This window comes from Triticum urartu, chromosome 6A (assembly GCF_056163025.1).
Source record: "Triticum urartu cultivar PI428250 chromosome 6A, HENAU_Tu73, whole genome shotgun sequence".
NCBI lineage: Eukaryota > Viridiplantae > Streptophyta > Magnoliopsida > Poales > Poaceae > Triticum > Triticum urartu.
In genome coordinates this window covers 587846340-587990518 of record NC_141878.1, presented here as the reverse complement: position 1 = coordinate 587990518, position 144179 = coordinate 587846340, and the positions used below count along the sequence as shown (strand labels likewise).

General features: G+C 45.9%; 4 protein-coding genes and 1 long non-coding RNA gene across 13 annotated transcripts; 4 read left to right on the top strand and 1 right to left on the bottom strand.

Annotated features, from left to right (window-relative positions):
• Window positions 1-16438: 16438 nt before the first annotated feature.
• LOC147966725 (uncharacterized) lies at window positions 16439-19507 on the bottom strand. Of its 9 annotated transcripts, none has more exons than XR_015609056.1 (6): window positions 18901-19497; window positions 18340-18574; window positions 17614-17680; window positions 17146-17434; window positions 16752-17046; window positions 16439-16657 (listed from the first exon to the last, which is right to left on the bottom strand). XR_015609056.1 is itself a non-coding variant. In XM_087529049.1 (6 exons), exons 2-5 carry the CDS (start codon window positions 18458-18460, stop codon window positions 16891-16893), a joined length of 507 nt encoding a protein of 168 aa, XP_087385175.1. In that variant the 5' UTR covers window positions 18461-18574; window positions 18901-19497; the 3' UTR covers window positions 16439-16657; window positions 16752-16890. The 9 variants fall into 9 exon arrangements, 4 of the variants coding, with proteins under 4 accessions (XP_087385175.1, XP_087385178.1, XP_087385177.1 ...); XR_015609055.1 differs by having other exon boundaries at window positions 18336-18574; window positions 18901-19496; XR_015609058.1 differs by having other exon boundaries at window positions 17146-17304; window positions 18901-19496.
• A 37870-nt stretch (window positions 19508-57377) lies between these two features.
• LOC125513047 (uncharacterized) lies at window positions 57378-73258 on the top strand. The gene is made up of 4 exons (XM_087530934.1): window positions 57378-57435; window positions 58359-58498; window positions 59039-59569; window positions 73130-73258. Exons 1-4 carry the CDS (start codon window positions 57378-57380, stop codon window positions 73256-73258), a joined length of 858 nt encoding a protein of 285 aa, XP_087387060.1.
• Window positions 73259-79197: 5939 nt separating this feature from the next.
• On the top strand, window positions 79198-80682 carry LOC147966724 (uncharacterized). Its single transcript, XR_015609053.1, has 2 exons — window positions 79198-79335; window positions 79599-80682. It is a non-coding gene; the product is annotated as an uncharacterized LOC147966724 (long non-coding RNA).
• Window positions 80683-82040: 1358 nt separating this feature from the next.
• Window positions 82041-83580, top strand: LOC147966723 (uncharacterized). The gene has a single exon (XM_087529048.1). The coding sequence runs from the start codon at window positions 82509-82511 to the stop codon at window positions 83208-83210; it is 702 nt and encodes a 233-aa protein (XP_087385174.1). The 5' UTR covers window positions 82041-82508; the 3' UTR covers window positions 83211-83580.
• Window positions 83581-104423: 20843 nt separating this feature from the next.
• On the top strand, window positions 104424-108256 carry LOC147966722 (protein FAR1-RELATED SEQUENCE 5-like). The gene is made up of 4 exons (XM_087530933.1): window positions 104424-104451; window positions 105169-106562; window positions 106656-106879; window positions 107527-108256. The coding sequence occupies exons 1-4, from the start codon at window positions 104424-104426 to the stop codon at window positions 108254-108256; spliced, it is 2376 nt and encodes a 791-aa protein (XP_087387059.1).
• The last annotated feature ends 35923 nt before the right edge of the window (window positions 108257-144179 follow it).

Below are 144179 nucleotides of genomic sequence, written 5' to 3'. Positions count from 1 at the left end.
AAAGTTAGAGGAAATAGATGTCAGGTTCCCGCACAATTTCTTGGTGAGTTGGAAGCAACTCATGGTGAAGGTTGGGGTAGACTGGAGCCCCGATTTTACCAGCACCTCACGAGCCTTCTTGGATAATCCTTGCCCTTTCCACCCCGTGACCTTACCCTTAGCACTCTCCCGAACATATTTGAAAGTACCATCTTTGGACTTGCCCACCGCAGTAGGTAGACCCAAATATTTCTCACTCAATGCTTCTGAATTGATTCCGATGACCGCCTTAAGCTGCCCTTTGCTCTCCTCCGAACTCCCCTTCCCGAAAAATATGGCCGACTTTTGCATGTTTACTTTCTGCCCCGACGCCATCTCATAATCCCCCAAGATCGACTTGAGAGTGAGGAGATTACTCTCAGATCCTTCTAGAAAGACAATGCTGTCATCCGCAAAGAGGAGATGGGTAACCATGGGGCCAATGCTCCCAAATGAAACCCCTCGCAGATCACCCGCAGCTTGAGCATTTTTGAGCAACGCTGAGAATCCTTCTACACAAAACAAGAAAAGGTAGGGTGACAATGGATCACCTTGGCGGAGGCCCCTCGAAGGAAGGAAGGAATCCGAGAACCCCCCATTAAACTTCACCCTGAAACGTGCCGAAGTCACACATCTCATTATCATCTGAATCCAAGCTGCATTAAAGCCAAATCTCTCCATCAACCTTTCCAGGAAATTCCACTCCACTCAATCGTAAGCCTTCATCATATCCAACTTGACCGCACATAGAGGTTTCCTCCTCTTCCTCTTCCTTATTGCATGGATGCACTCATATGCAACCAAAACATTATCCGTGATGAGCCTTCCCGGTACAAAAGCACTTTGCTCCTCCGAGACTAACAATGGGACGATTCCCTTCAGTCTATTAGCAAGTACCTTTGTAGCGATTTTGTAGAGGACATTACATAGGCTTATCGGTCTGAATTGGGACAACAACTCCGGTGAGTTGACTTTAGGAATCATCATGATAATTGTATCATTAAAATCGGCATGTGTATCAACTCCATATAAGAAATCCTTTACCGCCTTGCACACATCCTCTTTCACCACCGACCAGTGTTGTTGGTAGAACAAGGCCGGGAACCCATCCGGTCCCGGGGCCTTAGTCGGACCCATCTGGAAAAGAGCTGTCTCTATCTCCATGTCCGAGATCATGGCCGTGAGTTTTTCATTCATCTCCTCTGAGACTAGCATATCAATGTGTTGCAAAACTGTTTCAGCCCCATTCGAGTCGTCGGATTGGAACAGAGAAGCATAAAAGCCCGCTGCCAGCGCACGCATCTCATCATCAGAAGTACACCGCGTACCGTCCTCTCTGTAAAGGGCCTTCACCGTATTTTTCCTCTTCCTATGAGAAGCTCGGTTTTGAAAGTACTTGGTATTTTGGTCACCCCATTGCAGCCAGTCTAAACGTGATCGCTGTTTGTAATAAATTTCCTCCTTCTCATAGAGATCATGGAGCTGACTTTCAATGTCCTTTACCTCTTGAAAAAGTCCGGTCACAAGCGGTCTTTCCTTAGCGTCCTTGAGCTGCACCTTGAGCTTGGAAATCTGCCGGCGCAGGGAGCCAAAAACCTCTCGAATCCACGTTGCATGGCCTTGGAAATTGCGTGCAACTTGGTTCCCATGCTGGCCGACGCCCCCCGCCGTTGATTGGTTTGCTCCCACACCCGAACAAACATCTGTTCATAGTCATCATGCCTTGTCCAAGCCTCCTCGTATCTAAATCCCCCTGCCTTCTTCTTTCTGCCCGCATCCAGTGATGCCGCCGCTCTAATGATCAATGCCTCATGGTCTGATTCTTGTGTGAGGATATGCTCCACTGCCGTCTCGGGGAAAAGGTTCAAAAACTCATCATTGCATGTAGCTCTGTCAAGGCGAACCTGTATGTTATCCCCTTGATCTTGTTTGTTGTCCCACGTAAATGGGTATCCCGTGAAACCCAAGTCCGCAAGGCCACAATCACCCTTTTTTTTTCCTGTCAACTCTCAACCTGATTGAGTGTGCGCGTGCTATGTGCAACTAACACTACGCCGATGGACGTGGGCCGGCGGCGGATGCAGACATGGACGCAGATCCTCGTCACATGGTCCAGTAATTTTTAATTCAGGAAGGTAACCACATGGTGTTGCATGCGGTTTGTAAATCATCCGACGTAAAACATGCACACGCCATGCCCCATGTTGCACCAACCAGCTACTTGTTTGTGATTTTGTATATTCTTTCACCAGCAGTGACATATCCAGGCCAAGTCGTCAGAGGATAGCAACACCGTCGACACGCATGGCTTCCGCCGCTAGAATAGAAAAAAGAAGTTTTCTAAGAAGGAATAGTGAAATTTCCGCAAAACAAGTAATTTTCTAAGGAATGAATAAATAGTATTTGTATTAACCGTAAAAATAAAATAATGTAAAAACTAAAAGAAAATCAAAATTGTGAAGTTTTCTAAGAAATGATGTCTTAGTGGCATTGTTATTACCCTTAAAATATGAAAGAAAAATGAAAATAAAATAATGACACACAATTTACATATAAATTATGTTTTATATAATATGTAAGAATAAACATATAATAATAGAATTTTCGTATAAATAGAATGAATGAGTGACATTGGTATAACTCTTAAAAGAAGAAAGTAAATTTAGCAAAAAAAAGCAAAACAAAATAAAAGCAATGAAGTTTTCTAAAAAAATGAATTAACGACATTGCTATTGCACTTTAAGGAAAAAAAGAAAAAGACCAGTAACGAACAAAATTGCACACAATTTAAACAGAAATTACATTTTTTTTATAATATGCAATAATAAGCATATAGTAGTGAAATGTTTGCAAATAAGGAAGTTTCCTAAGAAAGAATGAATTCATGGCAGCAAAATTGCCATTAAATGAGAAATAAAATAAAATAAAAAATGAAGTAATGAAGTTTTTCTAAGAAAGAATGAATTAGTGGTTTTGGTATTGCCCTTTAAGAACAAATAAAATGAAATAGAAACAAGAACATAATCAAAATAATGAAGTTTTCTAAGAAAGAATGAATAATGACATTGGTATTACCCTTTAAGAAGATAGTTAATAAAAATAAATAGAACAAATAGTGAGAAAATTTGCACACAATTTACGCAGAAACTGTACTTTTTTATAATACGCAAGAAAAAACATTTAATAGTAGAATTCTCAGAAATAAAGAAAGTTTCCTAAGAAGGAGCTGATTACTGAAATTGGTTTTACCATTAAAGAAGAAATAAAATGAAATAAAAACTAAATCAAAAACAAAATAATGAAATTTTGTAATAAAGAATGAATTAGTGGTTTTGGTATCACCCTTTCAAAATAAAGAAGAAATAAAAACTAAAAAACTAAAAATAGTGAAGTTTTGTAAGTAAGAATGAATTAGTGGCATTTGGATTACCCTTTCAGAAGAAATAAATTATAAAAAAAAGAAAATAACAAAATTTGCACACAATATAGACAACAAATTGCGCTTTTGAATAATATGCAAGAATAAGCACATGGTAGTGGAATCTGCGCAAAAAAGAATAGTCTAAGAGGCAATGAATTACTCCCTCCTTCCATCTATATAGGACCTAATGCGTTTTTCGAGGCTAACTTTGACCAAATGTTAGAGCAATAATATATGACATGCAACTTACACAAAGCACACCATCAAATTAGTATGTGAAAGGAGCTCTCAATGATATAATTTTCACATTATGCATGTCATGTAGTATTAATTTTATCAATAGTTAAAGGCGGTCTTGAAAAACGCATTAGGCCTTATATAGATGGAAGGAGGGAGTAGTGGCTTTGGTATTACCCTTAAAAAAGAAACAAAATAAAATACTAATAAATAAAAATATTGAAGTTTATAAGGAAAAATGACTTAGTGGCATTAGTGTTGCCCTTTAAGCGGAACGGAAATGAAATAAAAAATAAAACACAATCAAAATAATGAGATTTTCTAAGAAAGAATGAATTTTTATGCATTGGTATTACCCTTTAAGACTAAATAAAGAAAGAATCTAAAATAATGAAAACATGTGCACACAGTATACACAAAAATTGTGCTTTTTAGACAAATGCAAGAATAAACATATAATGATGCAATTTTTGCAAAAAAACAATTTAAGAAAGAATGAAGTAGTGGCATTGGTATTACCTTTTAAAAAGAAAGAAAATGAAATAATATAAAAAACAAACTAATAATAAAGTTTACAAGGAACAATGTATTGGCGTCATTCGTAAATCTAAATCAAAATAGTAATAAAGTTTATAATGAACAATGAATTGGCGTCATTCGTATTACTCTTGAAGAAGGAAGATAATGAAAAAGTTAAACAAACTTGCACACAACTTTTCAGTGTAATTGCACTTCAGGTAGTATACAAAAAAAAACAATCATACAATAGTGTAGTTTTCAGACAAATTGTTTTGTATTCGTGTATATACATTTACACTCACACAACATCCTAAAAATACCAATGACAAAAAAATTAATAAAGAAAAAAAAAGCAAAAGAAGAAATGCATCAAAATTGAAAAACATAAAAAGAAACAAAGGAAGAGAGGGAGGGCTCGACAGTATAGTAAATGGGCTTTAGCCCAGTAATAAATTGACTGACCCAAATATGCGGTCAGTAAAAAAAGTGGCCCAGACAAAAATTGCAGAGCACAAATCTCAAAGCATAAACCAATGCTCCAAAAATCGACTGACCCAAAATTAATTTTCAAGGGACTTATATATAGCTAAAGTGAACAACTTAGTATCACATTTGTGCCAAAACACAAAAAACCACCAACTCCGTGCCTAACCTATAACGCCGAGCACTGATCGTTGAATTTACTCACGAAAACAGCGAAACAGATAGTTAGGGCCCACATGTCGGGACAACATGGCACGCCTATCTGGAAAATTCACTGGGGTGGATGTAGGTCCCATCTGTCATCTGCATGACCCCCTTCTTGCTCATCTTTGTCTTTCTTCCTCCCTCGAACAAGCCACACAAAGGACGCCACGTCGCCACCATTCTCATGGCTAGAGACCATCCCAAGCCCCACCACCTTGTCTGGGAGCTCTAGAATGCCTCCCTGAGCAACCCTGCCGGAGTACTTGGACCCGGACGTCCATAATAGGCCACGCTGCAGTCGTCTTTTGCACCTCCAACAACACACCACCGCCCTCAATATCCCGCTCTGGCGAATCTTTGTGCCTCACATCTAGCCCTGGGCTTCGCGCCCTCCTAATGCCTCTGCCGCCAACGCCGAAAAGCCGCGGGTCCCCAAGCCGTCTTCCCCACCTCACCATGCTCCGTCCACCACTGACGCTGATGAGGACGTCGCTCCACTGCTACCTCGTTGCTTCCGAGCACGCATTCGTGCTCAAGGTGCGACCATCGCCCCTTCCCCTCGCCATGTCGTGCTATGTCTTCTTAAGTTACCAGAGGATGAACACAGAGAAGGTGCTTCATGCAATGTCCCACAGATAGAATGTTCTTTAGAAGATGACCCTCTAGTCATTGATAGGTGGGACCCACGTCTCATTTTCCACATTACTCAGTCAAAGTTTTTGGTCTTCACCACGTCAGCCTAACAAGTGGGACCAACTTGTCAATTTTATTATTTTTGTTAAGTTATCAGAAAATCAGTGCTCAGCTTTATAGGTTAGGCGCAAAGTTGGTGGTTTATGTGCCCTGACACAAATATCGTACCAAGTTCTTACCATAGCCCCAACTGTGATGGTTTTGGGTAAATAACTCTTGTTACGTCTATGCATCTACATGGATAACTTGAATGGAGCTACTGAAGGAAATATGCCCTAGAGGCAATAATAAAGTTATTATTGATTTCCTTATAATCATGATAAATGTTTATTATTCATGCTAGAATTGTATTAACTGGAAACATAATACATGTGTGAATACATAGACAAACAAAGTGTCACTAGTATGCCTCTACTTGACTAGCTCGTTAATCAAAGATGGTTATGTTTCCTAACCATGAACAATGAGTTGTTATTTGATTAACGAGGTCACATCATTAGTTGAATGATCTGATTGACATGACCCATTCCATTAGCTTAGCACCCGATCGTTTAGTATGTTGCTATTGCTTTCTTCATGACTTATACATGTTCCTATAACTATGAGATTATGCAACTCCCGTTTGCCGGAGGAGCACTTTGGGTGGTACCAAATGTCACAACGTAACTGGGTGATTATAAAGGAGCATTACAGGTGTCTCCAAAGGTAGATGTTGGGTTGGCGTATTTCGAGATTAGGATTTGTCACTCCGATTGTCGGAGAGGTATCTCTAGGCCCTCTCGGTAATGCACATCACATAAGCCTTGCAAGCATTGCAACTAATGAGTTAGTTGCGAGATGATGTATTACAGAACGAGTAAAGAGACTTGCCGGTAACGAGATTGAACTAGGTATTGGATACCGACGATCGAATCTCGGGCAAGTAACATACCGATGACAAAGGGAACAACGTATGTTGTTATGCGGTCTGACCGATAAAGATCTTCGTAGAATATGTAGGAGCCAATATGGGCATCCAGGTCCCGCTATTGGTTATTGACCGAAGACGTGTCTCGGTCATGTCTACATTGTTCTCGAACCCGTAGGGTCCGCACGCTTAAGGTTACGATGACAGTTATATTATGAGTTTATGCATTTTGATGTACCGAAGGTTGTTCGGAGTCCCGGATGTGATCACAGACATGACGAGGAGTCTCGAAATGGTCGAGACATAAAGATTGATATATTGGAAGCCTATGTTTGGATATCGGAAGTGTTTCGGGTGAAATCGGGATTTTACCGAAGTACCGGGAGGTTACCGGAACCCCCCGGGAACCATATGGGCCTAGATGGGCTTTAGTGGAAAGGAGAAAGGGGCAGCCCAAGGTGGCCGCGCGCCTCCCCTCCCCCTAGTCCTATTAGGACTAGGAGAGGTGGCCGGCCCCCCTTCTCTCTCTTTCCCCCTCGGGGAATCCTAGTCCAACTAGGATTGGGGGGGGGGAGTCCTACTCCCGGAAGGAGAAGGACTCCTCCTGCGCCCTCCTCCTGGCCGGCGCCCCCTCCCCCTTGGCTCCTTTATATACTGAGGTAGAGGCACCCCAGAAACACACAAGTTGATCCATGTGATCTATTCCTTAGCCGTGTGCGGTGCCCCCAGCCACCATATTCCTCGATAATACTGTAGCGGAGTTTAGGCGAAGCCCTGCTGCTGTAGTGCATCAAGATCGTCACCACGCCGTCGTGCTGACAGAATTCCTCCCCGACACTTTGCTGGATCGGAGTCCGGGGATCGTCATCGAGCTGAACGTGTGCTCGAACTCGGAGGTGCCGTAGTTTCGGTGCTTGATCGGTTGGATCGCGAAGACGTACGACTACTTCCTCTACGTTGTGTCAACGCTTCCGCAGTCGGTCTGCGTGGGTACGTAGACAGCACTCTCTCCTCTCGTTGCTATGCATCACATGATCTTGCGTGTGCGTAGGAATTTTTTTGAAATTACTACGAATCCCAACAGTGGTATCCGAGCCTAGGTTATTTATGTTGATGTTATATGCACGAGTAGAACAGAAGTGAGTTGTGGGCGATATAAGTCATACTGCCTACCAGCATGTCATACTTTGGTTCGGCGGCATTGTTGGACGAGACGACCCGGACCAACCTTACGCGTACGCTTACGCGAGACCGGTTCCCCCGACGTGCTTTGCACACAGGTGGCTTGCGGGCGACTGTCTCTCCAACTTTAGTTGAACCAAGTATGGCTACGCCCGGTCCTTGCGAAGGTTAAAACGGAGTCTATTTGACAAACTATCGTTGTGGTTTTGATGCGTAGGTGAGATTGGTTCTTGCTTAAACCCGTAGCAGCCACGTAAAACTTGCAACAACAAAGTAGAGGACGTCTAACTTGTTTTTGCAGGGCATGTTGTGATGTGATATGGTCAAGACACGATGCTGAATTTTATTGTATGAGATGATCATGTTTTGTAACCGAGTTATCGGCAACTGGCAGGAGCCTTATGGTTGTCATTTTATTGTATGCAATGAAATCGCGATGTAATGCTTTACTTTATTACTAAGCGGTAGTGATAGTCGTGGAAGCATAAACTTGGCGAGACGACAACGATGCTACGATGGAGATCAAGGTGTCACGCCGGTGACGATGGTGATCACGACGGTGCTTCGGAGATGGAGATCACAAGCACAAGATGATGATGGCCATATCATATCACTTGTATTGATTGCATGTGATGTTTATCCTTTTATGCATCTTATCTTGCTTTGATTGACGGTAGCATTATAAGATGATCTCTCACTAAATTATCAAGAAGTGTTCTCCCTGAGTATGCACCGTTGCGAAAGTTCTTCGTGCTGAGACACCACATGATGATCGGGTGTGATAGGTTCTACGTTCAAATACAACGGGTGCAAAACAGTTGCACACGCGAAATACTCAGGTTATACTTGACGAGCCAAGCATATACAGATATGGCCTCGGAACACGGAGACCGAAAAGTCGAGCGTGAATCATATAGTAGATATGATCAACATAACGATGTTCACCATTGAAAACTACTCCATCTCACGTGATGATCGGTTATGGTTTAGTTGATTTGGATCACGTAATCACTTAGAGGATTAGAGGGATGTCTATCTAAGTGGGAGTTCTTTAATTAATTTGATTAACTGAACTTAAATTTATCATGAAACTTGGTACCTGATTAGTATCTTGCTTGTTTATGTTTGATTGTAGATAGATGGCTCGTGCTGTTGTTCCGTTGAATTTTAATGCGTTCCTTGAGAAAACAAAGTTGAAAGATGATGGTAGCAATTACACGGACTGGGTCCGTAACTTGAGGATTATCCTCATTGCTGCACAGAAGAATTACGTCCTGGAAACGCCGCTGGGTGCCAGGCCTGCTGCAGGAGCAACGCCGGATGTTATGAACGTCTGGCAGAGCAAAGCTGATGACTACTCGATAGTTCAGTGTGCCATGCTTTACGGCTTAGAATCGGGACTTCAACGACGTTTTGAACGTCATGGAGCATATGAGATGTTCCAAGAGTTGAAGTTAATATTTCAAGCAAATGCCCGGATTGAGAGATATGAAGTCTCCAATAAGTTCTATAGCTGCAAGATGGAGGAGAACAGTTCTGTCAGTGAGCATATACTCAAAATGTCTGGGTATAATAATCACTTGATTCAATTGGGAGTTAATCTTCCAGATGATTGCGTCATTGACAGAATTCTTCAATCACTGCCACCAAGCTACAAGAGCTTCGTGATGAACTATAATATGAAAGGGATGAACAAGACTATTCCCGAGCTCTTCACAATGCTGAAAGCTGCGGAGGTAGAAATCAAGAAGGAGCATCAAGTGTTGATGGTCAACAAGACCACTAGAAAAAGGGCAAAGGGAAGAAGAAGGGGAACTTCAAAAAGAACGGCAAGCAAGTTGCTACTCAAGAGAAGAAACCCAAACCTGGACCTAAGCCTGAAACTGAGTGCTTCTATTGCAAGCAGACTGGTCACTAGAAGCGGAACTGCCCCAAGTATTTGGCGGATAAGAAGGATGGCAAGGTGAACAAAGGTATATGTGATATACATGTTATTGATGTGTACCTTACTAATGCTCGCAGTAGCACCTGGATATTTGATACTGGTTCTGTTGCTAATATTTGCAACTCGAAACAGGGACTACGGATCAAGCGAAGATTGGTTAAGGACGAGGTGACGATGCGCGTGGGAAACGGTTCCAAAGTCGATGTGATCGCAGTCGGCACACTACCTCTACATCTACCTTCGGGATTAGTATTAGACCTAAATAATTGTTATTTGGTGTCAGCGTTAAGCATGAACATTATATCTGGATCTTGTTTGATGCGAGACGGTTATTCATTTAAATCAGAGAATAATGGTTGTTCTATTTATATGAGTAATATCTTTTATGGTCATGCACCCTTGAAGAGTGGTCTATTCTTGTTGAATCTCGATAGTAGTAACACACATATTCATAATGTTGAAACCAAAAGATGCAGAGTTGATAATGAGAGTGCAACTTATTTATGGCACTGCCATTTAGGTCATATCGGTGTAAAGCGCATGAAGAAACTCCATTCTGATGGACTTTTGGAACCACTTGATTATGAATCACTTGGTACTTGCGAACCGTGCCTTATGGGCAAGATGACCAAAACACCGTTCTCCGGTACTATGGAGAGAGCAACAGATTTGTTGGAAATCATACATACAGATGTATGTGGTCCGATGAATATTGAGGCTCGTGGCGGATATCGTTATTTTCTCACCTTCACAGATGATTTAAGCAGATATGGATATATCTACTTAATGAAACATAAGTCTGAAACATTTGAAAGGTTCAAGGAATTTCAGAGTGAAGTTGAAAATCATCATAACAAGAAAATAAAGTTTCTATGATCTGATCGTGGAGGAGAATATTTGAGTTACGCGTTTGGTGTACATTTGAAAAATTGTGGAATAGTTTCGCAACTCACGCCACCCGGAACACCACAGCGTAATGGTGTGTCTGAACGCCGTAATCGTGCTTTACTAGATATGGTGCGATCTATGATGTCTCTTACTGATTTACCGCTATCGTTTTGTGGATACGCTCTAGAGACGGCCGCTTTCACGTTAAATAGGGCACCATCAAAATCCGTTGAGACGACGCCTTATGAACTGTGGTTTGGCAAGAAACCAAAGTTGTCGTTTCTGAAAGTTTGGGGCTGCGATGCTTATGTGAAAAAGCTTCAACCTGATAAGCTCGAACCCAAATCGGAGAAATGTGTCTTCATAGGATATCCAAAGGAAACTATTGGATACACCTTCTATCACAGATCCGAAGGCAAGACTTTTGTTGCTAAATTCGGAAAATTTCTAGAGGAGTTTCTCTCGAAAGAAGTGAGTGGGAGGAAAGTAGAACTTGACGAGGTAACTGTACCTGCTCCCTTATTGGAAAGTAGTACATCACAGAAAACTATTTCAGTGACACCTACACCAGTTAGTGAGGAAGCTAATGATAATGATCATGAAACTTCAGATCAAGATACTACTGAACCTCGTAGATCAACCAGAGTGAGATCCGCACCAGTGTGGTACGGTAATCCTGTTCTGGAAGTCATGCTACTAGATCATGATGAACCTACGAACTATGAAGAAGCGATGGTGAGCCCAGATTCCGCAAAATGGCTTGAAGCCATGAAATCTGAGATGGGATCCATGTATGAGAACAAAGTATGGACTTTGGTTGACTTGCCCGATGATCGGCAAGCAATTGAGAATAAATGGATCTTCAAGAAGAAGACTGACGCTGATGGTAATGTTACTATCTACAAAGCTCGACTTGTCGCGAAAGGTTTTCGGCAAGTTCAAGGGATTGACTACGATGAGACCTTCTCACCCGTAGCGATGCTTAAGTCCGTCCGAATCATGTTAGCAATTGCCGCATTTTATGATTATGAAATCTGGCAAATGGATGTCAAAACTGCATTCCTGAATGGATTTCTGGAAGAAGAATTGTATATGATACAACCAGAAGGTTTTGTCGATCCAAAAGGAGCTAACAAAGTGTGCAAGCTCCAACGATCCATTTATGGACTGGTGCAAGCCTCTCGGAGTTGGAATAAACGCTTTGATAGTGTGATCAAAGCATTTGGTTTTATACAGACTTTCGGAGAAGCCTGTATTTACAAGAAAGTGAGTGGGAGCTCTGTAGCATTTCTGATATTATATATGGATGACATATTACTGATTGGAAATGATATAGAATTTCTGGATAGCATAAAGGGATACTTGAATAAGAGTTTTTCAATGAAAGACCTCGGTGAAGTTGCTTACATATTAGGCATAAAGATCTATAGAGATAGATCAAAACGCTTAATTGGACTTTCACAAACAACATACCTTGACAAAATTTTGAAGAAGTTCAAAATGGATCAAGCAAAGAAAGGATTCTTGCCTGTGTTACAAGGTGTGAAATTGAGTAAGACTCAATGCCCGACCACTGCAGAAGATAGAGAGAATATGAAAGATGTTCCCTATGCATCAGCGATAGGATCTATCATGTATGCAATGCTGTGTACCAGACCTGATGTGTGCCTTGCTATAAGTCTAGCAGGGAGGTACCAAAGTAATCCAGGAGTGGATCACTGGACAGCGGTCAAGAACATCCTGAAATACCTGAAAAGGGCTAAGGATATGTTTCTCGTATATGGAGGTGACAAAGAGCTCGTCGTAAATGGTTACGTTGATGCAAGCTTTGACACTGATCCGGACGATTCTAAATCGCAAACCGGATACGTGTTTACATTAAACGGTGGAGCTGTCAGTTGGTGCAGTTCTAAACAAAGCGTCGTAGCAGGATCTACATGTGAAGCGGAGTACATAGCTGCTTCGGAAGCAGCGAACGAAGGAGTCTGGATGAAGGAGTTCATATCCGATCTAGGTGTCATACCTAGTGCATCGGGTCCAATGAAAATCTTTTGTGACAATACTGGTGCAATTGCCTTGGCAAAGGAATCCAGATTTCACAAGAGAACCAAGCACATCAAGAGACGCTTCAATTCCATCCGGGATCTAGTCTAGGTGGGAGACATAGAGATTTGCAAGATACATACGGATCTGAATGTTGCAGACCCGTTGACTAAGCCTCTTCCACGAGCAAAACATGATCAGCACCAAGGCTCCATGGGTGTTAAAATCATTACAGTGTAATCTAGATTATTGACTCTAGTGCAAGTGGGAGACTGAAGGAAATATGCCCTAGAGGCAATAATAAAGTTATTATTGATTTCCTTATAATCATGATAAATGTTTATTATTCATGCTAGAATTGTATTAACCGGAAACATAATACATGTGTGAATACATAGACAAACAAAGTGTCACTAGTATGCCTCTACTTGACTAGCTCGTTAATCAAAGATGGTTATGTTTCCTAACCATGAACAATGAGTTGTTATTTGATTAACGAGGTCACATCATTAGTTGAATGATCTGATTGACATGACCCATTCCATTAGCTTAGCACCCGATCGTTTAGTATGTTGCTATTGCTTTCTTCATGACTTATACATGTTCCTATAACTATGAGATTATGCAACTCCCGTTTGCCGGAGGAGCACTTTGGGTGGTACCAAACGTCACAACGTAACTGGGTGATTATAAAGGAGCATTACAGGTGTCTCCAAAGGTAGATGTTGGGTTGGCGTATTTCGAGATTAGGATTTGTCACTCCGATTGTCGGAGAGGTATCTCTGGGCCCTCTCGGTAATGCACATCACATAAGCCTTGCAAGCATTGCAACTAATGAGTTAGTTGCGAGATGATGTATTACAGAACGAGTAAAGAGACTTGCCGGTAACGAGATTGAACTAGGTATTGGATACCGACGATCGAATCTCGGGCAAGTAACATACCGATGACAAAGGGAACAACGTATGTTGTTATGCGGTCTGACCGATAAAGATCTTCGTAGAATATGTAGGAGCCAATATGGGCATCCAGGTCCCGCTATTGGTTATTGACCGGAGACGTGTCTCGGTCATGTCTACAATGTTCTCGAACCCGTAGGGTCCGCACGCTTAAGGTTACGATGACAGTTATATTATGAGTTTATGCATTTTGATGTACCGAAGGTTGTTCGGAGTCCCGGATGTGAACACGGACATGACGAGGAGTCTTGAAATGGTCGAGACGTAAAGATTGATATATTGGAAGCCTATGTTTGAATATTGGAAGTGTTCCGGGTGAAATCGGGATTTTACCGGAGTACCGGGAGGTTACCGGAACCCCCCGGGAACCATATGGGCCTAGATGGGCTTTAGTGGAAAGGAGAAAGGGGCAGCCCAAGGTGGCCGCGCGCCTCCCCCCTCCCCCTAGTCCTATTAGGACTAGGAGAGGTGGCCGGCCCCCCTTCTCTCTCTTTCCCCCTCGGGGAATCCTAGTCCAACTAGGATTGGGGGGGGGGGGAGTCCTACTCCCGGAAGGAGAAGGACTCCTCCTGCGCCCTCCTCCTGGCCGGCGCCCCCTCCCCCTTGGCTCCTTTATATACTGAGGTAGAGGCACCCCAGAAACACACAAGTTGATCCACGTGATCTATTCCTTAGCCGTGTGCGGTGCCCCCAGCCACCATATTCCTCGATAATACTGTAGCGGAGTTTAGGCGAAGCCCTGCTGCTGTAGTGCATCAAGATCGTCACCACGCCGTCGTGCTGACGGAATTCCTCCCCGACACTTTGCTGGATCGGAGTCCGGGGATCGTCATCGAGCTGAACGTGTGCTCGAACTCGGAGGTGCCGTAGTTTCGGTGCTTGATCGGTTGGATCGCGAAGACGTACGACTACTTCCTCTACGTTGTGTCAACGCTTCCGCAGTCGGTCTGCGTGGGTATGTAGACAGCACTCTCTCCTCTCGTTGCTATGCATCACATGATCTTGCGTGTGCGTAGAAATTTTTTTAAAATTACTACGAAACCCAACAGCTACACCATTGATCAAGTCACGTTATGTTCATGTGCCCCCAGCACCCAGTCTTGTTGGTGTTCATGCCCTCTCATGTTCAGTGCATAGTTCGGTGTTGCCCCTAATGCTATTGGCCTCCTGACCGATCTCCTCACATCGTTGTGTGATGTATCCTATAGGCCATGTCTATACCTGGCCATCCACCAGGCCGGGCCGGGCCTGACCAAGCCCGAGGTAGAAAACTCAGGCCCGAGCCTGGCCCCGGCCGTCGGGCCTACTTTTGAGGACCAAGCCCGGCCCGCCACTGGGAAAAAACCACCGGGCCTTGGGCTGGGCCTCTTCAGTAAATGGCAAAACAGGCAAAAACAGCAGGCCCGGGCTCGGGCCGTCCTAATCTTCGGGCTCAAAATCTAGGCCCAGCCCCGGCCCGGGAGCAATGTCGGGCCGGGCCGGGTCGGGCTTTTTTCGGGCCGGGCTGCCCATGGCCAGGACTAGCCATGACCCAGTACAACAACAACAAAACCAGTTAGAGACATCACGGGTCGAGACGGGGAAGATGAGCATGAGTGACGCCGTTTTAAGACCCAACAAATGCAGCCCATGACCCAGTACAACTCATATTTTCTATCTGACTTGAACACAAAAACATTTGAAGTCTTATATCCATGCATCAATGTTTGACCATTACAAACACTACACGTCTCATACGAACATAAAGTACTTAGAGCATATATAGCCGGACTCCCCAAATTGATAGGGCGGACGCAAGAACACTGACAGGACAGCAGAGAGAAACAAAAATTTGACCTAACCGGACCCCTCAAAGCCTCTTTAAATGCCTAGGTTGTCCAATACTCCTCATATTCATCTCATATATGAAATGATTATGGGGAGTGCCCGGACGTGTCCGATCAGTGGTCCTGCGTCTGCCACATAGGATTGGACCCACCATAGAGCATCCTCTTTCCTTTTTTATTATATCTTTTATTTCTCTCTCTCTTCTTCTTCATCAATCACATGCATGTGACCGAACATATAATGAAAAAAGTGAGGGACATGGATGCGTAGACGGGCAACTAGGGAGCCAAAATGGACACGTCCGGACTCTAACCCGACGCGTCCATGGGCCAAATTCGTTCAGTCCAACGCGTCCCTTATTACATAAATATATTCCAGAAGCTGACCATCCTCATGACTTAGATAGTTAGAAGTTAGAACTGAAAACTAGTCTTCAAGCTTCAGCCTTTAAGGCTTAGCTACCCTTTAACCTTGCAAAAAGTGGCGCGCACTGTGCGATTGATCCATTGACGCCTTTAGTTTTGGTTGGGACGTGATTGTTTGCTCATGTGATGCCGGAGGCTAGGGCGTGCACGTGTTTCAGTCCTGCCGCGGGATGGTCTCTTAAAATAACCAGTGATGGTCACGCACTTGCCTTGCCTGGTGCCTCCGTAGTTCCTGCCGTGTTAACTTGTAAGCCATCAGTGATGCTCACACATTTTCCTCGGTAGTTCCTTCTGTGTCGAATTTTAAATCATCGGTGATGGTCGCGCACTTGCCTCGGCAGTTCAAACTGTGTCATCCTGAATGCACGAATACCGATGTTAGATCTAACTTTAAGGCTGTGTTAAAGTACAAGGCCGAGCATGATGGGCCGAGTTTAGATCTAACGAACTTTAGGTTGTTGTGCATGATGGGTGGTAAAGCACACTGCACACTGTATGATGCGCACTATCCTTCTCCAGTTCTATATATACTAGTGGATGGGGCGCGCCTCCTGAGGCGGTCAGGTGCGTACCCAGGTAGGATGCGGTCTATTCAACCTTCTTTGTTCGGCTCTTGTTTGCACATGCATATGTCAGTGGTCAGTTTGTTGATGATAATATTATATTGCCATGCATATCATACAGGAATTGAAATCAATGATGGTTAATTAGAAGCATGGGAGATCAAGAGGCGCCGCCTGATACGGCTCCTTTTCAGTTGCCTTTTTCAATCAGGATAGCACATGTACATACACAACAAGTCTTGATGAACGACCACACGACCCACGACGAGAACACTCGCCTCGTCCGCCATGCGCTTCATCACCCGGTGGTGCACGCGGATCACTCAGCTACATCCTTGCCAACCTATACATAGAACACAATCAGAAACATTCATCAAACACCTGCAGCCTCAGTGTTCTTGGGGATCGATTGAGAACACTACAATAAATACACGCACCCTCGGATGAGCTAAGCGAGCTACGGCAGCAGGCACCAGGTAGCAGCTCGTTGTTGCGGACGGCGACAACCCTCCGGGACACGGCGTCGACGGAGGAGAGGGAGATGTTGAGCTTGGTCCGGAGGTCCTGATGGCAGCCCTAGTCCTCTTGAAGGCGAGGGAGATGCTGAGGTTGGTCCAGGGGTCCTGATGGCAGCCCTGGTAATCTTGAAGGCGAATAGCTCTGCACTATTGGTGTCCTGGCTCTCAGATGCGCGCATTTCTTGTCGTACCACAGCCGGACACGCTCCTCTGCCTACAAGTGCATTCCATTTCATATCTTTTCTTGACTAGTTTTGAATTTCTAATGATCATACGAATTTTGGGAGAAGCGAGTGTGCTGGATCAAACGTACCGTGATTTCCTCGTAGAGCTTCTTGTCCCACTCGTACAGCCCGTCAAGGCTCTCCTTGTGGATTTGAAGAGCTAGAATGGCTTCGGCTTCACGGACACCGACTTGCTCGTCGCCATCATCCTCGACAACCCCTCTCCGAGCAAGTGGTTGAACTATTTGCTGAATATAGGAAAAAAAAAAGTCTTACAAGAACATTTTTTGAAACCTGATCCAATTGTTTGGCAGCTATGTTGCACCCATCAGCCAAGCCACGCTTGGTCACAAACATCATATCAGAAATTTTCCATCCCTGTAAATTAGCAAGTTAGCTTCAGGAGAAGTGCCAATGGTGAACTTCAAATATCAGAGTAGGAACAGGACGACCTCTAGTTGAAACATCAGAGTAGGACAGTGTAATAAGCTTTATACTTCGTAATGTTTTAACATATATTATCTTGGCACCAAGTTGAGAGGGAGATAAATGTATACCTTCCATCTACGCATAAATAGCCAATGGTTCCAACGACAATAGCAGTTAAACCATAAGCACCAGCGCCTGCAAGAGAATGATTTCGCCTCAGTCGGTATAACCAGCTATGTAAGGTCTTATATTATCGGACGGAGGGAGTATATTTGGTACCAATTCAATTCCTAGCAAGTTAAATAAGTAATAAATTAAACTAACAAACATGACAAATAAAGTGTATTCTCTGATATTTGGGTTCACATAGGCAGAGGCAACATGGCACATCACAAAGAACTTGTTATCTCTATCTATATGTAACTTTGTAGTGCTCCCATCCGATCCACCGAACTATGTCCTGGATTTGGTATATATAGTTGTCAGCGTAGTCTTACAAACCTGAAAAAAAATCTATCACCACAAACAGATAAATATTCACATTTTCTGTACAACAACTTGTTTCCTTTCAGACCCCTAGTAATAGTGAAATCCTTTTGGTGTCTCACGGTCAACACCAAAATCCTTCTAATTTGTAAAACTTGCTATATTACTTGACTACAAACGACAGTAAATAAAGCTATCCATGTACGACAGTTCTCTTTCTACAACCATCCATCCTTCTTCCTTTTTTTGAAAAGAAAATGCCATCCATTTGAGCAATGAAGAAATTAGTAAAAATAGATAGATATGTTTTGAATCTATCAAATTATCTCCTATCACAAGGAGAAAAGCTCTTCAATTGAAGTACCTACTGAGAATGTAGAGATGAACTGTGATCAGTGGAAGTGCAATATATTTTGTTGCATGTATAAGCAAAGAGCAACCCAGAGGAGTTCCCAATCCTACAATTTCAGGCCGACAATCATTTCGCATGCAGACTCCCAAACTGCCAATCCAACAATCCCGAGCCTTTCCCTTTTGCCGCTTTCACCATATGTCCCCCACTTAGCACAAACCTGCAACCTGCTGCTTCCACAGCACGCCTCCCTGAAGTGACCCAGACAAGCAATGGTGACGCATAAGAAGTTATATATGGTTGATGTTTGTTTCAGTATATGCTAGCATTACAAATATAATTAGCAGTGCCAAGAATGACTACTACTGAACTGCAATAATAATAATCCAGCGACGACACAGAAGCATATGCTAGCATTCCAAACATGAATTACTCGTATCTACCTTCGGCTGTCTCCCAGGCTACGGTCCCAACAAAAAATTTCGTGTACAGAAGCACAGACCAAAGAAAATCGAGTTAACCAACCTCACCCAGTCCAACAGACCAAAACCAAAACCTAAAAGCTCAACGAACTTACCCAGACCCATCGCCGTCGGGGGGGGCTCGGCAGGCACATCCCTGCCTTGCGCACCACCAGCGTCTCCGCCACCAACGGCCTCCCCTGCACCTTCTACATCTCGCGTCCCCTCAGTGGCGGGCCTCTCCTGCTCCTCCTCTTCTTCCTCCTCGCCTCCTTGTACCCTGCCATTCGGCCTACCGAGACCACCGCCCCGGCACACAAACATAGCTAAATCGGCGGCGACGGCACCAGCCGCTGCTATCTTCGCCACCACGCGGAGGTCGCGCCGGTGGGCAGTGAGGGCGGACATGGATGACAGGAGAGGTGGTGGCGACATGAAAATAGGGGAGATTAGAGATCCGATCATCTCCAGCAGCCACATCTACACCACTCAGACCCCTAAATCCGCCGTCTCTCCATCTTCCCCAGCTCCCCACACTACGCGGCCGGCCGATTTGAGCGCAGCCAGCGCCTCTCCCGCTGGTGACGCCCTGCTCTGCACGGCCGCTTCCCATGGCCATGGATGGGGAGGACGTGCCGATAGGTGGAGGTAAGGAGAGAAAGGTTGCATGCGTGGGCTAGCTGCCTTCGTCGTGAAGATAACAAGGAAGAAAGTTACCTGGGGGAGGTGTTACCTGCGTTTTTCATCCATTCTTTTCTTCTGCAGAAATAATACCTGGCCAGCCCCTTGTGCCCACGTGGGCATCGTGAGGAGGCGCCCTTGATGCACACGTTAATGTTTTGGATGACACTAACCTTCTTGTTGAGTTGCAAGTTTGCAGCAGATCTAGTATAGCTCGGCGCATTTTTTTTCTTCATAAAGGGGATTTCCCCAGCCTCTGCATCAGAGTGATGCATACGGCCATTTTATTAACCAAATAAAAAGGTTCCAACAAGGTTTCGAAGTCTCCAACTGTAGAGAAAAAAAAGAACAGCAAGCTCACACAAAGCCAAATAGGGCTAGAAACACAAACTAGCCAAGAAAAGGCGCCACAACCGGCTGGCTAAAGATAGATAGGTGAATTAATTGCCTATCCTATTACATGACCGCCATCCAAACCGGTTGAAGATATCCCGAGCTATCATCTCCCAGCGGATAGATCCAGTAACCAAATGCTCCCTGGCCCCCATCCGAGTGAGTAGCGACCACGAACGGATCAGCGTCGTGGCTCAGAAAATAACCTGCAAAAAATGAATACGTGATGTTCTGTTAAAAACCAAATCATTTCTGCAATTCCAGATAGTCCACATCAAAGCGCAAACTCCAACCCGAATGTGTCTCGCTAAGTCAGGCTCAATCCCATTAAGCCATGTCCCAAATAACGCGTTGACAGAATTCGGTGGAGTAATATTAAAAGCAATGTGGACCATCCCCAAAGGACTTTGGCCAACGGGCAATTAATTAAGAAAGAGGTGTTTGATCGTCTCATCCCGATCACAGAAACTACACCTAGTAGGTCCTGTCCAATTATGCTTTATCAAGTTGTCCTTGGTTAAAATAACTTGTTTATGGACAAACCACATAAACACTTTTATTTTCAAAGAAACTTTGACATCCCAAACATTCTTGGAGGTAGGAATGGAGTTCGAATTAATAACATCAATGTACATTGATTTAATTGTGAATACTCCCGACCTAGTCAGTTTCCAGCGTTATTCATCGGGTTGTTGAGAAAGCTGAACCTCCATCAGTCTCCTAACTAGACGGAGCCATTCTTCCCAATGATTGCCCGCTAGCGACCGTCTAAATTGAATATTAAGGGGGATAGATTGAAATACCGTTGCAACGAACACCTCACGTCGTTGAACAATACGATACAAAGACGGATATTGAATGGCCAAGGGTGCCTCGCCGAGCCAAGTATCCTCCCAGAAGCGCGTACTAGCGCCGTTTCCAATAACAAACTTTGTTCTATTAAACAATGATTGTTTGACTTTCATCAATCCTTTCCAAAAAGGCGAGTCAGTCGGCCTGACTGTGACCTGGGACAAAGTTTTTGTTTGGAGGTACTTGCTACGAAGGATTTGCGCCCACGTGGCATCAGTCTCAGATGAGAGCTTCCACAGCCACTTACTAAGAAGGCATCTGTTCTTAACCTCAAGATTCTCAATACCAAGACCCCCTTGGTCTTTCGGCCTACAGATGATATCCCATTTAGCAAGTCGGTATTTTCTTTTAAGTTCATCACCCTGCCAAAAGAAACGCGATCGATAGAAGTCCAGTCTTTTTCTAACACCAACTGGGACCTCAAAGAACGATAAGAGAAACATAGGCATACTTGTGAGCACCGAATTTATCAGAATTAATCGGCCTCCGTATGACATGAGCTTACCCTTCCAGCAACTCAGTTTCTTCTCAAATCGGTCCTCGATGCACTTCCATTCTCTGTTTGTCAGCCTACGATGGTGGATTGGAATACCTAGGTAAGAAAAAGGTAAATCCCCCAACTCGCACCCAAACAATTGCCTATAAGCCTCCTGTTCTTCTTTGGCTCTACCAAAGCAGAACAACTCGTTCTTATGAAAGTTAATCTTTAACCCGGTCAATTGTTCAAAAAGGCATAACACCAGCTTCATGTTTCTCGCCTTGGCCAAGTCATGCTCCATAAAGATGATTGTATCATCAGCGTACTGAAGGATGGATACACCTCCATCAACGAGATGAGGTACCAAGCCACCTACTTGACCATTCTCCTTAGCCCTTCCTATCAAAATTGCTAACATATCCACCACAATATTAAACAGGATAGGGGACATCAGATCTCCTTGTCTTAGGCCTTTATGTGTCTGGAAGTAATGACCTATATCGTCATTCACTTTAATTCCCACACTCCCTTTTTGCGTAAATGATTCAACCTGTCGGCTCCAGGCTTCATCAAAACCTTTCATACGCAATGCCTGTTGGAGGAATGGCCATTTGACCTTATCGTACGCTTTCTCGAAATCCACCTTAAAGGTTACTCCATCTAATTATTTGGAATGGATTTCATGGAGCGTTTCATGAAGGATGACCACCCCTTTAAGGATGTTTCTGTCCGGCATGAAAGCAGTTTGGGATTGTTGCACCACAGAATGCGCAATCTGTGTGAGTCTATTAGTCCCGACCTTGGTGAAGATTTTGAAACTAACATTGAGGAGGCAGATCGGCATGAACTGCTCAATTCTCACAGCATCCATTTTCTTAGGAAGCAATGTGATAGTTCCAAAATTCAAGTGAAATAAGTGAAGCTGTCCAGAGAACAAATCATGAAACATAGGTAACAAATCCCCCTTAATAATGTGCCAGCACTTTTTATAGAACTCGACTGGGAATCCATCCGGTCCGGGAGCCTTATTGTTTTTCATCTGTGCAATAGCATCAAACACCTCATTCTCTGAGAACGGGGCGACCAGAATATCATTATCGGCAGCCGATAGTTGAGGTACATCCTCAGTCCTGGACTCATCGAGGGACACAAAATTATCCTCCGGAGGTCCAAATAACTGCCTATAATACTCGGTAATATAGGTTTTTAGGTTATCTTGTCCTAAAATAGTGCCCTCATCTTGTTCAAGTTGAAAGATTCGCTTCTTTCTGTGCTTACCATTAGCAATCAAATGAAAGAATTGAGTATTCGCGTCCCCTTGGACCACTTTGCGGACCTTAGCCCGCAAAGCCCACTTCAATTCTTCTTCGCGGAGAAGTTCTTTCAACCTCTTCTCCGCCTCAGTTTTAACCTGAAGCTCAGCTGGCAGCAAAATCGTGGATTCGGCCTGAGGGAGTCCTGGATTAGGGGGTGTTCGGGTAGCCGGACTATACCTTCAGCCGGACTCCAGGACTATGAAGATACAAGATTGAAGACTTCGTCCCGTGTTCGGATGGGACTTTCCTTGGCGTGGAAGGCAAGCTTGGCGATGCGGATATTCAAGATCTCCTACCATTGTAGCCGACTTTGTGTAACCCTAATCCTCTCCGATGTCTATATAAACCGGAGGGTTTTAGTCCGTAGGACAACTTCATCATACAACAATCATACCATAGGCTAACTTCTAGGGTTTAGCCTCCTTGATCTCGTGGTAGATCTACTCTTGTACTACCCATATCATCAATATTAATCAAGCAGGACGTAGGGTTTTACCTCCATCAAGAGGGCCCAAACCTGGGTAAAACATTGTGTCCCTCGTCTCCTGTTACCATCCGCCTAGACGCACAATTCGGGACCCCCTACACGAGATCCGCCGGTTTTGACACCGACATTGGTGCTTTCATTGAGAGTTCCTCTGTGTCGTCTCTTTTAGGCCCGATGGCTCCTTCGATCACCAACAACGATGCAGTCCAAGGTGAGACTCTTCTCCCCGGACAGATCTTCGTCTTCGGCGGCTTCGCACTGCGGGCCAATTCACTTGGACATCTTGAGCAGATCGAAAGCTACGCCCCTGGCCATCAGGTCAGGTTTGGAAGCCTAAACTACACGGCTGACCTCCGCGGGGACTTGATCTTCGACGGATTCGAGCCACAGCCAAGCGCGCCTCACTGTCTCGATGGGCATGATATAGCTCTGCTGCCGAACAGCGCTTTGGAGGCCGCACACGCATCGGTTCTGACCACTGATTCGGAGCCTACTGCGCCGATCGAGGATCAGCGGTTGGACGCTGCCTCAGGGGCTGCGATCTCAGAGGCGATCGAGCCGAACTCCAGCCCTGCACTCCGCATGGCTCGTGACTCTGAGGAGCCGGATTCCTCTCCGAACTCCGAGCCCCCCGCGCCCCTTCCGATCGAATCCGATTGGGCGCCGATAATGGAATTCACTGCCGCGGACATCTTTCAGCACTCGCCCTTCGGCGACATCCTGGATTCTCTAAAGTCTCTCTCTTTATCAGGAGAGCCCTGGCCGGACTACGGTCAGCAAGGTTGGGATACGGACGATGAAGAAATTCAAAACCCACCCACCACCCACTTTGTAGCCACTGTCGACGACTTAACCGACATGCTTGACTTTGACTCCGAAGACATCAACGGCATGGACGACGATGCAGGAGACGAACAAGAACCAGCACCTGTAGGGCGCTGGAAGGCCACCTCGTCATATGACATATGCATGGTGGACACTCCAAAGGATGGAGATGGCGATGGAACAGCGGGGGACGATACCTCTAAGAAACAGCCCAAGCGCCAGTGTCAGCAGCGCCGCTCTAAATCCCGCCAAAGCAAAAATGGTGATTCCGGCACGGGAGATAATACTACTCCGGATAGCGCCGAAGAACACCCCCTCCAGCAAGATTCAGCACAGGAGGACAGAGAAGCCAGCCCTCACGAGAGGGCGGCGGACAAAGAGGTTGAGGACGATAATTATATGCCTCCCTCCGAAGACGAGGCAAGCCTCGACGACGACGAGTTCGTCGTGCCAGAGGATCTCGCCGAACAAGAGCGTTTTAAACGCAGGCTTATGGCCACGGCAAGCAGCCTCAAGAAAAAGCAGCAACAGCTTAGAGCTGATCAGGATTTGCTAGCTGACAGATGGACTGAAGTCCTTGCGGCCGAAGAGCATGAACTCGAACGCCCCTCCAAGAGTTACCCAAAGCGCAGGCTACTACCCCGACTAGAGGAGGAAGCACCTACATCACCAGCGCATGACATGGCCGACCGGCCACCTCGTGGCCGCGAAAGAGAGGCCTCTCAGCCCTCCACTCAAGCCATGCCCCGGCGCCACGTCAAGCATACTAAGGCATGGGAAAATGCGCCCGACCTGCGCGACATACTGGAGGACAAGGCAAGGCAAACAAGATCGATCTATGGATCGCGCATGCGCCCCACGGCACGTGACGGTGATCATCAATCCGGATGCAATGAATCCGGCCGGGCCGAACTCAACAGACAAAGCTCCTTCGAGCTGCGTCGTGATATATCCCAATACAGAGGCGCCGCACACCCATTATGCTTCACAGATGAAGTAATGGATCATAAAATCCCTGAGGGCTTCAAACCCGTAAACATCGAATCGTATGATGGCACAACAGATCCTGCGGTATGGATCGAGGATTATCTCCTTCATATCCACATGGCCCGCGGTGATGATCTACACGCCATCAAATACCTCCCACTCAAACTTAAGGGACCAGCCCGACATTGGCTTAACAGCTTGCCAGCAGACTCAATCGGTTCTTGGGAGGACCTAGAAGCCGCATTCCTTGACAACTTCCAGGGCACTTATGTGCGACCACTGGACGCCGATGACCTAAGCCACATAATTCAGCAGCCAGAGGAATCGGCCAGGCAATTCTGGACACGGTTCCTAACAAAGAAAAACCAGATAGTCGACTGTCCGGACGCAGAGGCCTTAGCGGCCTTCAAGCATAATATCCGTGACGAGTGGCTTGCCCGGCACCTGGGACAGGAAAAGCCGAAATCTATGGTAGCCCTCATGACACTCATGACCCGCTTTTGCGCGGGAGAAGACAGTTGGCTAGCTCGCATCAACAACTTAACCAAGAACCCCGGTAATTCGAATACCAAGGACAAAAGTAACAGGTCGCGTCGGAACAAACAAAAGCGCCGCGTTAACAGCGACACCAACGAGGATACGGCAGTTAATGCCGGATTCCGAGGTTACAAATCCGGTCAACGGAAAAAGCCATTCAAAATAAATACTCAGGGCCCGTCCAGTTTGGACCGAATACTCGACCGCTTGTGCCAGATACACGGCACCCCCGAAAAGCCAGCCAATCACACCAACAGGGATTGTTGGGTGTTCAAGCAGGCAGGCAAATTAAGAGCCGAAAACAAAGACAAGGGGCTGTATAGCGACGACGAGGAGGAGCCCAGGCCACCGAACAACAATGGACAGAAGGGATTTCCCCCGCAAGTGCGGACGGTGAACATGATATACGCAACCCACATCCCCAAGACGGAGCGGAAGCGTGCGTTACGGGACGTATATGCGATGGAGCCAGTCGCCCCAAAGTTCAACCCATGGTCCTCCTGCCCGATCACCTTTGATCGAAGGGACCACCCCACTAGCATCCGTCACGGTGGCTTCGCCGCATTGGTTCTAGACCCAATCATTGACGGATTTCATCTCACAAGAGTCCTCATGGACGGTGGCAGCAGCCTGAACCTGCTTTACCAGGATACAGTGCGAAAAATGGGCATAGATCCCTCGAGGATCAAGCCCACCAAAACGACCTTTAAAGGCGTCATACCAGGTGTAGAAGCCAACTGTACAGGCTCAGTTACACTGGAAGTGGTCTTCGGATCTCCGGATAACTTCCGAAGCGAGGAGTTAATCTTCGACATAGTCCCGTTCCATAGTGGCTATCACGCACTGCTCGGGCAAACCGCATTCGCAAAATTCAACGCGGTACCACACTATGCATACCTCAAGCTCAAGATGCCAGGCCCTAGAGGAGTAATCACGGTCAATGGGAACACTGAGCGCTCCCTCTGAACGGAGGAGCACACGGCAGCGCTTGCAGTAGAAGTACAAAGCAACCTCTCTAGGCAGTTCTCTAGTTCGGCCTTCAAAAAGCCGGACACTATCAAGCGCGCCCGGAGTACCCTACAACAAGACCGCCTGGCACGTTCTGAGCTAGCGTAGCAATGCGGCCCCAACCCTAGCCCTCGCGATATAGCGAAACCAGTGCTTCGCGTACATAACTACGCTCTTGAAATACCATGGGCACAGGGGAAGGGCACCATCACGGCACGCCCGAAATACGGCTTAAACCGCACCAGGGGCTTCCGGATTCCTTTTTTTTCTTTTTTCTCTTACTCTCAGGACTCCATACTTCGGACGACCCGTTCGGCAATTCAACTGCCACACAAACGATGCAAGATCCGGGAAAGCAGACAAGCCACGCCGCATTATGGAACTCCCAGGTGGTCTCTATTGCGAGCAGTATACCTGTTTTTTAATACAATTTCGCGGCCTGCCCCTGGCCAGGACATGTTAAATAGTCCAATTTCTTTTGCTTATCGCACTATTTGTATCGTTCCGCCTTCATAGCAGCCTTTCTATAAACAATGCATAGCTCTTTGTCTATTTTTTGCATTATCCTCTTCTTATATATATGTTTATTAATAACATGTTGCATCCGTACACTGTGGTACGGCAAAAATACGCCAGGGGCTCAGTACCCATCAATATGGCATGAGAAGTCAGTACACTTTCACAAGTGCGGCACCCCGAACTTATAGAACTATATGCATCGGCTCCGAATCATGATTTGGGTCAATAGTTGGGTTTGCCCGGCTCCTATGTTTTGGTGCCTTACATTCCGCTATATCGGCTAAGGTAGCACTAGGAGAACTACTGCGATTGTGCCCCAGTTGAGCTGGGCTGAGCACCTCAGTAGAGAAAGCTAAAACTGACTGTCATGATGAGGCGAGAGACCGGTCGCTGTTCGAGAGGTTTTTCGAGTCCTTAAAGACTTATGCCGCTTCGAGCGAGGAACCGGCTTTGTCCAGCCAAGGCGTGGATAGCGCCCCGAACTCGGTCTTCCGAATACTAGGGGCTTCGCCGAAATTTAAAATTATAGAGTTCTATGGCTAAGTGAGAGTGTTCAAGCATTATAGTCCGATTGCCTTGTTCGTTGTGCTGAGCGCCTCCCTCGACGGACCCAATAATGGGAAAAAGAGCGCTCAGGTTTATCCCGAACACCCCAGCACTAGTGGCATGGGGGCAGAAGCCGACGACTGGCCATCTCTCAATTTTTTGATAAACGGCCGCACAGAAAGCAATATTTTAAATTCAACAAGCATTGCTTAGCGCATATGAACAAGTTTTCAGCGCACAGGATAACACGAGCGAGTTCATTCAAAAATTACATCCTTGGTACATTCATCCGCCATAAGGCGGGCACCAGCCAGAACATCCTTGTAATAGTTCTCGGGCTTGTGATGCTCCTTCCCCGGTGGCGGCCCGTCCCTCACAAGCTTCTCACCATCCAGCTTACCCCAGTGCACCTTTGCATGGGCAAGGGCCCTACGGGCACCTTCGTGTTGGGTTTCGTAGTAATTTCAAAAAATTTCCTACGCACACGCAAGATCATGTGATGCATAGCAACGAGAGGGGAGAGTGTTGTCTACGTACCCAACGCAGACCGACTGCGGAAGCGCTGACACGACGTAGAGGAAGTAGTCGTACGTCTTCATGATCCAACCGATCAAGCACCGAAACTACGGCACCTCCAAGTTCGAGCACACGTTCAGCTCGATGACGATCCCCGAACTCCGATCCAGCAAAGTGTCGGGGAAGAGTTCCGTCAGCACGACAGCGTGGTGACGATCTTGATGCACTACAGCAGCAGGGCTTCGCCTAAACTCCGCTACAGTATTATCGAGGAATATGGTGGCTGGGGGCACCGCACACGGCTAAGGAATAGATCACATGGATCAACTTGTGTGTTTCTGGGGTGCCTCTGCCTCAGTATATAAAGGACCAAAGGGGGGAGGCTGGCCGGCCACCTTGGGCGCGCCAGGAGAGTCCTACTCCCTCTGGGAGTAGGATTCCCCCCAATCCTAGTTGGAATAGGACTCCTTGAGGGGGGAAAGAGAGAGAGGGGGCCGGCCACCTCTCCTAGTCCTAATAGGACTAGGGGAAGGGGGGAGGCGCACAGCCACCTTGGGCTGCCCCTTTCTCCTTTCCACTAAAGCCCACTAAGGCCCATATAGCTCCCGGGGGGTTCCGGTAACCTCCCGGTACTCCGGTAAAATCCCGATTTCACCCGAAACACTTCCAATATCCAAAGATAGGCTTCCAATATATCAATCTTTACGTCTTGACCATTTCGAGACTTCTCGTCATGTCCATGATCAAATCCGGGACTACGAACAACCTTCGGTACATCAAAATGCATAAACTCATAATATAACTGTCATCATAACCTTAAGCGTGCGGACCCTATGGGTTCGAGAACAATGTAGACATGACCGAGACATGTCTCCGGTCAATAACCAATAGCGGGACCTGGATGCCCATATTGGCTCCTACATATTCTATGAAGATCTTTATCGGTCAGACCGCATAACAACATACGTTGTTCCCTTTATCATCGGTATGTTACTTGCCCGAGATTCGATCGTCGGTATCCAATACCTAGTTCAATCTCGTTACCGGCAAGTCTCTTTACTCGTTCCGTAATACATCATCTCACAACTAACATATTAGTTGTAATGCTTGCAAGGCTTATGTGATGTGCATTACCGAGAGGGCCCAGAGATACCTCTCCGACAATCGGAGTGACAAATCCTAATCTCGAAATACGCCAACCCAACATGTACCTTTGGAGACACCTGTAGTACTCGTTTATAATCACCCAGTTACGTTGTGACGTTTGGTAGTACCCAAAGTGTTCCTCCGGTAAACGGGAGTTGCATAATCTCATAGTTATAGGAACATGTATAAGTCATGAAGAAAGCAATAGCAACATACTAAACGATCGGGTGCTAAGCTAATGGAATGGGTCATGTCAATCAGATCATTCTCTTAATGATGTGATCCCGTTAATCAAATAACAACTCATTGTTCATGGTTAGGAAACATAACCATCTTTGATTAACGAGCTAGTCAAGTAGAGGCATACTAGTGACACTCTGTTTGTCTATGTATTCACACATGTATTATGTTTCCGGTTAATACAATTCTAGCATGAATAATAAACATTTATCATGATATTAGAAAATAAATAATAACTTTATTATTGCCTCTAGGGCATATTTCCTTCAGTCTCCCACTTGCACTAGAGTCAATAATCTAGTTCACATCGCCATGTGATTTAACAGCAATAGTTCACATCACCATGTGATTATCACCCATAGTCCACATCGATATGTGATCAACACCCAAAGGGTTTACTAGAGTCAGTAATCTAGTTCACATCGCTATGTGATTAACACCTAAAGAGTACTAAGGTGTGATCATGTTTTTCTTGTGAGAGAATCTTAGTCAACGGGCCTGCCAAATTCAGATCCGTATGTATTTTGCAAAATTCTATGTCTACAATGCTCTGCACGGAGCTACTCTAGCTAATTGCTCCCACTTTCAATATGTATCCAGATTGAGACTTAGAATCATCTGGATCAGTGTCAAAAACTTGCATCGACGTAACCGTTTACGACGAACCCTTTTGTCACGTCCATAATCGAGAAACATATCCTTATTTTACTAAGGATAAATCTGACCGTTGTCCAGTGATCTACCCCTAGATCACTATTGTACTCCCTTGCCAAATCAGTGCAGGGTATACAATAGATCTGGTATACAGCATGACATACTTTATAGAACCTATGGCCAAGGCATAGCGAATGACTTTCATTCTCTTTCTATCTTCTGCCGTGGTCGGGCTTTGAGTCTTACTCAACTTCACACCTTGTAATACAGGCAAGAACTCTTTCTTTGACCGCTCCATTTTGAACTACTTCAAAATCTTGTCAAGGTATGTACTCATTGAAAAAACTTATCAAGCGTCTTGATCTATCTCTATAGATTTTGATGCTTAATATGTAAGCAGCTTCACCGAGGTTTTCTTTGAAAAATTCCTTTCAAACACTCCTTTATGCTTTGTAGAATAATTCTACATTATTTCCGATTAACAATATGTCATACACATATACTTATCAGAAATGCTGTAGTGCTCCCACTCACTTTCTTGTAAATACAGGCTTCACCGCAAGTCTGTATAAAACTATATGCTTTGATCAACTTATCAAAGCGTATATTCTAACTCCGAGATTCTTGCACCAGTCCATAGATGGATCGCTGGAGCTTGCATATTTAGTTAACACCTTTAGGATCGACAAAACCTTCTAGTTGCATCGTATACAACTCTTCTTTAGTAAATCCATTAAGGAATGCAGTTTTGTTTATCCATTTGCCAGATTTCATAAAATGCGGCAATTGCTAACATGATTCGGATAGACTTAAGCATAGATACGAGTGAGAAAATCTCATCGTAGTCAACGCCTTGAACTTGTCGAAAACCTTTAGCGACAATTCTAGCTTTGTAGATAGTAACACTACTATCATCGTCCGTCTTCCTCTTGAAAATCCATTTATTTTCTATGGCTTGCCGATCATCGGGCAAATCCATCAAAGTCCATACTTTGTTCTCATACATGGATCATATCTCAGATTTCATGGCCTCAAACCATTTCGCGGAATCTGGGCTCATCATCGCTTCCTCATAGTTCGCAAGTTCGTCATGGTCTAGTAACATGACTTCCAGAACAGGATTACCGTATCACTCTGGTGCGGATCTTACTCTGGTTTACCTATGAGATTCGGTAGTAACTTGATCTGAAGTTACATGATCATCATCATTATCTTCCTCAGTAATTGGTGTAGTAGTCACAAGAACAGATTTCTGTGATGAACTACTTTCCAATAAGGGAGAAGGTACAATTACCTTATCAAGTTTTCTACTTTCCTCCCACTCACTTCTTTCGAGAGAAACTCCTTCTCTAGAAAGTTTCCGAATTTAGCAACAAAAGTCTTGCCTTCGGATCTGTGATAGAAGGTGTATCCAATAGTTTCCTTTGGATATCCTATGAAGACACATTTCTCCGATTTGGGTTTGAGCTTATCAGGTTGAAACTTGTTCACATAAGCATTGCGACCTCAAACTTTAAGAAACAACAGCTTAGGTTTCTTGCCAAACCATAGTTCATACGGTGTCGTCTCAACGGATTTAGATGGTGCCCTATTTAACATGAATGCAGCTGTCTCTAATGCATAACCCCAAAACGATAGTGGTAGATCGGTAAGAGACATCATAGATTGCACTATATCCAATAAAGTACGGTTATGACGTTCGGACACACCATTATGCTGTGGTGTTCCATGTGGCATGAGTTTGTGAAACTATTCCACATTGTTTTAATTGAAGGCCAAACTCGTAACTCAAATACTCTTCTCTACGATCAGATTGTAGAAACTTTATTTTCTTGTTACGATGTTTTTTCACTTCACTCTGAATTTTTTTGAACTTTTCAAATGTTTCAGACTTATGTTTCATCAAGTAGATATACTCATATCTTCTCAAATCATCTGTGAAGATCAGAAAATAATGATACTTGTCGCGAGCCTCAATATTCATCGGACCACATACATCAGTATGTATGATTTCCAACAAATCTGTTGCTCGCTCCATTGTTCCGAAGAACAGAGTCTTGGTCATCTTGCCCATGAGGCATGGTTCGCAAGCATCAACTGATTCATAATCAAGTGATTCCAAAATCCCATCAGCATGGAGTTTCTTCATGCGCTTTACACCAATATGACGAAAACGGCAGTGCTACAAATAAGTTGCACTATCATTATTAACTTTGCATCTTTTGGTTTCAATATTATGATTATGTGTATCACTACGATCGAGATCCAACGAACTATTTTCATTGGGTGTGTAACCATATAAGGTTTTATTCATATAAACAGAACAACAATTTATTCTGTTACTTAAATGAATAACCGTATTACAATAAACATGATCAAATCATATTCATGCTCAACGCAAACACTAAATAACACTTATTTAGGTTCAACATTAATCTTGAAATTATAGGGAGTGTGCGATGATGATCATATCAATCTTGGAACCACTTCCAACACACATCGTCACTTCACCCTTAACTAGTCTTTGTTTATTCTGCAACTCCCGTTTCGAGTTACTAATCTTAGCAACTGAAATAGTATCAAATACTGAGGGTTTGCTATAAACACTAGTAAAGTACACATCAATAACATGTATATCAAATATACTTATGTTCATTTTGCCATCCTTCTTATCCGCCAATCACTTGGGGTAGTTCCGCTTCCAGTGACTAGTCCCTTTGCAGTTAGAAGCACTTAGTCTCAGGCTTAGATCTAGACTTGGGCTTCTTCACTTGAGCAGCAACTTGTTTGCCATTCTTCTTGAAGTTCCCCTTCTTCCCTTTGCCCTATTCCTTGAAACTAGTGATCTTGTCAACCATCAACACTTGATGTTTTTCTTGATTTCTACCTTCGTTGATTTCAGCATCACTAAGAGCTTGGGAGTTGTTTCTGTTATCCCTTGTATATTATAGTTCATCACGAAGTTCTACTAACTTGGTGATGGTGACTAGAGAATTCTGTCAATCACTATCTTATCTGGTAGATTAACTCCCACTTGATTCAAGCGATTGTAGTACCCAGACAATCTGAGCACATGCTCACTAGTTGAGCGATTCTCCTCCATCTTTTAGCTATAGAACTTGTTGGAGACTTCATATCTCTCAACTCGGGTATTTGCTTGAAATATTAACTTCAACTCCTGGAACATCTCATATGGTCCATGACGTTCAAAATGTCTTTGAAGTCCCGATTCTAAGCCGTTAAGCATGGTGCACTTAAACTATCAAGTAGTCATCATATTGAGCTAGCCAAACGTTCATAACGTCTGCATCTGCTCCTGCAATAGGTCTATCACCTAGCGGTGCATCAAGGACATAATTCTTCTGTGCAGCAATGAGGATAAACCTCAGATCACGGATCCAATATGCATCATTGCTACTAACATTTTTCAACACAATTTTCTCTAGGAACATATCAAAATAAACACAAGGAAGCAACAACGCGAGCTATTGATCTACACCATAATTTTCAAAATACTATCAGGGACTAAGTTCATGATAAATTTAAGTTCAATTAATCATATTACTTAAGAACTCCCACTTAGATAGACATCCCTCTAATCTTCTAAGTGATCATGTGATCCAAATCAACTAAACCATAACCGATCATCACGTGAGATGGAGTAGTTTTCAATGGTGAACATCGTTATGTTGATCATATCTACTATATGATTCACGCTCGACCTTTCGGTCTCCGTGTTCCGAGGCCATATCTGCATATGCTAGGCTCGTCAAGTTTAACCTGAGTATTCTGCGTGTGCAAAACTGGCTTGCACCCGTTGTAGATGGACGTAGAGCTTATCACACCCGATCATCACGTGGTGTCTGGGCACGACGAACTTTGGCAACGGTGCATACTCAGGGAGAACACTTCATGATAATTTAGTGAGAGATCATCTTATAATGCTACCGTCAATCAAAGCAAGATAAGATGCATAAAAGGATAAACATCACATGCAATCAATATAAGTGATATGATATGGCCATCATCATCTTGTGCTTGTGATCTCCATCTCCAAAGCACCGTTATGATCACCATCGTCACCGGCTCGACACCTTGATCTCCATCGTAGCATCGTTGTCGTCTCGCCAATCTTATGCTTCCACGACTATCACTACCGCTTAGTAATAAAGTAAAGCATTACATCGCGATTTCATTGCATACAATAAAGCGACAACCATATGGCTCCTGCCAGTTGCCGATAACTCGGTTACAAAACATGATCATCTCATTAAAATTCAGCATCATGTCTTGACCATATCACATCACAACATGCCCTGCAAAAACAAGTTAGACGTCTTCTACTTTGTTGTTGCAAGTTTTACGTGGCTGCTACGGGCTTAAGTAAGAACCAATCTCACCTACGCATCAAAACCACAACGATAGTTTGTCAAATAGACTCCGTTTTAACCTTCACAAGGACCGGGCGTAGCCATACTTGGTTCAACTAAAGTTGGAGAGACTGTCGCCCGCAAGCCACCTGTGTGCAAAGCACGTCGGGGGAACCGGTCTCGCGTAAGCGTACGCGTAAGGTTGGTACGGGTCGTCTCGTCCAACAATACCGCCGAACCAAAGTATGACATGCTGGTAGGCAGTATGACTTATATCGCCCACAACTCACTTGTGTTCTACTCGTGCATCTAACATCAACATAAATAACCTGGCTCGGATGCCACTGTTGGGTTTCGTAGTAATTTCAAAAAAATTCCTACGCACACGCAAGATCATGTGATGCATAGCAACGAGAGGGGAGAGTGTTGTCTACGTACCCAACGCAGACCGACTGCGGAAGCGCTGACACGACGTAGAGGAAGTAGTCGTACGTCTTCACGATCCAACCGATCAAGCACCGAAACTACGGCACCTCCGAGTTCGAGCACACGTTTAGCTGGATGACGATCCCCGGACTCCGATCCAGCAAAGTGTCGGGGAAGAGTTCCGTCAGCACGACAGCGTGGTGACGATCTTGATGCACTACAGCAGCAGGGCTTCGCCTAAACTCCGCTACAGTATTATCGAGGAATATGGTGGCTGGGGGCACCGCACACGGCTAAGGAATAGATCATGTGGATCAAATTGTGTGTTTCTGGGGTGCCTCTGCCTCAGTATATAAAGGACCAAAGGGGGGAGGCTGGCCGGCCACCTTGGGCGCGCCAGGAGAGTCCTACTCCCTCTGGGAGTAGGATTCCCCCCCCCCAATCCTAGTTGGAATAGGACTCCTTCAGGGGGGAAAGAGAGAGAGGGGGGCGGCCACCTCTCCTAGTCCTAATAGGACTAGGGGAAGGGGGGAGGCGCACAGCCACCTTGGGCTGCCCCTTTCTCCTTTCCACTAAAGCCCACTAAGGCCCATATAGCTCCCGGGGGGTTCCGATAACCTCCCGGTACTCCGGTAAAATCCCGATTTCACCCGGAACACTTCCGATATCCAAACATAGGCTTCCAATATATCAATATTTACGTCTCGACCATTTCGAGACTCCTCGTCATGTCCGTGATCACATCCGGGACTCCGAACAATCTTCGGTACAACAAAATGCATAAACTCATAATATAACTGTCATCGTAACCTTAAGCGTGCGGACCCTACGGGTTCGAGAACAATGTAGACATGACCGAGACATGTCTCCGATCAATAACCAATAGCGGGACCTGGATGCCCATATTGTCTCCTACATATTCTACGAAGATCTTTATCGGTCAGACCGCATAACAACATACGTTGTTCCCTTTGTCATCGGTATGTTACTTGCCCAAGATTCGATCGTCGGTATCCAATACCTAGTTCAATCTCGTTACCGGCAAGTCTCTTTACTCGTTCCGTAATACATCATCTCACAACTAACATATTAGTTGTAATGCTTGCAAGGCTTATGTGATGTGCATTACCGAGAGGGCCCAGAGATACCTCTCCGACAATCGGAGTGACAAATCCTAATCTTGAAATACGCCAACCCAACATGTACCTTTGGAGACACCTGTAGTACTCCTTTATAATCACCCAGTTATGTTGTGACGTTTGGTAGTACCCAAAGTGTTCCTCCGGTAAACGTGAGTTGCATAATCTCATAGTTATAGGAACATGTATAAGTCATGAAGAAAGCAATAGCAACATACTAAACGATCGGGTGCTAAGCTAATGGAATGGGTCATGTCAATCAGATCATTCTCTTAATGATGTGATCCCGTTAATCAAATAACAACTCATTGTTCATGGTTAGGAAACATAACCATCTTTGATTAACGAGCTAGTCAAGTAGAGGCATACTAGTGACACTCTGTTTGTCTATGTATTCACTCATGTATTATGTTTCCGGTTAATACAATTCTAGCATGAATAATAAACATTTATCATGATATAAGAAAATAAATAATAACTTTATTATTGCCTCTAGGGCATATTTCCTTCACTTCGATGCAGACGGAACACTTGATGACCTCGAGCCTTAGACAAGCCTCCACCAGCCGCCGCACCAGTTCGAAGTAGCTCCCAGGCAGGGCCTCTCCAGGCCACAGCCGAACTATGAAGCCCTTCAGGGCCTGTTCGGCCGCCTTGTGGAGCTCGACCAGCTGCTTCAGCTGGTCGCTCAAGGGCATAGGGTGTCCGGCCTCAGCGTACTGAGACCAGAACACCTTCTCCGTCGAGCTGCCTTCCTCGGCTCGGTAGAATGCGGCGGCATCGGATATGCTGCGGGGAAGATCTGCGAATGCCCCTGGAGAGCTCCGGATTCGGGTAAGTAACAAGTAGTTTACTTTTATATGTCTGCTTTGCATAGAGAATGCCTTACCCGCCGCTATCTTTTTCACCGCATCCAATTCCTGGAGGGCCTTCTGGGCTTCGGCCTTGGCAGATTTGGCAGTTTTAAGGGCCGCAGCAAGCTCGGACGCTCGCGTCTTCGAGTCGAGCTCCAAACTCTCATGTTTTTTCATGAGAGCCTAAAGCTCTTGTTGCACCTCGCCGACCTGCGCCTCAAATTTCTCCCGCTCGGTACACTCCGTGGCCGCTTTCTTCTCGGCCTCGGACAGCGCCTGCTTGAGGGTCGCCACCTCAATTGTGGCCCCTACAATAAGCAGTGTACTCCTGTCATTTTTTGCAATTGCGTCTTCTTATAGGCATTTTTTCCTATAAGGTATCTCTTACCTTCTTTCTCCTCGAGCTGCCGTTTGGCAAAGCCGATCTCTTGCTCGGTCCGCTCGAGGCCCTGCTTCAGGGCACCCACCTCCGCAGTCAGTGCGGCGGTGGCCAGCAGCGAAGCCTGCATACGTATATTGACTCCTTTTTAGTTAGACTCCCGCGATATTTAATAGATCCTCTATTCGGCTTTTCTTTCCGAACGCCAAACAGAGCATCAGGGGCTACTGTCTATGCGGTAATATTTTTACATATGTTTTACTTACCTCGAAGCCTGTTAGAAGGCTAGCACAAGCTTCAGTCAGTCCGCTTTTGGCGGACCGAACCTTCTGGACCACCGTACTCATGATGGTACAGTGCTCCTCGTCGATGGAGGCGCCCTTAATCACCTCCAGCAGATTATCCGGCGCCTCCGGTTGGACGGAGGACGCCGGCTCAATAGGCTTGCTCCTCTTGGCAGGAGTTCGCCTGCCGCGGTCCGGAACCGTTGATGATTCCGGCGCAGTGTCCGGCTTAAAGCCGGACTTGGAGCCCTGGGGGGTCTTGTCCCCTTTACTCATGGAGTCCGGGAGGTCGCCTCGCGGCTCCTCCTGGACCACCTCCTCTTGCCCCGGAGCTTGTCGCGACGCCACTTCGGCGTCATCCGCAGCACAGGGGAAGGCAGCGGGCGGAACTGAATTCACGTCCGATGAATCCAAGGAGCCGCTCGACGACTCGTCGAGCCCGTCCTTGGGCGGGCTGCATGATTATATTTGACATTAGGGAAAGTTGTGCAACAAAAGGAATATCATGAGTTACTCTGGTATCCGAACACTTACGATTTCGCCGGACGCTTGGCCCTGTCCGGCCACTCCTCTTCGTCCTCGTCGGCGTCGGGGGCGTAGTCCGACGGAGGGGTTTTCCTCTTCTTGGACCCCTCGGCCTCCCCTACTGGGGCGGCCCTCTTCTTCTTTCCTCCCCCCGCTGGAGGGGGAGAGGTTTCTTCTTCCTCCTCCTCGTCTTCACGGGAGGAGTGCATCTCGGACTCGTCGGACGACGAGTCCGACACCACCATATGCCGGGAACTCTTTCGAGTCTCCGTGGCCTTCTTCTTCTTGGCCATCTTCTCCGGCACCACATAAGGTGCCGGAACTAGCAGCTTCACTAGGAGAGCAGGAGCTGGGTCTTCGGGCAAGGGAGCCGGACAGTTGATCAGCCCGGACTTCACCTGTCAAGCCTCTCAAAGGTGAGGGAGTTTAGATCCCGCATAGAGTCAAACTATGAAAAAACTTAACATCCTGTAAAAGATGAAAATATCTTACCTCGCCAGCAGGACGCTGCGAGCTGAATCCGCGGTCTTCGGAGGCGGATGTGGGAGCCTCGGCGCCTTTGGTTAGCCCCTTCCAGGCATCTTCGTACGTCGTGTCGAAGAGCCTGCTCAGAGTTCGGTGCTGCGCCGGGTTGAACTCCCACAAATTGAAGTCCCGTTCTTGACACGGAAGGATCCGGCGGACGAGCATGACCTGGACTACGTTGACAAGCTTGAGCTGCTTGTTCACCAGGGACTGGATGCATTTTTGCAGTCCGGTCACCTCTTCTTCGTCGCCCCACGACAAGCCCGTCTCCTTCCAGGACGTGAGCCGCGTAGGGGGTCCGGATTGGAATTCAGGGGCTGCGATCCACTTCGGATCGCGTGGCTCGGTGATGTAAATCAACCCTGACTGCCACCCCTTCAAGGTCTCCACAAAGGAGCCCTCGAGCCATAGGACGCTAGCTATTTTGCCCGCCATGGCACCTCCGCACTCCGCCTGGTTGCCGCGCACCACCTTTGACTTGACATTGAAGGTCTTGAGCCAGAGGCCGAAATGGGGGCGAATGCAGAGGAAAGCCTCGCACACGACGATAAACGCCGAGATATTGAGGATGAAGTTCGGGGCCAGATCGTGGAAATCTAGGCCATAGTAGAACATGAGCCCGCGGACAAATGGGTGCAGAGGAAAACCCAGTCCGCGGAGGAAGTGGGGAAGAAATACTACCCTCTCATGGGGCCTTGGGGTGGGGAGAAGCTGCCCCTCCTCAGGAAGCCGGTGCGCGATGTCTTTGGACAAGTATCCGGCCTTCCTTAGCCTTTTGACATGGCCCTCCGTGACGGAGGATACCATCCACTTGCCTCCCGCTCCGGACATTGTTGGAGAAGGTTGAGGTAGGAAGTGCGGGCTTGGGCGCTGGAGCTCGGGTGCGCAGAAGATGGATAGGCAAAGGAGGAAGAAGGCGTAGGTAAAAAGGTGGATCCTTATCCCCTTATATGGGTGGATGCGACTATGCGTCCCCACCAGCCTAGTAAAACTCGCTTGCCTCTCAAGTGCCGTGATAAATGGCGCGGTTGGGTTACCCACGTCCGTATTGATGAGAATCCCGTAAATGGGGGACACGATCTCTGCTTTGACAAGACGTGCCAAGGAAACCGCCTCGCAAAACACGCTGAGGTGGAAAAGTGAAAACGATTCGAATAAAGGCTTAACCGTAGTGTGGTGTCATGCTGCGGAATACGTCAGCAGATTAGATTTGTGTTAATATTATTCTCTCTGTGGCAATACGTGGAAACTTATTTTGCAGAGCCGGACACTACTCTTGGTGTTTACAAACTTTTATGAAGAATTTGGAGGAGGAACCCGCCTTGCAATGCCGAAGACAATCTGCGCGCCGGACTCGTCGTCATTGAAGCCTGGCTCAGGGGCTACTGAGGGAGTCCTGGATTAGGAGGTGTTCGGGTAGCCGGACTATACCTTCAGCCGGACTCCAGGACTATGAAGATATAAGATTGAAGACTTCGTCCCGTGTCCGGATGGGACTTTCCTTGGCGTGGAAGGCAAGCTTGGCGATGCGGATATTCAAGATCTCATACCATTGTAACCGACTTTGTGTAACCCTAATCCTCTCCGGTGTCTATATAAACCGGAGGGTTTTAGTCCGTAGGACAACTTCATCATACAACAATCATACCATAGGCTAGCTTCTAGGGTTTAGCCTCCTTGATCTCGTGGTAGATCTACTCTTGTACTACCCATATCATCAATATTAATCAAGTAGGATGTAGGGTTTTACCTCCATCAAGAGGGCCCGAACCTAGGTAAAACATTGTGTCCCTCGTCTCATGTTACCATCCGCCTAGACGCACAGTTCGGAACCCCCTACACGAGATCCGCCGGTTTTAACACCGACACGGCCTTTATGTCCAGGACCTGTATAAGAGAAAGTAGCCTATCCTTTTCAATCTTATACATCTTGTCGGGGATATACCCCGCGGTATGACTGTTGGGTTTCGTAGTAATTTCAAAAATTTCCCTACGCACACGCAAGATCATGTGATGCATAGCAACGAGAGGGGAGAGTGATGTCTACGTACCCACGCAGACCGACTGCGGAAGCGTTGACGCAACGTAGTGGAAGTAGTCGTACGTCTTCACGATCCAACCGATCAAGTACCGAAACTACGGCACCTCCGAGTTCGAGCACACGTTCAGCTCGATGACGAACCCCGGACTCCGATCCAGCAAAGTGTCGGGGAAGAGTTCCGTCAGCACGACGGCGTGGTGACGATCTTGATGCACTACAGCAGCAGGGCTTCGCCTAAACTCCGCTACAGTATTATCGAGGAATATGGTGGCTGGGGGCACCGCACACGGCTAAGGAATAGATCACGTGGATCAACTTGTGTGTTCTAGGGTGCCTCTGCCTCAGTATATAAAGGACTAGAGGGGGGAGGCTGGCTGGCCAAGGTGTGGCGCGCCAGGAGAGTCCTACTTCCTCTGGGAGTAGGATTCCCCCCTCCCCCCCGCAATCCTAGTTGGAATAGGACTCCTTGAGGGGGGAAAGAGAGAGAGGGGGCCGGCCACCTCTCTAGTCCTAATAGGACTAGGGGAAGGGGGGAGGCGCACAGCCACCTTGGGCTGCCCCTTTCTCCTTTCCACTAAAGCCCACTAAGGCCCATATAGCTCCCGGGGGGTTCCGGTAACCTCCCGGTACTCCGGTAAAATCCCGATTTCACCCGGAACACTTCCGATATCCAAACATAGGCTTCCAATATATCAATCTTTATGTCTCGATCATTTCGAGACTCCTCGTCATGTCCGTGATCACATCCGGGACTCCGAACAACCTTCGGTACATCAAAAATGCATAAACTCATAATATAATTGTCATCGTAACCTTAAGCGTGCGGACCCTACGGGTTCGAGAACCATGTAGACATGACCGAGATACGTCTCCGGTCAATAACCAATAGCGGGACCTGGATGCCCATATTGGCTCCTACATATTCTACGAAGATCTTTATTGGTCAGACCGCATAACAACATACGTTGTTCCCTTTGTCATCGGTATGTTACTTGCCCGAGATTCGATCGTCGGTATCCAATACCTAGTTCAATCTCGTTACCGGCAAGTCTCTTTACTCGTTCTGTAATACATCATCTCGCAACTAACTCATTAGTTGCAATGCTTGCAAGGCTTATGTGATGTGCATTACCGAGAGGGCTCAGAGATACCTCTCCGACAATCGGAGTGACAAAACCTAATCTCGAAATACGCCAACCCAACATGTACCTTTGGAAACACCTGTAGTACTCCTTTATAATCACCCAGTTACGTTGTGACGTTTGGTAGTACCCAAAGTGTTCCTCCGGTAAACGTGAGTTGCATAATCTCATAGTTATAGGAACATGTATAAGTCATGAAGAAAGCAATAGTAACATACTAAACGATCGGGTGCTAAGCTAATGGAATGGGTCATGTCAATCAGATCATTCTCTTAATGATGTGATCCCGTTAATCAAATAACAACTTATTGTTCATGGTTAGGAAACATAACCATCTTTGATTAACGAGCTAGTCAAGTAGAGGCATACTAGTGACACTTTGTTTGTCTATGTATTCACACATGTATTATGTTTCCGGTTAATACAATTCTAGCATGAATAATAAACATTTATCATGATTATAAGGAAATAAATAATAACTTTATTATTGCCTCTAGGGCATATTTCCTTCAATGACCCGGCTGGATGTATAACCCAGCCGGACTTGGCGACTCACTAATGACCCGCCCTGACTAGACGACACACTAAGCGACCCGCCCGATCCTGGCGACTTATGGGTGACCTGGCAAGCGGATCAGAGGAGCAACAATACCCGGGGGCCCAGGAGGCTCTAGGCCTAGAAGGCCAGCTTCCGTTATAGTAGGCCGGCTTAAGAGGAAAGGCGTGAGGAATATCTCCCTTACAAGGAATCAAGAACCGGACTTGTATCCGGCTTGTAGTAGAAGATAGGCTAGTCTTAATCCTATTTGGATTCCACATGTAACCCGCCCCTCTAACTTATATAAGGAGGGGCAGGGCTCCCCAAAGGGGGAGAAGAAAACAAGAAACAAGATCTAAGGCTAGACACAAAGAGGAGAGCCGGCTTAAGGCGACTCCCTCATGATCATAATGAGACCTAGCCACAAACAGCATGTAGGGTTATTATCGGATGATGTTTTCCGGGGCCCGAAGCTGTCTAAATCCTCGTCTTGTGTGTTGCGTCTCTCGATTCTGCTCAACCCCTTCAAGCTACCACATAGATGCGTTGGCCTCGCGACTAAGTCCTTTCATGAGGACATCTGCCGTGAGAATTCCACGACAGTTGGCGCCCACCGTGAGGCCTGCGCACGGTGGTGTTGAGTTCTTGAAGGGATATTTTCTAGGGTTCGAGAGGTTCGCAATTTTCCGGCTCAACAAGAGCCGGCGTGGAAAATTCACATCAACAATGAGTTCATCGGTCAAGATTGACGTAGTGCTCTGCGATAGCGGTATTAGCATTGGGCAATTCATCAGTTCGCAGGTGAGGATCAGAAACAGGCCAACTACTCCCGTCGGGATTAATCAAATAGTACTACTTGTGTACTACTATTCGTCAGGGAGCGACACTACCAATCAGATGCACACGCACGCAGTCCAACAGAAAATCAGAAGTCAAGCTACGACCCGGAAGCGAGTTTGGACAGAAACACGGTTTCGAGCGGCAGTCGCCCGTCTCCAACCCTGCGATCGGTTTCGAGCCGCCGGCCGCCTCTGAAGTTGTTTGGCCTCGCCCCACCTTTGCCTTAGTAACTCGCCGTCACCGGAGTCCCGCATCCAAAACTGCCGATCTCGGGCAAAATCACCTTTGAGCCGCCGCAAAACTGCGGCCTCAGCACACCTCCACCCGCCCCGTCGACTACGAGTCCCGAGGGAGTCAATTGTTATTCTTGTTACTTTGGGCGTGAAGGACAAATCAACTCCAAAAAGATTTCCACTAGTACGTAATGAAGATTAGCACTGTTGAGTACTAGAAGATTGTTGTATTCTCTAATCCAATTGCCTGATTCATCGAGCGACTAGTACTACAAGTTTGACTCATGCACGGGTTGAGGAAAATTGAATTAGCTATAAAGTGAGCGGGATTTGCGGCCTCAGCCGTCGTGGCCGCGTTTTGGAGCTGCCCGAACCCGCTGCAGCAGCAGTCAACAGAGCGCGCTTTGAGCTGGCCTTCGAGCCGCCTTGCTGCGCGAGCCACCCCCGCTGCTGCCGGAGCGTCGCCAACTTCCACCACGCTGCCGCCTGATCCGTTGCGCATGAGCCGCCCCGGCCTCTGCCGTATTGAGCCGGCCTTGCTTTTGCTTTTACCGTGGCATCGATGTTCTCGCGGAGTACAAGGTCTGGAGATTAGTATACTGACGAAGGGTACATCTTGAGCAATGCATGCATCCGTGATGGTTCAAGGGGCCGATTTATGAGGCCACGGTGGTTCAAAGCTTTTGAGATCAAACCCAAGCGGTGGTCAAATGCCCTTTTTATGAGGCCACGGTGCTAGGGTCACATCAGACATTTGCTATGATTTTATCATCAGCATCCGCGTTTGTCCGGTAAAAAAAAAATCTGATGATATTCATATAAGTCTATTTTATTGGTTTTCATCAAGGAACAATCACTTTGGTCTGTATATTTTTATATGTAACAAAGGAGGTGCCATGTTGTGTCTATGAAGCGTACGTCAGCACTATCACACACCGGCGTCTGCGCCCGCTTACTGATGGAACAGGTGTGCGCAAGTCGCTGTCCGTGCAGCTTAATCTACGTCAACCCGCCGGAGCCGCGTTGAGCCGCCCTTGCCGCTTTGAGCCGCTGGGGTTATATTAAGTCGCCGGTCTGCCTGAGCCGCCGGAACAATAATAAGTCGTTGGTCTGCCTGAGCCACCTCTGTCGTGGTAAACGGACCATCCGTCGTCCAAACAAATCAGGTGTTATCCATCCAAGTTTGATTTATTAGCACATGTTGTTTTTGTCAAAAAACAAGTTTATCTTTGCCTTGGTCTACAATATTGTTTATGCAGGGCAATTATTTATAACAAAACATAATATTATACCGCGGAGATGGAGGCACGCCAACATTTTTTGGCACAGGTGGTTGTCGTTACTCAACGGACTCCCGCACCGGCTTACAATATCGTGGTCGTCTCTCACGGCCGCACCGGCTTACAACATCGTGGCCGTCTCTCGCGACCGCACCAGTTTACAACGCCGCGGTCGACTCTCCCGTCCACACCGGTTTAAAACGCCGCGGCCGACAGATCTGTCAGCACCCGCAGCCGACTCGGCCGTGATTGATTCCAGTTTCACCATGGTGATCATCAACTCCGCGGTTATAATTGCTGACCTGACGCATCAGGTGAAATCCATCCAGTATATTTTTATATTATATATTGCTTTTTCTTAAAAAGAGCAATTGCTCTGGCTTGCAAGTTCTTCAATGCAGGACAAGTTCTATCACTGAGCTTTTGAGTGACTCATACCGGTTTACATCACGATCAAATATGGAGAATCTCAAGACAACTCCTCAAATCGTCTTGAGACTCAGGGGCTACAATGGTATGACTCTGCAAAATTAACCGGTTTCAATGAATTCAAGAACTCCGGGTCATTGAAGGGAAGATAATCCGGCCCCGGAGGCTACTCTTTATTGGCGAATATTTAAAGGCCGTCAGAAAAATTTCCGGCTCAAAATGAAGATTCCGGTTTAAAATATAGCTCAAGAGACATCTCTCTCCCGCAAAGCTTTGAAGCTATCAAATCCGGTTCAAAATCCGGCTCAAGGTAATTTGTTTCTCACAAAGTTTTGAAGCTTTTAAATCCGGTTTAAAGTTCCGGTTCAAAAAGATTTAATCTCTCGCAAGTTCGAGTTCTCAGAAAAATTAAAGGTTGCCAAAAGAACTTGCTGCCATGATGCGCGGTTCAAACTTGGATATCCTGCCTTACGACTTATCTTATTATAATCACTTGAGGGCTTCCTGCTCATCGAGCATAGCTATCAGTACCCTCTTGATCGGCGTAATGCCAAAACTTATATGGTCACTTGGGGGCTTCCTGTTCAAACATAAGTCGTATTCGAACCAAAGAGAACATAGCTGTCGAAACCCTTTTGATTGGCATACTGCCAAACCCACTAGGGGGCTTCTTGATCGTATCCGAATCATAGCTCAACCCCTTTGGGTCCGACGTGGATCGTATTCGAATCAGCGTCGTTAAACAACTCTCAAGGTCATTTGGGGGCTTCCTGTTCAAACATAGGTCGTATTCGAACCAAAGATAACATAGCTGTCGATACCCTCTTGATCGGCATCGCCAAAGCCACTGGGGGCTATATGACCGTATTCGAATCTTAGCTCAACCCCTTTGGAACGGTTTACTGATCGTATCCGAATCAGAAGCCTCAAAAAGTTTTATTCTGTCTCTGGTAAAGTTTATTGCAGTCACAATTACTTAACTTGAGACATTTTTGGGATTATATCTCAAATATATATAAGTGTTTTATACTTAACCCGGCTTGACTTTTGACTATAAGTCGCCATTTATGACAATCATCATCTATGTGGAAGCATTGGCTTCTAAGGATTGGGTTATCACCCTTACTGCATAGGTTATGTAAGCCGGCAATACAAATTCAATATCACATTGGTTATATGTGAGATATTATGACCCGCCCTGGTTTTGACGCTAAGTCGCCAGGGCATATGTTATTTAAACTCTCTGCAGGATTTGTAGAAATATGACAAATAAATGATTAAGTTCAAAGCTCATTACCAAAGTTGATGCTTCAAAATGATTATCCGTTCTGGATTTTTCTAAAAAGGCTATAAGCCGCCGGGTCATAAAAATTCCAGTTTACAATGAAGGCGTATTGAATCGCCATCGGCCAAGAGCCGCCGGGTACTCCGGATTTACTTGTCAACAGATAAAGTATTTGAAATCTTTAAATAGCCAAACTTGGCTGGATTTTCATGATGATATTGAATGATTGAGGTTTTCATACCGGATTATATTATTCAAATCTTGAATAGCCAATATGGCTAGATTTATATTATGATTATCAATAACCAGTATTATGATTGAGGTTTTCAAAGTCGCTTTAGCGCAACAGCTATTATCTTTATCAATGGGCATGATTTATTTTACAATGGAGGAAATAGTCCCGAGTGTCTGCAGGCTTACGACCCGGCACTTGGGGGCTACATTATTCAAGTTGAGGTTACATCAAATATGCAAGTCTCATGTCGCTGCAAGCATGCACCATGACACTTGGGGGCTAATGCAAAGTCATTTTATTGGCCTTATTGAAGACCCGACTCATCCCATTGTAATGAGCCGGCCCTTGGGGGCTACCAATTGTTCCTGTTAAAATTCAAGATACACAAGCCTTATTCCATTATATATTGAAGGATCCACTGCTCAGTTGGTAAAGCACAAAGCTCTTAACCTTGTGGACGTGGGTTCAAGCCCCAGGATGGGGGTAACATCATATGATATTATTTTCAATGAAAAGTCCCAACTCAGTATTATCTTGCTAAGCCGGCCCTTGGGGGCTACACGTTACTGCTCAAATTTACATCATCATATTTACAAAGTCCCTGCTCATTATTACATAATGACCCGACACTTGGGGGCTAATGCATATTGCTCTTTGCTGAAGACAACTCTAGGATGACCCGGCTACACTACTATGACTATAGCCGACTCATAGGGGCTACACAGCTGGATTTTATTTAAAGCCATGGTGATAAGTCCCGACTTATTCATGCTGATTAAACCGGCCCTTGGGGGCTACAGGTAAATATGGATATAAGGGAGAAATATGTTCAAATTCTCAGTTTTGAGCAGATCGGATTGACCCGGTGTTTGCAACAATCATGATCCGGTGTCACCAATAATTATGACCCGACGTCAGCTACAGTTATGACCCGGTGCTATCAATATTTACAAGCCGGCAATTTTGGTTATGATAAACCGGAAAATTTTACCTCTTCAAGCCGGCTGAAAGTCAGATGAGTATTTCAAGACCAATATGTTTTAAGCCGGCGTTTTGGAAGCCAATTCAAGTGGATTATTTCTTACAATATTTCTCTACAAGAGATCAATGCCAGCCAATTGACTCTGAAGCTGGCCTATTTACCCGGATTTCTCAAAAGAAGTATCTGGATTTTTTGCATTCACAAAGTTTGAACATATCTACTAAATGAGATTTGCTATGAGTACATGGGCATGTATCAAGAAGGAAATGACAAGGATTTAAAAAGGATCAGGTGCCGGCTTACAAGAATATTTAACCCGGAGTATAACCTATCAGTTTGTTCTTGTGTTTATGTTGCAGATCAGTTTAACATGGATAAATCCAAATTAAATTTGGGGGCTAATGTCGGGGATATACCCCGCGGTATGACCCGGCTGGATGTATAACCCAGCCGGACTTGGCGACTCACTAATGACCCGCCCTGACTAGACGACACACTAAGCGATCCGCCCGATCCTGGCGACTTATGGATGACCTGGCAAGCGGATCAGAGGAGCAACAAGACCCGGGGGCCCAGGAGGCTCAAGGCCCAGAAGGCCGACTTTCGTTATAGTAGGCCGGCTTAAGAGGAAAGGCGTGAGGAATATCTCCCTTACAAGGAATCAAGAACCGAACTTGTATCCGGATTGTAGTAGAAGATATGCTAGTCTTAATTCTATTTGGATTCCACATGTAACCCGTCCCTCTAACTTATATAAGGAGGGGCAGGGCTCCCCAAAGGGGGAGAAGAAAACAAGAAACAAGATCTAAGGCTAGACACAAAGAGGAGAGCCGGCTTACGGCAACTCCCTCATGATCATAATGAGACCTAGCCACAAACAGCATGTAGGGTTATTACCAGATGATGTTTTCCGGGGCCCGAAGCTGTCTAAATCCTCGTCTTGTGTGTTGCGTCTCTCGACTCTGCTCAACCCCTTCAAGCTACCACATAGATGCGTTGGCCTCGCGACTAAGTCCTTTCATGAGGACATCTGCCGTGACAATTCCACGACACATCCCACTGAGATGCTTAGCCCAACCCCGTAAGAAACTTCTCAAATTCCTAATCTTATTCTGCCAACGCTCGACCGCTGTCCTACCTCCTGCACCCCTAACCCATTCCCTGGCAATCAGGTCCAAGAACCCCTCGCGTTCGAACCAGGCCATCTCGAATGAAAAGGTGTTTTTATTTCCCACGTGGTTCAGCTCCCCTGAGTCCACGAACAAGGGTGTGTGATCGGATATTCCCCGCGAAAGAGTTTGCACCGTAATAAGAGGAAACTTCTGTTCCCACTATAGCTCGGCGCATAGCTCGTTCAAGTTTTGTTCCCTCAAGAGAGGGCGGTGACCTCGATCTTCTAGCTTGGCCAGCGCTACAAGAGAGGTACTATGCAGTCAAGCTCTCTCTCTCTCTCTCTCAGATTACATGCATGCTATGCACAGTGCTATGCTTATTACTGAATGCGTTTTGTTTGTGAGCACACAGAATGTGACTAAATCAGTGCGCCGTAGAGGGCTATACATATATACTCCGTACTTACATATGTAGCATGTTCTGCCTTTAATTAGTGCCATGTGTCAGTGATATACTCCAGTTATTATTGTCTACATATAGTTTGATGTCCTTGTCTTCGAACCCGGTTTTGTCAATTTTTGATACACCAGCAAAAGGGCCCGTCCGTTACAACGGCAAAATAATTCATAATCTCCAATGTCATGACCATATTTTGCTGCATCACCGAGATACACTATCACTCTCAATTTCGAAATCATGAACAATTTTCTAAATTACGAAAAGTTTTTTAAACTCGTGAACATATTTGAAATCCTGAACATTTTTCAAATTGCTGTACATATTCTAAAATCAAGAAACTTTTTAAATTCATGAACATTTTATACTATTTGCAAACATTTTTCAAAAAAGTTATGAACATTTTTTAAACAATTTGTTGAATTGGCGAACATTTCTAGAATCGACGAACATATTTTTCGAAATTTGTGGAACAATTTTCGAAATTTATGAACATTTTTTGATTTAACGAACATATTTTCGAAATTTGTGGAACAATTTTTGAAATTTATGAACATTTTTTGTTTTAACGAACATATTTTGAAATGCATGATCATTTTTTGAATCAGCACACATTCTATGAACAAATAAACTATTTTGTAAGTCATGAACAGTTTTTGAATTTCTAGGATATTTTTCCATTCATGAACATTTTTTAATTGGCGAATGTTTTTGAATTTAATTACATTTTGTAATACATGAACATTTAAAAAATCATGAACAATTTTTTATTTCATGAACATTTGTTTTCAAAAATTCAAACATTTTTTGAATAAGAAAATATTTTTTTACAAAATCACGAACATTTTTTGAATCAATAAAGATTTTAAGGTTTATTAAACATTTTATTTCAAAATACTCATTTTTAAAAAAGTTGTTTTTTTGAATTTCCAAATCTTTTAAAGTAGAAAAATAAGAAATGAAAAAACTAAATTTCAAAAAGAGGCCGCCGGACATGGGTAGAAAAGAACAAAAACGGAAAAGAGAAAGAAAAAGTAAAAACTGAAATTTAAATAACAGGCCGCCTGGACAAGGCCGGCCCAAACGGGCACGCTGCATCTTCTCCCAGCGGGCAGAGTGTAGTATAGGAGGTCCCTACTGCATGGGCCGGGCCAAGAGGGGGATTCATCTATTCAAAATGTTTTTTTACCGCTTATAGGTGACATTGGTGGGTAATATGTTGAAACTTTGGGGGCAATTTTCATGATGTGCCGCAAGAAACAATAACCCCTTTATTATTAGATATAGACTAGTACTGAACAAAAGCAGCAAGGATTCAGTTGGGATTCATATATACTATTTTTGAACTTTTTTTTTGAAATTGATCGTTTAGATTCCTAGGATGTGTTACCTAAAAAAGTTGGTAAAGGAAATAAAGAGGGTATATTTTCCAAGCTGTGCGAGCCATCACTAGGACAGGAAAATAATATAAACAAGTTCAAAGGTTATTTACAAGAATATATGGGGGACACAAGGATTTTTTACATCTTGCAACTAAGCGCCAAGTGGGAGAATTGAAATTGTGTCGGTTTTCGTCTTGGAGATGTATTTGTCTCTATAATCGTCGGTTTTATTACAACAACAAGAAACAGAGCGCCTGACCGAGCTGATGTTTGTTATTGTTTTATGGGGCCTACAGGAAATATGTCGGAAGAAGCTCACATAGTGGCAATCTCTATTTTTAATGGAGCAGTTGGTAGTCTCCGCCGGTCAATTTTCGTCCCACCACTTTTGTCCGGTTTTTTTTCGTAGGTTAACCTTGGTAGATTTTTTTTAGTACCGTCCACCAACTCCCCTCCGTTAGTTTTAAGAAAATTAGCCAGGCGTTCGCACCCTCGTGCCCTCGATGCAATTGCCCGCACAAGTCGTCGCCGAAAAAAGACGCAGCCGATCCCTTCTCCCACCTTCCTGCCAGGACCTGCCGCCGCCGCCCTGCCCCGCCCCCGCCTCCGGTTCCAGCCGACGCCATCCGCCCCTCGCGTCGGCCGCCACCAGCGGGGCTCCACCCCTGTCTCCCCCATTGATCCCCAGCACCTCCTCGCCGTCCCCCCTGCGCGCGCCCCTGCGGCTAACCCTGGCCACCAACTCGTGTTGCGGGCACCGAGGATGGGAGAGGGGCGGTCGCATCGTTGATGGGGTGGACCTGCTGGGGCATCGCGGATCTGACCCATCTCTCGATCCTATCCTCCCCCGATCTTTTTCCTAGGTCGTGGTTGTGGGATGACGCCGTCGCCACCGCCACCAACGCGGAACCAAGCTTCCCAGCCTCCGGCATCCAACCTCAGAGGCCTCCATCGCCGCCGCCATCGCTGAACCACAGGTCAGCGAGTGGTTGTGGGTCGACACTGCCACTGCCGCTGCCGTCGCGGAACCCCGGGGCAGGGCGTGGTCGCGTTGTGGGCAGCACGAGCGGCCTTGCCTCTCCCCCTTCAGTATGTCCTCAACAGCAATTCGTGACCTCCTCCTGACAGATCCAAGGCCGTGGCCTTTGGGGTCCAACTAACTGTACGCCATGAGCCCTCAAGCAGCGCGTGTGTGGCCACTGCATCAAGCAACGACCTCCACCACCATCGTAAGTTTGTTTTTTCTTCACATGCTTAAGTCTGAAAGCATTCTACTGTATTTAGGGCATGTACGGTTGTATGAGTAAAGCTATTGTATGTATGCCACCACAGAACTATCGGCCTTTTCATGTCAATACGAAAGGGCTTTGCACTATGTGTGTTCTTGTTGTACATCAACGAGAATAGCAAGTATAGCAGCGAAAACAATGGCAAAAATAAGGAGCGACATTCTTCTTATTTCAAAGAAAGGCATCGAGTTGATTCATGTGAGTTTTTGGAACTAAAGCATCATACAATGATAGGTAGCAGTAAGATACTTGACCCATGTGAAGCTGAAAGTGTTTTCTTATATCAAACGTATGATAATCTAATTATATTCACAAGTAATTTCTTTATGACCAGGAAGAATTACTACGAGGATTATATTTTGAGGTAGTATTTGCTAAGCTTATTCACGTACTTTTGTGCTAAGAAGTTTGCCTAATGGCATGTTTTCTTCCAATTGTAGGGAAATCCTCTTGATGAATGAAACCAATGGTGAAGAAAGTTGTAATTTCAACCAAAGGACCAGGTTGCGCTGAGGTAGTGGTGTGGTCCCGATGATGACGGCGAGGTTGACCTAATGATAAGCTTGGGAGTTATTATTCTGTTTAGCGTCTATTGCGGCGCCGGTGAGAATCCATTAGCCTTCCTCCTCTCCTCGCTGCCCCATCTAACTATCATTCTTAGTCCTTTTACATTTGCTGTCATAAATAAAATTCGTTGGCTCTCTTAGCTGAAAACTGAACCACACTCAATGGATGGATGAATGAATGAAACTGCCCCTTACTATGCTAGCGCTCATTTCTCATGGACGCCAATTTGAGTTTTTCTTTCTCCGCAGCTTGCAACGACCATCCAGGACCTGCACCCTTGAATCCGACGATGAAGCCATATGTGTAAGTTGACTGCATCCATGAATCAAATATCTACAGTGCATGGTACTGCATTACTGTCCCTGGACACCGTATAAGTAATAATTCTCTAGGATTGTTGCCCTGGCCAACAATGGGTGACACTTCTAGGTTAGATGACCTACTTGCGTCTTGAGTTAAGGCCTCATGTGTTTAGTTACTATCATGGTTGAACCAACTAAAAGGCCTCCCAAATGCAAAGAGAATGCACCTCCTCTTGATTAGCTCAAGAAAACCTGCATTGACTTCATGTATTTCTTGATGTATTTATATACTTGCCGAATGGGCAAATGCTCCAACGACCAAGTCCCTGGACAGATCAATTTTAATGATTCACATTGGAGATTAGCTTCTTTGTTCCTAAGTTTTGTTTAGGATTTTTTCCTGAATAATTAAAAGCATTTTTAAGACTTCAATTGACTCGCTGAAAATTGTGGTGAATCCAAGATTTCATTCAGAAGTATTATTCTTGCAAGCTTTGCTAATTCTTACTCTGTATATGGCGCCTGAGATTCTTTGTAGCTGGCCATGTAGGAAAAATGTGAAGGCTGTCAAGAAGGTATGTCTCCCCTTCAGAAGACATGGTCCTCTTCAAAAAAAAATATTGTATTACTATGTAAATGAATTTAAATTAAACGCTTTGTGTGGAGTAAGGTGCCATTGCACTTCAGAATTTTTAATTTATTTAACATTGTCAGGCAAGTAAATATGTCATGATCACAGGTCGTAGGCTATGTGCTATACATATGCCATTCCTTGAAACTGAAAATTGGATCAGCACAATTTGGAATCTTTTCATAAACTACATTATGCATTCAATTGTTTTCAGGAACAATAAATTTACTCAGTCAATGTGAAAATGAACATTGATTTTTTTGTCCCTCGAAGGAGATGAGGTTTAATATTTGCTTACATGACCAGGAACATTAGGAGATGTTTAAATGAGTAATTAAATAAGAAGAGTTTATCCGGAAAGATGATACCTTTCTTACCTGTACAAAAATGATGGCTATATCCACAGTATTGCTCTTATTCCCTTCTTTTGATGTAGACATCAGCTCATTTTCTTATCAAGATTAGAAGCTTATCAATCAATGAAAATAATTGTTCCTGAAGCACATGCTTGTTTGGCCAACCAGGAAATTAAGAACTTTGCTTCCTCCCCGTACAAACCCTAGCCCTCTGATCTAATCCGAATGGCCCCTTCTCCGTCACTGCCACCGGCAAGCAGTGTGTACTGCACGCACCAGTTGTAGCTCACCGGCAGCCAAACGTGCATATAAATCACCTAGCCTCCAGAGGTTAACCTTATTTGTTCATGCTTGTAAGTCAGGCCATCAGTGTTCGTGCATATAAATTAGGATCCCAGATTTTCCAGTGACTGCTCTCTCATGTATTGCTATTTCCATATGGCAAAGTAATTAGCATTTCTATCTCCCTCCTTAACTGAGTTTGTGAGTGATTTCAGCTCCATGAAGAACATAAGAACTCATTGGTATATATGGGCCCCCAGTCTACTTATGGTAGATGTCTGATCCTCTGCATTTCCTTCGTTGGCTTTGAATTCTTAATGCAGATGTTCTGCTTCTTCTTCAGTCATACATACCTCAAGTTTGATATTGCTTACTTATTTAACAAATATCTAAGCATGTCCATATCTTCAGACGCAAGCTATATACTCTAATTGCGGAGATTTTCTTTCTTTGTTAATCTCTTGAATAAGTTGGACCAGCTGTATATCTCTTTTTACACCATGATTTGTTTTTCATGTTGGAGTAGATATTGGCCCACTGATAATACTAATATTGGTCCATTGAAGGTACTAATTTCAGAAAGATCATATGGGTGCATACCAGTATCAACTATTAAGGGAGCAAAGTAATTACTTGTCATTCCTTATTGTTGTGAAAGTTCATATTTGTTTGCTATATAGATGCTCTTCATAGACTAACTGTGGTTTAAAAATTCAAAATCCTTTGTATCTCTTTGTTATTATTTGGTTCAGTACCTGCTACGTTCCCATGGCTGGCTGCCCTTAAGTAGTTAAAAATAACGATGGCTCTTCTACATTATTGATTGTCTGATGTCTTTGCAGGTGAGAAATAGATGATGGGAGAACGGGGGACGATATAAATGCCTTGATTGAATAAATAAATGGAGCATTCATGGAGCTTCACTAACGGATAGCATCACACTGTCGCCTGAAATTGCAGTAGTGTATACACCCAGGGTATGTATATGGAACTAGCTACGTGAGTCATGTACTCATGTTTGAAATATATTATTTCCTGATGAAGGTGCCATAGCTTTGGCTAGACGTAAGAACGTGCTTGGAGGTGATTGGTAATTTAAAATTAATCTTTGTTGCAACATAGCTTCTGGCCAGGAATTATTGGGACATTTTTACCAAGTAATTGATTTTTTTTTCTTTGAGCTGCAGTTTGTTAACCAACTAGATGCACCATTTTTAACAAACCCCTTACTGTCCATTTTCTTTGCATTCTCGTGCGGATTTTTACACGCCCGTTTTCTGTAGCAGACGCTTACATGCCCATGTCAGAGTTAATGGAGGATGAAGTGTGACCGTACTAACTCCTTGTGTGTACAACGACGTGTGCCAGTACTGTCTCCCTGACCGGCTCCTTTGGCTCTCCCTGTGCGGCAGCGGCTCAATCTCCGCGGTGCCGTCGGGGAGGAGGGGCTGGGGCGGCCGTGTCTGGTGCGCTCTCGCTACTCATCGACCTTGCTGTTACTACCTCATCCTTGAAGCCATGGGTGCCCTCTAATTTTCCCTTTGGAGTGTTAAATGCAAACTGCAAAAGTAGAGCTGGTTGGCTGGCTAATCAGCTTAGCTGTTGATTTGATCAGGGGATAGCATCTGAAGTGAGTAAACGGAAAGAACGTGAGCGTCCAAGCAGGAACTGCAAATGCTCTATTTTAGTCAAAGCATGGGAATGTGCCCAAGGGAAAGGTCAGCTCTTGCAATATCATTTTCATGATACAGTGATCAAGTTTCTAAACAATCCTTGCAGACATGCCTTCCAATAGTATTTTATTCCATGGTCCATATTTGTATGTCATTTCCATGATACAATGATTTACTTTTTAGTTGTATATGCCTCCAAATTTGCTTTACATGTAACCATTGTAGAGGATAGTATAATGTGATATTCTGATGCCCTAACTAGCAGTATGTGATTTCTTGACATTTTCCTAGCAATTTCACTTTAGTTTTATTCTTTAGTTTTAGGTATTTGTGTGATTGATCAGAACTACATACATAACAATGCAAGGACACAATATAATTGGGCATTTTCAAGGCTAGCACATGGAGCGGCAAAAGGGAGGAGGAGCTACCACGGAGGCTAGGTAACTCGAGGATGTTCTAGAATTAGTGTAGAATAAGCCTGACTCTACAAGAAAATACATCGGATAATTAGGAAACAAGGCACTGACAAAAAACAAGAAAATACAAAGACCAAATACTTGAGGGGCTGCAACTCTGCAAGACTGAAATTAACGAAAAGCTAAGCCTTTTATTGTTTAGATAAACAAACAGCTAAGTCAGTTGAGGAGTGATCTCCGCAGCTCCCAGGTCACTAGAGGAGTCAAAGATTGTCCGCTGAAAGACGGACAAGTGATCATGTTTTATCATTGTTTGAAAGGAGTAGTGGACGCGGATGTATGTATATTTTTCGTTCAAAGTAATGGAAGTGCAAATTTGTATATACTTTACTAGCATTATTTAGTGGATTTTATCATATTTAATAAATTGTATTTTATACTGTGTTCTAATGGTGCTTCAGATATATTTTTACAAAAGAAATAAGAAAGTACCAGGAAAAAATTAGCAAACAATATGCATGTCTAGCATAGTAACCGAGGTGTAGCATATCTGCATGTGTTGTATATGTGGTGCAGTTTGGTCATGTAGAGAGAAAGGAAGACATGAGGAAAAGTACTGTCTTTCTTGCAAGATGCAAATGGACGAGGAGAATGCAAGCACGTTTGCTATTCGTTAGTTGCTTGAAATCAATTGTAGCGCAAGTCAATTTCTAGAGATAAATAGATGAGGGGTAGAGTACCGAGCTTGAGATGGGAAGGCCACGGTTGGCCCCGACACATCCTGATGAGGGGTCATCAAGAACGAGCTGGAGCAGGCGATGAAGTGGCTGACCACAACGTCACAAGTGGAGATGAGGTGGAGGCCTGATTGTTTCGGGTGTCGGGTGGGTTGTTGGCGTCGGAGAAGAAGTGTTTGTGTGTGTGTGTGTGTGTGTCTGAGTGTTGGCGGGGGGGGGGGGGTAGATGGATGTGCTCTGGTGTGGCATCGACAAGACAGAGTTGTCAGCTAGGGCGGGGCAGCACATGTGGTTTGGGTGGGTTTGAGGAGGGTTCACGTGAGCAAGGAAGAAAGAAAGAAAGAAGAAGATCGCTCCAAAATCAAGTGACGATTTAGAAATTATCATGTAACTTCATCGGGGAAATTATTATGCTGGAACCGTGTTTGGTGGTTGCTACGACCCGTGAACACAAGAGGCCTGATGGTGACCACAACTGGGCAATATTGTGAATGGTGAAGCGGATGCTGGAACCAACAAACGATTTTGCTAGAACCGGCTACTACTTGAGCCAGGTTGTGGAATGTTGGAACCTTCGCCGATGAAATTGCCAGCGTAGACATTTCTGGATGCTCGAACTGGCAAAGGATTTTGCTGCATCCACGCCGCGACCGCGGGTGAAAGAGCCGCCACCACTACCGACGGTGTTGCGACAATGGAACAGAGCTACATCGACTATTCTATGGTGGTGAGGGGAGGGAGCGTTTTCTCATGTGCGTGCTGCAACAACTTCATTGGCATTTTTCATATCTGAAATGGCCGACATGACATAACCGGAAGGGAGGAAGAGGGAAGAGTTGCGGCAGCGATGAGGGTGGCAAGGTGCGACCTACGACGAGGTCGGTGGCTGGTGAGGGTGGCTCATGAGGGGCCATGACCCACACTGGACGCGTGCATGAGAGGAGCGTTGTTGACACTGTGTGGGAGACGTCTCGCGATGGGAGGAGAGGGTGAAAAAGGGTGGATCGCAACCGTTTGAATGTGCTTGATCTAACGGCTGGTATGCGTGCTTGAACAATAGTACTCCCTCTGTTTCTAAATATAAGTCCTTTTTAGAGATTTCAATACAAACTACATACAGATGTATATAGACATATTTTAGAGCGTAGATTCACTCATTTTGTTCCGTATGTAGTCCCTTATTGGAATATTTAAAAAGACTTAAATTTAGGAATACGGACGGAGTACTTATGGGAGTAATGTAGGATGAAGTGAAACATGAAGGACATGGCATCGTGGCAGAGCTAGCTGAGAGATGTGAGAGGCGATGTTGAGGCCGACGGCGGAATAAATGGCCAAATGGGGTTCCTTAGCGCTAGCGAGGCTAATGAATTCCGTGGAGCAATGCAATGTTGCAGTAACAACATATTGGGTTCCATTTTCTGATGGAGAAGAACTGAACGGCGTGTGCACAATTTGTTTGCTCATTCATTTGATCCTTCCTTATTCCACTCAACTCAGATTCATTTACTTTTGCACTTACTCATAGTTTGATGGATCGAGAAATTTAGTGAAATTAATTGCAATGAGGAATATCATAAATCCATAAATCACATTTTTTTTCCAGTAAAACATGATCATGATGAACCAGAATGATTTTTAAAATGCCCGTGGCAACGCACGGGCATTCTACTAGTACCATCAGGGGATGACCTGCTGCCTCAAGTTTCATCGCTGCCAAAAGAAGCAGACATAGTGGTAATATCGTCAAGAGAAGGTCTACCACCTGGAGATTTGTCGCAGTCTCAGCAGCAAGAGATCACTATTGACACTCAGGCTGGTCATAATTGGGAGTAATTTATACTAGTGTCATGCATATGACACTAGTCTAAGAGGGTGTTTGTTTCCATGGACTTATTGGCTTAGGGACTTAAAAAAGTCTCTATAAGTCCCATCTAAACCAAACAGGAGGGACTTATAGGGACTTAAAGTGGGCATTTGGGACTTATGAAATAAGACTCTCAAGGAGGGACTTATAGGGACTTATAGTTGTAATATGGTCTTATAGAGACTTATAAGTCCCAGAAACAAACAGATAGGGACTTTTTAGGGACTTGGGACTCATAAGTTGGGACTAGAAAAAGTCCTAGGACTTGTGAACTAAACAGGGCCTAAGTTACTATCTTCATAGTGCAAAGTAATATACTAGTAGTATCATAGATGACTTCATTTATTAGCTTGTAGACTCATCTTGTCTTGGGAACCGCTATGTTACAGTAACATATTATGTTACCACTTCCCATTAACTACTTGCCACATAAGCGAAATTTTCTTAGAGTGCTATGTTACTAGCTAAATTACTCTCACTATGACTAGCCTCATAGTGCACACATATCGATTGATGAACTGCTGAAAGTAATAAAAGGATCCAACGGCATGCCGGTGCTGTTCGTCCCCTCCAGTGATAGCCGGCTGGCAGCAGTGGCCGTAGACGGCCTTCAGAATCTGGTGCCTGCCAATCGCGAGGGCAGCGTGTCTAATGAAAACAAGGAGCAGAATTTTCGTTCCTGGTTGTTGTTCCTGACATCACTGGCCGCCACCGTGACCTTCACAGCGGGGCTCACCCCACCCCGTGGTTTCTGGTCCACGGACGACAAGGACAAGAAATACTTCGCTGGTGACCCGGTCATGGACACCAAATCTCCCACAAGGTATGCCGCCTTTTACATGAGCAACACATTCGCCTTCTTCACGTCCTTAATGATCATCGCGTCCCTCGCCAAGAACAGGAATAGGGAGAAGATCATGACTATTCCTTTCACACTCCTTGTAGTACTTTGTTTCCTAAGCCTAGGATCTGCCTATGTCAGCAGCACGTGGATCAAAGTCGGTGGCTCCTCGTGGAGAGTAACATATACTAGTATCATGCATATAATACTAGTATATGATACTAACTTCATAGTGCATAGTATCATAAAGTAGTATCATAGATTACCATATTTATTGCCATGCATGACACAAAGTAGTATAGCATTTAACATGATATGGTATCTACCTATGTTACTATAACCCTCTCTCTCTTATTTAATTGTGTGCCATATAAGCATGTTTGCTAGTCCCAAGTGCATGCTATCGGTTATGTTACCCCCACTATGGCTAGCCTCACAATTGAAGACTGTTGTTGCTGTACTTGCACTTAACATTGCCTACATTACGTTTGAACCGATTTGGAGTAGTATAATCCAAAAGATTCGGGGATCCCCCTAATCCGTCGCTTTAAGAGGTCCACTTACAGTTACGAATAAGCAATGGCAAAGACAAGGCTTGCAGAAGAAACAAGAAGAAAAATCCGTAATAGCTAGCCTGCGTGCAAACTTACTTATGGACTCATGCGGTCAATGGTAATTGTGGTGAACCCTGGTTTTGTATTTGTAACTGCGTGAGAACCTAGCTTTTGATACCCATTAGTAACTCAGTATTTTGTCACATGAAGTTGTAATGAGTTGATTCCTCATATCCAAAACATTAACGTGTGCATCAAGGACGCCTCCCCGTGATAGCCACGTCATCACATGTACGACAAAAGTAAAACACGGTAGCGAACTAGCGATTGGGCAAGAGGGAAAAGGAGATCGGGGGTCACGCCACACGCATCCTTCTCTCCCCTCCTCTCCCCCAGAAACAAGAACTGCTTCTCGTCATCCACAATCCGACCGCCGCCGCCGCCCCAACCCCAACCCCCCCCCCCCCCGCCGCCGCCGCCCCAATCCGACCGCCGGCGGCCTCCTCCTCCCCTAGCGCCGCCGCTCCAACCCTTCACCTTCTATCTCTATCCCTACTCTATTCCAAGGGAGGGAAAGCCTCGTATCGCGCGATAAGGTGAGGGGCACCCAGATCCGCAGCGGCACCACCACGCCCTCGTCCACCTGGTCCTCGTGGTCAGCCATGGAGGTCTGACCCGACCCATGGATGGATGGGGGCGAAACCCTAGCCCCACACCCACCCATGGATGGATGGGGATGGGGAGACGACGGCGGCGGGCTTCTCTCAGTGCTTGCTGATGTGGTGGCCCTCGACGCCGGCGACGGGTTGCAGCACGTAGACGCCAAAGGTACTTATGCCCTCTGTTGGAAAAGGCGGTGCCTAGGAGGCGCTTAGGCGATAGGCAGTGGCCAAACGCCTCGCCTAGGGCATAAATGGATGTCTAGGCAGGACAAGTAAGGAATTATCTACCAAAGTAAGAAATCATACCACATACCGCACTAATATGCAAAACGGGTTATATTCGAATGGCAGTAGATGGTAATCAACTTATTTATATGCCCTAAACTAATATCAACACCCATATAATAATCACAAAGATACTACGAGTAAAAATTATATTACCGCCTAGGCCACGCCTAGGGCGCTTAGGCACTGCCTAGGCACTAGGCGAAGGCCAACCGCCTCGCTTACGCCTACCGCTTTTTCCAACCTTATGCCCTCCATCCTCCTCCCCTCCCCTCTTCTTCTTCTTCTGGATTTCTCAAGCTGATCCGTACGATTGGTTTGTGCAGGCTGTGGGTGTGACAGAGGAGCACCATGGCGGGCGTGCAGGCCATCTTTCCCTACCAAGTGAGCCCGATACCTTTCTTTCTCCTGGACAACTATGAAGAATTGAAATTTGTCAAGAACCTGCAATAGAACCAAAAGAATGATGTAACTACTTTGGTGATTCCTTTTAAGATGTCAATGGGACATGAGACAAAGATAACTTGTCATTTGAGATGCCCCTAATTCAATTTTATATCGTGCTGAACTTTCTCAAACTATTATGTATATCATTTTAGTAATTGAGCTAAACAAACTGCCATGGTAGAATTTGCGGGCGTGGTGTCATGACCTGTTGGAAGTATGCCCTAGAGGCAATAATAAAAGCATTATTATTATATTTCCTTGTTCATGATAATTGTCTTTATTCATGCTATAATTGTGTTATCCGGAAATCGTAATACATGTGTGAATAATAGACACCAACATGTCCCTAATAAGCCTCTAGTTGACTAGCTCGTTGATCAACAGATAGTCATGGTTTCCTGACTATGGACATTAGATGTCATTGATAATGAGATCACATCATTAGGAGAATGATGTGATGGACAAGACCCAATCCTAAACATAGCATAAGATCGTATAGTTCGTTTGCTAGAGTTTTTCCAATGTCAAGTATCTTTTCCTTAGACCATGAGATCGTGTAACTCCCGGATACCGTAGGAGTGCTTTGGGTGTACCAAACGTCACAACGTAACTGGGTGACTATAAAGGTATGCTACGGGTATCTCCGAAAGTGACTGTTGGGTTGACACGGATCAAGACTAGGATTTGTCACTCCATATGACGGAGAGGTATCACTGGGCCCACTCGGTAATGCATCATCATAATGAGCTCAAAGTGACCAAGTGTCTGGTCACGGGATCATGCATTACGGTACGAGTAAAGTGACTTGCCGGTAACGAGATTGAACGAGGTATTGCGATACCGACGATCGGATCTCGGGCAAGTAACATACCGATTGACGAAGGGAATTGTATGCGGGATTGATTGAATCCTCGACATCGTGGTTCATCCGATGAGATCATCGAGGAGCATGTGGGAGCCAACATGGGTATCCAGATCCTGCTATTGGTTATTGGCCGGAGAGTCGTCTCGGTCATGTCTACATGTCTCCCGAACCCGTAGGGTCTACACACTTAAGGTTCGGTGACGCTAGGGTTGTAGGGATATGTATATGCAGTAACCCAAATGTTGTTCGGAGTCCTGGATGAGATCCCGGACGTCACGAGGAGTTCCAGAATGGTCCGGAGGTAAAGAATTATATATAGGAAGTGCTATTTCGGGCATCGGGACAAGTTTCGGGGTCATCGGTATTGTACCGAGACCACCGGAAGGGTCCCGGGGGTCCACCGGGTGGGGCCACCTGCCCCGGGGGGCCACATGGGCTGTAGGGGTGTGCGCCTTGGCCTGTATGGGCCAAGGGCACCAGCCCCAAGAGGCCCATGCACCAAGAGATCAAGAAAGGAAGAGTCCTAAAAGGGGAAGGCACCTCCTAGGTGCCTTGGGGAGGAGGGATTCCTCCCTTGGCCGCCGCCCCCTAGGAGATTGCATCTCCTAGGGACGGCGCCCCCCCTAGGCTCCCTATATATAGTGGGGGAAGGAGGGCCTCTCACCCCATGCCTTTGGTGCCTCCCTCTCCCTCTCCAACACATCCTCCTCCTCCATAGTGCTTGGCGAAGCCCTGCCGGTGTACTGCAGCTCCATCACCACCACGCCGTCGTGCTGCTGCTGGAGCCATCTTCCTCAACCTCTCCTCCCCCCTTGCTGGATCAAGAAGGAGGAGACGTCACGCTGACTGTACGTGTGTTGAACGCGGAGGTGTCGTCCGTTCGGCGCTAGGATCTCCAGTGATTTGGATCACGTCGAGTACGACTTCCTCATCCCCGTTCTTTGAACGCTTCCGCGCGTGATCTACAAAGGTATGTAGATGCAATCCAATCACTCGTTGCTAGATGAACTCCTAGATGGATCTTGGTGAAACCGTAGGAATATTTTTGTTTTCTGCAATGTTCCCCAACAGTGGCATCATGAGCTAGGTCTATGCGTAGTTCTCTTGCACGAGTAGAACACAATTTGTTGCGGGCGTTGATGTTGTCAACTTTCTTGCCGCTACTAGTCTTATCTTGCTTCAACGGTATTGTGGGATGAAGCGGCCCGGACCAACCTTACACGTACGCTTACGTGAGACCGGTTCCACCGACTAACATGCACAAGTTGCATAAGGTGGCTGGCGGGTGTCTGTCTCTCCCACTTTAGTTGGAGCGGATTCGATGAAAAGGGTCCTTATGAAGGGTAAATAGAAGTTGACAAATCACGTTGTGGCTTTCACGTAGGTAAGAAAACGTTCTTGCTAGAACCCTTTTTCAGCCACGTAAAACTTGCAACAACAATTAGAGGACGTCTAACTTGTTTTTGCAGCTAGTGCTTTGTGATATGATATGGCCAAAGTTGTGATGAATGATGAATGATATATATGTGATGTATGAGATGTTCATGCTATTGTAATAGGAATCACGACTTGCATGTCGATGAGTATGACAACCGGCAGGAGCCATAGGAGTTGTCTTTATTTTTTTTGTATGACCTCCGTGTCATTGAGAAACGCCATGTAAATTACTTTATTTTATTGCTAAACGCGTTAGCCATAGTAGTAGAAGTAATAGTTGGCGAGCAACTTCATGGAGACACGATGATGGAGATCATGATGATGGAGATCATGGTGTCATGCCGGTGACAAGATGATCATGAAGCCCCAAGATGGAGATCAAAGGAGCTATGTGATATTGGCCATATCATGTCACTATTATTATTTGATTGCATGTGATGTTTATCATGTTTTTGCATCTTGTTTGCTTAGAATGACGGTAGTAAATAAGATGATCCCTCATAATAATTTCAAGAAAGTGTTCCCCCTAACTATGCACCGTTGCGACAGTTCGTTGTTTCGAAGAACCACGTGATGATCGGGTGTGATAGATTCCAATGTTCACATACAACGGGTGTAAGACAGATTTACACATGCAAACACTTAGGTTGACTTGACGAGCCTAGCATGTACAGACATGGCCTCGGAACACAGAAGACCGAAAGGTCGAGCATGAGTCGTATAGAAGATACGATCAACATGAAGATGTTCACCGATGTTGACTAGTCCGTCTCACGTGATGATCGGACACGGCCTAGTTAACTCGGATCATGTTATACTTAGATTACAGGAGGGATGTCTATCTAAGTGGGAGTTCATTGAATAATTTGATTAGATGAACTTAATTATCATGAACTTAGTCTAAAATTTTACAATATGTCTTGTAGATCAAATGGCCAACGTAGTCCTCAACTTCAACGCGTTCCTAGAGAAAACCAAGCTGAAAGACGATGACAGCAACTACACGGACTGGGTTCGGAACCTGAGGATCATCCTCATAGCTGTCAAGAAAGATTATGTCCTACAAGCACCGCTGGGTGACGCACCTGTTCTCCCTGCAGAACAAGACGTTATGAACGCTTGGCAGGCACGTACCGATGACTACTCCCTCGTTTAGTGCGGCATGCTTTACAGCTTAGAGCCGGGGCTCCAAAAGTGTTTTGAGAGACACGGAGCATATGAGATGTTCGAAGAGCTGAAAATGGTTTTCCAAGCTCATGCCCGGGTCGAGAGATATCAAGTCTCCGACAAGTTCTTCAGCTGTAAGATGGAGGAAAACAGTTCTGTCAGTGAGCACATACTCACTATGTCTGGGTTGCATAACCGCTTGACTCAGCTGGGAGTTAATCTCCCGGATGACGCGGTCATTGACAGAATCCTTCAGTCGCTTCCACCGAGCTACAAGAGCTTTGTGATGAACTTCAATATGCAGGGGATGGAAAAGACCATTCCTGAGGTATTTGCAATGCTGAAATCAACAGAGGTAGAAGTCAAAAAGGAACATCAAGTGTTGATGGTGAATAAAACCACTAAGTTCAAGAAAGGCAAGGGTAAGAAAACCTTCAAGAAAGACGGCAAGGGAGTTGCCGTGCCCGGCAAGCAAGCTGCCGGGAAGAAGCCAAAGAATGGACCCAAGCCCGAGACTAAGTGCTTTTATTGCAAGGAAAGTGGTCACTGGAAGCAGAACTGCCCCAAATACTTAGCAGACAAGAAGGCCAGCAAAACAAAAGGTATATGTGATATACATGTAATTGATGTGTACCTTACCAGTACTCGTAGTAGCTCCTGGGTATTTGATACCGGTGCAGTTGCTCACATTTGTAACTCAAAGCAGGAGCTGCGGAATAAGCGGAGACTGGCGAAGGACGAGGTGACGACGCGCGTCGGGAATGGTTCCAAGGTCGATGTGATCGCCGTTGGCACGCTACCTCTACATTTACCTACGGGATTAGTTTTGAACCTCAATAATTGTTATTTAGTGCCAAGTTTGAGCATTGTATCAGGATCTCGTTTAATTCGAGATGGCTACTCATTTAAATCCGAGAATAATGGTTGTTCTATTTATATGAGAGATATGTTTTATGGTCATGCTCCGATGGTGAATGGTTTATTCTTAATGAATCTCGAGCGTAATGCTACACATATTCATAGTGTGAATACCAAAAGATGTAAGATTGATAATGATAGTCCCACATACATGTGGCACTGCCGCCTTGGTCACATAGGTGTCAAACGCATGAAGAAGCTCCATGCCGATGGACTTTTAGAGTCTCTTGATTACGAATCATTTGACACGTGCAAACCATGCCTCATGGGTAAAATGACCAAGACTCCGTTCTCAGGAACAATGGAGCGAGCAACCAACTTATTGGAAATCATACATACTGATGTGTGCGGTCCAATGAGTGTTGAGGCTCGCGGTGGCTATCGTTATGTTCTCACCCTCACCGATGACTTGAGTAGATATGGGTATGTCTACTTAATGAAACACAAGTCTGAGACCTTTGAAAAGTTCAAGGAATTTCAGAGTGAGGTTGAGAATCAACGTGACAGGAAAATCAAGTTCCTGCGATCAGATCGTGGAGGAGAATACTTGAGTCACGAGTTTGGCACACACTTAAGAAAATGTGGAATAGTTTCACAACTGACGCCGCCTGGAACACCTCAGCGTAATGGTGTGTTCGAACATCGTAATCGCACTCTATTAGATATGGTGCGATCTATGATGTCTCTTACCGATTTACCGCTATCTTTTTGGGGGTATGCTTTAGAGACTGCCGCATTCACTTTAAATAGGGCTCCGTCGAAATCCGTTGAGACGACACCGTTTGAATTATGGTTTGGGAAGAAACCTAAGCTGTCGTTTCTAAAAGTTTGGGGATGCGATGCTTATGTCAAGAAACTTCAACCTGAAAAGCTCGAACCCAAATCGGAAAAATGCGTCTTCATAGGATACCCTAAAGAAACTATTGGGTATACCTTCTACCTCAGATCCGAAGGCAAGATCTTTGTTGCCAAGAATGGGTCCTTTCTGGAGAAAGAGTTTCTCTCGAAAGAAGTAAGTGGGAGGAAAGTAGAACTTGATGAAGTATTACCTCTTGAACCGGAAAATGGCGCAACTCAAGAAAATGTTCCTGAGGTGCCTGCACCGACTAGAGAGGAAGTTAATGATGATGATCATGAAACTTCAGATCAAGTTGCTACTGAACTTCGTAGGTCCACAAGGACACGTTCCGCACCAGAGTGGTACGGCAACCCTGTCTTGGAAATCATGTTGTTAGACAACGGTGAACCTTCGAACTATAAAGAAGCGATGGCGGGACCGGATTCCGACAAATGGCTAGAAGCCATGAAATCCGAGATAGGATCCATGTATAAAAACGAAGTATGGACTTTGACTGACTTGCCCGTTGAGCGGCGAGCCATAGAAAATAAATGGATCTTTAAGAAGAAGACAGACGCGGATGGTAATGTGACCATCTATAAAGCTCGCCTTGTCGCTAAGGGTTATCGACAAGTTCAAGGGGTTGACTATGATGAGACTTTCTCACCGGTAGCGAAGCTAAAGTCCGTCCGAATCATGTTAGCAATTGCCGCATTCTATGATTATGAGATAGGGCAAATGGACGTCAAAACGACATTCCTTAATGGTTTCCTTAAGGAAGAATTGTATATGATGCAGCCGGAAGGTTTTGTCGATCCTAAGAATGCTAACAAGGTGTGCAAGCTCCAACGCTCAATTTATGGGCTGGTGCAAGTATCTCGGAGTTGGAACATTCGCTTTGATGAGATGATCAAAGCGTTTGGGTTTACATAGACTTATGGAGAAGCCTGCGTTTACAAGAAAGTGAGCGGGAGCTCTATAGCATTTCTCATATTATATGTAGATGACATACTTTTGATGGGAAATGATATAGAACTCTTGGACAGCATTAAGGCCTACTTGAATAAGAGTTTTTCAATGAAGGACCTTGGAGAAGCTGCTTATATATTAGGCATCAAGATCTATATAGACAGATCAAGATGCCTCATAGGTCTTTCATAAAGCACATACCTTGATAAGATATTGAAGAAGTTCAATATGGATTAGTCTAAGAAGGGGTTCTTGCCTGTGTTGCAAGGTGTGAAATTGACCTCAGCTCAATGTCCGACCACGGCAGATGATATAGAAGAGATGAGTGTCATCCCCTATGCCTCAGCCATAGGTTCTATTATGTATGCCATGCTGTGTACCAGACCTGATGTAAACCTTGCCATAAGTTTGGTAGGTAGGTACCAAAGTAATCCCGGCAAGGAACACTGGACAGCGGTCAAGAATATCCTGAAGTACCTGAAAAGGACTAAGGAAATGTTTCTCGTTTATGGAGGTGACGAAGAGCTCGTCGTAAAAGGTTACGTCGACGCTAGCTTCGACACAGATCTGGATGAATCTAAGTCACAAACCGGATACGTGTATATTTTCAATGGTGGGGCAGTAAGCTGGTGCAGGTGCAAGCAGAGCATCGTGGCGGGATCTACATGTGAAGCGGAGTACATGGCAGCCTCGGAGGCAGCGCATGAAGCAATTTGGGTGAAGGAGTTCATCACCGACCTAGGAGTCATACCCAATGCGTCGGGGCCAATCAAACTCTTCTGTGACAACACTGGAGCTATTGCACTTGCCAAGGAGCCCAGGTTTCACAAGAAGACAAGGCACATCAAGCGTCGCTTCAACTCCATTCGTGAAAATGTTTAAGATGGAGACATAGATATTTGTAAAGTACATACGGACCTGAATGTAGTAGATCCGTTGACTAAACCTCTCCCTAGAGCAAAACATGATCAACACCAGAATTCCATGGGTGTTCGATTCATCACAATGTAACTAGATTATTGACTCTAGTGCAAGTGGGAGACTGTTGGAAATATGCCCTAGAGGCAATAATAAAAGCATTATTATTATATTTCCTTGTTCATGATAATTGTCTTTATTCATGCTATAATTGTGTTATCCGGAAATCGTAATACATGTGTGAATAATAGACACCAACATGTCCCTAGTAAGCCTCTAGTTGACTAGCTCGTTGATCAACAGATAGTCATGGTTTCCTGACTATGGACATTAGATGTCATTGATAACGAGATCACATCATTAGGAGAATGATGTGATGGACAAGACCCAATCCTAAACATAGCATAAGATCGTATAGTTCGTTTGCTAGAGTTTTTCCAATGTCAAGTATCTTTTCCTTAGACCATGAGATCGTGTAACTCCCGGATACCGTAGGAGTGCTTTGGGTGTACCAAACGTCACAACGTAACTGGGTGACTATAAAGGTATACTACGGGTATCTCCGAAAGTGACTGTTGGGTTGACACGGATCAAGACTGGGATTTGTTACTCCATATGACGGAGAGGTATCACTGGGCCCACTCGGTAATGCATCATCATAATGAGCTCAAAGTGACCAAGTGTCTGGTCACGGAATCATGCATTACGGTACGAGTAAAGTGACTTGCCGGTAACGAGATTGAACGAGGTATTGGGAGACCGACGATCGGATCTCGGGCAAGTAACATACCGATTGACGAAGGGAATTGTATGCGGGATTGATTGAATCCTCGACATCGTGGTTCATCCGATGAGATCATCGAGGAGCATGTGGGAGCCAACATGGGTATCCAGATCCCGTTGTTGGTTATTGGCCGGAGAGTCGTCTCGGTCATGTCTACATGTCTCCCGAACCCGTAGGGTCTACACACTTAAGGTTCGGTGACGCTAGGGTTGTAGGGATATGTATATGCAGTAACCCGAATATTTTTCGGAGTCCTGGATGAGATCCCGGACATCACGAGGAGTTCCGGAATGGTCCGGAGGTAAAGAATTATATATAGGAAGTGCTATTTCGGGCATCGGGACAAGTTTCGGGGTCATCGGTATTGTACCGGGACCACCGGAAGGGTCCCGGGGGTCCACCGGGTGGGGCCACCTGCCCCGGGGGGCCACATGGGCTGTAGGGGTGTGCGCCTTGGCCTGTATGGGCCAAGGGCACCAGCCCCAAGAGGCCCATGCGCCAAGAGATCAAGAAAGGAAGAGTCCTAAAAGGGGAAGGCACCTCCTAGGTGCCTTGGGGAGGAGGGATTCCTCCCTTGGCCGCCGCCCCCCTAGGAGATTGCATCTCCTAGGGCCGCCCCCCTAGGCTCCCTATATATAGTGGGGGAAGGAGGGCCTCTCACCCCATGCCTTTGGTGCCTCCCTCTCCCTCTCCAACACATCCTCCTCCTCCATAGTGCTTGGCGAAGCCCTGCCGGAGTACTGCAGCTCCATCACCACCACGCCGTCGTGCTGCTGCTGGAGCCATCTTCCTCAACCTCTCCTTCCCCCTTGCTGGATCAAGAAGGAGGAGACGTCACGCTGACCGTACGTGTGTTGAACGCGGAGGTGCCGTCCGTTCGGCGCTAGGATCTCCGGTGATTTGGATCACGTCGAGTACGACTTCCTCATCCCCGTTCTTTGAACGCTTCCGCGCGTGATCTACAAAGGTATGTAGATGCAATCCAATCACTCGTTGCTAGATGAACTCCTAGATGGATCTTGGTGAAACCGTAGGAAATTTTTTGTTTTTTGCAACGTTCCCCAACATGACCGGGCGCAGAAGAAGGTATGACCCGCATCTCTCTGTAGGCTGTACTTGGGGGAAAAACTGTAGCTCGCGTGGTGAGATGCTCATTACCAGTAGTCGTAGCTGCAGTTTTGGTGCGTCAAGTGGTGGATACATTGTTGGCTTGAATTTTCATGTCCCCTGAAGGTTCTAACTGAGTGCCGCATCAAAGGGTATTGTTGTGATTTCCTCAAGGTATTGATTAGGGGAGTTAGGTTTACATGATTTAGCTCGTTGTTGGTTGGAAGATTACAACAAAGTATGAATGCTGGCCAATTTTATATTCAGTTGAGCTTCACATTTTTGTTTTTCAGATAATTGTTGCTCCTTTTTTGTGACTATTGATTGTTCCCTTTACCAGGAATATTTAGGATGACAATCGTTACAATGCTGGGAGTGGGGCACATCTTACGTTCAAGAGGGCCGAGAAAGATCGGATTTTGGTTGACAAGATTCTGGGTACTCCTTAGTTTGAGATGATGTACTGCTTATTTTTTGTTACCACTTCATGTGATTTATATTTTCTTCACCTTGGGCAGGAATGGTAGATGTTTTGACCACGAAAATCATAGCTTCGAAAATGAAAGAGGAAGAGTTCACATGATATGATGGCGTACGTCTATTTACTGATACTTCATTTCTAAATGGTGTTTGTGTTTCTTTCTTCCTTGAGGTTTTTTCATGAACTATTTTGCAGGTACTCCTTCTCTCAAGGCTGGATGAATACATGGTTGTTTGACAGGACAAAGAACAAGAAAGAAAACACAAAGGGTACTGTGCAGTTGCATTTTACTATCTAAATTCCTTACGACATCTTTTTTGCATTTCAATCAAAAGTTTGAATTCCTCAAATGTGCATAACTGCAGGATCAGAAGAAGCTCCAGGATTAACTCAAAGCAGAGCAGGAAGCTCTCTACAGTTCTAGAAAAAATCCATCCAAGACTCAAAAGTATAAAGAAGACACCTAGCTAGACACTCAGTTGGTGGTGTAAACCGTAGGGTGTCCATTGGTGGAACCACGATGCAAGCACCCAGAACAGACGTTGTATTCGAAAAATGTTCATGCTGCCAAGAGAATTGAAGACATTGCCCGTTTGTCCCCTGGTAAGCCCCTATCGGTTTCATAGCTTTAGCACGAGTCTCGAGATTCACAATGGGTGGAGCATCAGAAAATTAGGGAACAGAACATAAACTCTCTGAAAAAATATCATATATTCAGACATAGAAGCCTGGATGTGGTAGAGATTACAGATATTAAAGATAAGTGAACTTCTTAACCATGTTTTAATTTATTATAAGCAAACAAGTTTTCCTAATTTATATCCAACCATATTTAGTGGGTTTTAACTATAGTTAATTTCTGACAACCAGGCTGTTGTTACGCTTTTCTAGAATTTGTACTAGGCTTGGGCTTATAGATTTGTTGATGAACTTGACTCTAATGCTTATACCACTTACCTTGCAGAAAGGCTTTGTTTTATTGGTGTTTAACCATCATCGATGTAGAGGCATAAATGTTCTTGGAAGATGTTGCTTGATTTTTGAGCCCATCTGCTATGCTAATATTTTGTTTGGTGCTTTTTGTGTTCTCCATTGGAATAACCATAGCTTGGCTTTCCTGATGTTATTGCTCTAAAGTGTCTACCTTGGTTAAAACCACTTCGTGTTATCTCAACTTTGTGTTGCTTTCATGCCAAATCCTACAGAGCTTTGATGATGTTCTGTGCCAATTTTCTTTTAGAATTATACTCTCCTTAATGTTTGATATTTGATCCTTAATTAGTATCTACTGCCCATGACGTTGTTGCTACTGGAAGCATCGCCTTGAATGTCGTTTAGCTTCGAAAGGGAAAGGTTCCAATTGGGGATTTTATTACTGTTAGAGGGTAGGATGTTCAACCGTGCATTCAATTTTTTTTCTCTGACTCTGTATTGCTTTACTATTGCGTGAATTATATTTTTATCCAGTTTTGCTCCTCTTGATGATTGGAAGTTAGCATTGCTCCTGTTAGAGCAACAGTATACCAAAGCAAGATCCAACCGAGCTAAGGATGTAAGTTCACTGGATTGTCTTTGAATACTATTTCGCTTATGCATTATTTACTGCGCTTTGACATGGATTAGCTTGGCTTTGCATCTAGGCTCTCTCTTGCTTTCCCAACAACTTCAGAAGAGATTTCTGGATCAGGTATGGTGTATTCAGTTAGCATTATGTCTATGAGTGTAGGTTATATGAAAGTAAACAAAACCATAGTTTTTAGTCCTAAAAAAAGAGAGGCAAACTAAAGAAACTATGTCCTGCTCGAAAACGACTTGTGTACTTACAACTAAAATTAGAAGAGGTGCTCCAGTTCACTGTGCATAAGATATTGGAGCATACACATTATTCCTTTTAATATATCCCGTTGTATGAGAATGGAAATACATGTACACAAGGCCATATTTTCTGCTTAAAGTAAAGAAATACAAACCAAACTTTATCTACTCACGATACGTGTCTACTGAACATGTATGTATAACATAGATATCAACTACAATAGCATACAGTTAGTATCATGGAGTCAATTAGTACAAATAAATTTATTGGAAGTTTCTTGGTCTTAGCAAGTGAGCCCAAGTTGCATACAACAGAATAATTAAATTGTACAAAAATCATATGCCTATGTTCTTAATTATTTAGTACATCAATTTTACCAAGGATCAACATTAAACTAACCAAGTAGATACAGTTGACTATAATTAGTCCGCTTTTCTATTGTTGGGTAACCTTCTTATGCCATCATTTTCTGAGTATTTTTATGCTGCAGGTATCAGGTCCAGAGCCTATGGAGAGAAGCAACGTCATGATGCTGCTATATCTTAGTGGTCTTTCTTTCACAATGGTGATCTGCTTCTTATCTGTTCTAGGTGTCACTGTCATAGCTTGCTTGGCATAACCTTCCTTCTTTTGATGGTTGTCAACACACATTTAAGTCACACATACACCATACAAGGTATTGAATAACATATCCTCTCATTTTTATAGGCGTCTTTTCGTTTTCCAGAATTTTTTGTTATAACATGCTACTTCTATGTCTTGGATATATAAGCTAAACTCAACTGGAAGTGGTATTTGGTAATTATCTATTTGCAATTCAATTGTTTAGTTATTTTAGGGGCGCTAGTTCATTGATTTATGACTTGTACCTTTGTTGGGTACTTTGCAGATGTAGAGCCTTTGGTATATGCAGCCGCACTCCCTTGCCGCCACCTGCTACTTCAAGTCCGTCGACGGCCACGTTGGAAACTAGGGCTTCTCCATAGCCCGCCTCAATCTCCACCTCGCCCTCCTTGCTGGTATACATGCATCTCATTCAGTCTGTTCGTTGTACAGCTTGTAGTGTCCACAATTCAGAAGTAGGAGTTCACAAAAAACTGCTTCTCTGAATCACTCATCGTTCAGTTTCGTTCTCTTGTGGTTAATTCAAAGATCCATTGCCAAAAGTGTGAATATGAGTGGAAATATGCTTGTCTTTTGAACTCTGGAACTGTTGCCTATACATGCCTATTATTGCTGAATATGATGGAAATGTGGATGTTCACTGTTGTACTAATATAAGACCTTTTATAGATCTCTACTTTAGAGATCTATAAAAGGTATTATATTAATTTAAAGAGGGAGTATTTATCAGGAAGCGTCTTATAGGACTCCCAATAAGCAAGAAGTTTCATATAGTTTTCCTGGATGCAATAGGATGAATTTTCATTTTATTGGAAGGTGCTATAGTATAAATTTCAAAGACCCACTTCAGTTGTTGTTGTTGTTGTTATGGATTTATAAATCTTAAACACAACAGTCTTTCGGTGAATACATCTATTGTATTTTGGTGAATAAAATGCGTCAGACAGGTCCCCACTCTTCAGCAGATCTTATATAACACTCAAATTGTCTATTAGCTAGATTAGTTTCTCACTGCACTTTGTTTCAATTTTTTTAGTTTGGATCGAGTGTGAATGTAAGGAAGATATTGTTGTCACATAGTAATAATCCATCTATGAGTTACTAGGAGGTAGCTCATGCATGTTGATTGTGCTTCAAGGTACAGTAGTTTGTAGCATACAAAATTAGTGGTTTGTATAGGTTGTGCATCCTAGGAACAAAGTTTGATTCGTAGGTAGCTGAAGAAGCGAACAACTTCTGTTCTTTGCATTGCAGGTTTCCTATGTTCCAAAAATTGATGTGTATTCAGGCGTGCTATGTGACGCGTTGAGAGCATATGATGGGAGGAGGAGACACAACACTCCACTCCACTTCCTATTATTGCCATCACATTGTTGCCACACTTGGGCTGGTTCTATTGCGCATGCTTCTTGCTATTTGGAATGCATCGTTCTTATTATTTTTAGGTTAGCTATCGTTTGAATTGATAACAGGACAAGGTTATCAACTCTTTCTTGGCGAGGAACATATTTTTGCAGGCCAGGAGGAAGCTTGAGAACTTGCCGCCCGATCTCGCCAGGGCGATGAGATGGAGGCCTGCTCACTGCTGCTCCGCTGTTCGCTACACTTTCAAGGCCTCAAGGAGCACCGCCTTACCGACGACCTCTTCCTCAACAAGCTCGTCGTGGAGTGCGTCGTCGGGTCAACTCCAATGTCCTTTATTTTGAGAATTCATCATTCACCGCCCTGTAGACAGATTGTTGCTGACCGTCATTGCCACCTATATATACTCAATGTAGTGTGATTCTTAAGGACGTTAGAGTCGTACATACGTCAATGTAGTGTGCTTCTTACGCCGGTTTTGGACAGTATCTACGAAGTGTATGCTATGATCAAAACTGGCGTCCCCTTCCTTTTGAACCAGCTATACAGTTGATTGCTACTAAACCAAATTTAATCTACTTTTAGCTCTAACAATTTGGTTGTTGTCATTGATTAACAAGGTCGTCAGTTATACATGCATATGTGCAACAAATAAAGAAAAAGACAGCAGAATGGGCGCTTCCAACCTGGCACCGCACATGCACTGTTCAGGAGGCGCGCCACGGGCGCGCCCCACCCACTAGTGTCAGTCATACTTGGGGATGCTGTTACGACCTCTGCAACGTTGGTCGCATATCAATGTGTCAAAGATCACGGAAGCGTGTGTGGTGCAACTTCTAGCATGATTAGCCACACAAATAAACAATCAACTAAAAGAGATAGATTAAGGGTGTCATCCAAGCTTTTTACTTATTGCTGTGCGATTTGAAGGTGAACATCTGATTCATGTTTTCTATAAACATAGGGCCGCTACGTCCTTTGTTCGAAAAAACTTGTTCCTCAAATGAATGTATGTAGCACCTCATTTAAGGGACAAGTTTAGGATAAGATTTTTCGGACGGAGGAAGTACATAGATAACTTGAAATTACAACATTGTTCAAGTCACATTATTAGGTTCATGCCCACCCAGCACCCGGTGTCATTGGTGTTCATGCCTGTCACGTTCAGTGCGCACTTCGATGTTGCCCTGGGCATTGCTGTGCCGTGCCGTGCCGTTTGGCCTCCTGACGGATCTCCTCGTGTCGCTATGCGATGTATCTAGCAGGCCATGACCCAGTACAAAACAGTAAAACCAGGAACAGACATCGCGGGTCGAGACGAGACCCCATTCTGAGGCCAACAAATGCATTATCTCGTGCTTGCACATACTCGGTGATCGTGTCTTGTTGCTCATCATCATCCATGTATCATTATTAATGGACAGGTTGGTTGTGTAACGCTGCATGTTGATTTATAATCCAACTCTTTTTTATGGGTATGTATAATCTGTATTCTTAGATTTACAATCCAAATCTTTTTGATAGATACAATCTGTATGCTTAAATACAATACTCCCTTCGTTCCTAAATATAGGGTTTATAATTTTTGGCACGGAAATTAAAGAACATACATGAAGGGAAAATTTCACAAGTTTTGGGCGAGATTACACCTGACTAATTGACATGAGAAAATAAAGGAGCTTGCCCTATATAAGGAAATGTAATCAAATGCATTAAAAAATTACCCAAACGAGTGATGCAACGTAATACACCTTATATTTCAGACTTTTTCTTAAAAATCTAGACACCTTGTATCAAGGAACGAGTATTTTCTTTAAAACCTCATTCATAAATGTGAGCACTAGTACTGTTCTTTCTAGGCTATGCACGTCTCCACCTACTACTCCCTCCGTCCTATAATATAAGAGAATCTTTAGTCTTAAAATCCTCTTATATTATAAGACGGAGGAAGTATTTATTAAATGAGCTTTTATTTACAGAACAGATGTATTTAAAATATACAGAGCATGTAGGAGCATGACCATTAATTCTTTTAATACTCCTAAGAGTATCAAGGAGTATATAATTAGATGATCTTTTAGATTAAATGCACGATTCTTGCAAATACAGCCCCGAGTCGTACTCTTCCTCACCCTAGCCATCCTTCCTAGTCTCGTAGCCAGCACCACCTCATCTCTCATCATCACTGGTTGAGGGTTCCTACTTTTTTCCTAGTTATTCTTTTGGGGTTTTCCTTCTCTTCTTTATTTTTAATTTTTTAAATTTTAATTCATGAAATTTATTAAAAATTGTCAACAAAAATTCAAGTCCCTGAATATTTTTCAAATTCATGAATATTCTTAAAATTCATGAATATTTTAAGTTTATTGAACATTTTAAAATTTACAAAGTCTATCTATAAATTCTTAATATATTTGTAATTAATGAACTTGTTAAAAATATGAGTTTTAAAATTTGAAATATATGAAAATTCCTGGTTTTTTTTGAAAATCCATGAAATTTTTCTATTTTAAAAACCTTTTCAAAATAAAGTGACAACCATCTTTTTTATAAAACAATAGTGGACTAAGCGGAAAAAATGCTGAGCGAGCGAATCAAGTGACAGGTGCTACCTCGAGATGGGACAATACCAGTAGAGGAGTCACCCATCCTTATGTTGGGCTTGTTGCGATGGTGGTCCGACCACCATATGTTGTGATTATGTGTTTACTGCTTTCCAAGCAATGCACCACTTTGTTTTATCACGCCTGACTTGTAATGAACTTCCTAGTTTTTTGCTTTGAACTCTAGTTGTAAACAGGATGATGACCTCGCCGGAGGAAAATGCAAGGTCAACTGGACGACGGTTTGCTCGCCAACGGAAAAAGGGGGATTGGGAATCCACAACTTGAGCAAATTCTCCAGAGCCCTCCGGTTGCGCTGGCTATGGCTTGCCTGGCACCACCAAGAACGCCCATGGGCAGGCACTGAGCTGCCATGCGATCAGCAAGACATGGCTCTGTTTGCTGCTGCCACAACGGTGACCCTCGGCGACGGGAAGACGGCCTCTTTTTGGAGCTCCACCTGGCTCACCTCGCCACCGTTCGCCGCCTTGTTCCCCGACCTGTTCAAAAGATCGAGAGGAAAACAGAAAACGGTGGCGGCTGCGCTGCATAATGACTCATGGATTCAGGATCTGCGACATCGAGGCTACGACGACATCGCTACAAGCTTCCTTCTCATGTGGCGAGTCATTGCGGGTGCAAACACGCTGTTGCAAGCAGGGACCCAAGACACCATCAGATGGATTTTTGACGCCTCCGGGAAATACTCAGCAGGCTCGGCATACAAGGTCCAATTCGTGGAGACTCAACAGACGGACAACAAGGCTCTCCTATGGGAAGCTTGGGCCCCTGCCAAGGTGAAGTTCTTCTGTTGGCTGCTGCTCCAGGATAGGCTATGGTGCAACGACAGATTGCAGAGGAGGGGGTGGGTAAATGGCTACTTCTGCCGGCTATGCATGCAAAGCCTTGAATCATCAGTTCATCTGCTCTGGGAGTGCCCACTGTCTCAGGAAATTTGGCGAAAGGTTGCCTCCCTCCCGGGGTGCGCCAGTATCTTAGCCGCTCCAAACGGGCCTTCGGGATCGTCAAAGCAACGGTTCAGACGAGCCATGCGCGCAGCAGGAACGGCAAACAGGAAAAGGGTGCAGACTACAATGATGCTGGTGGCCTGGCATATTTGGCTGGAGAGGAATGCAAGAACCTTCAGAGATCGCCAGCGTCAGAGTGCTGAAATCCTCGCAGCAATCAGGCAAGACATGGATTCCTGGAGGCTTGCCGGAGCCAAATGCCTGGAAACACCACTTGGTGACCCAGGCTGATCTCTATTCAACTTTTAGGCAAATGGCGACCCCTCTAGTGGCGTCAACTCTGTAACCCCCACCATGATCACTTGATCATGAATTTTTTTCTGCATGCTCCCTGCTTAATCAATGATAAGCCAGCAATGCTGGATCTTTCAAAAAAAAAAACCTCAAGGGCCTCAGTTTAAGGCCGGACGAAGCCTCAGTTCTAAAAAGGGATACAAGTGTTGATGAAATCGGAGGAAACCCCCTCTTTTGGCATGGAAGGGGATGATGGTTGTTCTGGTTTGGTTTCATTAATGAAATCGGAGGGAACCCCCTATTTTGTTCAAAAATAGAAGGGATACAAGTGTTGATTTCACCGTCCATCAATGCAAGAGTACACTAGAAATACTATGAAAAGCAACAATAATACCGAATTTCAGCAGACAATATTTTTTTGACGCATGGAACGTCATTCTACGGTATTTTCATAAATAAACATAGAATATGTACAAAAGAGGAATCGAGACAAGACTGAATTGGATACCTTTTCAAGCTGGCTGAATTCATTTGGCTGGAGAAGAGAACAACCCTGTCCAGATCAAACAGCGACGACAGTGGTGGGAAGTGGCGGTAATGGAATAGTTGACGGATTTGAGGTCTTCGCTGCGGCTGTACGTGGCTGGGTCAAGCTTGTAAGAAGATAAGGCGTGAGAATTTGAGATGAGATGGAAGTGTGTGGACGTTGGGGCGCTGTGAATGCGTTCTTAAACCCTCCCGAGAGCCACGAGCCAGCTCACTCTCACCACACCCCAGCAACAGAGCAAAACTAGCCAGAAACATTACGCAGGGCTGCCTCGTTCGGCTCTCCGGACGCGTTCAAGGTGCTTATCTTCTCTCTTTAATAATGTCTTTGTTTTAGATTTTTTGGCCTGTGTCCGTCACGCTGCCAGACTTGTTGGTGAACTAAACTATGGCCATCATCCCAGAAGCTACTCCACCATTAGTCTCGCTTCCAATAGCTAATCCACGCTAAGTGTCATAGTTTTAAACTAAGTTAAACTCTATTTCAGTTCAAAACTGCAACACTTATTATAGGTCAGAGAAAGTACTATTAATTTTATTTATAAGTGATCTCGGTGCACAGGGTGCTGTGTGAAATTGCATTGGAGCTCTCGGCGACTACACCCACTGTAATCCCTCCCATCCACTAGCATTGGGATTCCCACTCACTATATTACCTGCTTCGTATTCACACCTTTTCACTTCTAGTAATCCACTTTCACTGCTTGGTATATCATCTAAACAGTGCACGCGTTTTCTGTCTCGGTCCAGACAAATGGATGTCCTCCTGAAGCCAGTCTCACCTGCCAACTTCCAACCACCCAAATGTAGTTAATGCACGCGCTACACTCTTCCTCCCAACGGCACAATGCTCACTACAACGGTCATCTTCCTCCTCTGAACAGCTGCATATCATACCATCACGATCCTTTCTTATCTTCAAGCTTGCTCTCTCACCTTGTTCCTCGCTGGTAGATGGTTCTCATTGCCATGTCAAGCTCAAGCGCTTCCATGTCAAACTCCAGTGTGCCCCTTGTTCCTCTGGAGGAGCAGCCACCACTTCCCCTCATGGTTTGCCTTTTCTACAACAATGGAATGGTTCGGTTCAGTGGTGGGTCTCCCGCACTACAAACAATCCAGGCAAACACTTTTACAAGTGCGAGCACGGGTGGGTATGTCCTAATATCTTCATAATTTTTTAGTACTATCCTGTTCTTCTGCAAAATTTGTTCTTCGTGTTCTCTCCTCTTTTTTGTAGTCGCGCAAGTGCACCTTCTGGAAATGGGAGGAAAACTACATAAACGTCATACGTGCCAAGTGGCCAAAGCTGTTCATCACCGCTTCCCGCGAAGACAGGAAATTCCACCGCATCATCATCGCTCTTCTCTCAATCAATCTGATCGCCCTGCTGTTCGTATGGTGCAAGGTGGCCTGAAGCCGCCAGTAACTTCAAGATGCCTGTCTGTGCTTCAAGTTCCACCCGCATAATAATGAAGAATTATGTTCAGCGGTCGTGTCTGTAACCAGTTGTGCTTCAGAGGCAATCTTTGTTTTTATATTATTTCCCCCTCTAATTAGATGTTCCAATCGTTTTTCACAATTTGTAACGCCTTGATATATTCGTAATCAGATGCGTGTTTTAATAAATTTTTGGTACGTCAATTGTCCATTATGTTTTCCGTTCACAAGCATCTCGTCAAATCAAGACTTGAACCGTCCTTACTGTTCATTTGTACGGGGCAACTAATGCTCAGTAACTCCTCTGAATATCTCTGCACATGCCCTTCCTGTACACCCATGCACGCAAGTCAACAAGGTCAAGTCCCTCCCTGCAAAACAGCCTGCCTCATCTCTCTTAAAGGACACTGTACATCCTTCACTACACGCTTACACAAACTCCGGACCCACACGCTTCCCATCTCGCATTATAAACACCACCACGGTGCACATCCAAGCACAAAGTCCAATCCAAGCAGCCACAAATCGGGGCAGCCATAGCGTGGACAACTCGAACTATTGGAACAGCCTGATCTAGCCAGAGTTCTTACATATTCAACAATGTTTAAATGAAATAATAAGATTTGGAGTCCTTGATTTCGACCCAGGGTCTCCATCTGTTAAAAATCGAAACACTTTACATGCAATCGATGCAGTTTACAGGAAGGAAAAGCCGATCTTCTAAATGGGTCATCTCCTTCCGCCAAAAAAAGTACAACTGCTTTAGATTTTGTCTAATAACCGGACGCACACGAGTATTACCCAACTCAAATCCTCTTCTTATCTGCAATTTTTGTTTGGAATATAATCAGTAGTACCAGAGGAGAGGAAGCCTGTTCTCCAGATCTGGCAATGGAGTGCTTGCGGGCTAGAAGAAGACTCCACAGGTATGTGATGATGGATTCATTTAATTCTCGCCGGACAAACTGAACGTCCCCACGTAGATAGAATAAATGACCAAGGACATGTAGCTACTGTTTCGTTGTACGCAGGCGGTGGCGTATTCACAGCCTGTAATAATTTCCACCAAAGTGGCTCGGATCCTGGTAGAGCAGGCGGTCGGCCGAGATTTCGTAGGTCTGCATCGCCGAGTGCTCCAAATCCACCTCCGGGTGCTGTGCATTCTTGTCCATATATATTGCACTATACAGCCTTTTTCTTTACAACTTGTGCTTAACCGCCTTAACATCCGCTGCGGGCTCCCTCATCACCGTCTGGTTGGGAGAACTAGTAGACCCCGGCTGAAAAAAACTGATGCCCACAATGTCAGATTTTGCATCAACTTATTAATCATTGTACTTACGTTTCTTTTTTGTTATTCGTCACCTTTAGGATTGTGCCGTTGTGGGTATTAGTGAAAGACCCTTGGACTTGTAGTTTTGTGTTAACTTGTCCCTAAAGGTTGTTATTGGTGCAACGAAAATGCTAGATCAACGGATTTTTTTTACGTCCGCTTACCAAACCCCTTCACCTAATCAAACAGCCCCCCTTAGGGTGGGCTTTCGAAATAACCACCCTGTAAGTTTAGGTTTTTCGCTCTATTCAATGTAAAAAGTACTCCCTTCGTTTCTTTTTAGTTTTCATAAAAAAATTGGTCAAAGTCAAACTTTGTAAAATTTGACTAGCTTTGTAGGAAAATATATCAACATCCACACTATGAAATCAATAATATTAGATGCATGATGAAATTAATTTTCATAACATATAACTTTAGTATTGTAGATGTTAATATTTTTTCTATAAAGTTAGTCAAACTTTATAAAGTTTGACTTTGACCAAATCTTATATGCGGACTAAAAAGAAACGGAGGGAGTAAAATGAACTATTGCCTCCAGATCTTTGAGGATGTCTCAAAGTATCCGAGGGATGAATCTGAGAACATCTTGCCATAGAAATTTTGATCTAAATCTCACACTTCTAATTGAACTAATCAAAATTATCACTAAAGCCATGTATTCTACACAAGAAAACAAGGAACCGCTAGTTGATTGAGCTGATGTTTGTTGCAGAGAATATGTCGGAAGAAATGTCAATGTTCGGACGAGCCGGTGTAGGTAGAGATTCGGCGCACCCTGGACATCGAGAGATCCCTATTGAGCATGCTCCGCAAACCTCGATTGATGAGTTGTTGAAGGTAATAAAAGGAGCCAATGGTATGCCGGTGCTGTTCATGCCCACCAGTGACGGCCGGCTGGCAGCAGTGGCCGTAGACGGCCTTCAGAGTTTGATGCGCGCCAAATGCGAGGGCAGCGACCCTGTCAAAAAGAAGGAGGAGGATTTCCGTGCCTGGTTGTTTGTCCTGACATCACTAGTTGCTACTGTCACCTTCGCCGCAGGGCTCACTCCACCCGGTGGCTTCTGGGCGGACGACAACGGGTACGTGGCTGGCACCCCGATTATGCGAGATAAATTTAGCAGAAGGTACTTCCTGTTTCAGTACTGCAACACATGCGCCTTCTTCACGTCCTTGACGATCATTGCGTCGCTCGCCAAGAACTGGAATATCGAGAAGATCATGACTATTCCATTCACAGGCATTGTAGGAGTCTGTTTTCTGAGCATGGGAATTAGCTTTATCGCCGGCACGTGGAACAGCAACGCCGGCCCCACACAACTGTGGCCTGCCGTTTTTGTCCTTGCAATTAACATTGTCTACATGACGGGGGATCGGATTAAGGAAATGTTTTCCGGTATATAATCTAGTAATAGCTGTGGGGACTCCCCGAATCCGGTGCTTAAGAGCTCCGCTCAGTACTAATCACGACAAGTAATTTGGAAGGGAGGGAGTATGAATGAGTAACGGCAAAGAAGACTCGATGGTACTTGTAGTGAACCCTGGTATGTGTATTGTATTTGTAACTTCGTGAGAACCCAGCTTCTGGTACTCATCTTCTTGTAACTCCTGGTATGTATATTGTATTTGTAACTGAGTACATGGTAATTATGCCCTCATAGAGCCATTGCTAACACCTATTTTGTCAATGGCCAGTGCTAGGCGCCGGGGCACCGGCTCAAATTTGGACCGATCGGCTGCCGGACGTACGATAGAGCTTCTTTTAACCGTAGGATACAACCTTTCTCCGTCCCTCAGTCAAACGCGGATGAAAAGCGGATCGAGGGGAAAAAGGCAGCGGACTAGCTCAGCCCCACTAGCTGGCCGGACTCCGCGCGCGCTCGCCGGCCGCCCGCACTTGTCCTCGGTTTCTCGTGCTTGCCGGCCACCCGTGCCACCACGCCCGCCAGCCGCGCTCGCCGGTCGCTTGTACCACGTTCGCAACAAAAACAGACTATGGCTGTAGCAAAAATAGATTACAGTGGTAGCAAAAAATGCTCGCCGTCGAGCGTCGATGCTCGCCAGCGACGCTGGCAACAAAATTACCCAAGGTAGCTGTGAGTCAACGTCCCATTGGATCCTTTGAAAAATGCTGGTTTCAGCAAAAAAAACTACGATGGTAGCAAAAGACGTTTCCAGCAAAAATAATCTCAGAGGAATAAATCTGGAAAAAGGTCGATTGTAGCAAATAAAAAAGGCAGTTCCAGCAAAAAAAACACTGGTTCCAGCAAAAAGTTCTCTCCAGCAAAAACACTGATAGTCGATTGTACCAACAGAAAAAGCCAGTTCCAGCAAAATTTGTTGATGGTTCCAGCAAAAGAAATCTCATCACCAAATATATGTGTCGATTGTAGCAAAGAAAAGAACTACTTCCAGCAAAAATCAATGTCGGATGCAGCTCCTCGTCACCGCGGTTGCAGCTCCATGAACCTGGGGTTGCAAGTCCGGTCGCCGAGGCCGGCGCCAGTGGTGGCCTTGTAGCACCCGTGGTAGTCGTCCCGTGTTGCCGCCGGTGACCGCATCTGCAACAGCCAAAAAGGTGGGTGGGGAGAAGAACGAGAGAGGATATGCATCATGTGAGAGAGAGAAGGGAGTGGCTGAGAAATCTCCCCGTGAAGAGATAAGATAAGGTCCAGGCAAAGCGGTGGGCAGTTACTGGAGCAATAAAGACGGTTGATTTGCATCTGATCTAACGACGCGCGCTCGGCCGGCCGAACTTTCGGCCCGCGTGCCGGTTTCAAACGTTTCCCTTTGTCACTTGAAGTTCAAGTTGCAATAAGTATTCCTCCTCTATATCTCAGTCATACCGTGGGGTCGCGGTTACGATAGATCAAGGCCCTGTTTGTTGGGCTGCGGCTGAACGAGACGCAGCAGAAGCTGATAGAAGCTGACAAGCAGCGGGCTTGAGCTGATAGAAGTTGATAACCCAAAAAACTTGTTTGGTAACTTTTTTTAGGACGGCTAGCAAAGATGTAGTTGGTGGTGAAAGTCTATAATGCCCCTGGATGCTGAAGATGTAATTTAAACACTGATTTTATCAGGTTATGTTGTATAGTACCTCAAAAAACATCCTTAGCACCTATTTTTGCCCAAAATTTATTTCTCATTGCTAAGTAATTATCACTGATAAAATTTCATTAACATATGCAGACATGCACATGTTCACTTTAATACCAGATGATATATTAGTAATAACAAGGACTGCAAACTATAAGCAGGATCCCATGTTACAATTAAGTTAGGAAGAAAATACAAGACTAGTCTTTAGGCACACTAGTCACCATCTTCGTCTTCCTCCTCTTCGTCGTCCTGTCCGATCAAAGAGTGTGCAATATCTTCACGAATGTCATTCAGATTGACATGCTCGGCTCCCACATGAAGGCCATGAAGTGGCGTAGATTTCTCAGATTGAATGTTACCCGACATATATTTCTCATCTTGACCACACAAGTAAATCTCCTTATCATGGAGATTACTCTCTCTTATTCAATTATGCAGCACCATACATGCAACTATTATCCGAGTTTGCTTCGCAACTGGATAACTTGTGACATGTTGTAGAAGACGCCATTTCATCTTGAACGCACCTTTAATGACATTCCGAAGTGAAGAATGAACATGGTTAAAGACTTCCTTTTTTCCACTTGGTTTACGGCCTTGTCGAAACTCCGGCAGATGACACTTTGTTCTATTGTATGGAGCTAGATATCTGGTCGCATTGGAACTAACCCGAATCAATAAGATATCATTTTCGTGAAAATACTATTGTTAGTGCAACGCAATGGAAAGTAATATTATTTAGGGAACACTAATGCACAAGCTGACCTGCGGGAGGATGTGGAAATCGTCATGTGTGGAAATCGTCATGTACTTTGTCAATGTATCTTTGAAAATCCTTGTGTCACGTGCGGTTCTGGGCCATCCAGTGACTATTGATGTGAATCTCATCTCAAAGTTACACATTGTCATCTTGTTTTGTGTCGGATATTGATACGTCTCCAACGTTTCTATAATTTTTTATTGTTCCATGCTATTATAGTATCAATCTTGGATGTTTTATATGCAATTATATATCTTTTTTTGCGACTAACCTATTAACCTAGTGCCAAGTGTCAGATGCTGTTTTTTGCCTGTTTTTAGTTTTTCAAAAATACAGTATGAAACGGAGTCCAAATGCTACGAATTTTTTTGATGAATTTTCTGTACAAGAGAGACCCTAGAAGCTTCGGGAGGATGCTAGAAGGCAAATGAGGAGACGGCAAAGGAAACAGGCGCCCGGGGGGGGGGGGGGGTAGGAATGCCTTGATGCCTTGTGGGCCCCTTGTGGCTTCGTATGACCTAATTTCACCTCTATAAACTCTATAAAATCGGGAAACCAACAGAGAGCCACCCAAAATCACTTTTTCCACCGCCGCAAGCTTCTGTTCTTTCGTGATCCCATCTGAAGGTCTTTTTCGGTACTCTGCTGGAGCGCGAATTGATCACGGAGGGCTTCTTCATCATCCGTGTTGCCTTCCGATGATGCGTGAGTAGTTTACTACAAACCTATGGGTCCATAGCTAGTAGCTAGATGGCTTCTTCTCTCTCTTTGATCTTTAATACGATGTTCTTGGAGTTCTATTCGATATAATCTTTTTTTGCGGTGTGTTTGTTGCGATCCAATGAATTGTGGGTTTATGATTAGATTATTCATGAGAAATATTTGAGTCTTTTGTAAAAAAATGCATCATTATTATAGCTTTGTATTTCTCTCCAATCTATCCGTTTATTAGTTTGGCCAACTAGAATGATTTATCTTGCAATGGGAGAGGTGGTTTATAATGGATTCAATCTTGCGGTGCTCTATATACCATCGACATAGTAGGGGACAAGACACGTATTTATATTAGTCACTGAGGAGAAAACTGAAGGAAATATGCCCTAGAGGCAATAATAATGTTATTATTTTATTTACTTATATCATGATAAATGTTTATTATTCATGCTAGAATTGTATTATCCGGAAACATAATACTTGTGTGAATACATAGACAAACCAAACGTCACTAGTATGCCTCTACTTGACTAGCTCGTTAATCGAAGATGGTTATGTTTCCTAACCATAGACATGTGTTGTCATTTGATTAATGGGATCACATCATTAGGAGAATGATGTGATTGACATGACCCATTCCATTAGCTTAGCACCCGATCGTTTAGTATGTTGCTATTGCTTTCTTCATGACTTATACATGTTCCTATGACTATGAGATTATGCAACTCCCGTTTACCGGAGGAACACTTTGTGTGCTACCAAACGTCACAACGTAACTGGGTGATTATAAAGGAGCTCTACAGGTGTCTCCAAAGATGAATGTTGGGTTGGCGTATTTCGAGATTAGGATTTGTCACTCCGATTGTCGGAGAGGTATCTCTGGGCCCTCTCGGTAATGCACATCACATAAGCCTTGCAAGCATTACAACTAATGAGTTAGTTGTTGGGGAACGATGCAGAAAACAAAAAAAATTTCTCTACGTTTCACCAAGATCTATCTATGGAGTCATCTAGCAACGAGAGGGGAGTGCATCTACATACCCTTGTAGATCGCGTGTGGAAGCGTTCAAGAGAACGGTGATGAGGGAGTCGTACTCGACGTGATCCAAATCACCGGAGATCCTAGCGCCGAACGGACGGCACCTCCGCGTTCAACACACGTACGGTCAGCGTGAAGTCTCCTCCTTCTTGATCCAGCAAGGGGGAAGGAGAGGTTGATGAAGATCCAGCAGCACGACGGCGTGGTGGTGGATGCAGCAGTCACCGTAGCAGGGCTTCGCCGTTCTTCTGCGAGAGGGAGAGGTGTAGCAGGGGAGAGGGAGGCGCCAAGACTTCAGGGTGCGGCCGCCCTCCCTCCCCCCTTTATATAATCCCCCTAGGGGGGTGCGCCGGCCCTAGGAGATGGGATCTCCTAGGGGGGGCGGCAGCCAAGGGGGAGGAGTGCCCCCCAAGGCAAGTGGAGGCGCCCCCCTCCCCTAGGGTTCCCAACCCTAGGCGCATGGGGGGCCCATGGGGGGGCGCACCAGCCCACTATGGGCTGGTTCCCTCCCCACTTTAGCCCATGGGGCCCTCCAGGATGGGTGGCCCCACCCGGTGGACCCCCGGGACCCATCCGGTGGTCCCAGTACAATACCGGTGACCCCGAAACTTTCCCGATGGCCGAAACTACACTTCCTATATATAATTCTTCACCTCCGGACCATTCCGGAACTCCTCGTGACGTCCGGGATCTCATCCGGGACTCTGAACAACTTTCGGGTTACTGCATACTCATATCTCTACAACCCTAGCGTCACGGAACCTTAAGTGTGTAGACCCTACGGGTTCGGGAGACATGTAGACATGACCGAGACGGCTCTCTGGTCAATAACCAACAGCGGGATATGGATACCCATGTTGGATCCCACATGCTCCTCGATGATCTCATCGGATGAACCACGATGTCGAGGATTCAAGCAACCCCGTATACAATTCCCTTTGTCAATCGGTATGTTACTTGCCCGAGACTCGATCGTCGGTATCCCAATACCTTGTTCAGTCTCGTTACCGGCAAGTCACTTTACTCGTACCATAATGCATGATCCCGTGACCAGACACTTGGTCACTTTGAGCTCATTATGATGATGCATTAGCGAGTGGGCCCAGAGATACCTCTCCGTCATACGGAGTGACAAATCCCAGTCTTGATCTGTGTCAACCCAACAGACACTTTCAGAGATACCCGTAGTATACCTTTATAGTCACCCAGTTACGTTGTGACGTTTGCTACACTCAAAGCACTCCTACGGTATCCGGGAGTTACACGATCTCATGGTCTAAGGAAAAGATACTTGACATTAGAAAAACTCTAGCAAACGAACTATACGATCTTGTGCTATGTTTAGGATTGGGTCTTGTCCATCACATCATTCTCCTAATGATGTGATCTCGTTATCAATGACATCCAATGTCCATAGTCAGGAAACCATGACTATCTGTTGATCAACGAGCTAGTCAACTAGAGGCTTACTAGGGACATGTTGGTGTCTATGTATTCACACATGTATTACGATTTCCGGATAACACAATTATAGCATGAATAAAAGACAATTATCATGAACAAGGAAATATAATAATAATCCTTTTATTATTGCCTCTAGGGCATATTTCCAACAGTCTCCCACTTGCACTAGAGTCAATAATCTAGTTACATTGTGATGAATCGAACACCCATAGAGTTCTGGTGTTGATCATGTTTTGCCCTAGGGAGAGGTTTAGTCAACGGATCTACGACATTCAGATCCGTATGTACTTTACAATTATCTATGTCTCCATCTTGAACATTTTCACGAATGGAGTTGAAGCGACGCTTGATGTGCCTGGTCTTCTTGTGAAACCTGGGCTCCTTGGCAAGTGCAATAGCTCTAGTGTTGTCACAGAATAGTTTGATCGGCCCCGACGCATTGGGTATGACTCCTAGGTCGGTGATGAACTCCTTCACCCAAATTGCTTCATGCGCTGCCTCCGAGGCTGCCATGTACTCCGCTTCACATGTAGATCCCGCCACGACGCTCTGCTTGCAGCTGCACTAGCTTACTGCTCCACCATTCAACATATACACGTATCCGGTTTGTGACTTAGAGTCATCCAGATCTGTGTCGAAGCTAGCGTCGACGTAACCTTTTACGACGAGCTCTTCGTCACCTCCATAAACGAGAAACATTTCCTTAGTCCTTTTCAGGTACTTCAGGATATTCTTGACCGCTGTCCAGTGTTCCTTGCCGGGATTACTTTGGTACCTACCTACCAAACTTATGGCAAGGTTTACATCAGGTCTGGTACACAGCATGGCATACATAATAGAACCTATGGCTGAGGCATAGGGGATGACACTCATCTCTTCTATATCATCTGCCGTGGTCGGACATTGAGCTGAGCTCAATTTCACACCTTGCAACACAGGCAAGAACCCCTTCTTAGACTGATCCATATTGAACTTCTTCAATATCTTATCAAGGTATGTGCTTTATGAAAGACCTATGAGGCATCTTGATCTGTCTCTATAGATCTTGATGCCTAATATATAAGCAGCTTATCCAAGGTCCTTCATTGAAAAACTCTTATTCAAGTAGGCCTTAATGCTGTCCAAGAGTTCTATATCATTTCCCATCAAAAGTATGTCATCTACATATAATATGAGAAATGCTACAGAGCTCCCACTCACTTTCTTGTAAACGCAGGCTTCTCCATAAGTCTGTGTAAACCCAAACGCTTTGATCATCTCATCAAAGCGAATGTTCCAACTCCAAGATGCTTGCACCAGCCCATAAATCGAGCGTTAGAGCTTGCACACCTTGTTAGCATTCTTAGGATCGACAAAACCTTCCGGCTGCATCATATACAATTCTTCCTTAATGAAACCATTAAGGTATGCAGTTTTGACGTCCATTTGACATATCTCATAATCATATAATGCGGCAATTGCTAACATGATTCGGACGGACTTCAGCTTCGCTACAGGTGAGAAAGTCTCATCGTAGTCAACCCCTTGAACTTGTCGATAACCCTTAGCGACAAGCCGAGCTTTATAGATGGTCACATTACCATCCGCATCTGTATTCTTCTTAAAGATCCATTTATTTTCTATGGCTCGCCGCTCAACGGGCAAGTCAGTCAAAGTCCATACTTCGTTTTCATACATGGATCCTATCTCGGATTTCATGGCTTCCATCCATTTGTCGGAATCCGGGCCCGCCATCGCTTCTTCATAGTTCGAAGGTTCACTGTTGTCTAACAAAATGATTTCCAAGACAGGGTTGCCGTACCACTCTGGTGCGGAACGTGTCCTTGTGGACCTACGAAGTTCAATAGCAACTTGATCTGAAGTTTCATGATCATCATCATTAACTTCCTCTCTAGTCGGTGCAGGCACCTCAGGAACATTTTCTTGAGTTGCGCCACTTTCCAGTTCAAGAGGTAATACTTCATCAAGTTCTACTTTCCTTGGTTTACTACCGGTAGACCACCTGTCAAGTTTCGTATCATTTGGACTTTGTTTGATACTCCAACGGTTAACCGAGGGACCGAATAGGCCTCGTGTGTGTTGCAGCCCAACACCCCTCCAAGTTGGCCCAAAACCCACCAAAACCCTCTCCATCATCTAGAGCATTCGATCACGACCGCGTGGCCGAAAACCGCACCTCATTTGGACTCTCCTAGCTCCCTCTATGCCTATATATAGCCCCCCTTCCGAAATTCTCGGTTCTTCCCTCTCCGAAACCCTAAAAACCTCATCCGCCGCCGCCGGACATGTCCAGATCCCGCCGGACATCTTCCTGCCGCCGTCCACAGCCTATGCGCCCCGCCGGACATCTTTCCAGAGGTGCAACCCATGTATTTTTTTGATGTGTGTGGTGACTAGCACAAGCTTGCAAAGTAAGGCACTTGGTAATGCTGATTTTAGGGACTTAGCATTTCCACTGAGTCCTTGACCTGTTTATCTCATATGGCCATATGTTCATGTTGTTTCCTAGTGATCCGTGCCTCTTTTGAGGATGATCAGTAAGGATGTTTTGTTAATCTTGTAGTGCTCTATCCATCCATGTCTTTGTTTGCAATTATGGAGCACCCTAGCTTGAGTCAATCGAGCTCTACTTTTGTCATTTCGCGAATCTGGGCAGATTGTCTACTTGTTAGCAATTTTGCCGATGATGTTGTAGTTGACCCGTGCATGCTATGTTATTGTTCTTGCCATATCTAGCTTGAATTTTATGTATTCTTGATGGGTGTATGATTAGATTGTCATGACTTGCTCTGTAGTGAGTGCATCGAGCTCGTAAACATGCCTACTTGATATCTGTTTTCAGCATGCTCCAGTTTTCACTAAGTCTGAGAACTGATTATGTTTTGCCATGTTCACATGCTTGCAAATGTATTTTATGATCCCTTTTGGCTAAAGGTCACTAAGGGACTTTTTTTAAGCTCTTTGAGTATCTCCTTGCCATGCTTTGCTTTGCCATGTTCAGGTCCTGTAGCATATAGTTTTCATGCTCCGAAGAGTGCTATCTGATCTGAAATTCCGGACAAGTGATAATTTCACTAAGTCTGAAATCTGTTTACCATATGCATTTTTGCCATGCTTGTTTGAACCTGTTAGTGGATGAATTGGCCGTAGCTCAGTGCTAGACTTTTGTTAAGCATCTTGAATGGATTCCAGCCATGTATTTTGATGCCATGTTTGGGTGCTGTAGCATGTTCATCTTGTTGCATTTAGATGGCTACTTGCTGTAAATCGCAGAACGTGGCCATATTTGAATTGGTTGCCATTTCCAAACCATAACTCCGATTCCGGCGTTCTTTATATCGTTTTCAAGCGATTTCATCTCATCTTTCCAGTGGCACACTTGGATTTCCAGGTTGAGGGCAGGTTCATGCATCCCTTGTCAAATCTTGCATATGCATCCCGCATCGCATCCCGCATAGCATATCTTCCTTGCATCATATTGTTTGAGCTTTGCACGTGGTTGATTGTGTCCTTGTTGCTTGTTTGTCTTGTTTGGGTAGAGCCGGGAGACGAGTTCGCTAACGAGGAGCCCGTTGAGTTTGCTTTCGAGGATCCAATCAACTCTGACAACTTTGCAGGCAAGATGATCATACCCTCGAAATCAGTACTATCTTTGCTTTGCTAGATGCTCGCTCTTTTGCTATGCCAATGCTACGATGCCTACCACTTGCTTATCATGCCTCCCAAATTGCCACATCAAACCTCTAACCCACCATGTCCTAGCAAACCGTTGATTGGCTATGTTACCGCTTTGCTCAGCCCCTCTTATAGCGTTGCTAGTTGCAGGTGAAGATTGGAGACCGTTCCTTGTTGGAACATTATTTACTTGTTGGGATATCATTATATTATCTTGTTATCTTAATGCATCTATATACTTGGTAAAGGGTGGAAGGCTCGGCCTCTCGCCTGGTGTTTTGTTCCACTCTTGCCGCCCTAGTTTCCGTCATATCGGTGTTATGTTCCCGGATTTTGCATTCCTTACGCGGTTGGGTTATAATGGGAACCCCTTGATAGTTCGCCTTGATTAAAGCTTTTCCAGCAATGCCCAACCTTGGTTTTACCATTTTCCACCTAGCCTCTTTTTCCCTTGGGTTTCCGGAACCCGAGGGTCATCTTTTTTAAACCCCCCCGGGCCAGTGCTCCTCTGAGTGTTGGGCCAAATAGAGCCACTTGCAGCGCCACCTCGGGGCAACTCGAGGGTTGGTTTTAGTTGTACGTAGTGTTCATCTGAGTGTGCCCTGAGAACGAGATATGTGCAGCTCCTATCGGGATTTGTCGGCACATTCGGGCGTTGTTGCTGGATTTGTTTTAACCTGTCGAAGTGTATTGGAGAACCGAGGTACCGAGTCTGATCGGAACGTCTCGGGAGGAGGTCTATTCCTTCGTTGACCGTGAGAGCTTGTCATGGGCTAAGTTGGGACTCCCCTGTAGGGATTTGAACTTTCGAAAGCCGTGCCCGCGGTTATGGGCAGATGGGAATTTGTTAATGTCCGATTTTAGATAACTTGAACCTTAACTTAATTAAAATGAATCAACCGTGTGAGTTACCGTGATGGTCTCTTCTCGGCGGAGTCCGGTGAACACGGTGTTTTGGTAATGCTTGCGCAGGTTGCCCTCTAGTTACTCGTTCGCGCATTGCCTCCTTTTCTCGCTCTCTTTTGCGAACAGGATAGTCACCATATATGCTAGTCGCTTGCCGCAGCTCCACATATATACCTTGCCTTTTCTATTAAGCTTAAATAGTCTTGATCGTGAGGGTGCGAGATTGCTGAGTCCCTGTGGCTCACAGATTACTATTAAACCAGATGCAGGGCCTGATGATTCCGCTCCAGGTGACGCGCTCGAGCTCAAGTGGGAGTTCGACGAGGACTCTCAACGATACTACGTGTCTTTCCCTGATGATCAGTAGTGGTGCCCAGTTGGGGGTGATCGGGACCGTGTCACATGTTGGGTTATCTTTTATTTTGGCGCCGTAGTCGGGCCATGAGTGTTTGTATGATGTAATGTTATTTATGCACTTTGATTGACGTGGCGAGTGTAAGCCAACTATGTACCTTCCCCTTTTATTATTCATATTACATGGGATGTTGTGATGACTGCCTAACTTGCGACATTGCTTTCAATGCGGTTATGCCTCTAAGTCGTGCCTCGACACGTGGAAGATTTAGCCGCATCGAGGGCATTACAAGTTGGTAATCAGAGCCTTCCCCGACCTTAGGAGCCCCATTGCTTGATCGTTATTAGCGGCCGAGTTGTGTCTAGAAAAATGTTTTGAGTCATTTAGGAATTATATATCGGAGAGTTTAGGAATTCTTTTTACTTCCCAGTCTCCTCATCGCTCTGGTAAGGCATCCTGACGTAGAGTTTTGACTCTTCTCTTCTCAAATTGCACTAAATTTTTTTTAGGATCATGCGGGTATCTTGGAATTGTTCCGATGGTTTTATGACGAGAACATTGTCTTGGTGCCTCCTGTCAGGGGTTTTGTGGAAGTGTCCCGAGGAGTTGAGCTCTGAGGTGTTGTCATCATAATTTTATCGTTGCAATTCTGGAATACCTGAGTTTAGTACGCCGACATTGAAAATCTCTTTTATGCAGTTCGTTGGTGAGATAACCTCGACGCCACCCAGTACTGGGGCGGGGGTTCGGGAGTATCGCCATAACTTGTATAACGGATGCTTTTCGAAGTTGAGGTAGATGGTTTCTGAAGTTTTTCTCGGTTATGTGTTGAAGGATGGATACAGCTGGATGTAGGATTTGCTAGATTTGGGTGAGATATTATGCTTCCCCTGTATCCCCAACACCTGATTGCATAACCGGAAAGGTTCGGGAGTTTCATAGGTGGGAATTCTCGTAGCTCTAGTTCTTCTTCCACGGATATTTGGTTTGAGATTGGGATTTCTTACCGAGTATTCGTTCTTGATCCGTACCTTGTTGATTTATTTCTCTACCTAAATTCTACGTGGCTTCTCAATTTATGGATATGTGACCATTTCAAGAGGAATGCATTCATTCATTTTGTTCGGATGTGAAGACTATATGTTGCAATTTTCATTCCGTTGGATTCAGCTTCATTTTATCTGTCAATGTGTTAACGGTGGTCAACCTCTTCAGGATGGCTCCCGCTAAGAGCACCAATCAGAATCAGAATCAAGATCTGCCACCACCTCCACCTCCTCCGGAGGCATGGCAAGCTGTGATGGCCGCAACCAATGCAAACACACAGTTGATCTTGCAAATTCTCCAAGAGCGCAATCAAGGCAACCAAGGGAACCAAGGCAACAATCAGAATCACTTTGCTACACTCAACCAGTTCCTTGCTAACGGGCCAAAAACTTTTAGCAATTGTGTTGGGGCAACTGATGCTGACAATTGGCTCGTGGATCTGTGCAAGCATTTCGAGTGCAGTAACGTCAAGCCTGAGGACTTCGTCAAGTTTGCATCCTTCCAACTCAAAGACCAAGCTGCAGAATGGTTCCAGCAGTACAAGGATTCCAGAGGTGGACGTGTTATTACCTGGGATGAATTCCGTCAAGATTTCAGAGCTCATCATATCCCTCAGAGCGTGGTTGAAAGCAAGCGTGAGGAATTCCGCAACCTGAAGCAGGGCTCTTTGTCTGTCTATGACTACAACAAGTTGTTTCAGAAGCTCGCCCGCTTTGCTAAGCAGGACGTCCCTGATGAGAAGAGCATGATATACCAGTTCAGGGGTGGTCTCAGAGAAGAAATTCAGCTGGCTCTTGTTCTCTTTGAGCCCTTGAGGTACGATGAGTTCTATAACATGGCATTGAAGCAAGAGGCCGCTCAACTGAGGTGTGATGCTTCCAAGAAGCGAGTCAGAGATGCTACTCCTTCTTCCTCTACTCAAGTGGCCAAGCAGCAGAAGTATTGGCTTCCTCCTCCTCCGTTTCGTCAGCCGTATCAGCAGAAGAGCAAAGGTGGCAGTGGATCTTCCCACCCACCCAACCCTGGCTTTCAGAACAAGACTTCGTCTCAAGCTCCAAGAACGAGTGCTCTGTATCACCGTCCACTTTCAGAGGTCACGTGCAACAAGTATCATCAGAAGGGTCACTATGCCAACAAGTGTTTTAACTGGAGGCATCTTCCTCCTCCTCCTCCTGTCAGATCGGCAAGTACAGCTGTGGTCAAGCATAACCCCAAGCACGCCAAGGTCAATTTGCTGAATGCAGCTCAGGCAGAGGACTCGCCAAATGTGATTATGGGTAACCTTCCTGTTAACGATGTTCCTGCAAAAGTTCTTTTTGACACTGGTGCATCGCTTTCTTTTATTTCAACACCATTTGTTGCCAAGCATGATTTTGTGACCGAAAGGATTCCTGTTCCGTTGAAGATTGTGTCTCCGGGCAAGCAAATGACTTCTAACAATTGCGTCCCGGATGTCTCTATCACGTTGGGCGATTACAAGTTTCTCTCTTCTCCGGTGGTTCTTGGTAACTCGGATATGGATCTTATTCTCAGAATGGATTGGCTTTCTAAGCACAAGGCACATCTTGACTGTGCAGCCAGGCAGATTCAATTGACTCATTCGTCTGAGGATGTTATTGTCTTTGCCGCTCGTGATGATACCATCCGTCTGTTTTCTCTCAATGGGAAGGGTGAACTGGGTGCTATCTCGCAAATTCCAGTCGTTTGTGAATATCAAGACGTCTTTCCAGAAGAGCTTCCAGGAATGCCTCCGCACCGGCCAGTTGAATTCGTCATCGATCTTGAGCCTGGCACGGAACCTGTGTGCAAGCGTCCTTACAAGCTCGGACCTGAAGAGTTGAAGGAGCTGAAGAAGAAACTCGATAGTCAAGAGAGAATGGGTCTCATCTGCCCTAGTTCTTCTCCGTGGGGTTGTGGTGTTCTTTTTGTGAAGAAGAAGGATGGAACGGACCGACTTTGTGTCGATTACCGTCGATTGAACAAGAAGACCATCAAGAACAAATACCCACTTCCCAACATCAACGAGCTGTTCGAACAACTCAAAGGTTCCCAAGTATTCTCCAAGCTTGATCTCCGTATGGGTTATCATCAGATCCGAATCCGTGAGCAAGATATTCCCAAGACGGCTTTCAGGACAAGCTATGGTTCATATGAATACACTGTCATGTCTTTTGGCCTCGTCAACGCTCCTATGACGTTCTCTCACATGATGAACTTCATCTTCAACACCTACACCAATGACTTCGTTTTGGTCTATCTCAACGACATTCTGGTTTTCTCGAAGAACAAGGAAGATCATGCCAAGCACTTGCGTTTGGTACTCGATAAGCTCAGAGAACACCAGTTCTACGCCAAGTTCTCCAAGTGCGAATTTTGGCTCAATGAGGTTCTTTATCTTGGTCATATCATCTCTGCCAAGGGCATTGCCGTGAATCCTGAGAAGGTGTCTGCAATTGTGAATTGGGAACCTCCTCAGAACGTGAAGCAACTCCGCAGCTTCCTCGGTCTCGCAAGCTACTGTCGAAGATTCGTTGAAAACTTTTCCAAAATCGCGAAGCCTCTCTCAAATCTTCTCCAGAAGCATGTCAAGTACGTTTGGTCTCCGGAGTGTGACATTTCTTTCAACACTTTGAAAGAGAAATTGATCACTGCTCCAGTTCTCACTCCGCCTGATGAATCCAAGCCGTACGAGGTCTTTTGTGATGCCTCTCTCCAAGGTCTTGGCACGGTGTTGATGCAAGAGAAGAACGTTGTGGCTTATACCTCTCGCCAGTTGAAGCCTAATGAGAAGAACTACCCCACTCATGATCTCGAGTTGGCGCCAGTTGTGCATGCTCTTTTGACTTGGAGACATCTCCTATTGGGAAGAAAAGTGGACATCTTCACTGACCACAAGAGTCTCAAGTACATCTTCACTCAGCCTAATCTCAACCTCAGGCAAACTCGATGGGTCGAAATGATTCAAGAGTATAATCCGAGTATCGAGTATACTCCAGGCAAGGCCAATGTGATTGCTGACGCATTGAGCGGGAAGGCTTATTGCAACAGTCTGATTCTCAAGCCTTATCAACCCGAGCTTTGTGAAGCTTTCCGCAAACTTAATCTGCAAGTTGTTCCTCAAGGTTTCCTCACCAACCTTCAAGTCTCTTCTACCTTGGAAGACCAGATTCGCCAAGCTCAGCTTCTTGATGCTATGGTGAAAAAGGTGAAGATTGGGATTGCCAAGAGTCAACCCAAGTACAAGTGCTACCGCCTTGATGACAAGGATACTCTCTTCTTCGAGGATCGTATTATTGTGCCCAAAGGTGACCTTCGTAAAGTGATCATGAACGAGGCTCACAATTCTCTCCTCTCCATCCACCCTGGGAGCACGAAGATGTATCAGGACCTCAAGCAGGCTTATTGGTGGCAATGATGCTATATTCGTTGTCATCGACAGACTCACTAAAGTGGCTCACTTTCTGCCTATCAAAGAGTCAATCACTGCAGCTCAATTGGCGGAACTCTATACCTCTCGAATTGTCTCTCTGCACGGTATTCCTCAAGTGATCTCTTCAGACCGTGGCAGCATCTTTACCTCCAAGTTTTGGGATTCTTTTCAGAAGGCCATGGGCACCAACATCCGCTTCAGCACAGCTTTCCATCCTCAAACCAGCGGTCAAGTCGAGCGTGTCAACCAGATTCTTGAAGATATGCTCAGGGCTTGTGTGATCTCCTTCGGCATGAAGTGGGAGGATTGTCTTCCCTATGCTGAATTCTCCTACAACAACATTTTTCAAGCAAGTTCGGGCAAGGCCCCATTTGAAATTCTGTATGGCAGGAAGTGTCGTACCCCTCTCAACTGGTCTGAAACCGGTGAACATCAGCTTCTCGGAAATGACTTAATCACAGAGGCAGAGTAAATGTGCAAAGTCATTCGAGATAACCTCAAAGCAGCCCAATCCCGTCAGAAGAGCTACTATGATAGTAAGCACCGTGATTTGGCTTTCGAGATCGGAGATCATGTTTACCTCCGCGTCTCTCCTATGAAAGGTACTCGTCACTTCGGTATCAAAGGGAAGCTTGCCCCTAGATACGTGGGACCTTTCAAGATCGTCAGCAAGAGAGGCGATCTCGCCTATCAACTCGAGCTTCCTTCAAACTTTGCAAATGTTCATGATGTGTTCCATGTCTCTCAGCTTCGAAAGTGCTTCAAGACTCCTGAACGCACCGTCAACTTCGAGGACATTGAGCTCCAAGAAGATCTTTCTTATCGTGAGCACCCAGTGGCTATTCTTGAAGGGTCTGAACGCAAGACTCGCAACAAGTCAATCAAATTCCTCAAAGTCAAGTGGTCACACCATTCCGACCGTGAAGCTACCTGGGAACGCGAGGATCACCTCCGTTCTGAGTACCCGGCGTTCTTTCAGTCCTAGATCTCGGGACGAGATCCTTTCGTAGTGGTGGAGTGTTGTAACACCCCGGATGTGATTTACCCAATATGTACTCCAACTCTTGCCGTTTCCGGCGTTAAGTTATTTTATTTTCTCGGGTTCGGATTTTTGTCTCCGTGTGTTGTTCTCGTTGTCATGCATCTCATATCATGTCATCATGTGCATTGCATTTGCATACGTGTTCATCTCATGCATTCGAGCTTTTTCCCGTTGTCCGTTTTGCATTCCGGCGCTTCGTTCTCCTCCGGTGGTCATTTCTACCTTTCTTTCGTGTGTGGGGATTAATCATTTCCGGATTGGGCCAAGAATTTCCAAGCGGCCTTGGTTTACTACCGGTAGACCGCCTGTCAAGTTTCGTATCATTTGGACTTTGTTTGATACTCCAACGGTTAACCGAGGGACCGAAAAGGCCTCGTGTGTGTTGCAGCCCAACACCCCTCCAAGTTGGCCCAAAACCCACCAAAACCCTCTCCATCATCTAGAGCGTTCGATCACGATCGCGTGGCCGAAAACCGCACCTCATTTGGACTCTCCTAGCTCCCTCTATGCCTATATATAGCCCCCCTTCCGAAATTCTCGGTTCTTCCCTCTCCGAAACCCTAAAAACCTCATCCGCCGCTGCCGGACATGTCCAGATCCCGCCGGACATCTTCCTACCGCCGTCCGCAGCCTATGCGCGCCTGACGCGTGGCCTCGCCACCGCGCCCCGTCGCGGCCCGCTCTGGCCCGCCGCCGGCCCCCGCGGCCCGCACCGCACCCGCCGCCCGCCTGCTCCACGCCGGCGCCCGCCTCCCTCTGCGGCTCCTCCACGCCGCCTTCTACTCCGGCGCCGGTCGCCGCGCCGGCTACCACCTCGTCGCCGGCCGCCGGGCCACCTCACCGCCCAGCCTCCCCTCGCCAAGCGTGCCCGCGCCGCCCCGAAGCTCCGGTCGCCGCGCCAGGGAGCGCCGACTCCATCTCCGCCCTCTCCCTCGCCGTCCGCCGGCGAACTTCGTCGTCTCCGACCACCCCCGATGACTCCGGCGAAGGCTCTGGCGACCCCGATCCGCTACAGTACCGCTGGATCTCAGATCTGGTTTCAAACCCTAGGGTTGACCTTTTTTTTCGCCTAAGTCTGTAGATTATTTGCTCATGTTCATCATGTTGTATCTCCGCATCCGTAACTCCGTTTTGGGCATATAGCATATCAAAATGTTCGTCTCAGAGAGCACATCATTTCATCTCATTGCATCATTTCCATTTGAGTTCATCTTGATGCCTGAAATGCTGTTAGAAGAGTGCTACTTGAGATAATTGTCAGATCTGCTGCTCCAATTAGATATTTGTCATTTTTGCCATGATTAATGTGTGCATGATATGCCCCTGAGCTCTACATATGTTTTGTTAAGGGTTTTGCCATCTTTCCAGAGGTGCAACCCAAGTATTTTTTTGATGTGTGTGGTGACTAGCACAAGCTTGCAAAGTAAGGCACTTGGTAATGCTGATTTCAGGGACTTAGCATTTCCACTGAGTCCTTGACCTGTTTATCTCATATGGCCATATGTTCATGTTGTTTCCTAGTGATCCGTGCCTCTTTTGAGGATGATCAGTAAGGATGTTTTGTTAATCTTGTAGTGCTCTATCCATCCATGTCTTTGTTTGCAATTATGGAGCACCCTAGCTTGAGTCAATCGAGCTCTACTTTTGTCATTTCGCGAATCTGGGCAGATTGTCTACTTGTTAGCGATTTTGCCGATGATGTTGTAGTTGACCCGTGCATGCTATGTTATTGTTCTTGCCATATCTAGCTTGAATTTTATGTATTCTTGATGGGTGTATGATTAGATTGTCATGACTTGCTCTGTAGTGAGTGCATCGAGCTCGTAAACATGCCTACTTGATATCTGTTTTCAGCATGCTCCAGTTTTTACTAAGTCTGAGAACTGATTATGTTTTGCCATGTTCACATGCTTGCAAATGTATTTTATAATCCCTTTTGGCTAAAGGTCACTAAGGGACTTTTGTTAAGCTCTTTGAGTAGCTCCTTGCCATGCTTTGCTTTTCCATGTTCAGGTCCTGTAGCATATAGTTTTCATGCTCCGAAGAGTGCTATCTGATCTGAAATTCCGGACAAGTGATAATTTCACTAAGTCTGAAATCTGTTTACCATATGCATTTTTGCCATGCTTGTTTGAACCTGTTAGTGGATGAATTGGCCGTAGCTCAGTGCTAGACTTTTGTTAAGCATCTTGAATGGATTTCAGCCATGTATTTTGAAGCCATGTTTGGGTGCTGTAGCATGTTCATCTTGTTGCATTTAGATGGCTACTTGCTGTAAATCGCAGAACGTGGCCATATTTGAATTGCTTGCCATTTCCAAACCGTAACTCCGATTCCGGCATTCTTTATATCATTTTCAAGAGATTTCATCTCATCTTTCCAGTGGCACACTTGGATTTCCAAGTTGAGGCCAGGTTCATGCATCCCTTGTCAAATCTTGCATATGCATCCCGCATCGCATCCCGCATAGCATATCTTCCTTGCATCATATTGTTTGAGCTTTGCACGTGGTTGATTGTGTCCTTGCTGCTTGTTTGTCTTGTTTGGGTAGAGCCGGGAGACGAGTTTGCTAACGAGGAGCCCGTTGAGTTTGCTTTCGAGGATCCAGTCAACTCTGACAACTTTGCAGGCAAGATGATCATACCCTCGAAATCACTACTATCTTTGCTTTGCTAGATGCTCGCTCTTTTGCTATGCCAATGCTACGATGCCTACCACTTGCTTATCATGCCTCCCAAATTGCCACATCAAACCTCTAACCCACCATGTTCTAGCAAACCGTTGATTGGCTATGTTACCGCTTTGCTCAGCCCCTCTTATAGCGTTGCTAGTTGCAGGTGAAGATTGGAGACCGTTCCTTGTTGGAACATTATTTACTTGTTGGGATATCATTATATTATCTTGTTATCTTAATGCATCTATATACTTGGTAAAGGGTGGAAGGCTCGGCCTCTCGCCTGGTGTTTTGTTCCACACTTGCTGCCCTAGTTTCCGTCATATCGGTGTTATGTTCCCGGATTTTGCATTCCTTACGCGGTTGGGTTATAATGGGAACCCCTTGATAGTTCGCCTTGATTAAAGCTTTTCCAGCAATGCCCAACCTTGGTTTTACCATTTGCCACCTAGCCTCTTTTTCCCTTGGGTTTTCGGAACCCGAGGGTCATCTTTTTTAAACCCCCCCGGGCCAGTGCTCCTCTGAGTGTTGGGCCAAATAGAGCCACTTGCAGCGCCACCTCAGGGCAACTCGAGGGTTGGTTTTAGTTGTACGTAGTGTTCATCTGAGTGTGCCCTGAGAACGAGATATGTGCAGCTCCTATCGGGATTTGTCGGCACATTCGGGCGGTGTTGCTGGATTTGTTTTAACCTGTCGAAGTGTATTGAAGAACCGAGGTACCGAGTCTGATCGGAACGTCTCGGGAGGAGGTCTATTCCTTCGTTGACCGTGAGAGCTTGTCATGGGCTAAGTTGGGACTCCCCTGCAGGGATTTGAACTTTCGAAAGCCATGCCCGCGGTTATGGGCAGATGGGAATTTGTTAATGTCCGGTTTTAGATAACTTGAACCTTAACTTAAGGAAGCCGATAACTGCCACACGTGTGGCGTGGAGGGCGACCCGCCCGCACGCATCGTGTGGCATGGACGGGAACCGCCCCGCATGACCCCGTCCGCGCGCAGAAAAGCGTGCCCGCACGTCCAGTGCGTGGCAACCCCGCCCGCACTGCCTCGTCCGGGCCAGACGAGCCGCTGCCCGCACGACCCAGCCGTTCCCGGCCTCCGATCCGTCCCCTCTCTCGTCTGCGCCCTCGCCCCCCGCCTGTCGAATCCCGACCTCCGTCGCCAGCCATCTCTGGTTGCCATGTCAACCAGGGAGGATCTGTAGGGCGCTCCCACCGCAAACCACACCCCTTATCTCCCCCACCCCATCCCACCCCCCCAACCCCCACTCCAACAATGCCCTCCAGAGACGAGCAGCTAAAAGCAGGTGAATCTCCCGATCTCCCTACTGTTTCTCATCCTCCTTCTGGGCAGAAAATTGCAAAATTACCGACGAAGTTGGCAACTAGATCCATCCTACAGGGTTAAAACACTACATACGTTGTGTGACTTCGCAGTTGCCAAGCAGAATACACTAGATCTGCCATGCAGTACGCTAGAGATAACCGTGAGTTCTCAGTAGGTTGATGCTCCTAGTTGGTGAATGAATGGATGTGCAGGAATCCATAAAAAGGGAGAGAGAATTGATAAATTTGGAATAATGGGGGGTGTGAAAATTAATTGCCATTGGTGTATAACGTCAGTTGCCACCTGTCATTGTCGTCAACTGCCACCATGTCAACTTATTGCTTGCCATCCTATTGTAGAGCCTGATGCCATCGAATCAAACGGATAGCTAGCACCAGATTTTAGAAAAGGATAGTGGATGTGCATGTCCTACTAGCCATGATATGTTGGTTGCCAACGCATGAAAATGTGATAGCACTGACGTGTTAACTTCTACATGGAAGCAGCACAATGATAATTTTTTTTTGGATTGTTGATGCCTTCTTGTTCATCCAGTGATTGAGAGCACATCAGAACAGAAGCGAGACACGGAAAAGAATGAATCACGAAGATGGTGCAGATGATTGGGGTTCTCAAAGGCCAGAAACGCCGCCACCTGTCGATGCATCAGAGTACAGTCAGCTCATCTCTGCAGGGCCGTTGCTGCCGCTGCTAGGACAGTATGCAGGCGTAGGTACGATGCATGCTAAAAAATGAAGAGAAACATTTGCCATCTTCGCGATGATGGACATGACATTCTACTTATGTCGTGCACTGTCATTTGTCTTGTAGGTTCTTATGACCAGAACACTCTTAGGGGGACCCCGTGACAAGTGCACTCACAAGGCGCTAACGCTGACAAATGTACGGGCAGCCAACTCCAACTAGCTAGTATGGCTAATCAAGGTAATGCAAAAACGAAAAAAGAGCACATAATGCTGTGGACATGAAAAATGAACATGAAAAAAGATGGCAAAAGGACTCACGAGTTATCACAGGTGTAAAATGCAGAGCCTTCGTGCATCACGTGGAATCGGGCAGCACCCATGTACCTGCCATCGACGTCGTACACAGGTGAGTCCATAAACATAGTGAAGATGCGGATGCTCAGTCAGCACAAGGAGCATAGTTGACAACTACAAAAATTGCCATGACTGGTCTTCTACGGTTGCCATGTATTAAAAACAACATTTGCCATCTTTGCACACCTGCAGTTGCCATGTAGGAAAAGCTGCAGTTGCCATTTCATGACAACTGCAATTGCCATCTAATAACAAACTGCGATTGCCCTACCGATGCAACTTCAGTTGCCATGCAAGCAAAAATGCATTTGCCACATAAGGGCAACTGCAGTTGCCGTGCTAGCACGAAATGCGTTTGCCGTGATTTGACCAACCACTACTATGATTGCAGGTTATTACGCTGGCGGTGACCCGGCAAACGTCTCCTGGCAAGCTTCGCAAATTCCTGGTGGATCATGTCATTATGGTGTAACAGACCACACACGATGGTCAAATACAGCACAACAAGGTAGAGGGAAAATATCTGAACCACAAAAAACGGCGCTACATTTGCTATTTGTAGGCAAAACAATGGTTGCCATGTTTGTTGAACAGTAGGTGCCATGTCTGCACACCTACAGCTGCCATAAAAATGACCACCCACAGACTGACGGCTTGCTGTCTGTAAAAGATGTCATGGAAAATCACTCGAAGATGGTGTGATCCGTTGCGATCCACATGTTATCCAACACAAAATTCTTAATCTCGTACCTGTTTTTCCCTGTTACAGAACCTACAACTACAATGCACAGCGGCGCCGGCACATCTACTGCGGGGAGCTCTGAGCGCACGGAAGACGCGTTCCACCAGACAGCAGACAAACATGCCGCAAACAATTTCGAGTCAGAGTCGGGAATGGCAATCATTCCAGCAATGCCGGCAAGCACCCCTTTGAACACAAGCACTGGCAACTCTCAGGTAGATGGGACTGCCACCCATACTGAAGTGAACGATGAAACTGACGACGACACGCAAGGGGATGAAGATGGTGGGCAATCAGAGATCGTGGTGCCTCAGCCACCGTACATTGGGCAAAGATTTGAGTCATTCGAAGCAGCAAAGGAATACTACCAGACATATGCAAAGTTCCATGGGTTTGCGGTCAACACCGAGTACCGTAGGAAAATTAAGAAAACTAACGAGTACAGCAGAGGTGAGATGAGGTGCCACAAGGCACGCAGGAACAAGAAGGGGAAAGGCGATGCGCCTGTCGTTCCGGAACGAAAGAGAGGTATCATTCAGAAGACTGAGTGCCCTGTCCGGTGTAAGCTAAACATAGATGGAGCACAGTGGGTGGTCAATGAGTATTTTGACGAGCACAACCACCAACTGATAAAGAAGTTCGACCTGGTGAAATTTCTGACCGCCCACAGAGGGTTCACCCCCGTCGAAAGGCAATTCGTAAAGCTGCTACATGATTGTAACATCGGTCCATCGAGAATGGTGCAGATACTATCTCTCATCCACAGCAAAAAGGGGACTCTGAGTAGCATGCCGTACATACTAGCTGACGTCACAAACCTACGGGCAAGGTACCGTAGAGAGAGCAAGTTGGCAGACGTAGAGGCCACAATTGCCTACTTCGATGAGAAAGCCAAAGAAGATGCAGATTTCTTCTACAGGATAAGGTTGGACGATGAGGACCGTGTCAGGAACATGTATTGGGTGGATGGTGCTGCAAGGAGAGCCTACAAACATTTCCGAGATTGCATTTCATTCGACGCGACGTACCTCACCAACATGTACAAGATGCCGTGCGCTCCGTTCATAGGGATAAATAACCACAATCAGTCATTGCAGTTTGGCTGCGGGCTCGTCCGGAACAAAGACACGGATGGGTACGTTTGGCTGTTCAAGACCTTCTTGGAGTGCATGGATGGACTTGCTCCGATGAACATAATAACGGACCAGGATTTCAGCATGCGTGCATGCATAGAGGAGGTCTTTCCATTGGCAGTGCACAGGCACTGTAGGTGGCACATTATAAAGAAGGCTGAGGAGACGCTAGGACCGTTCTTTGCTGACCGTCCAGAGCTACACAAGGCATTCGAACTGTGCGTGGACCACAGCTTGACGGTGGAGGAGTTTGAAAGGAGCTGGATGGCCATGACTGAAACACATCAAGTCCAAGACAACGAGACTCTTGTAAGCCTGTGGGAGAAGCGAATGTACTGGGTGACGGCCTACTTCATGCAGTGCTTCTTCCCCTTCCTGCAGACTACGCAGCGCAGCGAGGGATTCAATGCTGTTTTGAAGTGGTATGTTAGTCCTGGCAACTCATTGCTACAGTTTGCCAAGCAGTACACAACTTTGCAACAAAAAATTCTGGGATCTGAGCTGCAGCAAGAAGCGAACACCGCGCTAAAGCAGCCAAAATTGCTAACGTACTTACCGATGGAGAGGCAAATGAGCAAGATATACACCAACAAGATCTTTAACAAGTAAGTCAGTTGCGTTACAGTCTTATTTGCAGAAAAAGCACCAAGTCAGTATGTGCCTTATAGAGTGCGATGCAGTTGCCATGATTTTGCGGTTGCCATGTTTAATAAAGTACCGTTTGCCATGCTTACTCAGATGCAGTTGTCATATTCAATAGAAATTCTGTTTGTCATGCTTACCCGGATGCAGTTTCAATGTTCAGTGAAATGCAGTTGCCATGTTTAATGCAATGTACTTCCACTGGACATGTTGGTGTGCAAATGCTAGTGTCAAATGGAAAATGTTATGTTGTTGCCATGTCTATTGAAATGCAATTGCCATGTTTACTAAAATGCAACTGCCATGTTTGCTGAAATGCAATTGCCATGTTTAATAAACTCTAGTTGCCATGTTTAACAAAATGCAGTTGCCATGTTTAAATAAGATGCATCTGCCATGTTTGTTGAAAATGCAGTTGCCATGTCTATTGTACTACATTTGGCATGTATAGCGTACTGCATTTGCCATGTTCAACATACTACATTTGCCATGTTCAATGAATTACATTTGCCATGTTCAAACAAAATGTATATCTATTTTCCATGACAACATAAGGTGCTACAAGAAAAAAGCCCACAATAGTTTAACAGAAAATACACAAAAAATGCAGATTCCAGGAAGAAATAAAGCGTGCCAGCATGTTCACGGCTTTCCAGGTGGATGAACGTACGTTCAAGGTGTGTTCTATTTTGGGCATGTCAGATTCAGAACCTGAAGACCCGGACAAAGGAAGGAACTACTTCATCACAGCCTCGATAGGCGAAGGCGAGTTCTACTGCCAATGCTGCAAGTTCGAACGGGACGGCATTGTGTGCTGTCACATACTAAAAGTAATGGACGTGAACGCTGTGACACGGATGCCCCGACATTTCATAAGGCGGCGATGGACTTGGGACGCTGACGATGCGTTGGCGCCGCAAACAACACACGCAATTCTGGCTGTGCATGACGAGAGACCAGAGTCAACCATGAAAGCCGTGAGGCACGTTGTGCTGACAAAGAACTACGCTGAGCTAATTGATGAAGCGTGCAAGAGTGATGACACAGTGAGAGTCACAGAAAAACACAGGAAAGCACTAAAAAGAGAGCTTGATGAGATCAAGAAGAGGAAAGCCGAGGAAGCCTTACACCGGTTCCCCCGCACATCAAGCGTGCCTTCATCCATGGGGCCGTCGTCTGAAAACTCGGAGATAGGATCTGGAACAGCAAGCACACAGACCCAGGTCAGGAACCCACCCCGTTCCATCACAAAGGGTCGTCCAAGAGAGATAAGGTACAAGTCGGGATTGGAGATCCAAGCAAAACACAAGAAAACAAAGAAAGGGGCGGCCAATCCATGAGCAAAAATTGTGGCGTTGTGGACATTTTGTTTTGTACCCTAGATGTTGAGAATTCTTTTTAAAAACAATTGGGGGAATAACTCTTCAGGGGCATCAGAAGTGCAAGGGAAAATTCATTGAATGGTTAAATGCAGTTGCCATGTTATGGGTACTTAATCTGCCATGATGTATGCATTTAATTTGCCATGTTATGTGTAGTTAGTCTGCCATGATTTTTGATACTAAACATGCCATGCTAATTTATGCTAAATATGCCATGCTGTTTTGTACTGAATATGCCATGCTAGTTGTAGTGGATCTGCCATGTTAATTGTACTGGATCTGCCATCTTAGTTGTGTTGTAGTTGCCATGTTAATTATGCTGGAGCTGCCATGTTGTTTGTACTGTATCTGCCATGTTAGATGTACTGGACATATGCCATGGTATTCCTGATGACTCTGCATGGCATGTATTCACATGACAAAAATGACGCGGTTTACGGACACGTAGTGTGTTGTGTGCAATTGTATGGGAAACAAGTTGGAAAACAGTGTAACGTGCATAAACCCCAGCAAAAACGTTGTGGCTGCATGATCAACCTACCCCCGTGCAGTTACCGATGAAAATGAAGAAGCAAAACAGCCAAAAATGTAAAACGACAATGACTTCCACTACCCATGTCTGATGAACTACATTTGCCATCGTTTTGAAAACATCGTAGACGCGTTCAAAGCATCAAACCGGTGCTGGAAACGATGAAACCATTGTAATAATTACGCCTAAAAGTAGGTTCACGTCCACACATATATTACATGAAACTATTCAAATGTCACTCGCACACCACCACTACATAGTAGCCTACGCGGGGTTGTAGCCACAACATAGCACACAAACATAGTTTTCAACAATAAACAACGAGATAATACCTTACATTCCTCGGCAACAGAATGTAAGGTGTGCGTCCGGTCTGTAACGCCACGTGATCACTTGTACTTCTTGGTGACTTTCTTGACAGCTTCCTGCACAAACTCGCGTGCTCCCGCCCGCTTGTTGAAATCTTCATTCGTCAACCAGTTCCATGTGTGGATTTTCCGGAGCTCAACGACCGTTGCAGCTGTGATAGCGGGGACAATTCTGCCTTCCCACTTCGCAAGGTACTCCAGCGCGTGAAAGCCACAGTCCGTCCTGCACGAGGAAAAGAGTAACGTGACCACGCAAAGAGCTCAGACGTAACAAAAGACAGACTTCAATTTCAGATCTGACAAACAAAACAGGAATTGGATTGATGTAAAATGGCAGACGAAAAGGGAGGAAGGAATTACGTGTTCCCTAGCTTTGTAGTCGCCGCATACTCAGTCGGGAAATGACTGGTCTGGACCTTTGAGTGTTCATAGTGACGGTGCCATGTCTCTTTGAGGTTCTTAATGAAGAATTCAGCATGCATGGTGAGGTCTGCATCATCTTCCGAACGGATTGAATCAAGCACATCAACACGTTGGTTCTTCAGGTCAAGACAGATCACGTAGTGGTGACCACACTTGTCGTGTGGGTCATGTGGTGAAAGATCCTGGAACATGGGGAACATGACCTGCATTTAAAAAAGTGAGGAAAATGAGAATCAGCGTTCGCGTAAAGAACAGCAGAGGGACAAAGTAATTAGAATCACGTAGAAAAACTCTGGTTATGGGTGGGGGTAGTTGAAATAAAGTTGCCATCCATGTGTGAACAAAAGTATGCCATGTATTTTACTGTCAAGTTGCCACATAGTTTGCGCGGCATGCAAAAATCAAATAAGTCAGTGTGCACGGCAGCTGTTGCCACATGAAAACAGCTGCCACGTAAAACACAACTGCAGATGATGGCAACAAAAAGCACACCTTGTGAAAAAAAAGTGCAAACATTGAAGGAGTACTCACATATTTCTTCATTGTGAGCTTGAAATCACCGTGTTGGGCAAAGTTCTTCCTCAGGATTTTGTGGTGGAAGTCACCGTCCCATATTTTGCAGGTCACACTGTAATGCATGATTGTCTTGTCGGCGCACACATCGGTGTGGTTGTTGATGTAGTCAATCCCGCATGCAACTACGTTCATCGACATTTTGCCGTTTGGCCTCACGGACTCAGCAAGATCACCAAGGTCGACGTACGTCGCTCCGCGTTGAATGACTTTGGTTCTGTCCAAACATGAGCTGTATGAAAACAATATAACATGGAAGGATCATGCCTACTAAGTAAAAAAATTTATGAAAGAACTAAATCAATATAACATAGAAAGTACGAAGGATGTGAATGGTAGAAAAGGAGCAAAGAAAAATGAGATGTTATGGGGTGTGGTCGTTTACGCTTTCAGCTCCTTCATGTGATTGCTGCTGGACCTCGCATTTCCAAACCACTTGACGATATCGTATAGCTGGGTCTGTTCTTTAGTGGCCCTGAATTCGGGCTCGTAGTCTTCCACGGGAGGTGGGTGCACTACCCTATGCTGCCTCACAGAACCAGGAGTGGCACTCCTAATGGTATCGTCAGATACCGTGTCTGCAGGCACGTTGGAACTTGATTGCCCTTGCCCTCGTGAGGACTTCCTCTGCAATGCTGCCTCCTCAAGCATGCGGTAAGTTTCTTCAAGAGATGGTGAAATCTCCTCGGGTGTGGCTGCAGTGATAAAAAAAGTGGGTTAGGATACCTAGGAAATCAAAAGCAGATGGATTGTGAGAAAAGATGGGGTGCATGATGTGAGTTGTAGGTAGGAAAAAGTGGGGCAGTTGCCATGTGTGGTCCAGCTGTAGTGACCATGTCATAGCAACTACAGTTGCCATGTAGTTGGAATGTAGTTGCCATCTAGTTGGAATGTAGTTGCCATGTCACAGCAACTACAGTTGCCATGTTGTGTCAACTGCACTTGCCATGTGATTGCTTTATGAAAAAATGCAGCATGGAAACAAAAAAAATGCAGGTGACATGGTGTTGAATCAATTCCAGTTGCCATGTGTGATGCACTGTGTTTGCCATGTTACGGAGACTACGGTTGCCATATTGAATCAACTTCAGTTGCCACATGGTTGCCCAAATGTAAAATGCAGCATGGCAGAAAAAAAAAGTAGGTGACACGGTGCATCAAATCCAGTTGCCATGTCATCGCATGTCAGTTGCCATCACAAGTGAGAACCCCCCAAAACAAAAAATATGATTGGGACAACAGTGAAACTACACAGACGTGTGCAAGAAAAATCATATGGACATGGCAAGTGTACCTGCCACAATCGGCTCTGCGAACTTGACAGCCTTCCTGCCCTCGACCATTAGCTGCGCCATCATTGCAGGCATGCCTCCTGGGAATGCAAAGGCAACTGGCATAGGATTTTGCACAACCGGTTGATCTTGACTGATGCCAGGGTTGAAACTCGGTGGGGTAAAGGCCATTGGGTGCCTCTCATTCCTGCTGGCCGGACCACGAATGACTTGCGGGGCAGAATCCAAGGGTGAAAGATCAACAAACATATCTGAATCGGCAGCTGCAGAATGATCGTCCTTATTTGCAGGGCGGGGCGTGTTGTCAGTGGTATCAACCGTAGCTTTCATGACAATCTTCTTGTTTGGGCTGTAGGGGACACCGACGTTGACTGGGAGCCTGGAAGTGCGCAGATTTATGCTGGGGATTTCCACTGCAGGAAAAGGCGCAGTCTGCTCCGGGTGTTCACCTGCGTCGCTCGTGCCCGGCTTGACACCTGCATCAGTTGTGCTCCGGTCTTCAGGTTTCTCCGTCACATTGCTTTTGGCAGGTGGCGGGAACAGTGTGGACGCAGGAACAAAACCAGACTCGTCTCTCCTGCTCCTGGCTACTGTCGGTGCGTTCGGTATGTCTGTTGGTTGCTTGCGGGGGCTACGACGCCTAGGTGGTAGACCAACACGCGAAACAGTCGCCTTAGTAGTATCTGCACCGCCAGGAGCTGGAGCTGTTGTGCCAGGACTCTCACCTGTAGATGGCATGTCCTTGTGAACTGCCGCCTCGACCGCTTCTGTCATGGACACAGGAGTGCCACCGCGCACGTGCTTGGAATCAGTGTCAGATGAGCGGGAATCTTCCTTGCCTAGGTTCGTCTCGGGAGCGTCCACTTCAACGCTTGCTGATGGGGTGGCATGACTCATAGCAGCATCCTTCATTGCCAGAAGGGTTGGCAGTATTTCAGCTGTCCTGGCAGATATCGACTCGTCACTCCCCGATGTACGGATGCCTGTTGTTGTAGGCTGCACATCTGCAGCCGTCGGAGATGGTCTGCCACTTGCATCAGAGTTGGTGGGAGCGGTCAACGGTGCAGCAGCAGTATTGTCGACTGGTGCCTCCTGTACATCTGAGTTGCCCCCTGTTGACAACTTTGAATGCATGCGTTCGAGCGGGTCCTTACTGATATGCTTGGACCCACGCGTAGTAGTCTTCTTCACCCTGCAAAAAAATGAAGCGCATGAAAAAGGTATTTAAAAATGAAACAAAATTATGTTTGCCTTGGTAGAAATCTTAAGAAAATGGAAAAACAGGTGGAAAAGCTGGCAGTTGCCATGTAAGGGGAACGTCAGTTGCCATGTGTCATAACTAGCAGTTGCCATCCAGCAGCAGTTGCCATGTTAGCAACCTTGAAAGAATGATAAAAATGTCTGATCTGCCAAACCTAGGTGTGGGATGAGCTCACAAGACAACGGTAAAAAGATGGCAGTTGCCATAAGGTACATTAAAGTTACCATTTGGCCTACATTCCACTTGCCATGTGAAAAACAAAAATAGAAGTTGCCACACGTTTAGAAAGTAAATAAAATTATCATTTGGTAAAACAACGGTTGCCACGTGGGGGGGCGATGACAGAAGACAATGTGACAAGCTAAACGAATGCTTTGGAAAATCAAAAAATATAGCGCTATGTCAATGAAAGCAGATGAAGAAACCTACTTCCTGACTGCCTTCCTCAGGTCCGGCAACACGACAGGATCCCCGGTGTTGGTTGTCGTCGTGCGAGGAGATGTCCTGGTGGAAGTGGTATCACCGGCAATGCGGGCACCTTTGTTCAACCGAGCAGAAACACGGGTTGGCGTTGGCGCCTGTTTCTTCGTAATTGCTCGTCCACCAGCTGTCGGCTCGCTGCACGTATGAGATGGAGGTCAAAAAAAAGAGGTGGCAATTGTCAGACAGCAATCTCGTTGCCGCGTTTGAAAGAACACAAGTGCAAAAAAGAGGATGAGTCTGTTCGAAGAAAATAGACAAAGCAAAAAGCTAGGATGAAAGTCGAACCTCTTCCTGGCAGCTACAGGGTCGGTCCTAGACCTCTTGCCAGCAGAAACTTTCCCAGCACCCTCTGGAGCCATCCCCCTCTTTGATGGCAAAACCCCTTCGCCTCTCACAGCCGTGTGTTGTTTGACTTTATCCGGTTGGGGGACATCTGTTGCATCCTTGCCCTTGTTACCACCTGCGCGAACTTCAGCGTGTTCATCATCATCGGTGTCCTCTTGCACATCATCCATGACATCATCGTCATCCTTGCTGAGACCAGCGTCTCCACCTAGTTCATCTTGTGTGTCAGCGGGCTCCTGGGAACTGTTGTAGTCATACCGGCCACGGCAACCGGTTGGCCGGTGTGTACATTCTGGGACGAATGAAGTGAATTGCCTCGCAACCACGTCGCCGTCAGAGCCACTGAGGGACGTCCACCCCTCAACCAACTTCCTGAGCAAGCCAGTCATTCCAGATGCAAACTGCCCTATTAGCTGCTCAACAGGTGCCCTCGCCTGTACACAAAACAAAGAGGCATCAATGACAACCCCGTATTGTAATCACTTGCACGACATCGAAAAATACTCCACGGCAAACCATATATGTAGATCTTTTGATTACCTCTGAAGGAGAAGACGGAGCTGAGTGCACGTCCATCCACTTTTCAAAGTTTTGAGGCCCCCCAAACACGCTGTAGTCTATAGAATGCTTGGCCATCAGCTGGGGAGAAAGAAAAAACAGTAGCAAACAATATAAGAGAGAGAATGATGAACACTGACTAGCAGTTCATGTGTTGCAAAAAAAAGCAGAACTAACCTGCAGTTTACCATATTTGCTATCAGTTACCCTGTCTGCAGCAAGCACAACCTTGACAGCATCGATAGTCCACGCAGAAACAGCAAACTTGTGCGCAGGCGGCGGGCCTCCTGTCCTAGTGAAGTCCAGGTGGACAGATCAAGGCAGTCGACGTACATGAGCTGATGTACAACAATTTTAAAAAGAAAGAAAAATCAGTTGCGGTCATGGTATTTTGCGACAAATAACAGGATAAAATATATGGTATTTTACGAAGAATATGCCATCTGCATGTGCTAGTTGCCATCATAGAGTGATGGCAGTTGCCATCATAGTATGATGGCAGTTGCCATGTTGTCATGTTGGCAGTTGCCATCACAGTATGATGGCAGTTGCCATATAGTCATGATGACAGTTGCCACATAATCAACATGGCAGTTGCCATCTTGTTATGATCATGTTGACATGCATGAATAAAGATGTTTTAAAAAATAGTGTTCACATAAAGGACCGGTAAAAAAATACCATTAAATGCAGTGGACAACCCTTCTGGTACACCTTGCTTGCAAATGCATCATGCAGGAAGTCGGCAATGAACTTACACCAGTTCATGTTCTTCACATCTTTCAGTTTCGCCTGCACCGCATAAAATTCAGGACAAGGAGTTGCCGCGTCAGAATTCCAATGGAAAAAACAACAAAAAAAACTGTCAGTGACTAGCTTGCACATGACATCGGAGCAAGAAAATTAAAGGAAAAATAATGTAGTAAAGATAGATCATTCACCAGGATGGGGAAGCATTTGTTGCTTGGGCGAAGAGAAGTGGTCGGCGCGAAAACGGCTGAGATGAGGTACATGAGTAGCTTCATCTTGAAAACATCTCCGTGCGTCGTCATGGCCTCCAACGAATCTGCCACTGCAGTCGTGTTCGGCATGGATTCCATCCCAGGAAACAAACGGGGGAACAGCGCTTCCTCGATCTCGTTGTTGACCTCGTATGGGACTTTGATATGTCCACGGGGCACACCCAACGTGCAGAACACGGATTCCTCATTCAGCGGTAGTCTTTCGCGTCCCGGAATCATGAATTCTCTGGAGGCGGGGTCGTAGATCTCACCAAGCCAATCGCATACAGGGTTGACAAGGTTCGTGCACCGGACAGCCATCATAGACTGCATACCCATCTCAGCAGCAGCCCCCTTCTGATCGTCGCTGAATTTGTCAGTCAACGCAGTCAGTCGTTCTTGGGAGGCTCTGTTACGAATACGTTTCTTCTTCTGCAAAATACAGACATAAAGTGATCAGTTGTTGCCATGTTTTTGCAAAAAATAGATCAGTTGTTGCCGCGTTTTGCAATGTAAAGAAATTTTAGTTCGTGTCAGACGACTGCAAGCTCAAGGTGTCAACCATTAACATACAGCAGGAGGAAGGGGGGATGTATGAACATTTACCTCATCACCCTCTTTTCTTCGCCTAGTTGCCCGATTACGCTGTGGTAGATCCATGAAATCATCATCGTCGTTTTGACGATCACCACAAGCCATTCTGCTGAGATGGGAGCAGACCAAATTGTCATGGTGGAAATGTAAATGCAAAGAGGTCAGCAAAAACTTGCCACATGCAAAGCATATGTATGGCATCTGATACATTTGATATGCAAAGTCGGTTGCCACATTATGCAACCAATTTGCCACATTGTCTTCTATGCAGAATGGCAATAGATAGTGTGTTCACACTCTATTTGCCACATGAATATACTATCCAGGTGGCAACAGGCAGACTTTATGTGCACAGTGGTTGCCATCCAGTGCAGTTGGCTCGTGAATGTACATTGACTACCGATTGTGGCAACTATCACAGTGTGGTTACTATCACATATCATTCGGAAAAACACTGGCCGCAATGAAAATAGCATGATTGTGGCACCTAACATAGGAATTCAGCAAATCTTAGTTGCCACACGGAGAAAGAGCGTGTGCGTGGCAACTATCACATTACTTCAGCAAAATTATTTGCCACATGGAAGAGTGTGTGTGTGGCAACTATCACAGTCATTGCATGAAAAATAGTTGCCATGTGAGAAAGCTTACATGTGGCAACTAACACAATCATTTCAGTAATTTGTTGCCGCAAGGGGAAACACGTTTGTGGCAACTATCAAATTTGTTCAGGGAGTTAGTGGTTGCACAAACATGATAGTTAATGTAACTATCAAGTTCGCCTCGTACTGCATTTTCAAAACCAAACTAACTAGATCTAGGGTTCAATGGCAACTACCTCGACTTCAAATTCACCCTCAAAATTCTCCCACGAACTGACTGCAAACACAAAATCGAACCAACGCACATAAAAAACAACCCCGGGAGACACCTGCTCAATCCATAGGCAATACTAGTGCGTGCCTCCAAACAGGCAGAACCACGCCGACGATGCCGCCGCCGTGCCTGCAACGAAACTGACCAGTGCAACCAAAAGCGGCTAGCAGACGACTTCGGCGCCGGCAGGAACGCCGACGCATCGATGAATCGCCTGAATTTCTACGAATCTCGATCGAGGAATCGAACAGGGAGGGAAGGGGAGGAAATGCAGGAAGGGATTGCGAGGGTTGCAGCGAGCAGTACCTTCAACCCGCAGGCGCTCCGGCGAGCCGCTCCGTTCCGACGAGCACCACCGACGGTCCCGAACACCGTCGATTCTTCCGCCTCCGCCGTCGCCTTCTCCCCTCGCCTTCTCCTTTGATGGTTTGAAATGCGAGTGGGTTCTACCGTAACTGCGGTGCGGGTGAGTAAATGGAAGCGTGAGGGAGAGGGGGCAGAGGCGTGCGACGTCAACCGCAGTCGAAGCGTGGCGTGCGGGCGCATTGCAGTTCCACCGCACGACTCAGATGGCAACCGCTAACCGCGGGGTGGCAACCAACGTGCGGGCGAACCTACTCGCACACCGCACACGGGCCTCATCCTACGTGGCACAAAAAACCACCTGGTTTGTTCCAAGATTCGTGCACACACCTGCCAACGGTGATGCTTGCGTGTGGTCGGGGTGGTGAACGCCCACACGTGTGGGCGTTAACATTTCCGTAACTTAATTAAAATGAATCAACCGTGTGAGTTACCGTGATGGTCTCTTCTCGGCGGAGTCCGGGAAGTGAACACAGTGTTGGGGTATTGCTTGCGCAGGTTGCCCTCTAGTTACTCATTCGCGCTTTGCCTCCTTTTCTCGCTCTTTTTTGCGAACAGGATAGCCACCATATATGCTAGTCACTTGCCGCAGCTCCACATATATACCTTGCCTTTCCTATTAAGTTTAAATAGTCTTGATCGCGAGGGTGCGAGATTGCTGAGTCCCTGTGGCTCACAGATTACTATTAAACCAGATGCAGAGCCTGATGATTCTGCTCCAGGTGACGCGCTCGATCTCAAGTGGGAGTTCGACGAGGACTCTCAACGATACTACGTGTCTTTCCCTGATGATCAGTAGTGGTGCCCAGTTGGGGGTGATCGGGACCGTGTCGCATGTTGGGTTATCTTTTATTTTGGCGCCGTAGTCGGGCCATGATTGTTTGGATCATGTAATGTTATTTATGCACTTTGATTGACGTGGCGAGTGTAAGCCAACTATGTACCTTCCCCTTTTGTTATTCATATTACATGGGATGTTGTGATGATTGCCTAACTTGCGACATTGCTTTCAATGCGGTTATGCCTCTAAGTCGTGCCTCGACATGTGGGAGATATAGCCGCATCGAGGGCGTTACAGAAAGGATCCATTCTTGGCAACAAAGATCTTGCCTTCAGATCTGAGGTAGAAGGTATACCCAATAGTTTCTTTAGGGTATCCTATGAAGACGCATTTTTCCGACTTGGGTTCGAGCTTTTCAGGTTGAAGTTTCTTGACATAAGCATCGCATCCCCAAACTTTTAGAAACGACGGCTTAGGTTTCTTCCCAAACCATAATTCATACGGTGTCGTCTCAACGGATTTCGACGGAGCCCTATTTAAAGTGAATGTGGCAGTCTCTAAAGCATAGCCCCAAAATGATAGCGGTAAATCGGTAAGAGACATCATAGATCGCACCATATCTAATAGAGTGTGATTATGACGTTCGGACACACCATTATGCTGAGGTGTTCCAGGCGGCGTGAGTTGTGAAACTATTCCACATTTTCTTAAGTGTGTGCCAAATTCGTGACTCAAGTATTCTCCCCCATGATCTGATCGCAAGAACTTGATTTTCCTGTCATGTTGTTTCTCCACCTCACTCTGAAATTCCTTGAACTTTTCAAAGGTCTCAGACTTGTGTTTCATTAAATAGACATACCCATATCTACTCAAGTCATCAGTGAGGGTGAGAACATAACGATAGCCACCGCGAGCCTCAACACTCATTGGACCGCACGCATCAGTATGTATGATTTTCAATAAGTTGGTTGCTCGCTCCATTGTTCCTGAGAACGGAGTCTTGGTCATTTTACCCATGAGGCATGGTTCGCACGTGTCAAATGATTCGTAATCAAGAGACTCTAAAAGTCCATCTACATGGAGCTTCTTCATGCGTTTGACACCTATGTGACCAAGGCGGCAGTGCCACAAGTATGTGGGACTATCATTATCAACCTTACATCTTTTGTATTCACACTATGAATATGTGTAGCATTACGCTCGAGATTCATTAAGAATAAACCATTCACCATCGGAGCATGACCATAAAACATATCTCTCATATAAATAGAACAACCATTATTCTCGGATTTAAATGAGTAGCCATCTCGAATTAAACGAGATCCTGATACAATGTTCATGCTCAAAGCTGGCACTAAATAACAATTATTGAGGTTTAAAACTAATCCTGTAGGTAAATGTAGAGGTAGCTTGCCGACGGCGATCACATCGACCTTGGAACCATTCCCGACGCGCATCGTCACCTCGTCCTTCACCAGTCTCCGCTTATTCCGCAGCTCCTGCTTTGAGTTACAAATGTGAGCAACTGCACCGGTATCAAATACCCAGGAGCTACTAAGAGTACTGGTAAGGTACACATCAATTACATGTATATCATATATACCTTTCGTGATGCCGGCCTTCTTGTCCGCTAAGTATTTGGGGCAGTTCCGCTTCCAGTGACCACTTCCCTTGCAGTAAAAGCACTCAGTCTCGGGCTTGGGTCCATTCTTTGGCTTCTTCCCGGCAGCTTGCTTACCGGGCGCGGCAACTCCCTTGCCGTCCTTCTTGAAGTTCTTCTTACCCTTGCCTTTCTTGAACTTAGTGGTTTTATTCACCATCAACACTTGATGTTCCTTTTTGACTTCTACCTCTGCTGATTTCAGCATGGCAAATTCTTTAGGAATGGTCTTTTCCATCCCCTGCATATTGAAGTTCATCACAAAGCTCTTGTAGCTCGGTGGAAGCGACTGAAGGATTTTGTCAATGACCGCGTCATCCGGGAGATTAACTCCCAGCTGAGTCAAGCGGTTATGTAACCCAGACATAGTGAGTATGTGCTCACTGACAGAACTGTTTTCCTCCATCTTACAGCTGAAGAACTTGTCGGAGACTTCATATATCTCGACCCGGGCATGAGCTTGAAAAACCATTTCAGCTCTTCGAACATCTCATATGCTCCGTGTCTCTCAAAATGCTTTTGGAGCCCCGGCTCTAAGCTGTAAAGCATGCCGCACTGAACGAGGGAGTAATCATCGGCACGTGTCTGTCAAGCGTTCATAACGTCTTGTTCTGCAGGGAGAGCAGGTGCTTCACCTAGCGGTTCTTGTAGGACATAATCTTTCTTGGCTGCTATGAGGATGATCCTCAGGTTCCGGATCCAGTCCGTATAGTTGCTGCCATCGTCTTTCAGCTTGGTTTTCTCTAGGAACACGTTGAAGTTGAGGACAATGTTGGCCATTTGATCTACAATACATGTTGTAAAGATTTTAGACTAAGTTCATGATAATTAAGTTCATCTAATCAAATTATTCAATGAACTCCCACTTAGATAGACATCCCTCCAGTCATCTAAGTATAACATGATCCGAGTTGACTAGGCCGTGTTCGATCAACACGTGAGACGGACTAGTCAACATCGGTGAACATCTTCATGTTGATCGTATTTTCTATACGACTCACGCTCGACCTTTCGGTCTTCTGTGTTCCGAGGCCATGTCTGTACATGCTAGGCTCGTCAAGTCAACCTAAGTGTTTGCATGTGTAAATCTGTCTTACACTCGTTGTATGTGAACGTTGGAATCTATCACACCCGATCATCACGTGGTGCTTCGAAACAACGAACTGTCGCAACGGCGCACAGTTAGGGGAAACACTTTCTTGAAATTATTATGAGGGATCATCTTATTTACTACCGTCATTCTAAGTAAACAAGATGCAAAAACATGATAAACATCTCATGCAATCAAATAATAGTGACATGATATGGCCAATATCATATAGCTCATGTGATCTCCATCTTGGGGCTCCATGATCATCTTGTCACCGGCATGACACCATGATCTCCATCATCGTGTCTCCATGAAGTTGCTCGCCAACTATTACTTCTACTACTATGGCTAACACGTTTAGCAATAAAGTAAAGTAATTTACATGGCGCTTCTCAATGACACGCAGGTCATACAAAAAATAAAGAAAACTCCTATGGCTCCTGCCGGTTGTCATACTCATCGACATGCAAGTCGTGATTCCTATTACAAGAACATGATCTCATACATCACATATATCATTCATCATTCATCACAACTTTGGCCATATCACATCACAAAACACTTGCTGCAAAAACAAGTTAGATGTTCTCTAATTGTTGTTGCAAGTTTTAGGTGGCTGCAAGAGGGTTCTAGCAAGAACGTTTTCTTACCTACGTTAAAGCCACAACGTGATTTGTCAACTTCTATTTACCCTTCATAAGGACCCTTTTCGTCGAATCCGCTCCAACTAAAGTGGGAGAGACAGACACCCGCCAGCCACCTTATGCAACTAGTGCATGTCAGTCGGTGGAACCGGTCTCACGTAAGCGTACGTGTAAGGTTGGTCCGAGCCTCTTCATCCCACAATACCGCTGAAGCAAAATAAGATTAGTAGCGGCAAGAAAGTTGATAACATCTATGCCCACAACAAATTGTGTTCTACTCGTGCAAAGAGAACTACGCATAGACCTAGCTCATGATGCCACTGTTGGGGAACGATGCAGAAAACAAAAAAAATTCTCTACGTTTCACCAAGATCTATCTATGGAGTCATCTAGCAACGAGAGGGGAGTGCATCTACATACCCTTGTAGATCGCGCGTGGAAGCATTCAAGAGAATGGTGATGAGGGAGTCGTACGGTCAGCGTGACGTCTCCTCCTTCTTGATCCAGCAAGGGGGAAGGAGAGGTTGATGAAGATCCAGCAGCACGACGGCGTGGTGGTGGATGCAGTAGTCACCGCAGCAGGGCTTCGCCGTTCTTCTGCGAGAGGGAGAGGTGTAGCAGGGGAGAGGGAGGCACCAAGACTTCAGGGTGCGGCCGCCCTCCCTCCCCCCTTTATATAAGCCTCCTAGGGGGTGCGCCGGCCCTAGGAGATGGGATCTCCTAGGGGGGGTGGCGGCCAAGGGGGAGGAGTGCCCCCCAAGGCAAGTGGAGGCGCCCCCTCCCCTAGGGTTCCCAACCCTAGGCGCATGGGGGGCCCAAGGGGGGCGCACCAGCCCACTATGGGCTGGTTCCCTCCCCACTTCAGCCCATGGGGCCCTCCGGGATGGGTGGCCCCACCCGGTGGACCCCCGGGACCCATCCGGTGGTCCCGGTACAATATCGGTGACCCCGAAACTTTCCCGATGGCCGAAACTACACTTCCTATATATAATTCTTCACCTCCGGACCATTCCGGAACTCCTCGTGACGTCCGGGATATCATCCGGGACTCCGAACAACTTTCAGGTTACTGCATACTCATATCTCTACAACCCTAGCGTCACCGAACCTTAAGTGTGTAGACCCTACGGGTTCGGGAGACATGTAGACATGACCGAGACGGCTCTCTGGTCAATAACCAACAGCGGGATATGGATACCCATGTTGGCTCCCACATGCTCCTCGATGATATCATCGGATGAACCACGATGTTGAGGATTCAAGCAACCCCGTATACAATTCCCTTTGTCAATCGGTACGTTACTTGCCCGAGACTCGATCGTCGGTATCCCAATACCTTGTTCAGTCTCGTTACCGGCAAGTCACTTTACTCGTACCATAATGCATGATCCCGTGACCAGACACTTGGTCACTTTGAGCTCATTATGATGATGCATTACCGAGTGGGCCCAGAGATACCTCTCCGTCATACGGAGTGACAAATCCCAGTCTTGATCCGTGTCAACCCAACAGACACTTTCGGAGATACCCGTAGTATACCTTTATAGTCACCCAGTTACGTTGTGATGTTTGGTACACCCAAAGCACTCCTACGGTATCCGGGAGTTACACGATCTCATGGTCTAAGGAAAAGATACTTGACATTGGAAGAACTCTAGCAAACGAACTATACGATCTTGTGCTATGTTTAGGATTGGGTCTTGTCCATCACATCATTCTCCTAATGATGTGATCTCGTTATCAATGACATCCAATGTCCATAGTCAGGAAACCATGACTATCTGTTGATCAACGAGCTAGTCAACTAGAGGCTTACTAGGGACATGTTGGTGTCTATGTATTCACACATGTATTACGATTTCCGGATAACACAATTATAGCATGAATAAAAGACAATTACCATGAACAAGGAAATATAATAATAATCCTTTTATTATTGCCTCTAGGGCATATTTCCAACAGTCTCCCACTTGCACTAGAGTCAATAATGTAGTTACATTGTGATGAATCGAACACCCATAGAGTTCTGGTGTTGATCATGTTTTGCCCTAGGGAGAGGTTTAGTCAACGGATCTGCGACATTCAGATCCGTATGTACTTTACAAATATCTATGTCTCCATCTTGAACATTTTCACGAATGGAGTTGAAGCGATGCTTGATGTGCCTGGTCTTCTTGTGAAACCTGGGCTCCTTGGCAAGTGCAATAGCTCTAGTGTTGTCACAGAATAGTTTGATCGGCCCCGACGCATTGGGTATGACTCCTAGGTCGGTGATGAACTCCTTCACCCAAATTGCTTCATGCGCTGCCTCCAAGGCTGCCATGTACTCCGCTTCACATGTAGATCCCGCCACGACGCTCTGCTTGCAGCTGCACCAGCTTACTGCTCCACCATTCCACATATACACGTATCCGGTTTGTGACTTAGAGTCATCCAGATCTGTGTTGAAGCTAGCATTGACATAACCCTTTACGACGAGCTCTTCGTCACCTCCATAAACGAGAAACATGTCCTTAGTCCTTTTCAGGTACTTCAGGATATTCTTGACCGCTGTCCAGTGTTCCTTGCTGGGATTACTTTGGTACCTACCTACCAAACTTACAACAAGGTTTACATCAGGTCTGGTACACAGCATGGCATACATAATAGACACTATGGCTGAGGCATAGGGGATGACACTCATCTTTTCTATATCTTCTACCGTGGTCGGACATTGAGCTGAGCTCAATTTCACACCTTGCAACACAGGCAAGAACCCCTTCTTAGACTGATCCATATTTAACTTCTTCAATATCTTATCAAGGTATGTGCTTTGTGAAAGACCTATGAGGCGTCTTGATCTATCTCTATAGATCTTGATGCCTAATATATAAGCAGCTTATCCAAGGTCCTTCATTGAAAAACTCTTATTCAAGTAGGCCTTAATGCTGTCCAAGAGTTCTATATCATTTCCCATCAAAAGTATGTCATCTACATATAATATGAGAAATGCTACAGAGCTCCCACTCACTTTCTTGTAAACGCAGGCTTCTCCATAAGTCTGCATAAACCCAAACGCTTTGATCATCTCATCAAAGCGAATGTTCCAACTCCGAGATGCTTGCACCAGCCCATAAATCGAGCGTTGGAGCTTGCACACCTTGTCAGCATTCTTAGGATCGACAAAACCTTCCGGCTGCATCATATACAATTCTTCCTTAATGAAACCATTAAGGAATGCCGTTTTGACGTCCATTTGACATATCTCATAATCATAGAATGCGGCAATTGCTAACATGATTCGGACGGACTTCAGCTTCGCTACAGGTGAGAAAGTCTCATCGTAGTCAACCCCTTGAACTTGTCGATAACCCTTAGCGACAAGCCGAGCTTTATAGATGGTCACATTACCATCCGCGTCTGTCTTCTTCTTAAAGATCCATTTATTTTCTATGGCTCGCCCCTCAACGGGCAAGTCAGTCAAAGTCCATACTTCGTTTTCATACATGGATCCTATCTCGGATTTCATGGCTTCCAGCCATTTGTCGGAATTCGGGCCCGCCATCGCTTCTTCATAGTTTGAAGGTTCACCGTTTTCTAACAAAATGATTTCCAAGACAGGGTTGACGTACCACTCTGGTGCGGAATGTGTCCTTGTGGACCTACGAAGTTCAGTAGCAACTTGATCTGAAGTTTCATGATCATCATCATTAACTTCCTCTCTAGTCGGTGCAGGCACCTCAGGAACATTTTCTTGAGTCGCGCCACTTTCCGGTTCAAGAGGTAATACTTCATCAAGTTCTACTTTCCTCCCACTTACTTCTTTCGAGAGAAACTCTTTCTCTAGAAAGTGTAACACCCCGGATCTGATTTACGCAATATGTACTCCAACTCTTGCCATTTCCGGCGTCAAGTTATTTTATTTTCTCGGGTTCGGGTTTTTGTCTCCGTGTGTTGTTCTCGTTGTCATGCATCTCATATCATGTCATCATGTGCATTGCATTTGCATACGTGTTCATCTCATGCATTCGAGCTTTTTCCCCGTTGTCCGTTTTGCATTCCGGCGCTTCGTTCTCCTCCAGTGGTCATTTCTACCTTTCTTTCGTGTTTGGGATTAAACATTTCCGGATTGGGCCGAGACTTGCCAAGCGGCCTTGGTTTACTACCGCTAGACCGCCTGTCAAGTTTCGTATCATTTGGACTTTGTTTGATACTCCAACGGTTAACTGAGGGACCGAAAAGGCCTCGTGGGTGTTGCAGCCCAACACCCCTCCAAGTTGGCCCAAAACCCACCAAAACCCTCTCCATCATCTAGAGCATTCGATCACGATCGCGTGGACGAAAACCGCACCTCATTTGGACTCTCCTAGCTCCCTCTATGCTTATATATAGCCCCCCTTCCGAAATTCTCGGTTCTTCCCTCTCCGAAACCCTAAAAACCTCATCCGCCGCCGCCGGACATGTCCAAATCCCGCCGGACATCTTCCCGCCGCCGTCCGCAGCCTATGCGCGCCTAACGCGTGGCCTCGCCAGCGCTCCCCGCCGCGGCCCGCTCGGGCCCGCCACCGGCCCCCGCGGCCCGCACCGCACCCGCCGCCCGCCTGCTCCACGCCGGCGCCCGCCTCCCTCCGCGGCTCCTCCACGCCGCCTTCTACTCCGGCGCCGGTCGCCGCGCCGGCTACCACCTTGTCGCCGACCGCCGGAACACCTCACCACCCCGCCTCCCCTCGCCAAGCGCGCTCGTGCCGCCCCGAAGCTCCGGTCGCCGCGCCAGGGAGCGCCGAATCCATCTCCGCCCTCTCCCTCGCCGTCCGCCGGGGAACTTCGTCGTCTCCGGCCACCCCCAACGACTCCGGGGAAGGCTCTGGCGACCCCGATCCGCTACAGTACCGCCGGATCTCAGATCTGGTTGCAAATGTATTTTATGATCCCTTTTGGCGAAAGGTCACTAAGGGACTTTTGTTAAGCTCTTTGAGTAGCTCCTTGCCATGCTTTGCTTTGCCATGTTCAGGTCCTGTAGCATATAGTTTTCATGCTCCGAAGAGTGCTATCTGATCTGAAATTCCGGACAAGTGATAATTTCACCAAGTCTGAAATCTGTTTACCATATGCATTTTTGCCATGCTTGTTTGAACCTGTTAGTGGATGAATTGGCCGTAGCTCAGTGCTAGACTTTTGTTAAGCATCTTGAATGGATTCCAGCCATGTATTTTGATGCCATGTTTGGGTGCTATAGCATGTTCATCTTGTTGCATTTAGATGGCTACTTGCTGTAAATCGCAGAACGTGGCCATATTTGAATTGGTTGCCATTTCCAAACCGTAACTCCGATTCCGGCGTTGTTTATATCGTTTTCAAGCGATTTCATCTCATCTTTCCAGTGGAACACTTGGATTTCCAGGTTGAGGCCAGGTTCATGCATCCCTTGTCAAATCTTGCATATGCATCCCGCATCGCATCCCGCATAGCATATCTTCCTTGCATCATATTGTTTGAGCTTTGCACGTGGTTGATTGTGTCCTTGTTGCTTGTTTGTCTTGTTTGGGTAGAGCCGGGAGACGAGTTCGCTAACGAGGAGCTCGTTGAGTTTGCTTTCGAGGATCCAGTCAACTCTGACAACTTTGCAGGCAAGATGATCATACCCTCGAAATCAGTACTATCTTTGCTTTGCTAGATGCTCGCTCTTTTGCTATGCCAATGCTACGATGCCTACCACTTGCTTATCATGCCTCCCAAATTGCCACATCAAACCTCTAACCAACCATGTCATAGCAAACCGTTGATTGACTATGTTACCGCTTTGCTCAGCCCCTCTTATAGCGTTGCTAGTTGCAGGTGAAGATTGGAGACCGTTCCTTGTTGGAACATTATTTACTTGTTGGGATATCATTATATTATCTTGTTATCTTAATGCATCTATATACTTGGTAAACGGTGGAAGGCTCGTCCTCTCGCCTGGTGTTTTATTCCACTCTTGCCGCCCTAGTTTCCGTCATATCGGTGTTATGTTCCCGGATTTTGCATTCCTTACGCGGTTGGGTTATAATGGGAACCCCTTGATAGTTCGCCTTGATTAAAGCTTTTCCAGCAATGCCCAACCTTGGTTTTACCATTTTCCACCTAGCCTCTTTTTCCCTTGGGTTTTCGGAACCCGCGGGTCATCTTTTTTAAACCCCCCCGGGCCAGTGCTCCTCTGAGTGTTGGTCCAAATAGAGCCACTTGCAGCGCCACCTCGGGGCAACTCGAGGGTTGGTTTTAGTTGTACATAGTGTTCATCTGAGTGTGCCCTGAGAACGAGATATGTGCAGCTCCTATCGGGATTTGTCGGCACATTCGGGCGGTGTTGCTGGATTTGTTTTAACCTGTCGAAGTGTATTGAAGAACCGAGGTACCGAGTCTGATCGGAACGTCTCGGGAGGAGGTCTATTCCTTAGTTGACCATGAGAGCTTGTCATGGGCTAAGTTGGGACTCCCCTGCAGGGATTTGAACTTTCGAAAGCCGTGCCCGTGGTTATGTGCATATGGGAATTTGTTAATGTCCGGTTTTAGATAACTTGAACCTTAACTTAATTAAAATGAATCAACCGTGTGAGTTACCATGATGGTCTCTTCTCGGCAGAGTCCGGGAAGTGAACACGGTGTTGGGGTAATGCTTGCGCAGGTTGCCCTCTAGTTACTCGTTCGCGCTTTGCCTCCTTTTCTCGCTCTCTTTTGCGAACAGGATAGCCACCATATATGCTAGTCGCTTGCCGCAGCTCCACATATATACCTTGCCTTTTCTATTAAGCTTAAATAGTCTTGATCGTGAGGGTGCGAGATTGCTCAGTCCCCGTGGCTCACAGATTACTATTAAACCAGATGCAGGGCCTGATTATTCGGCTCCAAGTGACGCGCTCGAGCTCAAGTGGGAGTTCGACGAGGACTCTCAACGATACTACGTGTCTTTCCCTGATGATCAGTAGTGGTGCCCAGTTGGGGGTGATCGGGACCGTGTCACATGTTGGGTTATCTTTTATTTTGGCGCCGTAGTCGGCCCATGAGTGTTTGTATGATGTAATGTTATTTATGCACTTTGATTGACGTGGCGAGTGTAAGCCAACTATGTACCTTCCCCTTTTATTATTCATATTACATGGGATGTTGTGATGACTGCCTAACTTGCGACATTGCTTTCAATGCGGTTATGCCTCTAAGTCGTGCCTCGACACGTGGAAGATTTAGCCGCATCGAGGGCATTACAAGTTGGTAATCAGAGCCTTCCCCGACCTTAGGAGCCCCATTGCTTGATCGTTATTAGCGGCCGAGTTGTGTCTAGAAAAATGTTTTGAGTCATTTAGGAATTATATATCGGAGAGTTTAGGAATTCTTTTTACTTCCCAGTCTCCTCATCGCTCTGGTAAGGCATCCTGACGTAGAGTTTTGACTCTTCTCTTCTCAAATTGCACTAAAATTTTTTTTAGGATCATGCGGGTATCTTGGAATCGTTCCGATGGTTTTATGACGAGAACATTGTCTTGGTGCCTCCTGTCAGGGGTTTTGTGGAAGTGTCCCGGGGAGTTGAGCTCTGAGGTGTTGTCGTCATAATTTTATGTTGCAATTCTGGAATACCTGAGTTTAGTACACCGACATCGAAAATCTCTTTTATGCAGTTCGTTGGTGAGATAACCTCGACGCCACCCAGTACTGGGGCGGGGGTTCGGGAGTATCGCCATAACTTGTATAACGGATGCTTTTCGAAGGTTGAGGTAGATGGTTTCCGAAGTTTTTCTCGGTTATGTGTTGAAGGATGGATACAGCTGGATGTAGGATTTGCTAGATTTGGGTGAGATATTATGCTTCCCCTGTATCCCCAACACCTGATTGCATAACCGGAAAGGTTCGGGAGTTTCATAGGTGGGAATTCTCGTAGCTCTAGTTCTTCTTCCACAGATATTTGGTTTGAGATTGGGATTTCTTACCGAGTATTCGTTCTTGATCCGTACCTTGTTGATTTATTTCTCTACCTAAATTCTACGTGGCTTCTCAATTTATGGATATGTGACCATTTCAAGAGGATTGCATTTGTTCATTTTGTTCGGATGTGTAGACTATATGTTGCAATTTTCATTCCGTTGGATTCAGCTTCATTTTATCTGTCAATGTGCTAATGGTGGTCAACCTCTTCAGGATGGCTCCCGCTAAGAGCACCAATCAGAATCAGAATCAAGATCTGCCACCACCTCCACCTCCTCCGGAGGCATGGCAAGCTGTGATGGCCGCAACCAATGCAAACACACAGTTGATCATGCAAATTCTCCAAGAGCGCAATCAAGGCAACCAAGGGAACCAAGGTAACAATCAGAATCACTTTGCTACACTCAATCAGTTCCTTGCTAACGGGACAAAAACTTTCAGCAATTCTGTTGAGGCAACTGATGCTGACGATTGGCTCGTGGATCTGTGTAAGCATTTCGAGTACAGTAACGTCAGGCCTGAGGACTTCGTCAAGTTCGCATCCTTCCAACTCAAAGACCAAGCTGCAGAATGGTTCCAGCAGTACAAGGATTCCAGAGGTGGACGTGTTATTACCTGGGATGAATTCCGTCAAGATTTCAGAGCTCATCATATCCCTCAAAGCATGGTTGAAAGCAAGCGTGAGGAATTCCGCAATCTGAAGCAGGGCTCTTTGTCTGTCTATGACTACAACAAGTTGTTTCAGAAGCTCGCCCGCTTTGCTAAGCAGGACGTCCCTGATGAGAAGAGCATGATATACCAGTTCAGGGGTGGTCTCAGAGAAGAAATTCAGCTGGCTCTTGTTCTCTTTGAGCTCTTGAGGTATGATGAGTTCTATAACATGGCATTGAAGCAAGAGGCCGCTCAACTGAGGTGTGATGCTTCCAAGAAGCGAGTCAGAGATGCTACTCCTTCTTCCTCTACTCAAGTGGCCAAGCAGTAGAAGTATTGGCTTCCTCCTCCTCCGTTTCGTCAGCCGTATCAGCAGAAGAGCAAAGGTGGCAGTGGATCTTCCCACCCACCCAACCCTGGCTTTCAGAACAAGACTTCGTCTCAAGCTCCAAGAACGAGTGCTCCGTATCACCGTTCGCTTTCAGAGGTCACGTGCAACAAGTGCCAATAGAAGGGTCACTATGCCAACAAGTGTTTTAACCAGAGGCATCTTCCTCCTCCTCCTGTCAGATCGGCAAGTATAGCTGTGGTCAAGCATAACCCCAAGCACGCCAAGGTCAATTTGCTGAATGCAGCTCAGGCAGAGGACTCGCCAGATGTTATTATGGGTAACCTTCCTGTTAACGATGTTCCTGCAAAAGTTCTTTTTGACACTGGTGCATCGCTTTCTTTTATTTCAACACCATTTGTTGCCAAGCATGATTTTGTGACCGAAAGGATTCCTGTTCCGTTGAAGATTGTGTCTCCGAGCAAGCAAATGACTTCTAACAATTGCGTCCCGGATGTCTCTATCACGTTGGGCGATTACAAGTTTCTCTCTTCTCTGGTGGTTCTTGGTAACTCGGATATTGATCTTACTCTCGGAATGGATTGGCTTTCTAAGCACAAGGCACATCTTGACTGTGCTGCCAGGCAGATTCAATTGACTCATTCGTCTGAGGATGTAATTGTCTTTGCCGCTCGTGATGATACCATCCGTCTGTTTTCTCTCAATGGGAAGGGTGAACTGGGTGCTATCTCGCAAATTCCAGTCGTTTGCGAATATCAAGACGTCTTTCCAAAAGAGCTTCCAGGAATGCCTCCGCACCGGCCAGTTGAATTCGTCATCGATCTTGAGCATGGCACGGAACCTGTGTGCAAGCGTCCTTACAAGCTCGGACCTGAAGAGTTGAAGGAGCTGAAGAAGAAACTCAATATTCAAGAGAGAATGGGTCTCATCCGCCCTAGTTCTTCTCCGTGGGGTTGTGGTGTTCTTTTTGTGAAGAAGAAGGATGGAACGGACCAACTTTGTGTCGATTACCGTCGATTGAACAAGACCATGAAGAACAAATACCAACTTCCCAACATCAACAAGCTGTTCGAACAACTCACAGGTTCCCAAGTATTCTCCAAGCTTGATCTCCGTATGGGTTATCATCAGATCCGGATCCGTGAGCAAGATATTCACAAGACGGCTTTCAGGACAAGCTATGGTTCATATGAATACACTGTCATGTCTTTTGGCCTCGTCAACGCTCCTCCGACGTTCTCTCGCATGATGAACTTCATCTTCAACACCTACACCAATGACTTCGTTTTGGTCTATCTCGACGACATTCTGGTTTTCTCGAAGAACAAGGAAGATCATGCCAAGCACTTGCGTTTGGTACTCGATAAGCTCAGAGAACACCAGTTGTACGCCAAGTTCTCTAAGTGCGAATTTTGGCTCGATGAGGTTCTTTATCTTGGTCATATCATCTCTGCCAAGGGCATTGCCGTGAATCCTGAGAAGGTGTCTGCAATTGTGAATTGGGAACCTCCTCAGAACGTGAAGCAACTCCGCAGCTTCCTCGGTCTCGCAAGCTACTGTCGAAGATTCATTGAAAACTTTTCCAAGATCGCGAAGCCTCTCTCAAATCCACTCCAGAAGCACGTCAAGTACGTTTGGTCTCCGGAGTGTGACATTGCTTTCAACACTTTGAAAGAGAAATTGATCACTGCTCCAGTTCTCACTCCGCCTGATGAATCCAAGCCGTACGAGGTCTTTTGTGATGCCTCTCTCCAAGGTCTTGGCACAGTGTTGACGCAAGATAAGAACGTTGTGGCTTATACCTCTCATCAGTTGAAGCCCAATGAGAAGAACTACCCCACTCATGATCTCGAGTTGGCGGCAGTTGTGCATGCTCTTTTGACTTGGAGACATCTCCTATTGGGAAGAAAAGTGGACATCTTCACTGACCACAAGAGTCTCAAGTACATCTTCACTCAGCCTAATCTCAACCTCAGGCAAACTCAATGGGTCGAAATGATTCAAGAGTATAATCCGAGTATCGAGTATACTCCAGGCAAGGCCAATGTGATTGCTGACGCATTGAGCAGGAAGGCTTATTGCAACAGTCTGATTCTCAAGCCTTATCAACCCGAGCTTTGTGAAGCTTTCCGCAAACTTAATCTGCAAGTTGTTCCTCAAGGTTTCCTCGCCAACCTTCAAGTCTCTCCTACCTTGGAAGACCAGATTCGCCAAGCTCAGCTTCTTGATGCTATGGTGAAAAAGGTGAAGATTGGGATTGCCAAGAGTCAACCCAAGTACAAGTGCTACCGCCTTGATGACAAGGATACTCTCTTCTTCGAGGATCGTATTGTTGTGCCCAAAGGTGACCTTCGTAAAGTGATCATGAACGAGGCTCACAATTCTCTCCTCTCCATCCACCCTTGGAGCACGAAGATGTATCAGGACCTCAAGCAGGCTTATTGGTGGACTCGAATGAAGTGCGAGATTGCTCAATTCGTGAATGAATGTGATGTCTGGAGAAGAGTGAAGGCAGAACACCAAAGGCCAGCTGGTCTCCTCCAACCTCTTGCCATTCCAGAATGGAAGTTTGACCACATTGAAATGGACTTCATGACTGGGTTTCCAAAGTCCAAGCGTTGCAATGATGCTATATTCGTTGTCATCGACAAACTCACTAAAGTGGCTCACTTTCTGCCTATCAAAGAGTCAATCACTGTAGCTCAATTGGCGGAACTCTATACCTCTCGAATTGTCTCTCTGCACGGTATTCCTCAAGTGATCTCTTCAGACCGTGGCAGCATCTTTACCTCCAAGTTTTGGGATTCTTTTCAGAAGGCCATGGGCACCAACATCCGCTTCAGCACAGCTTTCCATCCTCAAACCAGCGGTCAAGTCGAGCGTGTCAACCAGATTCTTGAAGATATGCTCAGGGCTTGTGTGATCTCCTTCGGCATGAAGTGGGAGGATTGTCTTCCCTATGCTGAATTCTCCTACAACAATAGTTTTCAAGCAAGTTCGGGCAAGGCCCCATTTGAAATTCTGTATGGCAGGAAGTGCCGTACCCCTCTCAACTGGTCTGAAACCGGTGAACATCAGCTTCTCGGAAATGGCTTAATCACAGAGGCAGAGGAAATGTGCAAAGTCATTCGAGATAACCTCAAAGCAGCCCAATCTCGATAGAAGAGCTACTATGATAGTAAGCACCGTGATTTGGCTTTCGAAATCGGAGATCATGTTTACCTCCGCGTCTCTCCTATGAAAGGTACTCGTCGCTTCGGTATCAAAGGGAAGCTTGCCCCAAGATACGTGGGACCTTTCAAGATCGTCAGCAAGAGAGGCGATCTCGCCTATCAACTCGAGCTTCCTTCAAACTTTGCAAATGTTCATGATGTGTTGCATGTCTCTCAGCTTCGAAAGTGCTTCAAGACTCCTGACCGCACCGTTAACTTCGAGGACATTGAGCTCCAAGAATATCTTTCTTATCGTGAGCACCCAGTGGCTATTCTTGAAGAGTCTGAACGCAAGACTCGCAACAAGTCAATCAAATTCCTCAAAGTCAAGTGGTCACACCATTCCGACTGTGAAGCTACCTAGGAACGCGAGGATCACCTCCGTTCTGAGTACCCGGCGTTCTTTCAGTCCTAGATCTCGGGACGAGATCCTTTTGTGGTGGTGGAGTGTTGTAACACCCCGGATGTGATTTACCCAATATGTACTCCAACTCTTGCCGTTTCCGGTGTTAAGTTATTTTATTTTCTCGGGTTCGGGTTTTTATCTCCGTTTGTTGTTCTCGTTGTTCTGCATCTCATATCATGTCATCATGTGCATTGCATTTGCATACGTGTTCATCTCATGCATTCAAGCTTTTTCCCCGTTGTCCGTTTTGCATTCCAGCGCTTCGTTCTCCTCCGGTGGTGATTTCTACCTTTCTTTCGTGTGTGGGGATTAAACATTTCCGGATTGGGCCGAGACTTGCCAAGCGGCCTTGGTTTACTACCGGTAGACCGCCTGTCAAGTTTCGTATCATTTGGACTTTGTTTGATACTCCAACGGTTAACTGAGGGATCGAAAAGGCCTCGTGGGTGTTGCAGCCCAACACCCCTCCAAGTTGGCCCAAAACCCACCAAAACCCTCTCCATCATGTAGAGCATGCGATCACGATCGCGTGGCCGAAAACCGCACCTCATTTGGACTCTCCTAGCTCCCTCTATGCCTATATATAGCCCCCCTTCTGAAATTCTCGGTTCTTCCCTCTCCGAAACCCTAAAAACCTCATCCGCCGCCGCCGGACATCTTCCCGCCGCCGTCCGCAGCCTATGCGCGCCTAACGCGTGGCCTCGCCACCGCTCCCCGCCGCGGCCCGCTCGGGCCCGCCGCCGGCCCCCGCGGCCCGCACCGCACCCGCCGCCCACCTGCTCCACGCCGGCGCCCGCCTCCCTCCGCGGCTCCTCCACGCCGCCTTCTACTCCGGCGCCGGTCGCCGCGCCGGCTACCACCTTGTCGCCGGCCGCCGGGCCACCTCACCGCCCCGCCTCCCCTCGCCAAGCGCGCTCGCGCCGCCCCGAAGCTCCGGTCGCCGCGCCAGGGAGCGCCGACTCCATCTCCGCCCTCTCCCTCGCCGTCCGCCGGGGAACTTCGTCGTCTCCGGCCACCCCCAACGACTCCGAGGAAGGCTCTGGCGACCCCGATCCGCTACAGTACCGCCGGATCTCAGATCTGGTTGCAAATGTATTTTATGATCCCTTTTGGCGAAAGGTCACTAAGGGAATTTTGTTAAGCTCTTTGAGTAGCTCCTTGCCATGCTTTGCTTTGCCATGTTCAGGTCCTGTAGCATATAGTTTTCATGCTCCGAAGAGTGCTATCTGATCTGAAATTCCGGACAAGTGATAATTTCACTAAGTCTGAAATCTGTTTACCATATGCATTTTTGCCATGCTTGTTTGAACCTGTTAGTGGATGAATTGGCCGTAGCTCAGTGCTAGACTTTTGTTAAGCATCTTGAATGGATTCCAGCCATGTATTTTGATGCCATGTTTGGGTGCTGTAGCATGTTCATCTTGTTGCATTTAGATGGCTACTTGCTGTAAATCGCAGAACGTGGCCATATTTGAATTGGTTGCCATTTCCAAACCGTAACTCCGATTCCGGCGTTGTTTATATTGTTTTCAAGCGATTTCATCTCATCTTTCCAGTGGAACACTTGGATTTCCAAGTTGAGGCCAGGTTCATGCATCCCTTGTCCAGCTTTGCACGTGGTTCCGCATAGCATATCTTCCTTGCATCATATTGTTTGAGCTTTGCACGTGGTTGATTGTGTCCTTGTTGCTTGTTTGTCTTGTTTGGGTAGAGCCGGGAGACGAGTTCGCTAACGAGGAGCCCGTTGAGTTTGCTTTCGAGAATCCAGTCATCTCTGACAACTTTGCAGGCAAGATGATCATACCCTCGAAATCACTACTATCTTTGCTTTGCTAGATGCTCGCTCTTTTGCTATGCCAATGCTACGATGCCTACCACTTGCTTATCATGCCTCCCAAATTGCCACATCAAACCTCTAACCCACCATGTCCTAGCAAACCATTGATTGACTGTGTTACCGCTTTGCGCAGCCCCTCTTATAGCGTTGCTAGTTGCAGGTGAAGATTGGAGACCGTTCCTTGTTGGAACATTATTTACTTGTTGGGATATCATTATATTATCTTGTTATCTTAATGCATCTATATACTTGGTAAAGGGTGGAAGGCTCGTCCTCTCGCCTGGTGTTTTGTTCCACTCTTGCCGCCCTAGTTTCCGTCATATCGGTGTTATGTTCCCGGATTTTGCATTCCTTACGCGGTTGGGTTATAATGGGAACCCCTTGATAGTTCGCCTTGATTAAAGCTTTTCCAGCAATGCCCAACCTTGGTTTTACCATTTGCCACCTAGCCTCTTTTTCCCTTGGGTTTTCGGAACCCGAGGGTCATCTTTTTTAACCCCCCCCCCCCGGGCCAGTGCTCCTATGAGTGTTGGTCCAAATAGAGCCACTTGTAGCGCCACCTCGGGGCAACTCGAGGGTTGGTTTTAGTTGTACGTAGTGTTCATCTGAGTGTGCCCTTAGAACGAGATATGTGCAGCTCCTATCGGGATTTGTCGGCACATTCGGGCGGTGTTGCTGGATTTGTTTTAACCTGTCGAAGTGTATTGAAGAACCGAGGTACCGAGTCTGATCGGAACGTCTCGGGAGGAGGTCTATTCCTTAGTTGACCGTGAGAGCTTGTCATGGGCTAAGTTGGGACTCCCCTGCAAGGATTTGAACTTTCGAAAGCCGTGCCTGCGGTTATGGGCAGATGGGAATTTGTTAATGTCCGGTTTTAGATAACTTGAACCTTAACTTAATTAAAATGAATCAACCGTGTGAGTTACCGTGATGGTCTCTTCTCGGCGGAGTCCGGGAAGTGAACACGGTGTTGGGGTAATGCTTGCGCAGGTTTCCCTCTAGTTACTCGTTCGTGCTTTGCCTCCTTTTTTCGCTCTCTTTTGCGAAAAGGATAGCCACCATATATGCTAGTCGCTTGCCGCAGCTCCACTTATATACCTTGCCTTTTCTATTAAGCTTAAATAGTCTTGATCGTGAGGATGCGAGATTGCTGAGTCCCTGTGGCTCACAGATTACTATTAAACCAGATGCAGGGCCTGATGATTCCGCTCCAGGTGACGCGCTCGAGCTCAAGTGGGAGTTCGACGAGGACTCTCAACGATACTACGTGTCTTTCCCTGATGATCAGTAGTGGTGCCCAGTTGGGGGTGATCGGGACCGTGTCACATGTTGGGTTATCTTTTATTTTGGCGCCGTAGTCGGGCCATGAGTGTTTGTATGATGTAATGTTATTTATGCACTTTGATTGACGTGGCGAGTGTAAGCCAACTATGTACCTTCCCCTTTTATTATTCATATTACATGGGATGTTGTGATGACTGCCTAACTTGCGACATTGCTTTCAATGCGGTTATGCCTCTAAGTCGTGCCTCGACACATGGAAGATTTAGCCGCATCGAGGGCGTTACAAGTTGGTAATCAGAGCCTGCCCCGACCTTAGGAGCCCCATTGCTTGATCGTTATTAGCGGCCGAGTTGTGTCTAGAAAAATGTTTTGAGTCATTTAGGAATTATATATCGGAGAGTTTAGGAATTCTTTTTACTTCCCAGTCTCCTCATCGCTCTGGTAAGGCATCCTGACGTAGAGTTTTGACTCTTCTCTTCTCAAATTGCACTAAATTTTTTTTTAGGATCATGCGGGTATCTTGGAATCATTCCGATGGTTTTATGACGAGAACATTGTCTTGGTGCCTCCTGTTAGGGGTTTTGTGGAAGTGTCCCGGGGAGTTGAGCTTTGAGGTGTTGTCGTCATAATTTTATCGTTGCAATTCTGGAATACCTGAGTTTAGTACGCCGACATCGAAAATCTCTTTTATGTAGTTCGTTGGTGAGATAACCTCGACGCCACCCAGTACTGGGGCGGGGGTTCGGGAGTATCGCCATAACTTGTATAACGGATGCTTTTCGAAGGTTGAGGTAGATGGTTTCCGAAGTTTTTCTCGGTTATGTGTTGAAGGATGGATACAGCTGGATGTAGGATTTGCTAGATTTGGGTGAGATATTATGCTTCCCCTGTATCCCCAACACCTGATTGCATAACCGGAAAGGTTCGGGAGTTTCATAGGTGGGAATTCTCGTAGCTCTAGTTCTTCTTCCACAGATATTTGGTTTGAGATTGGGATTTCTTACCGAGTATTCGTTCTTGATCCGTACCTTGTTGATTTATTTCTCTACCTAAATTCTACGTGGCTTCTCAATTCATGGATATGTGACCATTTCAAGAGGATTGCATTTGTTCATTTTGTTCGGATGTGTAGACTATATGTTGCAATTTTCATTCCGTTGGATTCAGCTTCATTTTATCTGTCAATGTGCTAATGGTGGTCAACCTCTTCAGGATGGCTCCCGCTAAGAGCACCAATCAGAATCAGAATCAAGATCTGCCACCACCTCCACCTCCTCCGGAGGCATGGCAAGCTGTGATGGCCGCAACCAATGCAAACACACAGTTGATCATGCAAATTCTCCAAGAGCGCAATCAAGGCAACCAAGGGAACCAAGGTAACAATCAGAATCACTTTGCTACACTCAATCAGTTCCTTGCTAACGGGACAAAAACTTTCAGCAATTCTGTTGAGGCAACTGATGCTGACGATTGGCTCGTGGATCTGTGTAAGCATTTCGAGTACAGTAACGTCAGGCCTGAGGACTTCGTCAAGTTCGCATCCTTCCAACTCAAAGACCAAGCTGCAGAATGGTTCCAGCAGTACAAGGATTCCAGAGGTGGACGTGTTATTACCTGGGATGAATTCCGTCAAGATTTCAGAGCTCATCATATCCCTCAAAGCATGGTTGAAAGCAAGCGTGAGGAATTCCGCAACCTGAAGCAGGGCTCTTTGTCTGTCTATGACTACAACAAGTTGTTTCAGAAGCTCGCCCGCTTTGCTAAGCAGGACGTCCCTGATGAGCAGAGCATGATATACCAGTTCAGGGGTGGTCTCAGAGAAGAAATTCAGCTGGCTCTTGTTCTCTTTGAGCTCTTGAGGTACGATGAGTTCTATAACATGGCATTGAAGCAAGAGGCCGCTCAACTGAGGTGTGATGCTTCCAAGAAGCGAGTCAAAGATGCTACTCCTTCTTCCTCTACTCAAGTGGCCAAGCAGTAGAAGTATTGGCTTCCTCCTCCTCCGTTTCGTCAGCCATCAGCCGAAGAGCAAAGGTGGCAGTGGATCTTCCCACCCACCCAACCCTGGCTTTCAGAACAAGACTTCGTCTCAAGCTCCAAGAACGAGTGCTCCGTATCACCGTCCGCTTTCAGAGGTCACGTGCAACAAGTGCCAACAGAAGGGTCACTATGCCAACAAGTGTTTTAACCAGAGGCATCTTCCTCCTCCTCCTCCTGTCAGATTGGCAAGTACAGCTGTGGTCAAGCATAACCCCAAGCACGCCAAGGTCAATTTGCTGAATGCAGCTCAGGCAGAGGACTCGCCAGATGTGATTATGGGTAACCTTCCTATTAACGATGTTCCTGCAAAAGTTCTTTTTGACACTGGTGCATCACTTTCTTTTATTTCAACACCATTTGTTGCCAAGCATGATTTTGTGACCGAAAGGATTCCTGTTCCGTTGAAGATTGTGTCTCCGGGCAAGCAAATGACTTCTAACAATTGCGTCCCGGATGTCTCTATCACATTGGGCGATTACAAGTTTCTCTCTTCTCCGGTGGTTCTTGGTAACTCGGATATTGATCTTATTCAAGGAATGGATTGGCTTTCTAAGCACAAGGCACATCTTGACTGTGCAGCCAGGCAGATTCAATTGACTCATTCGTCTGAGGATGTAATTGTCTTTGCCGCTCGTGATGATACCATCCGTCTGTTTTCTCTCAATGGGAAGGGTGAACTGGGTGCTATCTCGCAAATTCCAGTCGTTTGCGAATATCAAGACGTCTTTCCAGAAGAGCTTCCAGGAATGCCTCCCCACCGGCCAGTTGAATTCGTCATCGATCTTGAGCCTGGCACGGAACCTGTGTGCATGCGTCCTTACAAGCTCGGACCTGAAGAGTTGAAGGAGCTGAAGAAGAAACTCGATATTCAAGAGAGAATGGGTCTCATCTGCCCTAGTTCTTCTCCGTGGGGTTGTGGTGTTCTTTTTGTGAAGAAGAAGGATGGAACGGACCGACTTTGTGTCGATTACCGTCGATTGAACAAGAAGACCATGAAGAACAAATACCCACTTCCCAACATCAACGAGCTGTTCGAACAACTCAAAGGTGCCCAAGTATTCTCCAAGCTTGATCTCCGTATGGGTTATCATCAGATCCGAATCCATGAGCAAGATATTCGCAAGACGGCTTTCAGGACAAGCTATGGTTCATATGAATACACTGTCATGTCTTTTGGCCTCGTCAACGCTCCTCCGACGTTCTCTCGCATGATGAACTTCATCTTCAACACCTACACCAATGACTTCGTTTTGGTCTATCTCGACGACATTCTGGTTTTCTCGAAGAACAAGGAAGATCATGCCAAGCACTTGCGTTTGGTACTCGATAAGCTCAGAGAACACCAGTTGTACGCCAAGTTCTCTAAGTGCGAATTTTGGCTCGATGAGGTTCTTTATCTTGGTCATATCATCTCTGCCAAGGGCATTGCCGTGAATCCTGAGAAGGTGTCTGCAATTGTGAATTGGGAACCTCCTGAGAACGTGAAGCAACTCCGCAGCTTCCTCGGTCTCGCAAGCTACTGTCGAAGATTCATTGAAAACTTTTCCAAGATCGCGAAGCCTCTCTCAAATCCACTCCAGAAGCACGTCAAGTACGTTTGGTCTCCGGAGTGTGACATTGCTTTCAACACTTTGAAAGAGAAATTGATCACTGCTCCAGTTCTCACTCCGCCTGATGAATCCAAGCCGTACGAGGTCTTTTGTGATGCCTCTCTCCAAGGTCTTGGCACAGTGTTGACGCAAGATAAGAACGTTGTGGCTTATACCTCTCACCAGTTGAAGCCCAATGAGAAGAACTACCCCACTCATGATCTCGAGTTGGCGGCAGTTGTGCATGCTCTTTTGACTTGGAGACATCTCCTATTGGGAAGAAAAGTGGACATCTTCACTGACCACAAGAGTCTCAAGTACATCTTCACTCAGCCTAATCTCAACCTCAGGCAAACTCAATGGGTCGAAATGATTCAAGAGTATAATCCGAGTATCGAGTATACTCCAGGCAAGGCCAATGTGATTGCTGACGCATTGAGCAGGAAGGCTTATTGCAACAGTCTGATTCTCAAGCCTTATCAACCCGAGCTTTGTGAAGCTTTCCGCAAACTTAATCTGCAAGTTGTTCCTCAAGGTTTCCTCGCCAACCTTCAAGTCTCTCCTACCTTGGAAGACCAGATTCGCCAAGCTCAGCTTCTTGATGCTATGGTGAAAAAGGTGAAGATTGGGATTGCCAAGAGTCAACCCAAGTACAAGTGCTACCGCCTTGATGACAAGGATACTCTCTTCTTCGAGGATCGTATTGTTGTGCCCAAAGGTGACCTTCGTAAAGTGATCATGAACGAGGCTCACAATTCTCTCCTCTCCATCCACCCTGGGAGCACGAAGATGTATCAGGACCTCAAGCAGGCTTATTGTTGGACTCGAATGAAGCGCGAGATTGCTCAATTCGTGAATGAATGTGATGTCTGCAAAAGAGTGAAGGTAGAACACCAAAGGCCAGCTGGTCTCCTCCAACCTCTTGCCATTCCAGAATGGAAGTTTGACCACATTGAAATGGACTTCGTGACTGGGTTTCCAAAGTCCAAGCGTGGCAATGATGCTATATTCGTTGTCATCGACAAACTCACTAAAGTGGCTCACTTTCTGCCTATCAAAGAGTCAATCACTGCAGCTCAATTGGCGGAACTCTATACCTCTCGAATTGTCTCTCTGCACGGTATTCCTCAAGTGATCTCTTCAGACCGTGGCAGCATCTTTACCTCCAAGTTTTGGGATTCTTTTCAGAAGGCCATGGGCACCAACATCCGCTTCAGCACAGCTTTCCATCCTCAAACCAGCGGTCAAGTCGAGCGTGTCAACCAGATTCTTGAAGATATGCTCAGGGCTTGTGTGATCTCCTTCGGCATGAAGTGGGAGGATTGTCTTCCCTATGCTGAATTCTCCTACAACAACAGTTTTCAAGCAAGTTCGGGCAAGGCCCCATTTGAAATTCTGTATGGCAGGAAGTGCCGTACCCCTCTCAACTGGTCTGAAACTGGTGAACATCAGCTTCTCGGAAATGACTTAATCACAGAGGTAGAGGAAATGTGCAAAGTCATTCGAGATAACCTCAAAGCAGCCCAATCCTGTCAGAAGAGCTACTATGATAGTAAGCACCGTGATTTGGCTTTCGAGATCGGAGATCATGTTTACCTCCGCGTCTCTCCTATGAAAGGTACTCGCCGCTTCGGTATCAAAGGGAAGCTTGCCCCTAGATACGTGGGACCTTTCAAGATCGTCAGCAAGAGAGGCGATCTCTCCTATCAACTCGAGCTTCCTTCAAACTTTGCAAATGTTCATGATGTGTTCCATATCTCTCAGCTTCGAAAGTGCTTTAAGACTCCTGACCGCACCATCAACTTCGAGGACATTGAGCTTCAAGAAGATCTTTCTTATCGTGAGCACCCAGTGGCTATTCTTGAAGAGTCTGAACGCAAGACTCGCAACAAGTCAATCAAATTCCTCAAAGTCAAGTGGTCACACCATTCCGACCGTGAAGCTACCTGGGAACGCGAGGATCACCTCCGTTCTGAGTACCCGGCGTTCTTTCAGTCCTAGATCTCGGGACGAGATCCTTTCGTGGTGGTGGAGTGTTGTAACACCCCGGATGTGATTTACCCAATATGTACTCCAACTCTTGCCGTTTCTGGCGTTAAGTTATTTTATTTTCTCGGGTTCGGGTTTTTGTCTCCGTGTGTTGTTCTCGTTGTCATGCATCTCATATCATGTCATCATGTGCATTGCATTTGCATACGTGTTCATCTCATGCATTCGAGCTTTTTCCCCGTTGTCCGTTTTGCATTCCGACGCTTCGTTCTCCTCCGGTGGTCATTTCTACCTTTCTTTCGTGTGAGGGGATTAAACATTTCCGGATTGGGCCGAGACTTGCCAAGCGGCCTTGGTTTACTACCGGTAGACCACCTGTCAAGTTTCGTATCATTTGGACTTTGTTTGATACTCCAACGGTTAACCGAGGGACCGAAAAGGCCTCGTGTGTGTTGCAGCCCAACACCCCTCCAAGTTGGCCCAAAACCCACCAAAACCCTCTCCATCATCTAGAGCGTTCGATCACGATCGCGTGGCCGAAAACTGCACCTCATTTGGACTCTCCTAGCTCCCTCTATGCCTATATATAGCCCCCCTTCCGAAATTCTCGGTTCTTCCCTCTCCGAAACCCTAAAAACCTCATCCGCCGCTGCCGGACATGTCCAGATCCCGCCGGACATCTTCCCACCGCCGTCCGCAGCCTATGCGCGCCTGACGCGTGGCCTCGCCACCGCGCCCCGCCGCGGCCCGCTCGGGCCCGCCGCCGGCCCCCGCGGCCCGCACCGCACCCGCCGCCCGCCTGCTCCACGCCGGCGCCCGCCTCCCTCCGCGGCTCCTCCACGCCGCCATCTACTCCGGCGCCGGTCGCCGTGCCGGCTACCACCTCGTCGCCGACCGCCGGGCCACCTCACCGCCCCGCCTCCCCTCGCCAAGCGGGCCCGCGCCGCCCCGAAGCTCCGGTCGCCGCGCCAGGGAGCGCCGACTCCATCTCCGCCCTCTCCCCTGCCGTCGGCCGGCGAACTTCGTCGTCTCCGGCCACCCCCGACGACTCCGGGGAAGGCTCTGGCGACCCCGATCCGCTACAGTACCGCTGGATCTCAGATCTGGTTTCAAACCCTAGGGTTGACCTTTTTTTCGCCTAAGTCTGCAGATTATTTGCTCATGTTCATCATGTTGTATATCCGCATCCGTAGCTCCGTTTTGGGCATATAGCATATCAAAATGTTCGTCTCAGAGAGCACATCATTTCATCTCATTGCATCATTTTCATTTGAGTTCATCTTGATGCCCGAAATGCTGTTAGAAGAGTGCTACTTGAGATAATTGTCAGATCTGCTGCTCCAATTAGATATATGTCATTTTTGTCATGATTAATGTGCGCATGATATGCCCCTGAGCTCTACATATGTTTTGTTAAGGGTTTTGCCATCTTTCTAGAGGTGCAACCCATGTATTTTTGTGATGTGTGTGGTGACTAGCACAAGCTTGCAAAGTGAGGCACTTGGTAATGCTGATTTCAGGGACTTAGCATTTCCACTGAGTCCTTGACCTGTTTATCTCATATGGCCATATGTTCATGTTGTTTCCTAGTGATCCGTGCCTCTTTTGAGGATGATGAGTAAGGATGTTTTGTTAATCTTGTAGTGCTCTATCCATCCATGTTTTTGTTTGCAATTATGGAGCACCCTAGCTTGAGTCAATCGAGCTCTACTTTTGTCATTTCGCAAATCTGGGCAGATTGTCTACTT

Excerpts from the sequence above, each read along its gene's own strand:
- LOC147966725 (XM_087529049.1), bottom strand. The coding sequence starts at position 18,460 with ATGCGAAATGATTGTCGGCCTGAAATTGTAGGATTGGGAACTCCTCTG. Across the intron at positions 17,305-17,613 it reads TATTTATGCGTAGATGGAAG|CAAATAGTTCAACCACTTGC; the intron begins GTATACATTTAT and ends TCCTATATTCAG. Across the intron at positions 17,047-17,145 it reads AGCTCTACGAGGAAATCACG|GCAGAGGAGCGTGTCCGGCT; the intron begins GTACGTTTGATC and ends ATGCACTTGTAG.
- LOC125513047 (XM_087530934.1), top strand. The coding sequence starts at position 57,378 with ATGGAACAGAGCTACATCGACTATTCTATGGTGGTGAGGGGAGGGAGC. Across the intron at positions 57,436-58,358 it reads GGGAGGGAGCGTTTTCTCAT|TACCATCAGGGGATGACCTG; the intron begins GTGCGTGCTGCA and ends GCATTCTACTAG. Across the intron at positions 59,570-73,129 it reads TCGGTGGCTCCTCGTGGAGA|GTATCAGGTCCAGAGCCTAT; the intron begins GTAACATATACT and ends TTTATGCTGCAG.
- LOC147966723 (XM_087529048.1), top strand. The coding sequence starts at position 82,509 with ATGTTTGTTGCAGAGAATATGTCGGAAGAAATGTCAATGTTCGGACGA.
- LOC147966722 (XM_087530933.1), top strand. The coding sequence starts at position 104,424 with ATGTACCTGCCATCGACGTCGTACACAG. Across the intron at positions 104,452-105,168 it reads GCCATCGACGTCGTACACAG|AACCTACAACTACAATGCAC; the intron begins GTGAGTCCATAA and ends TCCCTGTTACAG. Across the intron at positions 106,563-106,655 it reads CCATGACTGAAACACATCAA|ACTACGCAGCGCAGCGAGGG; the intron begins GTCCAAGACAAC and ends CCCTTCCTGCAG.